The following is a 121896-nucleotide window of genomic DNA, read 5'->3' on the forward strand; positions in this document are numbered from 1 at the left end:
CACCTGGAGTTTGGCAGTGGGATGCTAGGAGAGCTGTTCGTGTCTGTAAAATGTTCCCTTCAGTCTTTGCTTGGAAATGGAAGAGTTTGGGACAAGCATGCCTATCACCTTTGGTAGGCTCCAATTACCAGTGAGTGACAGGATAGGACAACTCTTGTTGCTGTATGAAGTAGCAAATCCAAGGGTGGTGCTCCTTCCCTTCTACCCAGTAACAAAGTGATCTGGCTGGTGTAAAGGGTTTTTGGGCTGCCAATAAAGTGTTTCTAGGGGAGAACAGAGCTCCTGACCATTTAAGGCTTTTCACATAGTCCTTTCACAAGGCTCTTAGTGTTGGTCCCAGTCCTGCAGAAATTGCTGCATTGGGGGTTAGCTTGTGTTGACTAACATACTAGTATAACATTGCATTTTACTATCTAGTGGCAACTGTGATCAATCTGTGGGGACTCTTGAGAGAATCTTTTGTGAGGAAGAGAGGCTTTAGAGCAAGCAAAGCTCTACACTCATGCCTTCACTCCCATCTCAGGTTCTCTTGGATGGGTATCTCATGATCAGCATTGATGGAGCCACATCTGATGATGGCTCTGACTGGTTCTGCTATCACGCCTCCTCACACGCCATCTTCCCCGCCAACTTCTGTAAGAGGAACAACATCGAACTGACCCCTCCAAAAGGTGAGATTTGGACTCTGCCCTGTGGTACAAACCTGCATGCAGAGTCTGATGGGTGGTGCTTTTCTGAGAGGGGTCATGTTCAGATGAATCAAAACAAGGTCCCAGTCCGCTTGTTTTTCAGGGAGATAGGGCTAGTTCAGAGGCAGGCTCTTTGAGCTCTCCCCATATACCAAGTCTTGATCAGCTCCTGGCAGATCAGTGGGACAGGTGTATGATCCCCAAACTGAACAGAATAAAATGTTTTAAAGGACAAGGAGGGTGGGAAGGGATAAGTAGAGCCATTGCTGCAGGAGTCAGTACTCAAGTGTCCAGAGTCATCTCTATTCCTTTCTCTATGAATAGATCAGACATGAGTATTTCTTCAAACTCCTAAGAGACAATCACCCTAGCAGTTTTTACTGCCTCATCTAGCCATACCCAAAAAGGCCTGCTCTGAATTTCTGTGTTGCAGTATTTTTGTGCAGTGCTGTTCCATCTTCCTTTGATGTTCTTGCTGCTGGGAGGAAGACTGGTTTTAGTGGCGTGTTTTGAACATACTACTTCCTACTTACTGCTGCTCCTCCCCTTTCTCTGTGGTCTGCGTCTATGGCTGACACAGATGTTCAGAGCTGCAGCTTGCACTTTTCTGTATTTGCCAGCTGGAGAGGGGTGCTGGACTCCCATGGAATCCATGCACTAGGTTCATGTCCAAGATCAGGCTGTATGTGCTGGTTCATGAACCTGCTTTGCAACCAGTTGCTGTGCCTCCTTCCTGCGTACTCTGCCTTTTCCCCAACTGGTCTACCCAGTGACTACCTTTTTACCTCTTAGTGTTTCTTCCTGCTGCAGGGCACGATGCAAAGACCTTCAGCTGGGAACGTTACCTGGAAGAGACCAAATCAAGACCTGCTCCATCACGGCTCTTCAACACAGTGAGTGCTGCCAGGAAGAAGTGATGGGTGGGGATGCTTGAAGTAAGGGAGGAGGAGTGCAGGAGCTCTGTCTGTCGTGGGATCACTGAGGTGGAAGTGCTTCTTGTCCAACACCCCTGCTACAGCAGGGTCACCTGTAGCAGGTTGCTCAGGACCATGTCCAGATGACTTCTGGATGGATGGAGACTCCACAACCATGTGGGCAACCTGTGCCAGTGCTCACTGGCACTCACAGTAGACCGTGTGTCCTGATGTTCACAGGGAAACTCCTGTGTTTCAGTTTGTGCCCGTTAACTCTGGTCCAGGCACTGGGCACCACTGAGAGAAATCTGGCTCCATCTTTGCACCCTCATTTCAGGCATTTATACACATAAATAAGGTACCCCTGAGTCTTCTCTTCTCCAGGACGAACAGTCACAACTCTCTCAGCCTTTCCTCATACAATGCTCCAGTTCCCTCATTATCTTCCTTGTCCTTTGCTGGACTCTCTCCAGTATGTCCATGTCTCTCTTGTACCAGAGAACAATTCAGGTGGGGCCTTGTCAGCGCCAAGCTGAGGGGAAGGATCACTTCCACTGATCTGCTGAGAACAGGCTAACATTAGCCTCCTTTGTCCCAGGGGCACATCCCTGGCCCATGTTCAACTTCATGTCCACTGGGATTCCCAGACCCTTTTCTACCAAACTGCTTTCCAGTCAGTCTGCCCCCAGCTTGTGCTGGTGCCTCGGATTCTTCCTCCACAGGTACGGGATTCTACCATTTCTCCAGCTTGTCAAGGTACCTCTGGATGGCAGCACAACTATCTAGTATATTCTGTCTCTCCTCCCAATTTTCTGCCACAAGCAAGCTTGCTTGGTTTGACATGACACTCTGACATGTCATCGGGATATGTAATGAAGATGTTGAATAGGATTGGATCCAGTATTGACCCCTGGGGTACACTGCTAATTACTAGCCTCCAGCTAGACTTCATGCTACTAATAACCATCCTCTGGCCCTAGTCACTCAGCCAGTTTTCAATCTATCTTGCTGTCTCCTGTATAGTTCAGGCACACAGCATATATAGCTCAATCATCTTCTCTATGAGGTTCTGATGGCAGACAGTGTCAAAAGCCTCCCTGAAGTCAGGATAGACAATATGCAGTATCTCTACTGGGCTGCAGTTTGCTGACAGTCGGCACTTTAAGGAGAGCTCAAGGCCCAGGAGTATGTACTCTCCAAGTAGGGACAGCAGTGTCCTGCCTTTGTGGGTGTTAAGATATCTTGGTCCCTCTGAGTGTGACCTGTGATTCTGTAGTGTTTCTGTGAGCTCCAGTCTCCTGGTGGGCTCCTCATTGCTCATTGCCTGTGGATGTGTGGCTGGCATGCAAAACTGGTGCAGTACCTGGGCCTGTGCTGGTCTTCTGATACACCAGGGGTATGTCAGGTAATTGTTTGACTGTGTGTTCCTGAACTGCTGCTTGCTGCTCCCCCCAGGTCAGGATCTTGCTTCTAAAGTCTGGGTTGAGATTGACTACGGACACAGCTGGCCTTGGATCTGTTTTTGGATCTGTGGGCATGTTGTCTGTCTGCTTGCTTTAGGCTGAAGGCTAGCCTGTGCGAGGGTGCTGTTGGCCAGGTACGGGTTTGGACTGAGTGCAGTGGCCTTGGCTTTTCTTTTTTCATGTTTTCATTTTTTATGCACCCAGGACTGTCCAAACCATGGCTTCAAGGCAGGCATGAAGGTGGAGGCAGTGGACTTGATGGAGCCCCGACTCATCTGTGTGGCCACAGTGAAGCGTGTAGTCCAACGTCTCCTTAGCATCCATTTTGATGGCTGGGACAACGAGTATGACCAGTGGGTGGACTGCGAGTCTCCAGACATTTATCCTGTGGGGTGGTGTGAGCTGACAGGCTACCAGCTTCAACCACCAGTGGTTCCAGGTGAGTGAAGATTTTACTGCGGTTTCTAATGCTAGAGATAAAGGTTTCCTTCCTCCTGCTCCGAGTGGCTCCTTTGGTTTTTGGGCCTTGTAGGGAGAAGCAAATGGCCTTCTTGATTTGCACTGGCTACCATAAACCTTCCTCTGTTGCTACATTCTAGCAGCTGGCAGAGGGAGGAGTCTGATGGGGAGAAAACAGCCTGAGTTTTGAGGTTGGCTCTGTTTTCCCTGTTCCCCCACACCAACAGAGAATTAATTGCTCCTGCAAAGTTGGGTAGAGTTCCAGGTGGTCCTATCCCTGCACAGCTCCCTTTTATGAAGCATATCTATGACCTTAGCCAGGTAGCAGTGGGAGCTCAGCCCACGCTCCCTTTTCTCATCAACTCTGTGACTCTGTCTGTAAAAGGTAAGAGCATCCTCTCAAGAGTTCGTTCCTTCCCTTGTCACAGGGAGGCCACTGCCTCACCTTTGCAGATGTTTTCCTTCTTATCCCAAACTATGAATCTTGTTTCTTTACTGCCCCTGCCAAGTCTGTACTGGCCTCTCTCCCCTGTGCTGCCCCAGCCTGCCACCCTGGGCCCTCACCTGGAAGCACAGACAGCAACTGCACTAGAGCCTTGCTTTCCCCTCAGCTGGTTGTCTTGGGAAGAGGGCTTTGGCTTGGGGGGACGGGTATATCTGTTTCTCGCTTATGTCACTTCATCCCAGTTACCTACTGGTTATGGGACTTGGCTTTCGTTTCCCTCTCGTCTCCATGACAGAGCGCACAACTCCAGCGAAGGCCAAGGAGGTGCCCAAGAAGAAGAAGAAACCCTATGGAAAGAAGAGTGAGTGATGTTTGATTAGTGCCCTCCCGCTCGCTCGCAGGCTGGGCCCAGTTAGAGGAAGCCTGTCCATGTCCCATCAGAGCAGGAGAGAGAGGCCTTGTCTTGCTGTGGATGCCCTTACTCAGCTGTGGGTTTGCCAACACAGCTTCATCCTTCTTACCTGCCCTGTTACCTAAAGAGCAGAGAGCTGTGTGTGGGAAGGATCTGTTTTGCAGTCTGTTTGCTGTTGGCCGAGGTATATATGGCACTTGCTTCCAGGTGTGAGGTTGTGCTTCTTTCCCTGCTGTGTCCTTGATTGGAAGGAGATGTTTGCTGCAGGGTAGCTGGAGAGCAACCCTGCTTTGTGCTGAGGGAAAGAAGGCCTTAAGATGGCTGAAGAGGCCAGTAGAAACCATTTTATTGTTTCATCTTGTCATTGTTGTGGTCATTGTTGCAGTAGCTGTGGCAAATCATGTAGACAGACAAGAAATGCCTTGCTGGGGGGGTGGAGGGGAAAGGACATCTAAAGAATATAAAGATTTTTAACCTAAATGAAAAAGTCAGCTAAAACCAGAACATTACAGTTACAATGTCTGCGCCTTGCAGTAAATATGCTCATTGCCTAGGACTAGACCCAGACAGGTAAGCAAAGCTGACTCTACACTGATTCCAAGAGGACCTGCTCCTTGGAAGTTAAGCACATGCTGAAGCGCCTTGCCTTTAATGAAGGAGAACATGAAAGAGCATATTTTGAGATGATGACAATGGAATTTTTCTCCAGTAGGCCATTTCTGTTGCATAACCAGTTGGCAGCTAATGACCATGTAGCTTTCTGTTCAGTTGTGCTGGTCCCTGGTCTGTGGTTTCTCAGAGGAGCAGGGTTGCTGATTTTCCAGGGGCAAAGAAACACAGTTTTGCTCATACTCTGTTATCTCTTTGTTAAGGAAAAAAGTTACCTGCCAAAGCCCGGAGCATCAAGCAGACTGTCAAGAAGCCTTCTGCCATGAATGCAAAACGAGAAGCAAAAGCTGCTAGCCAGGCTTTGCCAGAGCCAGCACCTGATGAGAGTAAGGGAATGAGTTACTCTACCCCACAGCCACATTCACATCTCCCCATACACCCTCTTGGCCACTAACTCATGGGCGCCTCCAGGCAGGAAAAGGCAGCAGCATGTCAAATGTCCTTCCCTACTTCTCCAGAGATACTCCAGAGAGTAGAAGAAACCATTTGCTTGCTTTCCCTGGAAAAGTTTTCTTCCCAAGAGGATTTGGCGGGACCAGTACTGCTCAATATCTCAATGCTGCTACTGCCTGCTGAGGGCCTGGCTGCCCTGCTGAGCAGTCTGGTTGTGTGAGGTCAGGGAGGAGAGACAAAGTGGGTATGTCAGAGGTGGCTGTCAGATCCCAATCCCCATAAGGGCTGTTGCAGCACGTGAACACAGCCCGTCGTGCTGCAGTGACCAGAAGAGCAGCTGGGTCACTTGCCAACCCTAGTGGGTAGCGGGGAGGAGGGTGGGTGAGGTGCCTTGTGCACATGGGAATGGAGAGTCATGAAGGTCCCTCCTGTTCCCTTAAGTTCCCCTGTGTGAACCCAGACAGATTGAAAATGGACCACACCAGCTTTTCCTCCCGTAGGAGTTCTTGGGAGCCAGCTGAATGCTGCCAGGGTTTTGTCCCATCCTGATTGCTGCTGTGACCGTGGATAGATTTGCACTGGCATGACAGGGGGGTGCCTGTGGTGAGGGACCCTCAGGAAGTAGACTGGCCCCAGGACCTGGGGCATTTTGACCTGCTTGAACAGAGCTGGTTTGGAGGTGCTGCAGGTAGTGAGAGTCAACATGGGTTGATTTTATTTACTTATTTTTCCCTCTCTCTGTCTGTCTCTTGCTAGTCATTGCTGTGCGGGTGAAAGAAGAAACCATTGACCCTTCAGATGCAGAATTTGGAGAGACAGAGCTTCCTGTTCCCATCAGCAGCATAAAGCAGGAGGACACAGACTGATCTGGAGCATCCCACAGCTGCCCACAGCAGCTTCACCTTGTGGCTCTTTAGGGAAGGTCCTGGCAAAGGGAAGCAGAGGACCAAAAGGGCCTTCCTTTTTTAAAGCAGACCACTCTGCAGCATCACAACACTGCTTTTCTGGTGTGCAAGAAAATTTCCCACAGACTTGTAATATTAAGCCCTGGGAAACAGCAGAAAGACTGCAGGCATGCTGAGGAGCATTACCAGGGTTGCTGCTGTGGTTGTGCATGCCTGATTTTGAAGGCACCTTTTGGAGCAGAAGCTCAAAACAGGGAAAGAGGCTGCCAGAGCACAGAAGGGCAGTTTGGGTTCTTGGCTGTGGCTGGAGGTGATACGCTGCTGTCCAACATGATGAGTGCAGGACATGTCAGGAAAGGAGCTGCTCCCATAGGACTTTGGTGCTGTACTCTCCGGTCTAAGCACTGCGAGCCCCAAGAAAATCAGGACAGGAAGAGTGGAAAGAGGTGAAGAAAAAAAAAGAGATGATGATGCCTCCTGAAGAAGCGAGACCTTTTTTCATAGAATGGTTTGGGTTAGAAGAGGACCTTGAAGATCATTTAGTTTCAATACCCCTGCTGTGGGCAGGGACACCTTCCACTAGACCAAGTTGCCCAGAACCCCATCCAACCTGGTCTTGAACACTTCCAGGGATGAGGCATCCGCAACTTCCCTGGGCATCCTATTCCAGTGCCTCACCACTCTCACAGTAAAGAATTTTTTCCTAATACATAATCTAAAACTAATGGTTTGAACCCATTCTCCCTTGTGCTGTCACTACATGCTCTTGTAAATAGTCTTGTCCCATCTTGCCTGTACGTTCCCTTCAGTCAGCAGGAGGCTGCAATTAGGTTACCTTGAAGCCTTCTCTTTTCCAGACTGAACAATCCCAATTCTCTCAGCCTTTCCTCACAGGAGAGGTGCTCCATCTCTTTAATCATTTTGGTGGCCTCCTCTGGACTCGCTCCAACAGGTCCATGTCCTTTTTGTGCAGAGGGCCCCAGAGCTGGGTGCAGCACTGCAGGTGGGGTCTCAGCAGAGCAGAGGAGGAGAATCCCCTGCTTCACCCTGCTGGCCATGCTGCTTTTGATGCTTTCACTCATCTTTTGATGCTTGATTGGCTTTCTGGGCTGTGAATGCACATTGCTGGGCCACGTCCAGCCTCTCATCCACTGTACCCTCAAGTCCTTGGCAGGACTGCTCTTGATCCCTTCGTCCCCCAGCTTGTGTTGATAACAGAGGTTACCGCAGCCCAGGTGCAGCACCTTGCCCTTGGTCTTGTTAAACCTCATGAGATTTCCATGTACGCACTTCTGAGCCTGTCCAGATCCCTATGGATGGTATCCCATCCTTCAGGTGAGTCAAGAGCACCACTCAGCTTGGTGTTATCTGCAAACTTGCTCAGGGTGCACTTGATGCTTTTGTCTGTGTCATTACTGAAGACATTAAATAACGCTGGTCCCAATACAGACCCCTGAGGGGCACCACTGGTCACTGATACCCACTGGGACTCTGAGCTGCTGACCACTACCCTCTGAAGGCAACCATCCAACCAATTCCTAATCCACCAAACAGTCCACCCATGGAATCCATCACTCCAGTTTGGAGGGAATAGTTGTGGGGGACTGCGTCAAAAGCTTTACAGAAGTCCACCTGGCTCAAGAAGCTATTCTCCATGCATTGCAGGAGTTCCCTGGATTGCCCACAGCCTGCCTTGGTACTTTCCCAGTAGATGTCAAGGTGGCTGAAGTCCCCCAGCAGGACTGGAGCCTGTGAGCACGATGCCTCCTGTAACTGGAGCAAGGAGGTTTCATCAATAGGCTCCCCTTGGTCAGGCAGCTGTAGCAGACCGCAGCCACAAGGTTCCTTTTGTTGCCTCAGTGTCTGATTTTTACCCACAGGCTTTTGGCCTGCTCATGGCTGTTCTTCAGAGACAGCTCTTGACACTCAGTGCACCTCTTGATGTAGAAGGCAACCCCTCCACCTCTCCCTCCTCTCCTGTCTCTTCTGAACAGCTCATAGCCATCAGTAGTCACACTCCAGTCACACAGTTTGTCCCACCAAGGATCATAACTTTCCAGCAGCGTGGTGGCTTCCAACTCCTGTTTGTGGCCCATGCTGCGTGCTTTGGTGTAAAGGCTGCATCACCTTCCTAGAGGAGCACCCCTTAATTCCTTTGAGATATTTCCCTGCTGTATCCCTGTTGGCTTCTGTAACCTCAGGAGTCCCTGGCTCACATCTGTAAGACTGCAAGTGTGCTCCCCCTGTGTCTGGTACCTCTTTGAGTCACCTGCAGAGGGATCTCGCTAGCACCCTGTCCCTCTAATCTTTTCATACCATCCCCCAGCTTGCCAGGAATGAACCTGATACTGTCCCCCTCACATCTGGTTTCATCAAGCAACTGAATTACCTGAGAAGGAGCACAACCATAAACACCTTCAGTGATAGCTCTTTGATGCTCAACTTGAGGGACAGTCAAGGAACACCTTTAACTGCACTGATTGGTATTATCTACTCCCCAGAGGAAGCCATGGGACTTTGGACCTCACCTGCACTGAGTTCTTTAGTTTAAAGCCCATCTCACCAAATTAGGCAGGTTGCTGCCAACAATTCTCTTACCCTTTATAGACAGGTGGATCCTATCTCTCCCTAACATACTACAATCATTAAAGCACACACCATTGTCACAAAAGCCAAAATCTCCATGGCACCAGCCTCAAAAACAGATGCTCATCTGCACTGTGTCTGCTTCTGTCACTCCTTGCTTTTTAACCCAGAACTGCAGAGGATTTGGAGCATGGTTTGAATTTTCAATTTTTTTAACAGCTGTACTGTAAATTTGATCTACAATCTGTACCCTAAAGCCCTGTGACAAGCTTCAGGAAGAAGCCAAAGGCTTGTGTATTGCTTTCCAGGCAACCAAAATCCAGAGTTAGTCAAAACGTATCTTTATCTGTAAATTTATCTTTTGAAGCCTTTTCAATTTAAGCAAACTTCTGGGGCCTGAGGTCCCAGCCTATGCAGTCATAGGGAATAGGTTGGGCACATTGCTTATCATGGAAGCACTTACAGATCACTGACCCCATTTCACCAATTGGATCACTGATTGAATTCTGCAGGAAATAAAAAGGTTTCCATCTGCTTATGTTTTAATTCTGAGGAACTGCTGGGAATTAAGGTAACATTTTCACTAATAATTTTTAAGCTTTCTAGTATAAGATTTGCACCAGTGCAGGACCTTACTGGTTGGTGCTGGTCGCAGTCCCACTCAGGGTTCTTCTATGATTTTGGAAGCTGTGAAAGTGCTCTCAAAACCAAAACCAAACTTGTGGATAGCTTTTCCACATAGCTTAGAAAGAAGCAGTAAGTATTTGATTTCATTGTTTGTATCACCAAAGCATGCTGCAGAACATGCCTCTGTGTCCTGCAAAACCAAACCCCTCATCTTTGGCAAATCAGCATTGTTTTGGTCGCACCAGGCTCTCCTTTGTGCTTTGGGCAATATCCATCTCTCCGTGGTGGGAACAAATCTAGAAAAACTGCTCTAGGCAGACTGTAGGTATGGCCCTGTTGTGTCCAGCACATGTCCTAAACACCTTAAACCCTAAGCTCTGCTCTTACTGAAGCCTCTGGCTGGAGATTTTCCCGACCTCTTTTTCTTCCTGGGCTTGCTTGCAGTCTTAGTCTTGTTAGGATTGGTTTCCCCAGCCTCACCTCGGCCCCAGCCAGGACAAGTTAGGAAAGTGGTGGAAAGCTTGACCTTCAGCCCCTGGGCTTCTGCAGGGGACCCACAGGTGGCCCCTACATGGAGGTTGAGTTTGTTGATCCACCTGGAAATGTGGCAGAAGATCAGGGAAAGGAATGAGACAGGGCAAAAGGAAAGGCAAAAGGCTGTGCCCATAAGTAGATGATCACTTCAAAGTAAGGCTAGACCACCTGGGTGACCTCTGAATATCTCAGTATTTTCCCACCCCAGCTTGTGGCTGTTTTCCCTACACCCAGAAAGCCCAGGCAACTTCCATCCTTGCACAGAGGTGTGTGCTACATCTCGCCACCACGGGAAAAGACCAAAAATGGCTAGTGTGCTGTGAGCTTGTGCCTTCAGCATGGGAGGTCCAGCTGCCCCCCAGGCAGATCCCTGAGGCTGTTCCCCACTCCTGGCACTCACCTGTGCAGTGGAAGGAGCTGGCAATTGCAGTGGAAAGGTACATCCTGCAGGTTGAGGATCTCCAGCCCTGTGAAGTTGCTCATGTCAGGTATGTTGCTCATTTTGTTGCTCTCCAGGTAGAGGCTTCTGATCTTGGGACCGAGGCCAGTGAAGGCATGAGGGGAAATCTGCAATGGAAGGAGAGTAAGTCAGGGGCATGCTGATGGAGGCAGGGCAGCAAATCTCTGCCCTTGTACTTCTGATCATCTATCCTGGGGGGCCTGAGAACTTGTCCTGAACCTGGTGGCCCCACAAAAGAGATGCTTTAAAGAGGGGGGACTTAATTCAAGCAGTTTCAGTCACATCTTGGAACTCATTAGGCTCCTGTTCAGTCTTCTTAGACAGAAGGTTACATGCAGGAGGCCTCAGAGTGATCACCGTGTGCTGGTAAGATACAGTTCTTATGAGGGTGCTGCTAATACCACTTTCTTGAGAAGATGGAGATATTTGGGGTAATAGCAGTGAAGAGTCCTGCAGGACAGCCTGTAATAAGAGAAGGAGGAATCTGGCCAGGGCTGGGCGAAGGAGGTGATTTAGGGAATGGTCTGGACCCCACTGAAACTGGGTGTTAAGGACTGGAGGGAGTAAGCTTCTCCCAGGGGAGCCAGGAGCAAGGCTGAGGCAAAGGCAATGCTACAGCTGAGCCTGAAGAAATCTGGCTTCCCAGCTAGGCTATGGAGCATCTCCTGAAGGCTTGGGAATTCAGGGACGTCTGGATGCCCCTATAGGGGCCACCAGCCCTGGGCAGTGGAACCTGTGATGTGCCCTGTGGTGCCACTGCCCTCTGGGAGTCCCATAACGCACTCACCCGCTCCAGGCCCATGTTGTCCAGGTAGAGGTGCTGCAGACTGGAGGCCACCGGCAGGAAGACACTGTCCCCCATGTGCTTGATGGGGTTTTGGGAGAGCTTCAGCTCACTCAGGGCAGGCAGGCCCTGCAGGGCTGCTGTGGGCACCTCCGACAGGCGGTTTCCCTCCAGCTGCAGCTTTTCCAGCATCTTGGTAGGAGCCAGGGCAGCAGGGGCAATGTGCCTGATGCCATTTCCAGCTAGGTAGAGCCAGCGGAGCCCCGTGACCCCGGCCAGGTCGCCCTCCTCCAGCTCCCTGATGGCATTGTGCTGCAGATGGAGGGAGATGAGGTTGGGCAGGAGCTGGAAGGCGGCTGCAGGCACACGGGTGAAGGCGTTGTGGTCCAGGTCCAGGTAGGCCAGCTGCGGGGCCCCCTCGAAGGCAGCAGCCGCCAGGGTGGAGAGGTGGTTGTCAGTGAGGTACAGGTAGACCAGGCTTTCCAGCCCCCGGAGCGCCCCAGGGTGCAGGACCCTGATGCTGCAGCTCTGCAAGTGGAGCGACACCAGCTCCTTCAGGCCAGGGAAGGCATCTGGTGGCACTGTCCTGAAGGGGTTTTGGCGCAGGTCAAGAAGGTGCGTGTCCCCAGGGAAGTCCCGAGGGATCTCTCGCAGGTCCCTGTTCTCACAGGACCCATGATGGAAATCAGGGGAGCAGACACACTCCCGGGGGCACTGCCTGCTGCCAGCTGGCCTTGGCTGCTCTGGTGGTGTGGTGGGGCTAGGGGGTGGCCGGAGGCGACCACATCTCATCTCAGGGGGCTTCAGGGAGTCAAGGGACCGGCCACGGAGGGCTGGTGGTGCAGCACAGGCACCCTCGGCCTGCACCCGCGCCCTTGCCAGCCACTTGTGGAAGGGACGCAGGAGGCAGGAGCAGAGCAGAGGGTTCCCATCCAGGCTGACCCTCGCCAGCCCCCCCGCACCAGCCAGGGGTGGCAGCCCCTGCAGCTGGTTTTCGCGGAGGTCCAGCACACGAAGCTGGGGACTGCGGGCAAAGGCATCGGGTGCCACATCCTGGAGGGAGGCATGGTCCAGGAAGAGGTGCCTCAGTGAGGCCATGGCCAGGGCTTCCTCAGCCACATAGGTGATGGGGTTGTGACCCAGGTCTAGCCGGGTAGCCCCATCGAGCCTGGCCAGGGCCTCGCCAGGCAGTGCCTGCAGCTCATTGTGGTCCAGGCTCAGCCTGCGCAGGGCAGGCAGAGCAGCAAAGGCCTCGCTGCCCAGCACATGGAGGGCATTGTGGGACAGCCGGAGCCACCTAAGAACCTGCAGACCCTGGAAGACCATGTCTGGGAGGTAGACCAAAGCATTTGCCCTCAGGTCAAGGACAGTGAGGGACCCCAGATGGCCAAAAGCACCTGGCTGGATCTCCTCAATGCGGTTCCCCTGCAGAATGAGCTGCTGGAGGGAGGAGAGCCCGTCCAGGGACTCCTGGTAGAGGAGGGCTATGCCATTGGAGGCCAGGTTGAGGTAGACAAGCCTCCCCAGACCCCGGAAAGCCCCTTCCTCCAGCCTCTCCACCTTGCAACGCTGCAGGTCTAGGTGTGTGAGGTAGGGGGTGGCAAGGAAGGCTCCCGCTGGGATGACCATGAAATTGTTGCCCCGAAGGTCTAGTTTTTTGGTGAGCTGTTGGTCACACAAATAAAACACTGAGTTACCCCAGGGCTGCCATACCTATCTTCTCTCCCCATCCCTTGACCTTTCTTTCCCTTGCCCACCTCTGGGATGGTGTCAGGGATGGCCATCAGGCTCCCATTGAGGCACAGGACATGGGCACGGAGGTTATCACAGACACAGGGTGCAGGGCAGCGGGTAGCAGCCGTCACCCCCAGGGCCGCTGTGAGCAGGAGGAGCCCCCAGGATGGCCCCATGTTGGAGGGCACCTGTGGCTGGGGAGAGACAGCAGTAAGGCCAGGAGAGAGGCTGGGTTCCCATGCGTTCCCAAACAGCATCACCTGCTTGGCACCCCATGTGCCAGGAGGGCTATTGCTGTGACCTAGTGGGGCAGATCTCACTTGCTCTTGCTCTCATGCTGTGATTTCACAAGTAGTAAACGAGGAAGGGAGTGTAAGAAAGAGAGGAGGAATACTTGGAATGAAAAGTGAAGGTCACAGCTAGCAGGTCACTCACAGGCAACTGGCTTGAAGCAGACACCCACCCCACCGCACCCTCCTGTTTTCTTCACATATCACTAACTTAAGATTGCCTTGGTCTGTAACAAGCTATCACTATCCCTCCTACAATTGCTTTTGTAAGGCAAGCAGGTATGTGCAGGGAATGTGAGCACACAGGCTTCTGAGCTGCTACCCTTCTTTAAATGGCAAATGTCCCATGTCTCCACCATGCTGGACATCTGCTTCCTACCCTGCAAGCTCCCTGCTTCCCCCCCCCAAGCTATTCATAGCAGTGTTTGGAATAGAACTCTACTGTTTAGCTGCAGGAAGGACGGGTTGGTTTTGGCTGGGCAGGAATGAGCCCCTGGGGAGAAGGTACCAGAGAGAGGCCAAGGCTGGGGCAAATGCAGAGGAGGCAGCGAGCTGTAGGTACAACCAATACACCCCCCTAAGCTTTGAGACAGCAGCAGTGGGGTCTGCAAGGCTCTAACTTGTGAAGCCACTGTGGTGCACAGCCCCATGCCCCCTGTAGCTCATCATCCCCTGTGGCCCCATGCCCCAACTCTGCCCTCCTGCTGTCACAGCTAGTCCTGCTGCAGCCTACACACACACTGGGGCAGCCCCCTCCTGTGCACCCACCCACCCGTGACACCAATGTAATGCCCCCAAACTCAGTCCCCGTGTTGTGCCTGGCGCACTGTCACATGCCAGGCATCATCCCATCACTCCCTCCCACACACCTGGAGGGTTCACACACCCAGGGCTGGGAGTACCTGGACTTCAAGACGTGGCGAAGAGAGGAAAGCGTCCCTGCCCCGTCTAGCAGCTGCCGAGCTCCTGCACCAGTGTTTGCTCTCCTTGCAGAAGTGAGAACTGAATGGGCCCCGTTGTGTTGCTTTCCCAGCAGCTCTCACCGGGCAGAGCCAGGAACGTGGGAGGAGGAAAAGGACGGGGGGAGGAAGGGTAAGCCACCCCTGGAGAGAGGGCAGCAACCCAGACAACCGCCTCCCCCTCGATTCACCGGGGGCTGGGAGCACCAGCCCGACAAAGCCCATGTGGTGTTTGTATTCACTGTTTCCCGGGCTCTCCCTTCCCTTTCCTGGCTGTATTAGTCACAGGAGCTACAGCGGTGCAGGGCAGAAAGGTGACATCTAGCCAGAATTGCAATGGCAGTGGTAGGCCTGAGCAAAAGGAGAGGCAGCTGACCAGTCGTGCCACATTTACAGCCCCTCCACTCTCCTCATTTTGTTTCTTTGCTTGTTTAGAAGAGGCTGGGGTGGCAGTGCCTGCATGACACATCATTAGCTTACAGAAGGATATGGAGACATTAATTTTCCTGCCAGACCGTTGTTTCACTCTCCCGGGGAACGGGAGCAGATCTGCAGCCTGACAAAAATCTGGAAGGTTTGGTATTAGTATTTCCTTCCCCTATTCAGCAATCTCAGCTGCCAGAACCAGTATGTCCCAGTATGGACACTGGCTTCTTCCCAGACCTGCCAGCCAGCCCTGACCTCCACCTAAGGGACAGTGTGGTAGAGTGGCTCTGGCCAGGCAGTTTCAGTGGTCTGGGGAACCTTGACCACTTCCACCAGAACTACAACCTCTCTGACCTGTCGCTGACCACCCAGCATCTCAGCAGCAACCCCACCTGCCAGCCAATGTGGAATCACCCACCACATCCACCATCACCCCCACCACAAGTCTGGCCACTGTCCAGCTCACTCTGCTCCCCTCTGCCTGGCCCTTCCATCATCTCCCCTGGCCAGGAGCACCCTCCCCTGCCTCGACAACAGCCTGGACAGCAAAACCTCCCTGGTAGTGGCCTGAGCTCTGCTGAAGAACCATGGAGAGGGGGAGATGAGATACCAGGCACTGAATGTCACATCTGGCCTTTCCCCAGCCTCACCCCAGGCTTTTATTTTATTCATTTACCCAGCAATGATCTCACCAGCTTCAGTTTCTACCGAGGCTGCTGGGAGGCAGCTGGTCTTTACTCTCCCTGATGGGGCATGGGACATGAAGGCACCACACCCAAACTTCCACTTGTTGAGGGCCTAACCTGCCTCTGCCAGGCCAGACACTTTTGCTTTCCATTTGTTTGACCTCTCTCTGCAAGGAGCTGAATCCCATTACTACCGCTACAGGGTTTCACTGCTCCCAGATGTGCCCAGAACTGCTCCATGCAGAGCTCTGCACCATCCCTGACTTGCTGGGCTGAAGAAGTTCAAACTAAAAATCCATCTGACAACAGCAGTGCTTTTGGGGTGAAACAGCTGCACAAGACAAGCTGAAGCAGCACTGGAAAGACCCCACATTCCTCCAGGGCACCACAGGGAAAGTCATCCTCTGGGGAGCAATTTTTAATAGAAACCAGAATCAGCAATTCCCAGCCTCTTTTTTTTCCCCCTAATCCAGAAGCATAATGCAATTTTAAGGGACTTCTGAGTCCATGTCCTATTTAGAAGCGAATCTGTCTTCTGCAGAGACAATTGATTCTATCCTTATACCCCCCTTTTTCCTACAGATCTCATCTTGACACAAAATACCAGGTGAAAATCTTATTTCTAAATATTGTTTGCTTTTGAAAAACCTTACGGGATCAACCCCTTATGCTTGCCTGCTGCTATGGCTTGGCTACTCAAAGCTTGTTGCACAGGTTTCCCTCCACAATCTGGCACACGGGTCCTTGTGCAAGCAGCAGAGCCCTCTGGCCTTTCCAGGCTCCTTGCACAGACAGGAAGGAGCTTGCCACACAACATGATCCATGGGACCCACTGCAGATGGACTCCTGTAGAGGTTGAGCCCATGGCTTGGCTCTGCATTGCATTCCTCTTCTTCATGACCCTTCTCCACAGCAGAGGGACACAAAGAGCAGCAAGAGACCAGGAAGCTTCAAGGAAAGCTACACTAGGTTCAAGACTTACAGAAACTACTTTAAAAAGGTTTTTTGTGTCTGTTTTACCCTCGAGCTCACAGAAAAACTTAACAAGGACAGGATGAGGTGGAGAAGGCAGGGCTGAGACTGCAGTGATTGAAACACCTGTAGGTGCAGATAAAAATCAACCTTCAGTTGATTTTTACCACTTTGGACACAAGGAAGTTCAGCTTCAGCCTGGGAAACTGGAATGCATTTTGCTCTTAGCCTTAGGGCAGCCTCTTTTTAAGGAGGGGACGCTGCTCTCACACAAAAGCCAGCACTTTGCCACCAGAATGATAAGACGCGCTGCTTTCTTGAGTCTGCTGGATCACAGCCACACCAAACTTCCCCCAGCCACCCCAGTTTCACCAGAACAGGCTCACATACTGGAGGAATTTAAGCAAAGGGTGTATCCAAGTAGATCTGGCACATATCACACACTATTTCATTCCAGTGTCTCAAGCCTTTTTTTCTGTCCATGCTGCTGCACACCGTGTCAGTTCACACCAAGCTTTTCCTGCACCAAGGCCAAGCATGTGCCAGCTGTGGCCCACACTGCCTCTCACAACAAAGGGACAGCCAACTCCATCTCCTTGCCTTCTTCCCAGGACTATTTATCCTGCATGTCAATGGTAAGGGAGGATGAACAGTCTCCAACTGAAAACAGAGAAGGAAGGAACAACTCTGCGCTGCCTAAAGAGATGTGTTCATTCTCAGAGGCTTGGAAGAAGATGGAGCAGGACCAGCCTGTGATTTTGTGTGCTCAGGAGCGGTACAGGCAGGTACCACAAACTCATATGGGCACATGGACAATCCTCCAGACAGCTTTAGTAGCATCTGCTGCTACTTGTTCAGTGGAAGAGAAAAGCACAGCCTTCTCTCTCCATATTCTTACACAGGCTTGGCTTTCAAACACATGAACAGCGCACACAGGCCTGGTGTTTTGTCAAAGGGAAGAGAAAGGGAACACATTCCACAGGAATTTCATGGATTGTATTAATTTCCAAACCGAGCTTATTTAATTAGGGTGAGAAGGAAAAGGGCAGGAAGAATGAACAACACAGGCAACGGCAAAAAAATTTACAATAAAATATGCTTGCTCCCTTAAGCAATGGCCACCAGGATCAGCGCCACTACACAAATATTCCAAGCCACAGCAGAAGGGGAAGAGTACATTAAAATAAAAATCAGCCACACACTGCCTTTGACAACAGACTTGAAAGAAGAACCAGAGGGGATCACACCTCACCCCTCTGACCCATGAGCAGCACCCCTGTGGCCCAGAGAAGCAGGGCAGCAGCAGCACAGCCTCCCTATGGCACAGTGCTAAATGCTATAAAGGCAGGAGTCAAAGTCCAATAAAATAAAATGCCCAAGTGGGTTGATCCAGATGAGAGCTCTTCTGGGCCCCGTGTTAGTCTTGGCACACCCTTGACAATGCAACCAAAATGGAGAACTCTTCAATTCATGCTGAGCTCACAGCAGTACAGACTTATTTTAGCATAAGCACCTGCCCTACAGACCAGGGAATCACTTCAAGAGGAGTAGGAAGACAATTCAGCAGGATTTGTTCAAGTTTATGAAAGCAGAAGGAAGGACAGACTTCCTACAGGGAGAAAAAAAAAGGACAGTGTGTCTGTACGGCCTCTGGGATCCTCTCCCACTACGCAGCTCCGAGCTCTGCTGATGACAATCCTATGAGGAAGGAAGGGCACATCTCCTGTCTCTTACAGCTGGTGGAGGGTCTGTAAGAGCATGTGGCGAGCAAATGAACAGGAGTCAAGAGCACGGTTTGGTCTGTGGAAAGAAGAGAGATAGTGTTTATTTGCTCAGTCAAAGGCAGACACAAAGCCATTCTTAAATTCTGCATTTTAAATCTATTTCCAATGCACTGGGCATGTATGCCCCAAAACCTACAAATTTTACCCTCAGTTATCTCTTTCAAAACCATTCCCTCATTGCTGCCCAGATCACTGCTTCCCTTTCAGAGCTTGCTGTGGAAAACTCTTTCTCCTGTTGCTAAGTCCAAGTCAGGAACACAATTGCCAAGAATCAGAACTTTTATTTTCATAACTATAAACAATCTGCTGCTGACTTTTATGTCTGCAGCCCGGTGTCTCATTTTGGGTAGAATGATGGAGGTGGGGGTGGAAACCCCCTTCCCTCTCTTCTGGCAATGAGATTTTCCATAAAGTTTCACTGTTTAGAGCCCCAAAACACAGGAGATGACCTTTTGAGCACTTAAATCTTTTCTCACCAAGTCATCTGCTATCTATAATCTGATGGTGACTTTGGTCTTGGGACTTTTTAAGTCTTTTAAAAAGGCAACATAACCTCCTGTCCTCTCCTTCCCTGAGGTCAAGTAGCACCTGACAGGCTTTGCTGGGCCACCTTTCAGGGTGCCTTACAAACAGCCCACAGAACCTGCAGAACATGACCTGAAAGGGCCCAAGACAGAGGTTGCAAAAGGTAATCAGACTTACACAGAATAATCTTTTCCCTGAAAGTAAACAATGGGACTACACTCAAAGAAGGGTTAACGTGAGGCTAAATTTCTGTAACATTCCCATCGCCTCCCAGTAATGTATATTTCTGTTTCTGCAGGCTAATTGCTGGCTCAGCATCACTGAAACTTCTACCAGTCTCTATCCATCCACTAGGGAACTTCCACCAAAGAATTTTAATCCAATGTTTTCTACTGTTCTGAGAATGCAAATCATTAATTTTACCTCTCTCCCACCTCACCACAGCAAAATAACCTTTAACAATGAACAACTGCGAAGCCTACTCAATTTGGGAAAGAAGGGTGAGCTGAAATAAAGAGTGGAATTATCTAGGAAGGAGCAAGGAGTTCACCTCCAGGTGTATAGCACAGGAACAAGAGCTGCAGAGATCATTTGGTACAGCACTCCATGGCTGCTGCCGTTTAACAGAAGCACATCCTGGAGAAGACTTAACCCTTTTTATTCCCCCTGCCAAGAGTCATTCAATGCCTTGCACTGAACACACAGTGTCACAGAATTACAGCCTGGAGTTTATTTTCAACATGGCTGGGAGAGGTATTTCAGCCCTCATCTTTGGAAGACCCAGCCTTGTTTGCAATGAGGGGGCTGGTTCCATCCAGGCAGCTGCCCATTTTTGGAAATAGAGAACCTGGACTGCTGATGTTGATCACAGACACGATCCCTCAGCCCCCTCTCCCAACACTAAACTCCACAGCAAATAAGGAAGATTTTATTGCTAGAGGAGGCCATCTGCCTGCCACTCTGTGCTACAGACTGTTCAAAGAGACCAGTGACGTGATGCAATTCAACAGCAAGGAGCAGCATAAAAAAACCCCAAAAAACCAACAAAACAAAACCCCCCATCACCTCCAGCAAGTCACAAGTGGGCAGGCAGACATCCACATATTTTCAGTATTTCCACCTAAAAAATTATGGAAAAGCACATGTGGATTCACAGCACCCTCTTGCGTCCAAAAAATTCAAATGAGGCTTGAGAGCAAGCAGAGTAAGATGGATGCTGTTTACAGTCTGTATCCGTAATTCTGTAATTACTATTGAATTGAGAACACTGCCTACAACAACAAATTGTCACAAAAGGAAGAAGGTAAGTGACTACTCCAGAAGCTCCTTGCAGTAAAAGGCAGCTGGCCTAGGCAGCTACAAGAACTTTACAGCTCTAAAAGCCCAAAAGAGCTAACTGCAAACCAAAAGGAGAAAACATAAATAGAAAATACCACAAAAATGCATACCAGTTTTCTGGTATGTGAAGTGAAGGAACCATGGGTTTGACAGAGTGGATGTAGATTTGTTGCAGAAACAGAGGCCAGATGAGCTCTGACTATTACTAGGTAAAGGTTTAATTTTAGGATTGCAATTTTACTCCAGTTGAATTCCAAGAAGAGACAAGGGATAGTGGTTAATTGAGAAGCTGTGTGATGGTTTTGGCTGGGCTAGTTAATTTTCTTCACAGTGTTTTGGATTTGTGCTGGAAGCAGTGCTGATAACACAGGGATGTTTCAGTGACTGCTGAGCAGTGCTCACACAGCTGTTTGTCCTTAAGCATTTCTTACAGTGCTTTCCCTATGTTCATATAACAAAGACAGATTGCTTATATCTAGTGTGGCCTTCATTATGCAGCACAGGACAAAAGTTTCCCTATAAAATCACAGCTTGCAACATATTTGTAAGGCAGAAAACTTCAGCTTGAAGAATTTCATAACACCAGGGACAGTGGAGGCTTGGCATTAGCACAGTACATACCACAGGAAGGCAGACAGGTCTGCCTTCCACTGAGAGAGGCTCTCACTGAGCTTCTGCAGAACCTATGAACAGTCTCATACTTTCACCAAGAGACTCTCCCCTCTTGTTCTTGTAGTGAACTGCTGGCTTTGGATTCAAAAGGTTCTTTCTTAACGAATTCATGAAGACCAAATTTCACTCTTTGTCACATACAGCATCATCTACAGCTTAAAAGCACTTATTGGGAGAAGGCTACATGCACACATACAGGGAGAGGGGAGACAAGTATCTTTTCTGAACAAAATTTGTTAGGATGCTTAGAGTTAAGAGGCTCCTCTGGGCACTGCTTGACATAAACAATTAGGACAGTCAAATGCCCTGAACCAAAATCCTTCTTCTGTATTCTCAGCTTCCAGCAATTTAAATTCCATTTTGAGGGCTGGGGCTTGATCAACAAGCAAGAGCAAGGTAGCAGTGTAGGAAACAGCAGAAATTCAGTGATGTGTCTGGGTAACTTCACAAGGCAAGTCCTGGTACTTCTTGCTTAAACCTATAATGATTGAGTTGGAGGTGTATTTGTTCAGTTGGTAAAGCATATGGTCACTGGCTTGTAACTGCCTTAACCTGATCAGCACAAAGAAAGGACACAGCAGGCAAAGTGCTGCACAAGAAGGGCCTCCAGGTAGCATTCGCACATGTGTAAACAAGATACTTTATTTTCCAAAGCTGACCTTAGCATGGTTGGTGTTTATGGACACAAACCACTGTTACATATCAGCTTTGACAGCTTCAGCCACACCAATGCTTGGAAAAATTCTTTTCCCCTATCATAACTGGCCAGCTTCTAAGCCCAGTGGAACCAAGACAGACTACCAATATTTGACTGCATTCCTACTGTGTTTCATACTGACCACAACTGTCTCATGCCTCCACCTTTCACCAGGAAGGGATCCTAAGCAGCTGCATATAACCCATATACCATGAAATTGAGAAGGCTTAAGCTTCACTCTGCAGCCTGTTAAAAAGCTGCTCTCACCCTACACAGCACATGGTCCATGCTGAGCCAGCCACCAAGCTCCAAACTGATTTCAGGATTCTGCTGCTTTGCCTAAAGTGACATTTTTGGACTGTTTCTCCTCTGACTGTTGAACAGTAGCATGCAATCCTATCGCAAATCTATTTGGTGGGGTCTTTTCCCCTAAATCTCATCAATGCTGAAGTTGACACTGATTTAATTCAAGATATGGTTTCCATAGCCATTTAATACATTAAAAAAGCTAAAGCTGGTGGGCACAGGGGTTGGTTCTATGCCTATAGTGGAAGTAACAACATTAAGTACAGGCAGCTTCTTCAGTACTTATGCTCCCAATTTAGTTCTCAGAAAAATCACTACCTTGGTTGCTGTCACAGTAGGAAGTTCCATTTAAAAACAAATTCAGTCTTTGTGTTTTGCAGTTGCATCTGCTGGTGTTCAGTGTCTCACAGCATGACAACACTGGTAGAGCCCTGCTGACCCTCTTAACTCTGAAGGATGACTTGGAGGGCATAGTTAGACCTGTGTACCCAGCAGGTTTCCTTAAGCTCAAAACAGCTCTTCTGTGAGAGGCATTAGCAGTCTCTGCTTCAGAGCCACTTCCTTGCAAAGCCAACTTCCCACTTTTCCTTCTTTAGGATTAAGATTTTGGTTTTATCTCTGAACCTCACATACTGCAGTAAACAAGATAAAATAGAGACCCATTAAGATACTAATTCTCAATTTCAGACCAGGCATTTAATGGGCTTTCACAACAGCTTACATGTAGTTATTAACCCTCAAACAGTTCCACAAGCTCCCACAGAGAAGACTGCATGGCAAATACAATACTCACTTTGTAACAAAAGCCGAGAGAACTGGGGCCAGGGATTTAGGGAAATAATCCTGCTGGACCATATGGTTCAAGGTCATAAGAATACCATAGAGGCTTGGAACAGTTTTGATCTTCTCTTCACTCTGAGAAATGGACAAGAAGTCAGACATCAGACAACTGGGATTTGATTTAACCCAGTAATTCACAGACAATGAATTCTCTGCTGAATGTAGCAGAGAAAGCTGGTCACTAGATTAAGTACAAGACAAAGGTGGCCAATTCCATAGTCTCCCAGCACCAGCACCTGAAAAAACATATCAAGAACATTCTAGTACTTATCAACTGACAGCAGTAGTAATAGGGAAAGGGAAGTAGTGAACCTCCATGTGAAAGAGCCAAATCTTCTCAGATGCTCTGTGTCAAAGTATTCTCCTGAGGAATTTCACCAGACTTCAATCCATAAAGCATTCAGTTGCCTTAATTTTTTGTATTATTCTGTAGCTCATTTTTATACCATCTCCAGCTCTTCATCAGGCTCCCTCCAGAACTTGATGCAGTGTTCCCAGGACTGGTCTCACAATTATGTACAAGATAAAGCCAATAGTCATCCCCTCGCTTATATGACACAAGTTATTCTTACTCCTAATGTGATACTACCCTACATATCCCAACTCTTACATTGCTCTCATTTATTTCTCCACAGGCATTTCAACAAAACCCCTCATTCTGCAGACAGGACATAGACCTGTGTTCCTGCTGTATGACCTTGGAGTTCACAGTATTAATATCTGGTGCTCACATGCTTCCAGCTACATAGGACTGAAAATGGAGTATGTACCTTCCCCACATGTAGGGGGCTGGTGATGAATTAGGCATATCACAGATGACAATCAGCAGGCTGATCCTCCAGGGCATTATCATCAGTGCCACTTCCTGGCCTCAAAGAACTCTTCTGGAGCACAGGTGTGTGCTTTGTGCCTCATGCATATTGCTATTTTCCATATGGGCAAGAGGTAGGTGGCAGTCCTCAGAACAGGCATTCTGCCACCTTGGGTTCCATTGATCTTTCTGATAAATGGGAAGCTCAGTGTTGGTCCAGTATACAATGAACACAGAGAGAGGCGAAACTGATTTTTAGGAAATTAAGTCATATATGTGCATGTCAACAAGGGTCTGGAACCCAATCTGGGTATTACCAGAAAGACATTCATAAAGCTATTTAATAGCAGGCTGCTGTAACAGATTATGGCTTTTCTGTAGTTTAGAATTGTGTTAGTCCAAGTTTCCATTCTCAGCTTCCAGGTCCTGAGGCAGTGAAAAACACTAATCCTTGTAGCACACGCAGGCAAAGGTGTTTAAGTCTGCAGACAGAACCTCTCCACAGTCACCTCACTGAAAATAAAGCTACTAATTCTGTGCAAATCACAGGTTTCCTACTGACCCTCAATCTTCTCACAATAAGTTTATTACTTGTAACTAATAACATCAGCATTTGGCAAAGAGTCTCCAAAGCATGAAGTTGAATGCCACTGATCTGGCATGAGAAGCAGATAAACATTGTTGAGACATGCTCTCAAGAAATGCCCTAAAGGACACCATTAACTAATAATATTGACATGGCTTTTATGGACACCACAGTCCAGCAGCAGCACTATTGCCCTACCTGATCCTCCCTGCCTTCAGGGGAGGACAGAGAATGCAGAGCACATTAAGCAGGAGATGTACAAAAAGGTGACACATTCTTCATCCTAATGCAACCTCGCTATTTGCAGTTTCTGCTGGACCTGCAGACTTCCATTGTCCCTGGGCATCAGGCATGCACAGGCACCCAGCTGCTTCCATGGCAACATAATTACCCAAAATCCTGCCAGTCTGGTCTTCAACAGCCTAAACAGACCATGACTTAACTCTTTCCTGCTTCCTCACCTTAAGTAGCCCCATGTGGACCAAGAGGTTTGTGATGAATGCATCTGAATTAAATGTGGCAGAACTGAAGGCTTTTTTCATCAAGGCATCTAAAAAGAGATAAGCATATTATTTTTGGCAATACAGAAAAAGGACACCTATGGATTTTAAGATTAAGATGGACCATAGAGAAACTCAGCTGTTAAATGAGTTTTGTGACATTGTATCTGTTAAGACTTCATTTGTCTCTATAGCTATAAGCTCTGAAACACTCAGATAAGTAAAACCCCTTAAGTATAAGGGAGAAAAAAACCAAATTCAAAAAAATCCAACAAAACACAAAGCTCACATGAGAATTCCCACACTGCCAAGCTTCAGATGCAGTACACCCCAGTCCTATGCACCACCAGATGCTCTGCCTGGTGCATTTGAGCATACATGCTATGTGCATACATGCATATAAACACAGTTAGATGAACTAGAGCACCAAGAGGTAGAGCCTTGACTTCTTAAAGGCCAGCAACAACTCACCTTTCATTTGAAACCACAAGGAATGAGAGAACACAATGAGAAAGTTTGTTCAGCTGTTTTCTGGGCTCCCTCAAGACCAATACTGTGCCACAAACAATGGGCAAACCAGTGCTTTAACCTCTCATGTCTACAGGGTGGGCAAGGCAACCCACTTCTGACCTCTGACAATTCTGTTTTCTTAGAATGGGCAGAACTCTTAACTAGAGTTGATGTAGAACAGTGCCAGACATTAACCAGGGCCCTCACTCTCAGCTGATGGCTACTTTTATGGAAGGAAAGTAATTGCCAGGTTCTACCTTCCTGAAGAAGCAGGAATAAAGATTAAGATATACACAAACACTTCAGACAACAGTAATATCCTTTGTTCCATTTTTTACTGGAGACAACCCATAACAGGCATGAGCCAAGGTACACTAGCTCAGTGAGGTGCCAACTGACTATTTTTCACTGACTGGACCCATAACCAGCTGCAGAGAACTATTGTGTTACTGTTTGTAAGACAACAGTTTCACCATGTCTGTGAATTCCAAACAAATTTCAAACTAGAGAAACACACAGTACACCACCTTAAATGGTCTTAAAAATAATTAATCCAGCTCTTTTGCACAATACTGATTGGTAGTTCATGTATGGGAGAAATGAACTCCTGGGGGATTCAAAAAAAGATGAAAGGCAGTGCTCAGATACCCAGGAATGTTTGGAAATTCCTATTTCCAAGCAAAAACATGAAGGGATATTATTAGTCCACACACTAATCAGACCTAACCCAAATTACTACTCCACAATATAGTGTGAGAAAAGGTCCCTTGTTTGAAGATTGGCTTCTGTATCTTGCCCCATGTTGGAAATCTCTGCTTCCTGAAGAAATTAAAGATGTTTCAGACTGATAAAGGGAGACATCAATTAGGAGGTCTCTTTACAGTCTTGTAACACTACACTAGGGAGGCTACTTCCTGCAAAACACTTTTTAAATAAACAGCCTTGGAAAGGTAACTGACCTTGAAACCCAGAACTACTGGCTATTGAGAGCCCAGCATCAAGGAGATGCAGTAAGAGCAGCAGTGGCTCACTACAACAGTCATTGCCCAGCTTTGGAAGCACAAGCTATGCCAGGTTCAGAATGAATCTTCCACTCCACACAACAGCAGGGCACAGCTTGGCACTTTGTTATCCGCCAGGGACAAAAAGGCCCAATGGCCTGGCCCACAGGGGCCTTTTCCCACCTTGCAGTGGTGTCTATGGCACTGAACCAGGTGACACCAGAAAGTGAAGAAAGGCCCAGTCACCTGTTGTTTCATGTACTGCTGTTTTCACTGAGGCTTCATCTTTGAAGACTGAGGATATCCTTAAGAGAGTTGCAACTACTTTCTCTACATCAGATGTATCTGTCTGAAAGAGAAATAGATATCAGTTCACTGCTAGACAGCTACACAACATGGGTCTCTACTAGGGCTGTGGCAAGAATTACAGCCTTCAGCTGACTGACATCAGCTTTGCCTTGGCCATATGAGAAGGCACAAGCAACAAACAAAATTACTCTATGTAGAAGCTCTGATGCCAGTTTAAGCATTAACTGTGTCATCTACTTCCATAAGGTTCTTCGGGATCACTGGAGAAAAGATGCAAATCTAGGTCAAGTTATAACCTCTAGCAATTAAAGAACTTTGAGAGAAAAATCAAGCCCAGACAAGCACCAATGCACCTACCTGCTGAGCTATCAGCACCGAGCACTTTGGTCCTAGTCGCAGCAGCTTCTCTGGTGATGGGAAAGCAAGGAACGTGGCAACATCCACAGGAGGAGATGGCACTGGAGTTGAAGCCTGAAACAGGCAGAATCCATCTCAAGTTTATTCTTGGAAGTAAATAAATTGGTTCAGCAAAAACAGATGGGACAGGTCAGGGCACAGCTATACCAGGTCAGAATTTGTTCTGTTTGAAAACAGCCCGAGGCTGACCTAAGCCCAGAGTTGGAATGGCCAGGATATGGTAGCACAAGGGCATGCCACTGTGTACAAGGTCTCCACCACTTTCTGAACATGGAACACTTTGGCAACAACCACTACTCAGCCTTTCCCTCCATGCATGTGTACACCATGCACACTTTACAACACACACTTTTCAACTAATCCATTTTATTTCCTGAATGTTATGTCCCTGTTACAATAGTGCCAGCCCGTGCAGGAATGTGCCTGTCAGCATTTCAAGTTCAGACACCAGGATTTCATTTCCTCCTTTACGCTCCTCCATCTGATGAAACAAGAATCTATCTGGAAGTAAGCTTACCTGTGAATCAATTATCTTCTTAGGAGTCAATGACTCCTGTTCTTCTGCTCCTCTTTCTTCCAGCTGTTTCTGTTCCTCTTCCTCCTCCTCCTCCTCTTCATCCTCCTCCTCATCTTCATCCTCCTCCTCCCCTTCATCATCACTAAGGTTTGAATATTACACATTCCATTAATTACACACTTGGAATTCCTATACACTGGCACTCAAAACTTTTCAAGAACAAAAGAGCAGCCTCTCCTCAAAGTCCTACTGCAAGAAGCACATCTGACCTACAACACACCAAGAAGACACTCAATCATCAGTCACCCAGTTGAGAATAGCAAGAAAAGAGCAACAAAATCTAACTAATGCTAAGGTAAGTCCATCAATGAAAACCAGACAAGTTTAAGACACATCCTTGGCTGTGCTCCACACTCAGATCAACATCTATCAGCAGTGAGAGAGTTCTTATTGTAAAATGAGATACATCAATAAGAGTGTTGATGAGAATTGTCAGAAAACTTCTGATTTAAACTCTGGCATCATGCCTACCTCAAAGATCCCAGCACTGATGCCATATTGAAGCCTTCAAGGATCTCATGGAGCTGCTCACATACCTCTTCTCCCAGACAGTTACCTAGGTTGATAGAGGAAAGGGAGCAGACTTGACAGATGCACACAAGATTGTTCTTGAGGACTTAGCTGTATATTCTTGTCTATCCCTTGTTTCTGAAATCAAACAGTTATATGCCATTTCTGCACAACACCTTAGAGGCAGCAACACAAACCACACTTATCAGACAGAAGCAAACAGTTGTTAAACAAATTTCAGCAACATTATACAATGGTTGAAGATGAAAATGCCCTAATGTTTTAGTGTTTGAAAGACTTCCTGTTAACTTTCTAAATAGCTCTTGTTCTTAGTGATTCTAAAAGAAGTACACACAGCACAGAACCAGTGAAATGCAGTGACCCAACGTAAGAACACCAAAAGCCAAAGTTCTCACACTCTTCTGCAGAGTTGCACACAAAGGTTTTTGTTTCCAAGTATCAAGAATCTGAGGTAACACTGAATAATTAGAGTTTTACTGAAAAAAGGTGCAGTTATCAGCCTATAATCTTTCCACCTTATGAGGTCTATCAAAAATGCTTAACAATTAACTGAGTTCATGGTTTAAGAAAACTTTAAAGATCTAGCCATTTCTTGTCCCAACATCATGCAAGTTCAGCTACTGTTTTTTATATGCTGACAATTGCAAGAATAGAATATGTGGTTCTGTCAACATTCTTCCTAGTGGTTTCTCATTGGAATCAAACCAGACATACTTTGATCTAGCAAACTTACATACCATTGAGATCCAACTTCTCCAGCTCTGTCTTATCTTCAACAGCTTCAGCAACAGTTAGAGCAGCATCTCGTTTGATCTCACAGAAAGACAAATTCAGTTCCTAAGAAGCAGAAGAACATTTTATCTGCAGAATTCCTATTAACATCTATCATATCCATAAATTTCATGTCCTCACAAGTGTTCTGGAAAGACTCATTTGAAGTGGCTCCCAGCAAAAAAAAAATGTTATTAATTGAATATAAACCCTGACATACTCCTACCTCATATACTTAAAAGGGGAATTTTGAAACATACTGGTGTTAAGAGCAGCACTATTAAAGGTGGTAATTTTAAAATACCTACAGATCACTGCTCACCTAAAAGGCAGCAGCCATTTCAGATTTGCAGTCAGCTGCCTGGAGATCTTCACTTATCAAGGGTCACAGGAGCACTCCAAAACTCACACTCCAGTAAGTCTAACAGAGGAAGGGCAGCTACTGTACTAAACAGATTGGACATTTCCTTTGACACCTCAGTTACAAGTTAAGGCCTTCAAAAAACAAGCCATGAGTGGTACTACTTCTGATAGACCCAGCCAACAAAGAAACCATGTGCACTAGTGAGAGTAAAGTTACTCAACAGCCAGACACCATCCCCCACCATTCCCCATTGTGCTCAATCAATCCCTTCCTGAAAAGGGATTGAATATTAACAGCAGAAGAGAAGCAGTCCTTGAACAGAATGAATCAGCTGCAATTGCTTCATGCTGCCCTCCCTTAACCATTTCTGCTCCAGAAGAAAGAATTTAACCTCTGGCTGTTCATCTCAATACCCCATTACTTAACTTTTCTTGGGAGATTCAGACAAGTTCCAGTAGAACCAGCAGAAGCCCAAGCAAGGGATCACACACCACAAAGAACCTACTTCTTTCTGTACCAGGTTCATACACATAATTAGATATTAATTTTTGTCTTTGACCGCAAGATTAGGAATCACATGTTCAGCATCTGTCTCAGGGCAGTTATGACTCATGGCAGGTGTTTCTAGAGATCCTAGTTTGCTTATGTTATTAATTTGACTTCAGCCTACCCAGAATGTTGTCAGATTCAAGTCCTGTGCAAATATTGATGTAGGAGGCTGTGGTATCACCAAAAAACTAAAGATACTTGGACCTTTGATTGATGTTCTAACAAAGAAAAAGCATTAACTGTATGAGCTATGAAATGTTGAAGAGACTACAAGCTGTTCGTGAAGTCCCCTTTGTGTCAGTCCCCACTCATGAAGCTCTGGGGAATTCTAATAGCAGGTACTTCCATTATTAGATTTCTTGAGTAGCACTTGCTGAGTTGAGCTAACAGCTGCAAAAACATCAAGCAAAGACTAAACAGATCATTGGTACATCTCCACATAGCACAGCCCTAGCTGGATGGTAGGATGCCATTGATCTACAGCACAGCTTGCTGCTTTTCAGTTGTGAGCACAGAACCGGCACAGAACTGAATCCTGTTTTAAAGTAATCAGCAGCAGTAGGAAAATGAACAAAAAAACATGAAATGGAAAACTTGGCATTTTTCAAAAGAGCTGGACAGCAAGCAGACAATACCTTTAATTTATGAAGCCCTTCTTTAACAGCATCAGCAATAGCAACAGCACCCTTCGAACGCACCAGGCAGTCCCCGAAGTTGATCACTTCAATCTGCCGAAGAGCCTTCAGGGTCTGCAGAGCAAGACAGCACAGAATTGAAAGTAGACATGCAAGTAAGTGAACATCCTATTACTTCTGGAATGTCATCTTTCCCATTGCAGCATGGCATGCAGCTCCACCAATCCAAAGGTGTTAATGCCAACTAGACTTGAGACAAAACTCAAAACAGCTGCTTAAAACAACTCACCTCTGCCATGGCCACAGCTCCTTTCTCTGTGAAGGTGTTGTCATTCAAGTTTATAACCTTAAGCAGTGGGTTGATAGCAAAGGCCTGTGCCAGTGCTGTTATGCCAGGATGGTTAATTCCATTCTGTGGCATATGGACCTCTTCTAGAGTCCCAATGATCTACAAAAGGATGCAGATAAAACAGCTTTCATTAAACATACTTCAGCTCAAGAGTATACTGCTCCATTCTTAGGACTTAAAATTGTTTTGAGTTTCAAAACTCTACCAGTTCTTCTACAGTGATTTACCAGCAATTCTATCACAAATCTAAGTGCAATAGCAGACACATGGCAAGTGTCGGATTAACACAAAGCCCTGATTCAAAGAGACAAGTATCATTGTCCTATATGCCTACTCTAAATAACTTAAAACTAAGAGTTCCTCACCTGCAGTTCAACAACACTAAAACAGACCACACAACATCACTTTAATTTTCTAATTAAAATCTACATTTTGCCCTGACCACAGAGGCAAGCATGTAAAAAAGTTAGTACAAATATTGTTTATGGACTAAACAGCATGTCACGATGATTAATCCCATTTTGGTAGTGCCATTCAATCTTGATTCTCCATGAATCACATTGTAACACAACTCCTAAGTATTTAAAAAGTCTTATTTTTGCCATGATTACTGATTAATCAAAACCACATCTAGGCAGCTCTTTATGAAATAAGTCAGCCTCCAACCTGCAATATCATTGTCAATATGCCTGACAACATGCATTATAATTCAGAAGTCACTTCTAGCAGCAATTGAGGTAAGAAAAGGGAATTAAGGTGGTCCCAACCACAGTGAATTCTCTTCCTCCCACAAAAGTGCAAGTAGGTCAGTGACAGCTAGAGAAAGCCAGGCAACACTAAGCTCTTATCAGATGATCCTAGCAAAGACACTGGGCTGCTTTTGCCAGATGAATGAGCAAAGCGGCACTCAAGAGGACAAGATGGGATACCTTACCCCAGTGCCCGTCAACAACCATTACCACAGAGAGAGGAAAAGGAACAGAACTATTAAATTACTCAGGAGATGACTATTTCTCCCTCAGGTAACTACTTTACACAGCTACTAGTTATGTGTTTGGAAATTTAGGTCACATAAACACTCAGTCACCAACTCTAATTCCACTTGTTGAAGACACCAGTTTCAGCAGCAAGAAACATCATGACTTTAGTGAACAGACCACCAGCTCCTGCCTCCAAGATGAGGCAAACTCTGTGTACATCAACACTAGCACCAAATCATACCTTGCTCCAATTTGCTGTCAAAGCAGCTCTAGTTTGATACTCACCCCAAAGGCTTCAGCCAGGGCAGTGGCACCATCATTCTCCAGACGATTTCTGCCAGCCACAAATATTTTTAAAGCAAGAGGCTTGCCCTGGGCACTTGATTTCCTGTGACAATCTTTCAGAGCAGCTGCCAGTATCTAAAGATAAAACAAGCAGATTATACTCCCCCAGATCATTCGACAGGAATCCTACTGTGTTTTGTAGGCCACTCTCTAGAAATACTTTGGGCATCACTGAAACGTACCTGTTTCTAGAATAGGGTATACAATAAAACTGTCTCTACCTGCAACACTTGCACATTGTGGTCTCAGGGAAGAATTGATAGTTTTGCAACACTAAAACACACAGAGCCATCAAGAACATTTTCATTCTAATCAGGCAAGCATATATGGGTAGGAAGTTGACCATGAGCTACCAATACACATTTGAAGCAAAGGAACTCTACTGGGCTGCCTTGGGAAAAAGCACTCACAGCAGGTCAGATCCTCCTCTACTCAGCCCTGTGAAATGCATCCAAGCACAGTGTCCAATACCAGGCTCCTACATGGATTTACTGGGGTGAGTCCAGCAAAGGGGGCCAAGGATGATTAAAGAACTGGAGAATTTTACTGACCCCTGAGATTATTAAGGCTGGGGAAGAAAAAGCTCTAGGGGAGATATTATCCATGTGTAAATATGGATAATATCTATCTGCCCAGAACAACAAGATGAGGGGCAAAGGTAGTATAAAGAAGGCAGAATCACGACACAAATGCACACAAGCCAGTGCAGAGAAAATAGCATTTTAACATAAACTCCCTTTATTACTGTGAGGGTTGTTAAACACTGGGATAGACTATTCATAGAGCTTGTGAAGTCTCCATATTCAAAACCTGACTAGACAAAAGCCCAAAGAACCTGGTGTAGTTGCCTTGAGCAGGGGAGTTGGCAGTCACCAAAGATGAGACAACCCTTACCTTGCCACCACCAATGCCCATGCCACAGTTATTGAGCTTGAGTTCCTGCAGAGTGTAGCAGGCAGGGCTCTTCAGCAGAGCCTCAAAGCCACGCACACCGTCTGGCCCAAAGGCATTGTCACTCAGGTCCAACTCTACCAGCTGGGCTCCAGCAGTGATGAGTGCATCTCCCAAAGAGATCTGTAAGGAAACAGATGGCAGTGGGTGGGAGGGAATGGATTAACTTTTAGTGACAGCATCACTGCAGTGGCTAGGTGTGACAGTGATGCTGCAAAAAAATTTCCACTTTGAAGACATTCTGCAAAGCTGCATGGGGAAATAAAACTTTACTGCTAAATCCAGAGAGGAAGTTGTACAAATTAAGCTAAAGATAACCATAAAGCAGTTACCAAGACAGTATCCTATCCCTTTAGGTCAAATGCTTTCCAAAGTGAGTTTCCCCCTCCACACTGCTGAAAGAAATACTGTTTTCATCATGTTGAGCTTATGTTCTAGCTTCACAGGACTCAAGGAGACAGAGGTCTGTAATGGTCTTAGAAGACAAAGCCATGTGATTTATTTAGAAAGCTTAACTTTTATTCTATCTGTTGGGTCACGAAGATGTTTTTCCCAGTGAAAAGCTCCTTCACTAGCATGGACTTGTATTTATCACTTAATCGACTCCTCTCCACCTCATACAGGAAGAGCAAAAGAGAATCACTCACCTATTCTGGGACATTTCGTGTTAACAGCACAGAGAAGGATCAGCTCTGTACCAAAATACAGACTCCCACAAAAAGCATGACAGGTGAGAAAACAGGTTATATTAGTCAGAAGTCCCAGATCTCATTTTTACTTACCAAAGCAGGAGGGATCTCAGACCTTAGCCTCCCTGTGAACATGTCACTCCAATGACACCTCTAAAATAAGAAGCATACAGATAAAACCCACTAAAATATTTAGGTCAACACAGTTGTAATAAACATTTACACATACAAGCTGCTTTACATCACTGGGAACAGCTTAATGCTGTCTCCCTTCCCTTGGGTTGTCATTTGATTGTACTAAAGAGCTGCAAGAATCAGTGTTACAATCACTTTTATTTGCAAGGACAAAGTAACTGAAGTGCACACCATAAACATTATATATACAGAAGAATTCTTGGTTTTGTTCAAGCTGGATTTTTTTCTGCTGAGAAAATTACCACAGAAAAAAGCAACAGGAAACAGAAGAATACATTAGGAATGCTGATTTTACTAAGGTATGAAGCTCAACAATCTGAACTTACTTGAAAAGCCACACTTTGATGACTAATGTGTATCAATGTTTCATACCACTCTCCTTCAAGGGACAGTGCAGCATCTCTAGCAGTACAGCATCCCCTTAACGTCAGGCCAGAGCAACAGTAGGAAACACAGCTTGGGCAAAGATAAACCTCCTGTTGCATTTCCTCCATTATTTCCTAGCTACTCAGGCATTCACTGAAGACTCACTCTCCAGAAGATCTGACTCAGCTTTCCAGAGAACTTCATTTTGTTGCCATGGCTCTTGGCTTACAGATGCTGCCTTCAGTAGGGGCACTTCTTCACACAGCTTCCTAGCTTCAAGATTGGAAGCCTTCTAAACAGGAAGTTAGGAGTGCAGAAGGTGTTCCCATTATCCCAAAGTCTCCAGGTTATGCTGTATTTTCATAAGGTTGCTCTTCCTACTGGAAGAGCCACCAAGCAAGCTTTGGAGGTAACTCAAGGCAGGCTTCTGTAGGAAAAGCCTAGACAGGCCTTCAGTATTTCCACATTATTTCTTCCCCTTGGCTACTCCCCACTTGAGAATCTCACCTTGAGCTCACTTTTCTTCTCCAAGGCTTTGGCAATAACCTTTGCTGCCTCCACACCCACTGTGTTGCCTTCCAGGCGCAAGGCTTCCAGGCCATCAAATTCCTCAATTTGCTTGATCACTTCTTCAGCTGCAAGAAGCAGATAATCTAGTTGGTCTTTCAAACACTGTCTTGGTTACCAGAGTAACCCTCAGATCCAGTAATACTTGCTCAACCTCTAGCAAAAACAGCTGAACAACATTATGTGAAAACACCCTGAAACAGCAATGGGAACAGAGCTAAAGTGTCAGGTCACCAGAGAGAACATTCTTCATTCTCTACCCTTCCTTCTCATAATTTTCTCATTCTATTGTGATAGACATCCTCCTATTTGCAAAACTTAATTTCTTTACTTCCCAAATAAAATTCCTCTACCATTCAGCACATGGTTTAAAAGCTAGAGTACATGTCCCTACAGAAGTGCAAGGACTAAGTTAAAAGTTGATGGGAATTGGTGTCACATCAACAGGAAGTTCCAACTGACTGGCAAAAGTAATGTCTGTTTAGCAAACACGTCGGGGTGGAACAATTTAACTCTACAGTAATCCTATGCAAGGCAAAGAAGCAAGCTGCAGTCTCTCCTGCCAATGGGCACTTGTTATTGTTCCCAAGCTCCAAGGCCCTTCCCCACAGTTCAGTGCCTTTGAACTACTAAGCCAATCCATAAAATGCTCCACCTTCAGCATCAGCAAAAAAAAAAAATAAGCACTACAGCAAATAGCCTCTCTGAAAAACATGCTGGTTTTCTTATCTTGGCAGAAACGTTGATATAGGAATATATACATTTTCTCCAGATATTTACATTAGCAGCCACTGTAAGGCTTATTGTGAAACACACATACACCAAGACAGAAAGAAAGTGAGCTGTTGCAGCAGGCTAACATACCAGCCCATTCCTCTGCACACATCTTGTTCCAAGAGCTGTGATGCACTTCTTCACTGCTTTTAAAAGGAGCACTGACTTCTAATGCCCAGTGACTGTGAAAATCACTTAGAACACCAAGAATACAACAACTGCAAACCAGGCACCCAAACCCCAGTTACAGCAGCTGCAGCACTGCCAGGGCACCAGGTGAAAGCAGGGTACCTGAAGGGTAGGAAATGTTTCTATCAGAAGCAGCTGATGGACCCCTGCATCACAGATACATTACAACTTGTCCATGCAGGATCAGCAGAAGGTTTACCACAAGATTTTACAACTTCAGGGAGATGCTTCCCAAGCACAAAGGTATTTTCTCTTACCATCTTCAGCTGTGTTGAGTTTAAGGCTCTGGCCTTTGAAGCTCAACTGTCCACCACCCACTTTGGTTTTGGCAAGTGACTCCACAAGCTTAGTGATGTCTTCTGATGCCATTTTCCCGCTTCTTCCAAAAGTTGAGAGCTGTCAGTTAAAAGAAACTGTCATCATAAAAGCTTTCTAACTACAATACATAGTCTGTACAAATAATATTTATTTGAACACTAATGTGGTTTTTGTTACTCAGACATCTAATTGAGTTTTCAGTGTCATCAATACTTTCCCCAAAGCTCGATTAAGACAGCTAAGGTAGATTAATAATCCAAAGCCAAACAGTCAGATGGTGCTGATTCTTCCAACACTGGCAAGACTTGGGTTTTGATGGAATTGTTATACTTCATAAATAAACAGTAGGTAAAACTATGGATTAAGGCCACATTAAGACATTACTCTTTATGCAAGACTAACAATTACAATGTAATATTCCTCTTGTCTCAAACCCCATCCTTTAATTATATATGCTGCATGCTTCCCGTGCTCTCCAAAGCAAGCTAGAATGAACACAGTTGCTTTTCCTTTCCAGTGATATCCCCAGTAGTGCTCTTGTCAGCACACTGTTCCAGAACCACCGAGTTGCTGAAAATGTTGTGTGTGCTGCATACAAAACTGCCTCAGCTTTCTGGGTGCTCTTTCCTTTCAGATGTTCCACCCAAATTCATCACACATTAAACAGGATGATCTTATACTCACAATGTATTAGTGAATACATTGTGAATACATAGTGAATACATTCACTAAATTAGTGAATATTTAGCCTTGAGGCACAAGTTTGAAGCTAGCCATGCCTGGTAGCATCTGCATAGCATTATTTAATGAATATTAATCACTGTGTGAAGGAACTGGCCTCCATCCATTCAGTAGGATAAACTGAGCACATTTCCTATCCCACTACCTCCACTGGGATAAAAGACTACACATAACTAATGCTTAGAAACCACACACTTAAGCAGACTTTAGATGTCAGAAGGGATGAAGTTTCATTCCTGCTACAGAAAACTGGTTCCTGTCCATTCTTGTCTGATTTAGAAGTGACCTCACACTCTCTCTTTGAGCTCAACAGCACTGGTTTTAAAATATCCCCTATACAGAAGCTGTATATACATGCTTTCCTCCTGATACTCATCTGTGAAGCCTCCAGCTTCCCCAGAGTATGGCTTCTCCTCAGGGGTCTTTAATTTTAATATTGCTTTTGGAAACAAGAGGGGAAAAATCTCCAAGGCTGAAGAACTTAATTTTTCTAGGATTACTATCCTCTCAGGTAGGTGCTGCCAGTACAAAGAAACCCACATAACTTACTCCACTCCTACCAGACCACACTGACACCAAACTTGCGGACACCCCCAGCCTCTGCCAATCCAACATTGAGAAGGAAGAAAAAAGAGGACATCCTCCAAACCATGACTTTACCAGACAGGAAGAGAAGTGAACATCTGAAGAGGTCAGTCTGTTCACCTAGTTCAATTAACAACTTTACTTTTAAAAACCAGTTCCATTCTACTATGATCATCTTCTTTACAGACGTACTCATCCTCTTGGCTTCTCTTTCCCTTGAATCTCCTTTGTCATTCTTCACCTTACACACAGACTACCTCCTAATCTCAACATACAAATCCAGCATCACATCCTGAAGCATGTTTTATAGCACACGTCAGCCACACCCAACTGTCAACCTACCAGAGGTCTCTTCACTGTTAATTCTTCTGCAGAGAAAGCTTTGGGGGGAAAAAAAAAAGAAAAAAAAAAAAAAAAAAAAAAAAAAAAGAGTTAGTCTCTTTGGCAAATACAACCAAGATCTGGAAATGCCTGAAGACAGGTTTCCTATTCACTTAAAGGCTGTATGAAACTTTATCCTTCCTGATGATCAAAAAAGTTAGTTCAGACGAATGCTTTAATTACAACACTTCGTCGACCCCAACAGACAACACTCCGGCTACCTGCTGCTCGCCCAGCAACGAGAGGCATGGCAGCGCGGGGCGACAGCCAGAGGTCCCCGCCCCGCCAGCCCCTGACAGCCTCCCCGCGTCGCTCGCTCCAGGGGCGGCCGACGGCTCCTCTCTTCCCCTGCGGGAGCTGCCGAGCGCCGGCCACACGCTCCCCGCCGGCCGCGCGTAACGGGGCCCAAAGCACGGCCGGAACGCCCCTTCCCGCTCCGCGCGGGGAGGGGGAGCGTGGAGAGGGACCCGCGGACAGACACGCGTGACCCGCGCCCACGATGGGGGACCCCCGCCTGCGCGTGGGAGCGCCCCCCGCAGGCGGGGCCGAGGAGCGCGTCAGCCCGCGGGATCGCCTCATCTCACGCGCGGCCCCTCCGCCGGCCGCTAACGGCGGCGGCTGCCGCCCCTCACCTCACCTCACCTCCTCGGGGGCTCCGCCGCCGGTGGCTGCCGGGGAGGGGAAGGCGCGGGAGCCTCGCGCCGCCGCCGCGCCGGGGCCGCTGGGTGAGGGGCGGGCGGGGGAGGCGGAGGATTTGAACGCCGGCAGTTCTGCTCCCCGCTCCGGGATTGGCTGTTGCGCCGTGACGTCACGGGACGCGCCCTACCGCCGCACCGCAGCCCGGCCGGCCTCGCCGCGCCGCGCGTGGGCGGGGCTTCGGGGGCGCGCGCGACGGCGGCCGCGGGGCACGCCGGGAGCTGTAGTCCTGCCCCTTCCCTCAGCTCCGGCTGCGGCAGCCCCGCCAAGCGGCCTTAACGTTCTGCCACGTTCGGAAGCCGCGTTCGCGGAAATGTCGCTGGGGGGGAGCTCCCGCAAGCCCGCACATGGGACACGAGCACCTTCTGATATGAAGCCTCGCCTAGATAATGTCCCTGCGGGTCTCCAGTTTGTACTTGGCATGTTACTGTCAGACTGTTCTCCTAAGGAAGGCATTTCACAGAATCACAGAATCTGTTAGCTTGGAAAAGACCTCTGATATCATCGAGTCCAACCTATGACCAAACACCTTGTCAACCATACCATGGCACTGAGTGCCACATCCAGTCTTTCCTTAAACACCTCCAGGGACGGTGACAACACCACCTCCCTGGGCAGCCCATTCCAATGCCAGTCACCCCTTCTGTGACAAAATTCTTCCTAATGGCCAACCTAAACCTCCTCTGGCACAGCATCAGACTATGTCTTCTCATCCTGTCGCTTTCACCCTGGAGTGCAAAGTCATTCCTGCTTAAGGATGCAAAAACCCCTTGGTTTGTGTGACAGCTTTGTGTGCACGTTGTGAATGACATTTTCTTCCTAAGTATAGAAATGAAATTACATCGGATGAGGCCAGGTGAGCTGTGCACAGACCTGCCTGCTACTGCAGTGGGTTTGCACAGCACCTCAGTCCCTTCTCTGCAACCTACAGGCACCGATGTAGGTACCATTTCAGGTGGCAGATATCTGGTGAGATCACTATTGAGGTGGGCCATAGGTAGGATTTATTCTGCCATTTAGTCCCAAAACATTGTAAGGGGCATTTTCCAGTCTCACAAATTTCCCAGCAGTGGTTTTAATAAGCAACAGCAAATGCTTGTATGGACCCAAGAAAAGAATGTCAGTAGTTGATCGTGCTTGGTGACCAACCTCATAAATAGTAAGAGAAGTTTCCTTTGCAACTGAAGAAAATTAAGAACCACGTAGACAGTAGACTATGGTTGTATGTGAGAAGCATAAAGCTGCCAGAATATGTAGAGCTGATGAGGGAGTAAATTAGTGTGATCTGGAGAAGGAGCTGGAACCTGGAAAATATAAGCAAGAAATTTGGCACTGGATATTAGTTCCTCACAATTTTTAGTAATAAACAGGATCTTATCAAATACATCAGATTCCCTTCCCTGTCATTCTCCCAAATATTGGGTGTGCCAGAGGGGCAAGAATAAAGGCACTGACTATAGATGCATATATTGGAATGTAGGTGTACCATGCCGCTGTAGCATAGATCCAGACATTCATTCTTCCTAAAAATAGCTTTACAAATCAAAGTAACTTCTATGACACTGTATCTAGTTTGTAGAAGGGGTTTGCAGTGTTTTGACTCTTGCTACCTGCACATGAGATTGAGACCTCAATGATCGCGCTTGCAAACTGTGAAAATCTTCATGTTAAACACTAAAGAAAGATTTTACTACATGTCGAATCATGACCTTGCAGGACACATCTCAGTCTTGCAGGCAAAGGAAATTGGGATGGAGGAAAGCACAACATGACATTCAATTGAGAAATGCAGTCTTGAAAATGAATGTTCTTAAATTAAAAACTAGTGCCTATTCCAGCATAACTCTTGATAGTGTGTACATTTTGGTTTTGTTCCCCTTTTTCCTCATCCTGTCTTAACCTTTCTTCTCATCCAGTGGTGATGTCTTTTCCTTTCACAGGTGCTGCAGGGTTGAAGGTGTCCCGGGCTCTGTGAGTCATTTCGTGATGGCGCCGTGAGGCTGCCCTCCCACTGTGCTCTGGCATATCTGCTCTCCCTATGTTTACTTTCTGCCTCCAGACCTGCTTCACCTTTCTTCTGCCCAAAACCACCCCATCAAACAGGTTTGTCATTTAATGTGCATATTGCCCAGCATCTGCACCAGATGCCCAGGTTCTAATTGTCACGGTGTCACCACCTTAAATTAGGAAATAACAAATCTTCTGAAGAGTTAATAAAAATAAAGATTGTCTTAGCCATGGATAGTAGCAATCTTTGGATCAAAATCAATCCCTAAAAATGTGCATTGTGATAAAATATTGTGAAGAGCATTAGGTAGCGTTATCCAGTGTCATGAGGTACACTATACAATTCACAGCCTATATTTCATAAATTATCCGTTTGTTGTGTTGACAATGCTGCCAGAAGCCAATCCTACTCAGTATAATCAATCCTATTCTTTCCAATCCTACTCCTTCCTTTTCTGATCAACATGTTTTAAATACCAAGAAAGTTTAGTACACTTCAGATGTTACCTTCTATCTAACTTTTAATCTTGTCAGAGTTACATAGTTGCAAAGCACAAGGTGACATTCTTGTGGGTCACTGTAAATAGAGAAGTGAGACATTCAGGAGTAAACATGTCACTGATTACATTGGAAAAAAGCTGGTAATTTAAACCAGTGTCAGTCTGGAAATTATTAATCTAATGGTAGACAGAATCCTTTCAGGACAGGGAAACTATTCTGCCAGGGAGGCCGTACTGAGAGATGAGCATAAAACTGATTCCAGAGGGTTATTTGAAGTTAGCGATAGTGCAGCTGGGTGGGGATGGGTGACCCCCCCACATAAGGTGGTCTGGGTATCTTCACAACCTATGGAGAGTCAGTTCACTTTCTGGAAATATTGAGGGATTTGGGATGAAAACAAGCCAAAAGTCTGATTCCAAAAAGAGTCTAAACTCACATGTCTATACATAAATATAAAAATATATATGCATCTACATACATATAATATATATGTAGATTGTGTAATACCCAATCATATAAAACGTAATATTAATATGTTTTTTATATATACACATGCTGCATATATGCAGTTACAAATATATATAACATATGTGTGTATATATATAAAATATATGTAGATTGTATAATACCCAATTGTATAAAATATAATATTAATTGAGATATATAATTTTTTTGTTTGTTTGGGTTTGGGGTTTTTTTAGCCTTTTTTTGGTTTTTGGGGTTTGGGGGGGGTTTGGTTTTTTTGGGGTTTTTTTGGTTTGATTTTTTTTGTTGTTGTTTTGTTGTTTTTCTTTTTAACTGCATATTTCTTTCCACCCAAAGATTTATGTTTTCAGACGATCTTATATACAGGGACCCCCCTCAGCAGTGCAGGGTGGAGTAAGTAAGGTCTGGCTGGAGCAGACAATTGCTCTGCCATCAGCGATAGCTCTGGCCCCCGTCCAGTGAACATAAACGGGTGGGCAGAAGGGTCACTGCTTCACGTATGTGATAATCCCGGGGGGGGGTCTCATAATTCAGTTCCTCGCTGCATTCGCATGCATGCAATCCCTCTGCAGAGGCAGATTTGCTTTCTCTTGGGGTCTATTTTTTTATATCAGCAAAGACAACCAGGAAGAAAAAAAGGTTGCATTAAAATTAGAACGGAGAGTCGACTGCTGAAGCGCTTTATTTTTTAGTTGGTTTTTTGGGGTTTTTTTAAGCCTAAGTCACCTTAAAGAATCTCAAAACCAGCCACAAGGGAAAGATCTGTGAGCTTTTGTAATGGAAAGCGGTAGCCTCTAGGGCCCAGAGGATATGCAGGGAGGCATTTTCTCTTGCTGGTGCAGCTGAGAGCGAGCGAGAGAGAGCGAGACCTGGAAATGAAAGTAAAGAGATCAGGAGGCACATGGAGGGAGCTGCAGGGGCAGCCGATCCAGAAGCAGAATGCTGCCTTCTATAATTAAATAGCACTTACTATTATTATTACTTCTAGTAATAATACATTAATAATATCTCTAGTAATACAATACCATTTATCAAGGAAAGTTTATACGTAGTGTGGGGGGGAAAACCCGAGGAGAGGTGAGTTCTTTGTTATTATTTTGGGGGGATTATTATTTTTGTCTTAAATCAATTCTGTACGTGTGTGTGTTTGTGTATGTAGAAAGAGGTGGACTTGAGAAACAAGAAATTCTGGATGTTGCTTCATTAGAAAGTAAAGGTTTCAGATAGTAACTGCATAGATGAAAGGTTGTGTAATTGGAAATTTAAAAAAAAAGTGGTGAAAAATAATACGGGTGAGATCTTGAAGCTAAACCCTCTTCCGCCAAAAATGTGGGGTTTGCAAAAAAAAAAAAAAAAAAAAATATTGTCAAAGATCCTAATCCCACCCCCTGGAAAAAAATGTAGTAGTAGTCTAAAATTGGATAGCTAGGGGAAAAGCCCCTGGGTTTTTATGGAAAACTTAGTATTAATCGCGTTTGTGCCTGTTTGTGTTTTGTAGGTTCGAGATGTGTGTTCTGGTCTGTATTTAGGCTGCAGTTTCCCCTTCTTGTTTGGTACAAACCCCATGAAACGGCAGAGAAGCCCTTTGGAATTGCTTTTTAGAGGCACCTTCCGTAGGTTCTTCTAAAGTTTATCAAATAAGAAGACTGTGTTTTGGTTTTATTTGGGTTTTGTTTGTTTGTTTTGGTTTTAATTCTTTAATGTTTTAGACAGTTTCCGGGTGGCAGGGGATGTTATGTGTTGGGTTTTTTTCTTCTTTTTTTTCTCTTAAAGCTGCCTCCCAGACTCTTGGAGATGCGTGATTTTTATTTAAGCGGATGGGGGGTGGGGAAGGAGGAAGAGTATGTTTTGGTTTGTTTTCCTTTTCCCGGGGAAGCTTGGAAGTCTCCTGCCGCGGGAGACCCCTCCCAGCACGGCCGCGTTGGCGGGAATGCCGGGGTGCCGGCGTCCGGCAAAGCCGCGGGGGTGCGGGGGGCGCCGCCGGCCCCTCTCGGCTCCAGCGGCCGAGGTGGCGCCTCTCTCAGCGGCGGCCTCTACGCAAGGCCGGGGATCGGCGGCCTAGTGCTGGCAGTGGGGAAAGGAGGCGAGCGAGGGCTCCCGCGCCACCCGTGTGGGAACCAGCCCCGGGATTTAGTTTTTCAAATGAGGCAGGGGAATGCGAGCTGGGTGGGTAGGAAACCGAGAGCAAATAGCTTAGGGATAGGCAGCGTCACCCCACAGCCCTCTCCTTACTCCTCGGCTGCGCTGCAGTGGGGGCAGGAGGAAAGGTGGCCTGTGGTACGAGGGTGTTATGTATGAAACACAAGGCTGAAGGAAGTGGAAAATGGGGTCATGGGGGCTGAGGTGGTAAATTGAGGCTTTTAGCCCCCACTGCCATCCTCCTCTCAGGGAAACTTAGAGTCACTGCTTTTATTTTCACTGAGGGGTGAGCTGGTTGTTGCTACCTTGCTCTGCATTCACTAGGTGCAGTGAATATTGCTGGGTGCAGCTGGTGGCATCCCAGTGACCCCAGTGGTCCTGCAGAGCAGGAGTGGCACTAGTGGGGTGCTGGGATGTGAGATGGTGGCCATGGAAGTACCTTAGGGTGGCCAGTGCGTGGAGGGACAGAGGAGTCCGGCCTGGTGGGCACAACATAGTGGTGGGAAAGCTGAGAGCTGTTGGCTGTGAGAAGCAGTCAAACCCAGGGAGTAGGGCATGGCAGAAAGCAGCTGCAGGAGTGAGCAAGAGCCCAAGTTTGTAGTGGACTCTGCAGTTTGTCCTTTGCTTGATGTGTGCCTGGTTATCTATTCTGCTGCACCACTGAGGTGGCCAAACTGCAGCCATGTTTCAGACCAGTGTATCCTGGAGCCTTTTTCCTGGGGAGCTCCAGTCTCAGCTCTACAACCTGCCACTTGCATCTCAGTGTACTTATTTCTGGCTGAAATGTTACAGTCAACGCCTGGAAGTCGGTCAAGTGTCAACTCATTGTCATCTCAGAAATACAGTATGAAAAACTTTGCCCAAATTCAACTCTGGCAGGGTTATGAATAACATCCGTGTTCTTGATAAGATAAATGCAAGTCTTTCAGTTCATTTTGTGTTTCTACCATCTACCCATCTAGAGGATATCCATCCAGTTTGTGATTAAGTCACCTAGTTCACTGGCTGATGCATCTTTCTGAAGACAAGAAAACCATTTTACTTGACTGTAGTATTTATTCCTGTCTAGCAAATGGTTTGTAATTTATTGACGAACTGTGAATAAAGTTCTCTCTAGATGCTGGACCAGAGAGGATAAATGTCTCTGGACTGAAAGGATAAGAGCTTTGTAGTGGAGATATAAATACTCAGGATTTGCTGGTGATTTGAGTGGACACGTCTGGACAGAGAGATTTGGTTGGGAGGGAGAAAAGGGACGCTTAGACACAGTGCTTCATAAAATGTTTTCTACTGTGTTTCTAAAAATATTTGAAAGACCAAGAAAACAAAAGCTAAACAGGCTTTGCACTTAAAATTAATTATGCAGTAGCTGTGGTAGAGTGTGCAGCAGAACTGAAGTGTTGCTCATGTGGGTGGCTCACTCTGTGTTGGATTTGCTGGTGTAACAAGTGCATGGCTTGGTCTGAGTGTTAAATGAAACACTGTGAAGAGGCTGGAACGATGAGGGGAGACAAGTGACTGAGTTTGCTGGTGAGGTGGTGGGGGAGGAGGTGTGAGGAACAAAAAGAGAAGTCTGAATGGCAGCCTTCTGCAGTGGTTGGGGCAGGCAGGACAGGTGAGGGGTCTGCCACACGTGAAGGAGATTGCTGGTGTGGAGTGACATCAAAGGGCAAAGAAAGGTAGTTGTTCCTGAGAGGTGTGCAAGAAGTTGTTGGGGCGGCAGCACATGGTGTACACTTTGAAGGTGGTGCCATGAGGGGATGAGTCTCATGTGCAAAGTCATGACATAAATCTGGAGGTACGACAGACCTTTAGCAGAGAAAGCTGGTCACCCGCTTGCCAGGAGGGAGGAATGTGGGGCAGTACCAGGAAGCAACAGTCTAGAGGGGGGATCAGGCCTGTGGTTTATGTCTGAAGAAGTCAATGGAGGGTTCTGTGTTGAAGAGCATTCACTCTGGAAGATGAGTGTAGAACTGCAGAGCATAAACAGCATGCAGGGCACAGAAGGTTGCTTTTTATAAGGGTTTTGTAGCAAGGATCAAACTGTAGCTGTGTATTGTGGGACTTACAGAGATGCAATGGGCTGGTCAGCCATCCCCATGAAGCAAGGGTGGAGATACTCATGTTGGATGCAGTGGCAATAGTGGTGAGGAGAGAAAAAACAGAAGGGGAGCTTTGGGATGCAAGAAGAGTTGGGTAAGTCTGGAAAGGAGACATTCTGTAGCCATTCCCAGTAATCCTTTGGCTGCACTCCAGGTTTAGGTCAGTAATGTTTGAATGCCCTTCTCTCTGGGCAAGCAACAGTAATCAGTTCTCGCTGTAACACAGACCCACATCCTGCTGTGTAGGATGTTTCAGCAGCAGGATCAGGGTAGCTGTGAGAACAGGTACTGATCTCTTCTTCACTCCTTGCAGAGTGTTTTAAAGGCTGAGCTCAGAAACAGAAGTAGACCATGTGTATGAGAAGCTTTTCAAGGTGGTGATCTGTTTTGTGGATATACACAATTGTAAAGGTGTGCCACGGCATTTTTGGAATGCTCCATTGACTTTGTGATGACCAGCTAGTGTTCAACTGTTCTCCCCACAGTCGACAATAGTCTCCCTTTTCATCAGAGATGTGGGCTGCTGCTTCACTTCCCTGACTTTTGTTTCCTCCAGTATGACTCGTGTCAGGGAGCAGCAGGAGCAGGGCTGCACCTCCAGCAAGGACAAGTGAAGGTGATGGCAGTCACCAGCAGTGCCCTCACTCACAGGGTACAGTCCCACCACACCTGAACAGTGTAGTCAGAACTAGATGCCAGTAGCAGTGGTCCATCCACAGTCCCAAAGAAGATGAGGTGATGAAGGTCCACCCAGCGAGTCCAGCGGTAGGAGTTGGTGCCAGAGACAGGACTGGAGACAAGCTGCCTGCAGTGGAGGTCTGAGGTTTGTCCCAGAGATAGAACTGAGGACAAGTTCACCTACAGCATAGCTCAGACAAGGCAGGACCTGGACCTCGGTTGAAATGGAGCTCCTAGACCGTGGACAGAGGGGCATAGGTGGGGGTCCAAAGTGAGGCTGTTTGGAGTACTTCAAGCCTTTAGTGTATTCAGGGACCAGACAGCTAGAAATTCTTCCTTCCTCCCTGTGCTCTCCTCATGAGCCTTTGGGAGGGTCCACTTGAGTCTTTTGCCTTCTCCCCCACAGTTCCTCTCTTGTCATTTCCTGTGGAGACTCTTTCCTCACTCTTGTCTCTGATGGCCCTCACAGTTCTCCTACAGTGCTCTGGGGTGGCTCTGTCCTCTTTCATGTCTTTCACTGCTGTTTTTGTGGAAATGGTTCCTACTGCTCCTCTTCTGCTTCTCTGTTCTCTCTTACTTCCTCTGTATTTGCAGAATTTCATACAAGGAGAAAAATTGAATTAATTACCTCTCTCTCCTTGTCCACCTCTTAAGCCTGTCTGCCTGTATCATTAGTGATCATATTAACCTCACAATCTCCTTGTTAAATTTCCTTCTTTCTTCCTGATTGCTCATTATCCAGGCTATTTATGAATCAATGTAGGCCTTCTGTTGGTGTTGTACTGAAGTATATCAGCTCTTCTCCATCACTTCTGTTAAATGCCTTTGTAGAGATGCTGATCATCCCTCACTTTGTTGGCTTTCCCTTTCTTGCTGCACTGCCCATCCTGTTCCAAGTTCAGCTGCTTAAAATCTCCTACCTGCTGCTTGAACCAGATTGCTCCCAAATTTAATGTCTGATGACTTACAAACTTCAGTGTCACTTTCAAGCTCTTGCTTCCTTCTGCTGCCACTTTTTTCTGGTCTTTCTCTCACTCCAGTCTTTCCTCCTTCCCCCAGTTCTTCTTGGTAAAGGGCAGGTATCAATTCTACATTTTGCGTGGCACAGAGCACAATCAATAAGGGCTTGCTGAGTTGTCAGGATTGATTTTTATGTACCTTAAAGGCCCCTTCACCCTGTTCAGACTGAGTCTGTCATTGATACTGCAAGATATCTTAGAATGATAGGGATGGTCTTAATGTAAAAGGGAGCTGGATGATAATGCTCTCCAAGTTGTTGTAGTGTAGAGGTGGAGCAGTTACTTTAGTTTCTCTTGTACCTTTTCAGAGGTGGTCCTGGGATGGGAAGGTACTGTGTCTTCATCTCCATCTCATCTCATCTCATCTCATCTCATCTCATCTCATCTCATCTCAGTGTTTCTGTACTTGCTGCCTCTGTCCCCAAGTTCCTATTCCTCAAATGCTGAGCATTATTTGTGGTCACAGCTGGTTGATGTGAAATTTGCTGTCACCAGCAACTCAGTTTTGTCACAAAGTGTCATCCTTTCTCCCCTTTATTATTATTTTCTTGTGTGACAGACCTGTGTACCTTGGAGAAAGGTCACTGAGGAGCCATTCCAAAATTTGCTTCGGAACTGCAGAGGATGAAGTGCAGATAACTCTTGAGCCTTCCTAAGGTGCTGCCCACCCCAGTTTAAAACGCTGCAGGATAGGGTTCTGTTCCCACACCAAAGAAGTGCTCCCCAGTCTGTGCTGCTCTTACCTGCTGATTTTAGGCATGAAGTCCCCATTGCACAGATTCAGTGCTGTCCTTTTATGTGGACCACAGCAAGCAATTCCATCTCCTTCCTTTGCATCTCCCTTTGTGCTGTACCTCCATATACCTTATGTAGATAACTTGTTTCATATGCTGTGCAGTAAACCAGTTTAAATCTGTCCCAGATAAATAGTGCTCAGAATTGCTTATCATGGGAGGGTCTCGGCACAAATTCCTGAAATGACTGCCAGTGCAGGCAAAGATGGTGTTGGGTTTCTTCCCTTTCCTAGAAGGCAGTCATGATAACAGTTGGTTCCCGTTGCTTTATTTACTGGCAGCCTAAGCAGAGAGCTCAAATTGAAGTAATTCCTCTTTGCCCATGTATCCTGTCAGTGGCATGTGAGAAAAAGCAGATACTTGGTAGTGAGCTGCTTGCCGTGCTGTATCTGCAGTGTGGATAAATCATGGGCTTCGCTGTTCAGGGCATCTGGTCTGGAACATTTTGTTAGTAGTAAATTCAGGCACAAACAAAATACTGTGCTGTTTAATTGCCAGCAAGACCTAAAATGACTCACTTTGTGTTGTTTCTTTTTCTTCTTCCTCCGCAGCAACTATAATGGAGAGGCAGAAGAGAAAACAAGAAATAGATAAAGGACTTCAGTTCATTCAGTAAGTGGACAACCTCAGTGTTCCATGTGGATTTGGGGGCAGTTTTCTTTCTATCGAGGATTGCAGGAACTGAGTTTTTCCTATTCACTGCTTTGAGTTTGCTGCGTGGGAAAGAGATACTGTCCTGAGGATTTTCACTGTGATTTTTCAGCGTGTTTCTTGTCCTGTTAGCTCCCTAAACTTGAAATTCTGTCATTTTAATATCCTTTGGTTTTGCCCTCCACTGGAGTTCCAGGGTGATCTTTATAGTCAGCCTAATGCTAATAGTGCTTGGACCTTCTGCATCATCTTTAGCATGAAGATCTCAAAGTGCTCTCTCAACGAGGTTATCCCACCTTTGTTAGGAAGGGAGATAGTGTTTCAGTTCTGTAGGTGGGGAAACAAGGTACATAACTTGTTAGGTACCCCATATGGTACCTATAGGAAAAATAGATGACCTGGGCTCTTTTACAGTTGCCAGCCTGGTAGACGTCTCAGATCACTCTTCTATGAATATCATGTGGCCTTGTAGGACTTGAAGTGGTTGCTTATGTAGTAGTTACAAATCCAAGTACTTCTTTATAAAATAAAGTAGTATTTCTCCCTCCAGCGTTTGAGTTAGCAGAGGTCTCAAACTCAGGTCCAGGTTCCATGGTGAGTAAGGCAGTAGTAAGATTTTAATCAGATTGGTTTGGGGTTTTTTAAATTCTGCTTTGAGTCCTGCAATTATTATGCCTGAAATCTGTGCCTCTACAGTAGGAAACTCCCCCAAATCTTCCGTGTTACATATTTGTATCCTGTAATATGGCCATGATATTTTCATCCCAGTCTAAGACTAAATGGGGCTGGTAACCCAGTTTTGGAGAGGGAATTGTGAGACTTACATTGGTAGCACTTACAAAAATGCACAAGATTCTGGGGAAGAAAATAATTTAGAAATATGAGGTGCAGTTCTTGCATCTGGGGTGTATCTTGCACTCTGAACCAGGAACAGTGCCGTATGTTGGTTTGTTTTGATGCAAAAGAGGGAGTCCAAGTTTGTAAGCAGCATGAATGTTTCTTACAAAGCCATGACATTTCCTGTACTTAGTTTTAAGGAGTGATTAGATGAAATCTTAAAAATATATGTTCTGTAATCAGTAAGATCATGCATGCACTGTAGGTGAGAAAAACTGTGAAAGGTGCTAAGGGTTCCTCTAGAGCCTGTTGATTTGTCCTTGAAGAGAAAAAATAAATATACATGGACCAATCCTGGATGAACTGGGTGGTCCAATTTGAAGAACAGCACCTTTCTCTTAAGTCTCAGTGCTGTTGTGGGGTAGGTGTTATCCACACAAGCACTGCCAGTGTTTGTGGCACAGCCCTGGCCAAGAGAGTTGGAGTTAAATGGTCTCTTGAATCTGCACTGTTTTCCCCCTTCCTTTTGTGGGGTAGGCCTAAAGGCATGTGGCTAAGTTAAGGCAGAGAAAAGTGATTGCATTTATCTCTGTATGTCTCTGGTTTCACAAAGGATTCGAGGAGGTCTTGGAGTGCCACTCTGGTGCCTCTCATTAGAGCCAGCTGCACATAAAATACACTTGTATTCTTCATGGCAGTCTCTCACGGGACTTTATTAAAGATGGGTTTTTTAGGTGACTGTCAGAAGGCACATTACAGAGGATCGTGTATGCACAGAAAGTAGATGAGAACAAGACTCCTCTAGTCTCAAATCCCTCTGAGACTTGACCATCACTTGACACCACTGTGACTGTCACTGAGCATAATGCTCCCTAACTGTGTTCTCTTTGCCTCAGCTGTCTTTGCAGTGATAAAATGTTCAGTAACTTGCTGAGATCACCAACACAGGACCAGAAAAATGATTTCTTCATCAGACAAAAGCCCTTCTTTGAATGGATGCCTGTTTCATGAATATTTTCTCTTCTTTTTTTTCAGGTCCACATTACCCCTAAGCCAAGAAGATTATGAGGTAATGGAGATTTTGTTTGTTGATGCTGGGAGCCCTCTGGTTAGCAAGATTTGTTCTGTTGCACAGCCATTAGTTTACATGCCAAAAGTGAAGAATGTAGGATGGTCTGTCACAATTTGCCTGTGACTTAAAGTTTTAAGTTTCTGATGATGACAACTTTCAGGGAAAGGAGAAGACACTTGATGTTCAACAAGAATGGGGATTTGACGGGATTATTCTCATCTACCAAAAATTCTGATGTTTTGCAGGAGAGTAGGGATGCAGGAGTATCTTAGTGGGCAGGAAGTTTGCTAAAAGATATGGAAAGGAATGGGAAACTAGGAAGTCTCTCCTGTCTGAATATCCACTTGAATCTGTTTGTTCTCTCTGTGCTGCCCAGGCCTTTTTGCAGAAGCTGGTGAGAAACTTGTTTGCAGAGGGCAATGATTTGTTCCGAGAGAAGGATTTCAAGCTTTCCCTGGTGCAGTACGTAGAAGGGCTGAATGTGGCGGATTACGCAGCCTCTGATGAGGTGACCATCCCAAAGGAACTCCTCTGCAAGCTACATGTCAACCGAGCTGCCTGCTACTTTGCCATGGTGAGTGCTTTCCCAAGTCGTCCCCAGGAACCAGGGGAACATCATGATTGCAGTGCTGTGCAGCTGGAAAAGATGTCAAGAGGCGTTTCAGCTGGTTTGGTCTGCTCCCTGTTCAAACTGGGGGAGGCAACAACACACAGAAAAGTCTGTTATCTCCTCACAATTGCACTGTGTCTTGTGAGACCAGAGGAAGGATGTGAGGAGGGGGGGGCACGCCTAAGGTACTGACAATGCAGTTCTGGTCCACATTGGTGAGGAGGTAGTACCATCCAGTGTCTTCCGGTATTGAGCAAGTATTTTTCTGGAATACTGTTTGAGTATTGCTCTGGAGGCTCTTGCCTCCTCCTGTGAGACACTGGAAGACAGTAGGAAGTCTTTGGGTCTTGAAGGAGCTTGCAGCATACACATGGAAAAGGATTCTGAAATACCCAGGCTCTAAAAGGGTGCGAGCTTCCATTTTACTAAGGCGTATAACAGCTTTCCTTTATGGCACAACCCCAGAGCAGGCCCATCCTGTTTGTAATGACACTGAGTCCCCTGAAAATTAGCAAGCAGTCACATAATTAAAGATTTTCAAGTGTAACATGCCCAGGGTAGAGGGGGAGGCAAGATAAGGTTGCTCAAGCAGCCTTAGTTCTGTCATTCACTGACTTTGAAGTGTTTTGAATTTTGCAAGATTTAACAAAATGTTCTGTTAACGTAGGTGTGTTTGCACGCTGGTCTGTGCATGAGGTAACATATGTACTTCCACCTGCTGCCTGTATTTCTGTTTTCTTCTGAGAGATAGAACATTTGCACTCACAGAGAAGGAGGAGTTAGTCTGCTGTGCCTCAGCTGACTCCAGGTGGTCTGTTCCATGCAGGGGTTGTATGAGAAGGCGCTGGAAGACAGCGAGAAGGCTTTAAGTCTCGACAAGGAGAACATCCGAGCGCTATTCCGGAAAGCCCGTTCCTTAAATGAACTTGGAAGACACAAAGAAGCATATGAGTGCAACAGCAGATGCTTGCTGTCCCTCCCACATGTAAGTTTCTGACATACAGCTCATCTTGGTTTTTGTGGCTCACAACCTTCCTCTCCTCAACATGCTTAGTATGAGGGCAGAGGATAGTGGAAGGGGAATCTTGGCTGTTCCCAAGTACATGCTTATGCCCAGAAATTCTGCCTCTCTGACTCAAAGATGTTTGTCTTCACATGTTTCTTCAGGCCAAGTCACCTCTTACAGACAGTGCCAATCAGGGACACCAGTTAGTGACAGCAGGTTCATGGTCTGTTTGTGAAGAGCAAACCCCTGTCCTAACAAAAGGTGAACTAAAGCCATGAGAGTGTTCTAATTGGCTGCTTTTATATCTCTAATGGAAGTGACTAGGAGCATGGGATAAATGGGAACTGGAGCTCTGGAAGGAAAATATGTACGGTTTTCCTGTTTTGGATAAAAATATCTCACATTTCACTTACTGATTGCTAAGGCAAAATGATCAAGCTTTTTATTTCTTGAGGAACATGCAAAGGTGTCCTTGACATCACGTCGTAGTTATTTTTGTGCTCAGGGTTGTGTAAATTTTTGCATGCAGAGGGGACTATCTGCATATACTAGGAGCTAAATATTTTCCTGACAGTGCTTTTGAGCATCCTCTTAGGCCAAGTACTGATCAGGAAACCAGACCGTGATTACATGGATTCAAGTGAGCACTGTGCTGATTTTGGTTCTGATCCATCACAGTAATGTTATTATAAGGAAAATGCATCTACCTCAGCAGGAGAAGTTAACTTCCCTTTTTTATTAGTGTTATGGAAGCAATCTTTGGAAGCCTTGTTAGCAGTTAGTTATTCCTTTTGTATAGCTTGTAAGTTCTAGTTTCTTTGACTTGGCAGAACAGGGTGACCAAAAGGTATTAAAGTTACCATGTTTGGGGAGTCCCAAGGAACTGTTTTATAAACAAACCCTTTGATTAACAAAAGCATCTAATATAGGTGTTCTTGTAAAGCCATATCTGGCTATATTTTACACTGCGGTTCAGCCACTTAGTTTATATTTTAACCATATAGTTATGTTTACATAGCTCTCATTATTATCGTTACAATTATCATGGTCTAAAGACACTTTATCCAACTTCTCTGTGTCAGGGAAGTTCAGCCTAAAAAACTCCATATTGAATGATTTGCATTTCCTATTGTATACTATTCAGCCTTGTAAATTCATGTACCCCATTGTCTTAATACCTACTTAACAAAAATCATAAGCCTTCTCTGCATCAATCGCAAGTCAAGCCATCCATCATTTCACTCTTGTTTCCATTACCCTCGGGAGCACATGGGTACTTCCTTCTTGCATTGCTGTAATTGCTGAGAACTTTGTTGTGGTCAAAACAGAGCCTGTCTTTAAACTTCTGGTGATAAAGGATATGCCACTCATTTGGCTCACTGTCTGTCAGAGTTAACTTATTTCTGGGTGCAGGTACTCAGTACTGCTAGTTTGCAGAAGTGCTCAGTGTGGTGAAGTTAATACTCCTCCATGGTACGCTTTTTTTTGTATGGCATGGGGTGTTTTAGAAGAGGAAATGGACAAGCTAGATTTTGTTTTTATGATGGTGACAAGACTAGTGCTGAGGGTGTGGGGGAGTGAGTGCAATCAAAAAATGGCACTCCAAATTGAAGGGAAAAGTTGCTGATACAACAGACTGGAAGAACCAGAGGCTTCTCAGTTCTTGAAAGGGAAAGGACTCAACCTGCAGGGAAGAAGGAGATTGGAAAGACCAGCATGGCAAGTAGAGAAGAGGGCAGACTTCAAGGGTGGAGATGAGGGAGATGATGTTGAAACATTAAGGAGGGCTATCTCAGTATGTTGGGCAGATACTTTTTTTCTTCTTTGTAAAAGCTGTTAAAGTACTCCAATATTTTTGCAAACAGGGAGAGAGAGGAAAACAGAAGGAAGCAGTTGCTGGTGATATATAACTGTAGAAGACTGTGGCAGGTTGTTAGTCTGGGCAGAAGGCCCATGGTGGTATGTGAGTGGGCATGGACACTGGGCAGGGAGGACCGTAAAATGCCACACAATGGGGAAAGCTGAAGGAACTGCTTGACTAAGCTGAGGCAGTTTAACTGGAGCTGGATACAGTCAAAATGCCTTCTAGCTAGTAAGTTGAAAACTGAAACTTGGTTTCAGCTTTAAAAACAAACAAGCAAAACAGACTAGTGAGTCCTGTCTGCGTATCAAAACTGATTATTAGCTCTGCAGCTGGCAGAGAGGGAGGACATGCAGGCTCCTTCCCAGGCATGGAGACCTTGCGGAAGCTGTATCAGCAGCCAGCCTTGGCAGCTCCTTCAGCCAACTTGCCAGCAGGACTCCTGAACCCTGTTTTCAGAGTGGGTGCTTTGTTGGAAGATATTTGATTCTGATTTTCTGCAGCATTGAATCAGCATAGGGCAAAACTCCTGGTGCAACTGCAGCATCTTGGCAGGACCGAATGACAAGAATGCTGAAATCTGTCTGGACTCTCCTGGGGCTGCTCTGGAAATGATCTACCTGCTGCTTTCTAAAGTTGAGGCTTCTTGGTGCAGCCCAATGCTGCATAACTGCATTCCTCTTCATTTCATTCTGTGTGCCACAAAGGCAAAACTGAAAGTGTCCTGTCAATGGTTTCATCCCCAGGATGAAAGCGTCACACAACTGGGACAGGAGCTTGCCCAGAAGCTGGGACTGAGGGTTCGAAAAGCATACAAAAGACCTCAGGTATGACTTCTTTTGTCTTAGAGGCTATCCTTTGCTTTCACAGATTTACTTTTGCAGAAGTAGTAGGTGCTGCTCTGCAGTTACAGACGTGTACACAACCCTGCAAACTCTTTAGCAGGCTGCTGGCAACCCTCCTTGTTCTGACCCTCTGAGTCACTTTGCCTTGACCCATTTCTAACCCCATTGCTGCTCTGTATCTACAGCCAGAATGTTTTCTGAATCCCCAGCTGAGCCAGGCTGGTGCTGTAGGAGAAACTTCCGATGCAGTAGATGCCTGGTTTTTATGCAGGAGAGGGACATGTGGCCTGATCCCAAAGCAGGTTTTGCATTACAGTCCTCTCCCTGTTACAGGATGAGAAGGATGGGATCATCTGCTGCATTGGATGACTGGTTTTGTAGTGCAGTGAATCTGAAGAGTTCCTGCACCATTTCTACGCGTACGCTTCTTTGTGGTGGGGGAAAGGATTCTGCTTTGGGAGGAAGACGGGTACACACACCTGGTCAGAAGCTAATTGACACCAGTGGCTGTATCCGTAACTTGGCTCTGCAAAGGAGTGCTGTAGGTGTTTAAATGTGCACTCTGGGATGGAGCTAGAGGGCGTCAGGCCACTGCTAGCCATAAAGCTGTTCTCCCATAAAGCTGCCTTGGTCACAGGTTTTGTTCTTGGGAGCAGAGAACATGAGCTACTAGTGGAGACTGACATTTGCATTTGCATCCTCGGCCCCAGGTGCACAGTGTGTTAAACAAACAGCGTGTTTCATCTCCAGAGAGGCACTTTGTAGCATAGGTGGAGTGATTGGTGGGCATCTGGTTTGAAGAGAGCTTTTGGGGTAAATCTGGCTGTAACATGTTAATCCTCTCCCCAACAAACCTCACGTGTCATTTGCCTACCCAAGAAAAACCCCTTGATCTTGTAGCAGCTCTCAACACTCCCAAATGATTCTGTCTCAAAGAAAGGGAACTTTATGGGGAAATACTTTTTGTAGCTGTTCACTGTATTGGCCTTGCCACCTTTTTTGCTGCTGTCATGTTAGTCAGCTGAGATGGGCTTAAACCACCTGTATATTAGAAATATAAAAATTAAACTCTCCAAAATGCTTTTTATTGTTTGAAATTTTGTGATTAGTATTTTGTTAATACTTTGCAATCTCTTGTGTTGAGTTCCAGCTTTCACTCCAATACTGTAATGCCTTCCCAAAGTAGTAATTTCATAATGAAAAGCAAACCTTTCTGTTTTTCAAGAAGTTTTTTGCCTCCTGATTGTGGGTCAGATGTTCTGAGGTGTACAGAACAATCATATGTCCCTTTTCAGTGTTGACAAACGTGTACCCGTGTGTCACAATGGGGTAACCTTTTGGGGTGGCTTTTATTTTTGGGCAGTGCTTGGAAGGAAACCATACTGTAACCCAGCTTTACCTAGCTTATGAGCATTCCTAGGCTGTATTCTGCTCTAAGACTGCTCTCTTCCTTGCAGCAGGAATTGGAAACATTCTCACTACTCAGTAATGGCACGTCAGTCAATTCGTCAAACCAGGTAGAGTGTGCATCCTGTGGTTGTTACTGTTTATGGATTGTGCTAGTAGAATGTTTTAAGGTTTTATTTACATGCAAATTTATTGTCTTTTAGGTTTGAACTGTTTTAATTAGTGTTTTCTGCTTTTAAGGAATATTGCCAAGAAATTAATTTCTTTGAAAATATTTCTACTGATGTAATTTTTTATGTCAGTAATTAGATCACCAAAGATGCTTATTTTTCTTAGTTATTGTGAATGCTTGCTTTCTCTTGCATTTAAAATAAATTTTTGTTTTCAAGTTTTGCATATCTAACAACAATGCTAAGTAAAAGTCAGAAAGTGCAAGTTCTGAAGAAATACACAAAATTAAATCCCGTGATGTACTGAGCAAGGTACATACACAGCTTTTGTATTGTTTGTGTTGTCCTGGGAGATCCAGCTGGGCAGGGCAGCACAAATACTAAGGTAAAATATAAGAAATTACTGGTTTCCTTGTTCTGCCACTAGGCAAAAAAACCTCCCAACAAACAAGCACTTGCTGTTTTTACAGGCTGTTTGGTACTTCACAATGCTTCTTAAAGCAAACGAACAATAAAACTGTAAACATTGTAATTTTGTACAGCAAGATGGGATACTAAAGAACTAGTTTACCTCTCACTGTTCAGTGATTTGGTTTAATGTCTTTCTAGTAAGGCCAGTGAGCTTTCTTTAATAGTTATGCCTAGTTTTTAATTTGAAAATCTTTTCCTTTTGTAAGAATTGAAAATAGTGCAAAACCCATTGTAGTAGATGCAATATCGCAAGATAAATGCTTTACTTGTGCCTTTTTAAGCTTAAGCCAAAAGCACGCATACTTACCTCTGTTTATGTTCCTGTAAAATATGGACTCAATTTATTCCTTGCCTTGAGCTCCAAGTCAGCAGTTGTCTTGGCAGAAACATTTTCCTGTTTCAAATTTGCTGTAGAAGTTTGTGGTTGTTAGATTGCAAAATATGTGAACTAAGAAAAGGAACGTTGTGTAAGATCAGGCTAATCAGATCTCCCATGCAGTGGGCTGACCAATGGGTGTGTCCTGGGGCTTGGGGCACAGTGTTGTCATCCACACGTAAAATACCCTATTCTATGTATGGAGTTGCTCACGTGGTTGGATATTGTGCAGACATGGTTTTCCTTTGCAGCAAAAGGGTTTGTCGGCTGTTGAAGGTAAACATGAATAGGTTCCTTGGATTAATGGCCTCCTAAAGTTCATTGGTTTTACTGTTCTAGCACAGGAAGAGGCCATAAAGGAAAATAAAGGGTCATATACATTTATGTCTACTTAAAGATTAATTTCTCACAATATTTTTCCTCTTCCTTTTCCTGCATCCTCTTTGCAGACTACTTCCAATGGATTGGGCTCAATAGATGACATTGAAACAGGTAAAGATACCTCTCTGCTCAGACTTTTGTGGCTTCAGTATGGTATATGACCAGACTGGCAGGCTTGAGAGGTTCATCACCTGCATTTGTGTCTCTTCTGCACACTCCCAGCTTTGGTGACTAGGAGAAGGAAAAAGTGGTGCAAAGCAGGAGTGTTTTTCTTGCAAAAACAGCTTTTTGTCCAGGCCCAGTGAAAGACACGTTTGGGAATTAAAAGGGTTTGTTGAGGTACACAGCTCTCTCCAGGTGTGCTTTCTTTAAGCTGTGCTTGGCAAAGCTTCTGAAACTCTGCTCCAAGCCAAAACAGTCCAGATAAAGTGAAGTTAAGGTTGTTTGTGCTCTAAGTGCATATGGTCTTCCAAGACGTTGAGGTGGAGAAATTGAAAACAAAAGGAGTTGTGAGGGACCCAGGGAGAGCTGAGTTCAAGGTTAGGCATCCAGGAGGAGAAACATTCTCATGCTGGGAAACAAGTGACCTTAACTCTGCCCCTGCAGAAAGGCTTGCTACCTTGTGTGCTGGAGTTCTGAAGTTCTGCCTCTGAGCACATCAGCCTTTATTCCTTTGTAAGGTAGCTCTGTGTGTCAAGCTAAGTGTGAGTACTTACCACCACAAGTAGCAATTGCTCTTTTTATAGAAAGAAACTAATTTCATTGTTAGGGTGCTTTGGAAAACATGTTCGTTCTCTGTTGAATGCCAATTCAGTATCTGATTGCTACATGAGATCATGAGTTCTGTGAATTAAGGAGAGTTTTTCACATTATCTTGCTGTGCTAAAATTAACTGGACTCCTACTACAGAGTAGTGAATGACTGCATCCAGTAAGATCTTTATCTAATCTGGATTTGGTGTAAGAGCAGCATGCCACCTTTGCTGCAGATTAGGCAGACAGAGCCTTTCCTGCTAGGAAGTCTTTGCAAAAGCACTGGAATTATGTGTTATCCCATTGCCTTGAGAGTGTTGTGCCTCCAAGACAGCTGTGGGTGCTGGGTACCCTGAGAGTTTCAGATACAAACTTTTTTTAGCAAGGATTTTTTTTGTTGTTGTCTTGTTTTAAGATGCAAACTCTTGAAGCCCTTTCCTTGCATGTTTTGCTTGAAGTCACCTAGTTAATCAACTCAGCCTAGTCCTGCAGAGAGATCATGGCTCAGATCTGGCTCAGTATGGCCATCGGCCAGCTAATGCACTAGGGAACCACTGCTGTTTTGGAGAGTGGAGCTAGCAACAATGCTTTTAAAAGCTCTGTACTTGCCCCTTGGGGACAGGCAGCTGTATGGCCAGAGAAGCTACCAGCTGGAGGGGCTTGGTATGGGAGACTTGGTTCATGGGAGTGTATGGATAAGACCCTCACTGAGCTTAGAATAATACATGGGGCTGAGAGGGGCAGAAATCAGCAGGTGTGGGTGTGTCTGTGAGCTATTCAACAAAGAAAGCTCTTTTATTCTTTTAAGATGGAGCAAACGTTAGGGGAATGCAGAGGATGCATGAGCATTCTTTAAGGAGAGTATGTGAGATGTGGGTATCACACCTGGTCAGTGAGGTCAGCGGATGGGGTGTCCTGAGGAAAGCAGGAATGGGAAAGGAGAAATTGGAAAAAAGATTGGACAGAGTAGAGTGGGAGGAAGTAGCTGAAGGAATGACAAGATTTGGGTGGTCAGGGAGAGGGGAGTGGACATCTTCCCTCTTCTACTTGCAAGCAGTGGAACCTGTTGATCCCTGCTCTTCTCCTTGCCCTTCACATGCACTGAGCTGTGGGGGGTCCTATGTTATTGTCTGCCTTTTGGTCATGCATTCAGCTTTTATGGATTTGGGGCCTCTTAGGGTGTGTGAGGGCCTCTTTTCTTTGCTTCCCAGTCTGAGTGGAAAATGCAGGGCCTCATTCATTCTTCAGAGAAGGTCTGAACTGCTGGATCCTTTGGGGCCCTGTCATTGTGCACCCTTTTGCTCCCTGCCTGCACGTGTCCCCATCCCTTCCGGCATGTTCTGAACTTCTTGTTGGCCTCTGTAGGGATCTTGACAGTACTCCAGATTTAAACATCTGAAAAATGGGAAGGCACAAGCCATCCCTTTGTACTGCAGGGAATTGGGCCAAGCTTCCAGCCATGAGGGAAGCTGGATGGCTGGCTCCCTGGAGGCTGGGGGTTCTGCACCAAAGGGAGATGAGACGAGAGAAGTCATTGGAAAGGGGGCATGGGGTTGGAGCCGAGCCTGCTTTGTGGGGCAGCTGCAAAACTAAGGACATGCATGGCCTTCCTATGAGTTGCCTCCTGTGGGAAATGTATGCAGCTGCAGCACTGAAATCCTGTGTTGGATCCCATAAGGTACAACATGTGCTTTTCTTCAATGGCATGCTTGAGGATGTGGAGAGGGACCTGTGTCTGTTCCTTGCCACTTCCCCTGCTTTCCCTGTCTTTTGTCATGGCTCAGCCTCCAGTGCCTTGCACAGTGAACTTTGCTGTGGTCCATCCATGTGGACCGCTCACAACAAATACTGGAGGAAAGGTTGCAGGGGTTGGTGCCGTGCTCCTGGTGGGGTTAGAGATAGGGGGACATGCCTGTGTGTGTCATCTCTGCTGTTGTTTTGTTCAGGACTTGGGGGTTTGCTGGAATTGCTAATTTGCTGAGCTCTCTAAGAAGGCACCAGCACATTCCTGGGCCAGTGAACAAGGAGACAGTAACTGGGCTCACTCACCCGGTCCCTGATGCAAAGGGATGGCCGAGTTCTTGTGGGGGCTGCATGAACAGACCCGGTACAGAGAGAATGCAGCATTTCTTGCTGGATCAAGTTTTGTGTCTATGAAGCTTGTCTAGTTTCTTTCCCAGTCTTATCAGTCTTTCTAATAAAAGCTGTTGTCTCTCCTTCCAAACTTTGCCTTGCTTTTATAGCCTTAGTCTGTTGCAGCTCCAGCGCAGCCAATGGGAGGAGTGGTTGGAGAAGGTAGCATCTTTGTCTTATTTCTTTTCTTTTATTCCAGGACATCTGCACTGGGGCAGAATTAAGGTAGTTTGGGTGTTTGGCTTGAGAATTGCAAATGTAACGCTGCATTTTCCAAATTTCTAACATTTGAAATTTTTTTTAACCTTTACTTTTCTTGAGAATAAAATGCTCTTCTGTGAAGAATATGTGCTTGCAGCCTTAACTTCACTTAACAGAGGTTTATATTGCATGATGGGAACATCTTACTACTTCAGTTATTTACTGGAGACGGGAAGAAACCTTAGAGAAAACCACCACCTCTTTACTGCCTCAACCCCGCCTCACATGAGTTTCCAAGGGCATATTTGCTGATTTGCAGATGTTGAGGGGGAAAATGGGTAGCAACCTCCCACTTGTGGACATCAGAAAAGACTTCAAGAGCAGGGAATTTACTTGGGTAAGGACAGCTGAGTGAGTCTGATGGGGATTTTTGGGACACATTGTTAGCACAACCTGATCTGAACACTCAGTCTCTGACTCTCCTCCCAATAGGGCCTTGTGTTTTTTCTCTTCTTCCATTTAGGATGCCTGGGTTTTTAGAGAGGGTGTGCAAGTAAGCAAGCTTTCAGCTGGGCTATCAAAGCTCCAAGGGGTAGAGAGGGCAGTGATCTCTGCCAAATGCATTAGTAATGAATATTAAGGAAAACACCAGGGGGTGGGTTATAGAGAAATTGGATCATGTGCCCCTGGCCTTTAGTCCTGGCCAGTTTGGAATTTGGTAACTTCTTGGCCACAGGTTTCGTGTTGTTCCTGGCTGCTGTATGTGCTTGCCAAATCCTGACAGTCAGACTGGGCACTGGCCCTTAGAATGTATTTCAGCCATTGGTGAGCCACTGGAGAGTGGGAACAAAAATGAAAGAGCAAGTGCTCTTCAGACTAGAGCCTCTCCTTGCAGAAAATTGGCGTACTTGTTTTCCGTGATTTATACAGCATTGGTTTTGCCATGTTGTGCTCTATTTGCCTCCTGCAAGAGACTCTCCTGGTGACTGGCTCTGTTCTTCTCTCATCACAGACTGCTCTATGGACCTGCAGTGCCTCCCAGCTCCTGTGGCCACCTCCATCCCTGTGAACGAGGGGCTGGCCCCTTTGCCCTCTGACTCAGATGCAAAGGGCTTGCCCACCTCGCTTCCTGCTGCCAGCTTGCTCCCATCTCCAGACTGTGTACCCTTGCCAGTGCCTGAGAACGTGGAGGACTTCACAGATGGGGACATCATTGGGGAAGAACTAGACTCCCTCCTGGATTCCCTTGCTGAAGGGTCACCATACCCTCTAGTAAGAGTGGGCACTGCATGGGTCTCCTGCTTCTTTGTTCCAAATAGGTCCTTGGAGGTCCTTGGAGCATGAGGACCTTGGAGCATGCTGCCTCTCTTTCTCTTTCTGTAATTCTTTTCTCCTATCTCTTTCTCTGGCAAAACTCATTCATTCTTTCCTTTATTTCTGCTACTGTGAGTGTGTAGAGTCCTCCTCCAAGCCTGCTCTGCTGTGTGCAACTTCAGGGAGCTGTCTCTCAAAAGATACCCAAAGTACCCCTCCCCTGACATCTCCCTCAACCTGGCCTCTCATGTCCGTGAAGTTGAAGCAAGTCTGAGAGTAGAAATGAGTGTGGTGAAGCAGGAATGATGGATGTATTTTATACAGTGGGCATGCTCTAATCTTGTATTTTGTGCAGATTGCACTCAGCTCTTTGAACAGGTCTGGGAGCTACATAGACAGTCTGTATTCATACTTATGTTGGATTTTAGTTGCCTGTGTTGCTTATGTGAGCCACGTTGGGTCTGGAGGCAATATACTGATTTTTGTGTTGGAAAAGCCCTGATGAGAGGTGCCATGAGTCATGATCATTATCCTGACCTCGGCACTCTGTGAACTCAGCTGCATTGTTTCTCAACCTGAGCTGGTTTAAGTGCCCAGCACAGGGCACTGCCTTGCAGACTGATGAACTCAGGTATCCCAACACCACCTCAGGGATCCTGGTCCAGACTGTTTGCAGTACAGAAAAATTGGAAGGTCTGTGGCAAGTCTGCAGGTGGATTGAGCTGCCAGGTGTCCTTTTGCTCCAGCTAGTACAGTCCTTCACTGAGAGCCTGTTGCTCTCTGTTGTCATGGTTTAACCCCAGTCAGCAACTAAGTACCAGACAGCTGCTCACTCACTTTCTTCCTGCCCCTTCCCCAGTGAGGAGGATAACTGAAAAAAACCCAAGCTTGGGGCTTAAGATAAGAACAGTTTAATAAGTGAAACAAAATAAAATACAATATTAACAACAACAAGAATAATAGAAAAGGAGAGAGAGGGAGGAATAAAACCCAAGAGAAACAAGTGATGCACATTACAGTTACTCAGCACTTACTGACCAATGCCCAGCCTTCCCTGAGCAGCAGTCAGTGACCCTGATCAACTTCCCCCAGTTTATATTCTGGGCATGATGTTCTATGGTATGAAATATTCCTTTGGCTTGTTCAGATCAGCTGTCCTGGCCATGCTCTCCCCCATCTTCTTGTGCACCTGCTCACTGGCAGAGCATGGGAAACTGGAAAGTCCTTGACTTAGAATAAGCACGACTTAGCAATAACCAAAATATCAGTGTGTTATCAGCATTATTCCCATGCTAAATCCAAAACACAGCGCTGTACCAGCTACTAAGAAGACAATTAACTCTGTGCCAGTCAAACCCAGGACATCTGTTTTCAGTCTTCGCTCCCCAATACTAATTTGCTATTTATCCTCCTTCCTGCTCCCCTGAAGTCTCTGGTCCAGGGCACCATTCCTACCAACCTGCCAACAGAGATGCCCCAGCTGATTCCTGTGTTTCCGGGGGGAACTCCGCTGCTGCCTCCAGTTGTCACAGCCAGCATCCCTGTCTCCACTCCTCTGCCACCTGCCTCCTTTGGCCTGGTGATGGATCCCACCAAGCAGCTCTCCTCCTCCTCTGTCCTGGATGCCTTCGAGGCTCCACCAGGAGGAAGTGGCAGCTCCACTTTAGATTCGCTGGATTCCCTGGATCTGCTTCCATACACAGATACACGGCTTGATGCCCTGGACTCCTTTGGGACAAGCAGGGGGTCGCTGGATACCTTGGATTCCTTTGCCATTGGTAGGTGCGGGGTGATGAGGTTTTGTGTTGCCTTAGCTGGGAATGCATGCCAAAATTATTTCCTTCAATGCTGAGGACATCTGTCTTGTAGCTTTCTCTGCTGGTGTGGCAGAACAGGAATATAAATGTAGAAGAGGGCAGGGAATTGTCTTGGACAGAGTAGCTGATTATGTTTAACTCAAGAGTAATGAGGAAGGCTGTGGGCGTGTAATCCCAGATAACCAGTACGTGCATGGAGTGAAATCTAAAGAGGAGGCAGGAACACAAAGGTGTATAATGATGAGTGGTGAGATTTAAACTTGGCTTGGTGTCCAGAACACCTCCCTTGGCACAATTTGCTGTACTATAGCATGATTCCTCCACCTCCCTCCTCAATGACTCTTTGACATTTTGCACAAAGTGAGCAGAATGGTGATGGCTGTTTTAGATGATACAGGACCTTGTTGTGCTGGGCAGAATGGTAAAGGCCAAGGTAGGTCTTTCCCATCTCTGGATTCAGGGCAATGGGTGTCCTCTTGAATGGGGCTCTGCACTCTCATGTCACAAGGAGAAAAGCTGTGAAGGATGGTGGGCAAAGACTAAGTCCCCTCCTGTTCAGGAGGGAAGTGGACTGCTTCTTGGTAACTTGTTCCCAGTATTGCAGTATATTGGCAGCAAAAGTAGTTTGAGAACAGCAGAGATTGGCCAGTTAGCACTTGAACACTCGCATTCACCTCAGTTTTGGGTTGCCACTTTAGGAATGCCGGTGCTCACCAGCATAGAGTTGGGTTCAGTAGGATTTCTGGGACAAGATGGCCTTTCCTGGGGTTTTTCCAAGTCTAAACAGATGCTTTGGGAAGAAAGTATTAAAACATTATGAAATAAATAAAGCAAATTCATTTATTAAGCTTTTGTTTGTCCATTTATGAGTAGAACTGCCTCTGAGAGTGAAATTATTGTTTTTGTTTTGTGCGCCTCTTTTCCCCTTCTTTTGCCTAGAAGAAACTAGCTCTCAGGAACTGCGACACCCACCTGGCAGCCAAAAACCAGCCCCAGTGGTGAGTGAGCTACTGCCCCATGCTGACGTCCCAGGGGGCTCTGGAGCCAAGGTAGTAGTGGTGGTAGTAGTGGTCACTTGGGTGATGTAGGTAATTTGGGCACCTCTTCTTACCCTGCCCTGGTGAGTGTTGCCTCCCATGTTGTGGCAAGGCAGGTAAAGATTCCCCCAGAGTCAGTAGGAAGACATTTGTTCCATCTCTGTTTTTATCCATAACTGCATATTGCCAAGGTAAACATGGTGTGACCAAGGTTTTAGGGTCAGCAGGGGATCATGGAGGCCGGTGTCCCACTGTATCTGGCAGCCACAAAATGCTCAAGGATGGGGCAGAGCAAGCCAACTTTGACTTACGACTACTAAAGTTCTTTGCTGCTCTCTGCCCCTGTCAGGAGCCTTCTCCAGATGTTCTGCCTCTGTCCTATGTCTCCAGTCTTGGAGAAAAAGGGGAGGATTAGCAAGCTTGGAACGGAACTTATTCTTGAGTTCCTATCACCTGCTGGCCCTATTAACATCAATGTGAATGTCCCTGAAGATTGACTGATAAGCAGTTTGGGTTTTTTCTTAGGTTGGGATAAGGTTGATTTAAAAGTCTTTCATTGCTGAGTAGGTTACAGTGGAAGGAATGGGAAGGAGTGAGGGGGGCATTTTGTTCTGTGGATCATGGTAGAAAACTGGGGTCTCTTACCAGCAGGAAAGAGGCCTGTATTTGAACTGAACATAGCACAGTGTTCATTCTCTTTGTAAAAGTTGCACGCTTCTCTTCTGGAAGTGTCATTTCAGATGTGAACATTTTGATGAGAGAGGAAATGAAAAGGTTTTGAGAGACTGGAGCAGGGCAGGGGGTTAGAGAGGTTTCTTGCCCATATGGTTGCAGAGCTGAACAGAGAGGTATGTGTGTTTTCACTCAGGTTAGCCTTGGTGGGGCGAGTCACCCAGCTGTCCCCAAGGCCACCGAGCACCTGCTGTCCCAGCCAGAACCAGTAATGCCCAACACAGCCCTGCTGGTGAAGAACCCCCTGGCATCTACTCATGTTTTCAAACAAGCCTGTCATATCTGCTACCCCAAAACAGGTGATGCATTTGCTTTGCCACCAGAGCACTGGCACAGACTAGGAATTGGCTTTCCCCAGGCTGATGGGTTATTCTTTCTGGCAGGGCCCAAGGCTGGTGATTACACCTATCGGGAAGGCTTGGAGCACAAGTGCAAGCGGGACATCCTGCTGGGCAGGCTGAAGAACTCAGAAGACAAGACCTGGAAGAGGATCCGTCCTCGCCCAACCAAAACCAACTTTGTAGGATCCTATTATCTGTGCAAAGGTGATCTGTGGCGGTTGGTCACCGGGAAGGGGCTGTGTCAGGGGAGACTGGAGGCAAATTCTGTTGGATATTGCCTGCTAGCTGTAGGGTCTCCTGTCCCATCAGTAGCCTATGGACTGGATGGCTCAGTACAGTGAAGGGCAATGAGCTGCTATGTTGTGAAGAGCAGGCAGCTTCTAAAGTGGTGGAGCAGAAGAGTTCCAAAGGCTCAGTGAGGTGCTGCGCACAGTCGAGCGCTCAGAGCTGCTCTGCTGACATGGGCTTTACTGAGAACCTGTCCCCTGTATGTGTGCTCACATTAGTCCCGCTCAACCCAGCTGCCCCATGGCAGGGCTGTGGTTCTGCCTAGGGAAAAGCATTCTCTGCCTGCTCCTTTGCTCCAGCCCATCCCACCGTGCATGCAGACAGTGTGACCAGACTGGTTCCCTGAGGCAGTGTCATTACAGAGTACCTAATAAGGTACTGGGGAGATTGCAAGAGCCAAGCTAAAATGGCTCCTTACTGCTGGGCCTATGGGAGAACTTAATCTGTATTGGCTTTAAAAGGGTTAATTAAGTCATGATCTGTCCCTGGCCAGGCACTGAATTAAAGCTCGCCTCTGTTTTGAGATGGTTTCCACCATAGCAGCATTACTGGAGACTCTCATCATTCAGTAGTTTTCATTAACTTTCCCGAATGTCTTGATATAGGTGAACTTAGGAGGAGATGTCTTTTCCTTTTTCTTTTAGCACTGTGTTTTCTTGCTTTCAGTTCCTTGTGAGGCACGGGCAGTGGGAGGAGATGAGAGAGAGTTTAGTTTCTGACTGGGCTGCCCTGCCTGTGTGGTGGTGTGTGCTGTTTGTTGCTTTGTAGATATGCTTAACAAGCAGGACTGTAAGTACGGGGATAACTGCACCTTCGCGTACCACCAGGAAGAGATCGACGTGTGGACGGAGGAGAGGAAGGGGACCCTCAACCGTGACCTCCTCTTTGACCCGCTAGGTGGGATCAAGCAGAGCAGCCTCACAATTGCCAAGCTCCTCAAAGAACATCAGGGCATCTTCACCTTCCTCTGTGAGGTACAGAACTGGTGGGAGGGGGCAGGCATCCATCATCGCTTCAGTATGTATCTGGACCACTGATGTGTTGATAGTTGCCACCATGAAAATATGGTGGGATGACTCGTACAACTGGAGTGCTGCAATGATGGCTGTAAACTCTTCAGGAGGGACAGGTGAGGAAGGAGAGGCAGCAGAGGAGCCCTGTGTGTTAGGGAGTGTTTTGACTGTCTAGAGTTTAACGATGACGACGATAGGGTTGAGTGGTTACGGGTAGGAACTGGGGGAAAGGCCAACAAGGTGGGAGTCTGTTACAGACCACCCAACCAGGGTGAAGAGGCAGACAAATTATTCTATAGGCAGATGGGAGAAGTCTCATAATTGTTGGCCCTTTTTCTTGTGGGGGACTTCAACTTACCAGGTGTCTGCTGGAAGTACAACACAGCAGAGAGGAAACAGTCCAGGAGGCTCCTGGAGTGTGTGGAAGATAACTCCTGACACAGCTGCTGAGGGAGACAACTAGGGAAGGCGTCCTCTGGGCCTGTGGTTTGTGAACAGAGAAGGACTGGTGTGTGATACGATGGTTGGAAGCCGTCTTGGGCACAGCAATCATGCAATGATAGAATTTTCAGTTCTTGGAGAAATAAGAAGAGGGGTCAGCAGAGCTACCACCCTGCCACTTCACCTTCTGAAGGGCAGACTTTAGCCTATTTAGGAGCCTGGTTGACAGAGTACTGGAGGGAAAAGGAGTCCAGGAAGGTTGGACATTCTTCAAGAAGGAAATCTTAAAGGTGCAGAGTAAGCCACCACCTGTCCCAGCCAGTGCCCTGCTCCCAGAAGGACAGTGAGCACTGTATGCAGCTGTGTAGGAGAAAGGAGTTTTCCTCCTCCCTGCAGCTGAACCAGGTGCTTACAGCCTCATGGGATCACCTGTCTCTTCCTCCATCTTGAGGTGTTGCTTTGAATTGTAATTTAGCCCCAGTTAGTTTAGAAATCGGAATTCCATAATGCAAAAAATGCCCACTTGATGTCTGTCCAGAGCTCCTGAGTTGGTCGGTTGAGAATTGCCTCATATCATCTTAATGCTCTGCAGCACAGAGTTTCCCATGTTGGCAGCACATGTAAAAGGATGTGTTCTTTGCTGTGAAGTGGCTGTTCTTTTGTTTCTCCCTTGTTCTTGTTCTGTTGTCTAACAGGGAAAGAATATGCGGCTCTGACCAAAATTTTTCCAACCACAACGGAAAATTCTGTTGAGAATAAGCCAAAAAGTGTTTTCTGGAAGCTTTCCCAGAGATTGACTTGCTTTATTTTAAAGCCCTACCACAAAGTTTTCACCACACTTCTTTCTAACTTTGAACATTAGAATAGGCTGGCTCTGGTTCTTCTTCCTCTTCCAAGTGAAGTCGCTCTGGTTCACTGCTCTCTAAGATTTTCCCAGTATGCTAATTCTTCTCTTCTCAGATTTGCTTTGACAGCAAACCCCGGATTATCAGCAAAGGGACCAAGGACACACCATCTGTCTGCTCCAACCTTTCTGCAAAACACAGTTTCCATGACAACAAGTGAGTGAACAATTTTTTCTCCTGATGGGAACCATCTCTCACAAGTCCAGCCAGTTTAACTCCAGGGCGCTGGTCTCTTTCTTCCTTTCTTCCCTATGGGTTCCAATCATAGGACAGCTCAAATCATGATAAATAGCACTGTGAGCTTCACCCTGCATGTTTGCTCCTGGTGCTGAGGGATTTCAGGCATCAGCAAAGCCGTTTGGAGTCAGTCTGTTGAGTTTTCTATTGACTTAATTTGCCTTTCAGTTTGGTCTTTACAAAAAGGTCAAAACAAAGATCCTCTAGCTCAAGATCCTGCCTCTGACTGTCTGGTAGTGAATGTTTAGGAAAACAAGTATAACAAACATGTCAACTACACAGTCATACAATTCCGTCGGTTCCTGGCAACCTGAGCCGTAGGGACTTGCTGAACCGGAGGAGTTGGTATCTTTGCTGTGTATTTTGAAACGTCTGATTCTCTGAACTTAAGCAGAGCATCACCCATGTGCTGAAGGTGAAAATAACTACCCAGGCTTGATAGGGTGGGAGGGCAGGGGTTTGCTTTTCCCAGAGGAAATCTGTCTCTCCTGGAATCAATTTGCTTGTGCCCTTTTCCTGCCTTGTCAAATGTCTAGATGTCATATGTAAGGAGGAGGTGGGGAGGGTTTGATCCACTGGTGCTTCTTGTTTTTCTGCAGGTGTCTGGTCCACATTGTGCGTTCCACCTCCCTGAAATATTCCAAGATCCGTCAGTTCCAGGAGCACTTCCAGTTCGACGTGTGCCGACATGAGGTGCGTTACGGCTGCCTGCGTGAGGACAGCTGCCACTTTGCTCACAGTTTCATTGAGCTCAAGGTCTGGCTGCTGCAGCAATATTCAGGTGAGTGTGACTTGGCTGGTGTTGTGTATACCTGAGTTTCTTCCAGTGTGTACCCAGGGCCAGTTGAGAGGGGAAGAAGGTGATTTGGGAGTACTGAGACGGTGTCACTCACTTGTGCATATTACTTACTCTGCCTCCTCAGGGACACAGAAGAGAGGACCAAGGTGTTCTGTGAGGTGATTTGGCCCTTGTCCATTTACAGGAGCAGTGTTGTTATAATTTGCAGACCAGAAAGCCTTTCCCTTGGGACCAGCTGAATAAATTAAAATTATAATTAGGTAGAGCTGAATCCCAAGAGGTGTTTGGTGCTTAGATCTTGTGCAAATGGCAGTTGGACTCCTGAGTGAACATCTGCTGCAGTGAGAATGGCAGCATGTACAGGTGACAAAGCAGTTGGTTATGTAAAGAAGGCTGTGCATCTCCAGTTTCTCAAAACCAATTCACCAACAGCAAGATAATTGGTGTTTCCCAAAAAGCCTTTGATGACATGCCTCAGGAGAGGGTTTTACAGAGATTGTACTCAGGGAAAGCATATAATGACACTGCCACATCTAGCACTTTGAGTCCTGTCTCTTTGTCTGTCTGACATATTGGAAGTTTTCTCTGGCTGCTCTCCTGTTGGCTGTGTAGATACTGGTCCACCCACAGTGCTACCTACATGCTTTTTCACCACAGGGTCTCATTTAGTGCAACACCCAGCCTGGTAATGGGAGTACTTCAGAGAGGAAACACATTATGGATGTTTCTCACCATTCTTTGATGTCATAATTGATGTTTAGTGCAGTCCTTGGCCCTGGCTTCAGCTCATGAGGGACAGTGATGAATAAGTAGCACACTGTGGCAAATGCCATCTTTAATCTTTCCATTTGCCCTCATTTACTTGTGGCCTCAGGAAATTAAAAAATTACAGCTCTGGAGTTTCTAAGATAGCACATTGCCTGTGAGTCGTGGGCCACCATTGCTGCCCATTGCATGCTTGTGATACTGCTCATTGTACTCCGGGCACTCTAATATTCAAGTACCTTGCTTTTTTCCCCATCCCATGGTTGGTTTATTTTTGTTGTTTTGGTTTGGTTTTGTTATTCGAAAAGTTTCTTTGCTTCCTTCTTCCTTCTCTCTCTGTTTCTTCCTCTTCATCCTGCAGAAGAAATAGACTGATTTTTTTCTTCTTGCCTTCTTTACTTGAAGAAATGATTTCAAAGGGGAAGCTGAGGAGATGAAACAAGCCGTGAGTTAAGCTGCAGAGGTGATCATTAAGCCTTGTGCTTATTTCCACCTTTTCCAGCAATAGGAGAGATGTTATCTTGTGGGGTATTTTTCTGCAGGGCTGTGTGTATGAGTCTGCTTTCCTTGTGAGTTTGCCTTCCTGGAGTAGTAGTTTATTACCTCTCCTAAGTGTAGTCTTCATTATGGAAACCGAGATTAAAGGCAGTTGTTGCCATTCTCTGGGAATGCTTTAGCTGTGGAGCAGAAAGTTTCATTTGGGCACTATTTGCTCAGCAAGAATAGGAAGAGGGCAGCTTACATTTGAAACATTCACAGCCATTTGAGCAATTACAGAGCTTTTGGCTTTGTTCATGGGGATAAAGGATTGTATTAGTGGAGTAAAGGTTCCCAAGATCTGAAAACTGGACAGGCAGGACTATTTTCTTGTTCACTGTGGCTTTTCACAGACATCTCTTGCTATCTTCTTACACCAGTGGTAATAACAGACTCTTTGTCTTCACTAATGATGTTGCAAAAGATGCTGAAGTATTACAAGTAATCAACACATGGGCCTTTTGGTTCCCAGATCATTTCTGTGTAATGGTTCATGCTTTGGAAAGCTGGTAGATTGGAAACCATCCTTTCACATTTGGGAGGGTTTTTCTTTCCCAACCACCACATTTCTAGACTGTATTGTTGAGTTAGTTCAGACTTCTGGAACTGGAAGAAGGCAGTCACAAGAACTTTGAAATTGAAATTCAGTCTTCTGACAAGACCTTTATATGCTTCCCCCTTTGGTTCTGCACCCCAAGGATTACAGGTGTGCAGAATGGAGAAGGTGGGAGCTGCTTCAGCCCTTTCCCTGCCAGGTCCCGTGCAGCATGTTAACTTTTTGATGCAGTTTTCCCAGCTGTAGAGGTTTTGTCCCCAAAGTACAAATCAGCATTGTGTCCAACGCTGGAGTACGTGGACATGGAAGAGGGAATTGCAATTTTTCCAACTCTACACCATTTCTTCTGGGATTAATGGTTAAGAAGTAGAATATTCACCAACAGCTCTGATCTGTGAGCAGTACCAGCTATGCAATAACTGCCATTTTAAAGGCCTGAGCAAATGTTCTTGAAGAATGGTGAAGTTCCCTGAATGCTTTTCATCCTGTTCAAGCCCTGTGCAAATGGCAGTAGTGTTGCCTGACAGGGACATGAACAGCCAAAATCACAGATAGGAAAACTGAGGTCAGGAATGCTGTAACTTACCCAAGCTACACACAGCCTAAGCTGAGATGAAAACTTGTGTTCAGTGGCCCTTAAGTTCTGGAACGTGCTGTCTCCCAGATCAATGGTTGTGTTTATGTAATGCTCCTGGGCAACACCTCACTTCAGTAATAAAAGCTGTAGGCATTAGCAAAGCAATCAAATTTGCAGTGTCTGTGTCCTGGGGATATTGCATCAAGGCCTTCCTCAGCACCCCTCTTGTTGCAGTCAGCTGCCTGTGCAAGATACTTGCTTCAGTTTGTTTTGGCAGCTATCTTGGGTCTTTAGGCCACTTAATAACTTGAACACCCATCTAGCTGGCTGGTGCTAACAGAGGCTGTTCCCTCACCACTTGAGCTGGTCAGGAGCTAATTCCTTTGATAAAGTCTGGCCAATCCTTTCTCTTGTTGTCTGATGTTGTATTTCTAATATCTGAGACCTTGCAGATCTTTCCTTACTTGTTACTTACTAGCAGCTGTTTCTTGGTTGGTTTTGCACTGTCGGTCATTCCTTGCTGCCTAGGTTGTGCTTGGTGTCTATATGTGTTGAATTTCAACTTTCCTCTTCACCTGTTGATTAATGGGGAGCCCCCTCAACTTGAAGGCTAATTAAAAATCCCAGCAGGTTAGAGGTGAGACTTCTGGGGTCTTGGAGATGCTAGATGTCTCATTGGGTATCTGTGATCTTCCAAGCTAGAGGCAAAAACTCCATATACCACAGATCAACAGGAACAAAGCATTGCCTTTAGGACCTTGGTACAATCTGGTGATATGGTGTTGGGGGACAGCCTTGGTCAAGCTCTTGACCCTAGTGAAGAATTACTGACTTGGAGGCAGTGTCTGGGTCGTTTGCAGACTGCCTGAGCAGAAAGCCAGGTCTGAACAAGCCCAGGAGACCGAACTCTTCTCCTTTTGTTTGGCTTGTGTAGAGAGTAGTTTCCTTAGCAAGGGATTAGACATGTTCTGTGGTGGGTCCTGTCACAACTCAGTCCTGACATTACCAGGGGGACTGTTGGGAGCTGTCAGCCCCTCAGGGGTTACTAAGCCCAAACTAAGAAGTCCTGCAACCCCTCCCTCTCTCCTCTTGGCCAAAGCAGTATGGCTCAGTTCTGTCTCCTTTTTGTTCCCAGGAATGACCCATGAAGATATTGTGCAGGAGTCTAAGAAGTACTGGCAGCAGATGGAGGCACATGCCAGCAAACCAGCCAACAGCGTGGTAAGTAAGGCCCATCTAAGGCTTGGAGCCTGATTTTGCTCCCAATGGTTACAGCCCTTTCTCTCCTTTTCTCCCACTGCTGTGCCTGACAGGTCCCAGGCAGACCAGGATGGCCATTGAGGTGGAGGACAGCTGAGAGCTTTCTTGGTTGCAGTGCTGGTTCTGAGCTTTGTGCCTTGTTTTGCAGTGTTGTTGTCTGCTTTGTTCCCTGCCAGGGTGAAGCCTCCAGGTCACCGAGGGCAACACACAGAGAATGGTGTTTCCTGTGACACCTTGCTGGTGAAACTGGGAGATCTTGGGGCAGTGGCCACACAGTGGGGGCCAAATGTGTCCTGCTGCCAAGGGAGTGGCAAGGGAGCATAGAACAGTTTGAAGGACTCTTAAGGAATGACTCATGACCTATAGGACTGATCTAAATGCAGGAGTGGGGGCAACTGGCAGCCCGGGTGCTGTTGAGGCGGGGCAGGTGGTGCTTTACCAGGAGGAGGCTGGGAGCTTTGCCTTTATTTTGCCACTTTGCCTCTCAGTGTGGAGGGCTGCACCCTCCAGCACTGCCAAGAGCATACCAGGGCAGTGCGAGAGGGGTTACAAGCAAAGGGCTCTTCTTTGTTTACTTTCTCCCATCTTGTTGGCTATAGGCAGGGCTGCTTTAGCCTTTTTTTTTACCCCACAGGGGATTTCTGTACTGTAGGAGCAGAGCCCACCCAATGAGGACAATTCCCAGTCCAGTCCTGAGGTTGAACTAAAGCAGTTTTTGCCATCAGAACAGGGAATTTTTGCCATTAGAACAGGAGAATAGTGGGGAAAGTGTTGTAAATCCTTTTTGTTCCCACTTGACAGCTTTCTTTAGCCTTGGTGAGCCTACGCTTGCCATCTCTTGGCCTGTGCCTTACTGTCCAAGCAAGAGTGTTTCACCTTTGTGTGGGACCTGTCACCTAGGAGTGCCTCTGCAGAGACCAGCACCAAGTGCAGTCTGTAAGCACCCTGCAGAGGAGGTGGTTTATAGCAGAGGAATCCGAGTTACTCATGTGTGATGTTTAGCTGCTGGTTTTTGTCTTGGTTGTGTGTCAACAACAGAAGTGTTCTGAAGGCTGTAGGGCACTGATGCTGGGGAAGCATCTGTGGGAAGGTCTGATGGGGGTAGCTTAGCCCAACAGGAAAGATGCAGGTGACTGCACTGACACTTGCAGTGGGCTCTGTGTCCTCCTATGCACTGGTTATGCTGCATGAGATGAATTCATCCTCCAGGGGATGCTCAGCAATAAACCTGTGCAGCTGTTGTGGTCTGAAACGGTTGGAGGAGAGGAATGGGAAGCAGCAGTCCAGAATAACCAAGGTCTCTAGTTCCCAAAACTGTCTGACTTGCTTAAGGAATATGTTCTAGCCTCTCAGGAAGCTGAGCATGACAAGTTTCTACATCCTGTATTATATGAGAAGTGAGCCTGGATGATCTGAATGGTCCCTGCAGCCAGAGCTGGCTGTGATCTCTTTCTGCCTGGTGTGGGGACAGAGGCAGTGGCCTGAATCTCCACATGGGAGGAAACTAAGTGTGAATTTGCAGCAGTTTGTGACAGCAGTTGCATTTATATCAGCAATCCCTGTTCCACATGTGTGCCTTGCCCCAAGAGCACAGTCCAGAGATTGGTTCTGTCCTGCCTGCTGTGAATCTACCTGTATTTTCCAGAAAGCTCTGTCTTGCCATTCTCTGTGCATAATGAGGGGATAAAAAAAAGATAAATGGACAGCTGTTTTCCTGTAAGCCTTGCAGCTTCAAACTCACCTTTGGCTGGTGGTGCTGCTGCTGGAAGAATAAGCTACACAGCAGGCATGGTCAGAGGATGTCCTCTGAAGCACGTGGAATCTGGATGCTAAGGGTTCCATTTCTGGCTGCTGGGGCTTGCAGGGGGCAGAGGATTGGGAAATGAAATGCCAGAGCCTGCTACATTAGGGGATGGGCAGAGAGCTACAGTTTCTGGGCCCTGTGGGCTGTGCTAGGGCTGATGGCCAGTGGCAAAGTCTGGCTGTGCCCCACAAATGCCTGTCACAGAGCTGGACTGCACCCACCACCCTTCCAGGGTGCAGAGGCAAAGCAGCAACTGTGTTGGTACAGTCAGAAAGTGCCTACCAGCAGCACCACCAGCTCTCTGTAGGGATTGGCAGCCTGGCACTGTGCAGGGAGACAGCCAAGTCAGTCAGATGCATCTGTTTGCAGTAGCACACCATGGCTTTGGCAACAGCACGTCCTCAGCCAGAGGGCTGTGCTTTGGGATGAGACCCTGGCTTGCTGCCAAAGACCCTGCAGGCAGGACTAGCTATCTGTTGAGAGATGTTTACTTTTGCCATTGTTTTTTCCTGTCCAAGCAGGCTAACGTGACTCAGAGTTTTCTCAGCGTCCTTCCAGCTTTCAAAGTTGGCTCCATGGCAAAGACAACTTCCCAGGAGTGCTGTAAAAACAGACCCCTCCTTCCCACCATCCTGTGTGATCCACTCTCACTCCAGTGCCCTCTGGTCAGCGGAAGCAAAGTCATTCTGGGGGATTTTGCTGCAGTTTTGTCACAGCTGCCAGTTGGACTCAGCACCTGGGGCTGTCCAGTTGTGGAGAACAGAGGCAGGCAGCATGCAGGGGCCCAGTAGCTGTGACAGTGAAGGTCAGGAGGCTTAGCAAGAAATGAAGAATTGAGATACATTGCTTGCCAAGCGCCTGCTGGCGATCTTGCACTTGGCCCCACAAATTGGGCCTCACAGCAGATGCTGTAGGAATAAACCCAGTGGCCACAGATTGAAGAGCCGGTCAGCAGGAGGGGCTGTTGTAGGGAGCTGGATGTCCTCCCATCACATCCCTGCAAACTGAGGGGTTCTAGCCCTCATTTTTTCTGGTTTTCAAGAGCTATTTTGTTTTTATTCCCCTAGCCAGCTGCAGAACCCCCATGAAAGCTGACCTCAGAATTATCAATTTAGGCATGGAGAGGAAAAAAAGTCTCCAATAAGGAGTACTTGCATCTAAGTCCTGCTCACTCAGTTGGAGTAACCTAGGTTACTCAGCTGAGTAACCTAGGCTCCTCATATATAACCTAGGCTCCTCCTCTCCCTGAGCCATGTGGCTCCTCCAGAGAAAATTTCAGTGTTGCTGAGAGGGGTTCCTGAAGCTGGGAGACATGAGTGGCCATGCAGGGTCTGTTGCTTTCTGCAGAGCCTGAAGTGGAGAGCTGTCGTGCCAAAGACTTGTATTTATTTGGTTGCCATGGTGCATAGCTAGCACTATACTGTCTGGCTTCACAGCAAGGGGTGGTGCCGTAGCCTGTGGCACTTTTGCCTGGCTTCGTCTGCTAGAGCTTCATGTGATATAATTTCCACACTGTTGGTTATCAGCAGCCTGCCAGGTATGTGTCTTGCCTTTACAAATAGAGTCATGTAGCATTAACAGCAGCCGCTTTGATTTTTTGCTTGGCTCCTAATCCGCTGGGAGCATACATGCCCACTGACATGAGTCTGCGCGACTCAATGAAGAAATGCATGGGGCTTCTTTTGGTTAAGAATTTGTGGAAAAAGCAGCCCAGATTACCAGAACTACCTGAGAGGTATTTTCTTTCTCTCTGATCTCTTGTCCCTTCTGGAGACACTCAGTTTTTAGTTTTGCTGGGTCAGTAGGTTTGAGCAAAGCTTCCTGGCAGTGCTGAGAGATATGTCACCAGGAGGATAGCATGGGGTGGATAAAAGGGAATATGCCAGCAGTGCCATTTTGTTACCATAGGCCTGTAGGTTTGATGGGTCAGTAGTGAGCTGTAGTGGAATTTCCTTTGGAGACCAAGTGGAGATTAAAACTTCTATTCAAAGGCCACACATCTGAGAGGGAGGCACCTTATTGCCTTCCATGGTAGCCCAGGTCTTAACTCTGTTCATCCCACAGCCAGCCACTTTGATGTGTTCTTGGTGGTCACCAGCACAGGTGACAGCTGACAGCAAGTGATGAATGAGTCATGTGCTGGGAGCCACCAGAAAGGTCATTCTTGCAGATGAGTAGGCCAGAATCTCTGCTGCTTTTCAAAAGAGATGCTGGTTCTCTCAGAGGGTCCTTTGGCTGGAACATCAAAGAACTGATGGCCCCTTGTAGGCAGCACAGGCAAGGTCAGCTCCTTGGTCAGCTTTCCACAGTGACAGAGGACCTTTTATATGTCAGCTCTGGTTCTACAAAGGACTAGGTCTGGAGGATGCAGAGTGGTAGTTGATAGCTGATGTGGTGTCTCCTGGGAAGTGCTTTGATTCTGTGTTGCCTGTGCTTGCTGTTTTCCCTTCATGAAGGGATGCAGCCAGGCTCCATGCTGCTGCTAATCAATTGCTGGCAGAAACCTGCTTTCAGGGACATGGCTTGCGTGTCTGTTTATTGTGAGATGCTCGGGTTAAAGTCAAGGCATGGCAGATGGGACAGGCTGCTGATGTGGCTGACAGTCACAGAATTGTTTTGCTGGTGCATGACCTTTGTGCTTCATGGCCAGCTCGATGGCCACGGTGTTCTCTTGTACTCTCACATACTCCCGTGCCCAGGGCCACTGGCATCCAGTCGGGTTTATTCTTTGGTTTGGAAATGAACTGGAGACACCAGCCTCATGTTCTTCCAGTGGTGATACAGAATGCAAACAGTTTTCCAGAGATTTGCTGAGAAAACATGAGGCAGCAGAGATATGAGATTGGCTCCTTTTCTTTTTCCTTCTCCACAATCCATTAGTCATAATCCCAAACCAGCCTTCTCAGGTGGGGTGGGGGCGAAAAGTGCAGTGGCTGAGAAGATGTGAAATATGTGCATTGTACCTCTGTCCGGAGTCTGTGATTTAACTGCCTGTGAAACCCAATGCAGAGGAACTGTGAGAGATGGAAACCTGCCCAGAAACGGCTTGGAAGGATATCTAGAAGAGGACCCAGCTCTGACTTCATGGTGTCAAATGTTAGGTGTGACGTGAGCTTCTTGGTCCAAAATCAGAAGTTTTGCGTCCTGCGTTATGACGTGGTCCAGCTTCCTCCCAAGGGGGCTCTTCCAGCTGTGTGACCGAATGCTTTCCACAGGCAGAGTGGGACATGGATTGCCCTCCCTGCAGGGAAGTGGGGATTAAGCTCTGGGGCAGGTCTCACAGAGTTTGTCTGTACACAGAGATACGCTGCAGGGGTTTCACAGCCAGGCCTGGTCAGTGCTGGAAGCTGCCAGGCTGTCTGTGCTTTTGGCCAGATGTCAAAGCCCAGGAAATCATGCTGAAGCAAGCAGTGGTTTTGCTCCTGTCTGGTATCTCATCGGGCCACCAGCTAACACTGGCAAAAGAGAGCTGATTTAATCTGGCTTGTCGCTGGCACACAGGCGTGCAGGGAGCTGCCAGCGTCTCCGCGGCAGGTTTGGGGGGTGCATTTTGCCTCTGTTCGCCTGAGGCTGTGGTTCTTTTCCCCAGGCTTCTCCCCGGACTCCCACATCAAGCACCTTTGACCTCCAGATGAAATTTGTGTGTGGCCAGTGCTGGAGAAACGGGCAGCTGGTGGAGCCAGATAAAGACCTCAAGTACTGTAGTGCCAAAGCCCCCCACTGGTGAGCAATGCAACCTTCTCTTTCCTCTACCCCTCTTCAAGGGCAGGAATTTTTCATCCTACCTTCTCCAGGGCTTCATTTGGCATCTTTGGAAGAGTCTGTAAGGTTCTCTAGCAGCCTCTCACTGCTCAGGGTGTTTGTCACTATAGCAGGCATTGCAGATAGCTGTTTTCCAGCTTCCATCCCTCTTTACTGTGTGTATTTGCTGCCAGCATCGTGCAGACTGTTACTCCTGGCACATGCAATCCAGCTTCCACAATTCCCTTTTCTCCCAGTTCCTATCATTTCTTCTTAGTAAGGTCACTAACAGAGTTCTCCTCTGCACGTGTTTATACTCTTAGCTGTTTGCAGATGTCTGTCAGGTCACAATTAGCAATGATTCAAGGTATTCTCCTTCCTTTTAAATCAGTTTCCCTTGGCTCCTTCATTGCTTTGGTTGCTCCTCTGTGATGCATGTCATGTCTGTTTGCACCTCTTGACTCCTTGGGCCCATGAGAATGTTTGGTGTGATAGAATCATTGAATCATAGAACACTTTGGATTGGGAGAGACCTTTAAAGGTCATCTAATCCAGCCATCCTGCAATGAGCAGGCACATCTTCAACTAGATCAGGTTGCTCAGCCTGACCTTGAATGTTTCCAGGGTTGGGGCACTGCCACCTGTCTGGGTTGTGCCAGTGTTTCAACACCCTCATCATAAAAAATTCCTTTCTTATATCTTGTCTGAATCTACACCCTCTTTCAGTTTCAAGCCACTACCCCTTGTCCCAACACTACAGGCCCTACTAAAAAATGTGTCCCCATCTCTTTTATAAGCCCTCTAGAAGAGAAATATTGGCTGGGAAGTCACTGTTTGGTCATGGAAACTGGCCTGTCTCACCCAGGCAGCCTGCAGGGATAGGATGGAAGGGTTTATAGGACTTCTCTTCCCATAACACAAGCCACAAAGGCACAGTCCAGCTTCCTATTGCAAATGTAACACTTTTGTTGAAGAAGAGACAGAAGCAGCAGTTTCTGGAGGAAGTAAGCAGGTGAGGATTGCTTCCTGGGATGGGAAAAAAGTAACACCTCTTTGTGCAGCTGCTGAATAGAGCTGGGGTTTTTGCTCAGGGTATCTCCTGGTGATCACTTGCTGGAGCTGCAGGAGAATTAATACTTCCTGGCACTGTTCATAAGGCAGTGCTTGTAATGACTTGCATTTCTATTGCACCTTTCAAACAGAAAATATTCCCAAGTGTTTTTCATGGATCTGATTGCACAAGAATTGGCTGTGTCAAAGGGTGGAATGCAGCTGTTTAATAATTTGTGGTGATGCCATGTGAGATTTGGGGGAGATTTTTGTGGTTTTATGAAAAAAGGTACCCCAGGAAATAGGTAATATGTACAGGGAGAAGTCCTCCTAAAACAGCCATCTTGTGTCTTCTCCATCACAGATGTGCGTGTCTAGGAACAGACAGATAGTGCAGGGACAAGCTGGACAGGAGGATCTGCTCATCTCTCAATATTTAAGGGTTTCTGAGGTAAAGAACCCTTGTTCTGCTCTTTCTTATGCCTCTCTTGATTTATTCTCTCTTCTTCAGTTGGACGAAGGAACGCCGTGTCCTGCTGGTGATGTCCAAAGCTAAGAAGAAGTGGGTGTCAGTCCGGCCACTGCCTTCCATCCGCAACTTCCCACAGCAATATGATGTAAGCCCCATGCCCAACATAGCCAGGTGCCCCATCCCTTTCCCTTCCACCACGGTGCAGTGCTTTGAGGGCTGCTCCCTTGAAGACCTGTCAGGGAGGCAAGCACATGATGGCTGAGGTGGGAGGTAAGGACAGACTGATGGCAGCAAAACACATCCATCAAAAAGATGGAGCAGAAAAAGGAGCAGCACCCATTCAAACCACTCTACACACAAATACAAGTTTCCAGTGTTGCTGCTAATGCATAACAAGAACTGTTAATGCATCTCTGGCTGGCACAGGGTTTGGGAATGAAATTTAAGACTCCCCTTAGGTCAGGGTTTCTCAATGTGGGTGAGAGGCGAGATGCTCAGGAGAAGCGTACCCCTGCCTTTGCTGTGACTGTGCTGCTATAGATTGTGAAACTTGCTCACAAAGGGTTTTGAAAGCAAAACTAAGAACTCAGCTAAAAAGCCACATGCTGTGAGGAAAATTACAGATATCCAGCCTCCAACCCCAGCCCCAAATGTGGTGATAGTTCCTCCCTCTCCTTTACTTTTTCCCTGAAAGGAGAAAGCTCCTTCCCCCTACCCTATGGTAGGTCCTGCTTTTGTGCCAAGACAGGGGGAGAGGAGATGATCAGTAAATATGATGTTTGGAAAGCTCATTTTCTCTGGCAATGATACTCTTGGTAGCTGTGTGTGCACTAGTGTGGTCTAAGCAACCTGTAAGGCCACTCTTCACCCACTCAGACATGGCTGGAGAATGAGTCACCTTTGGGGACCAGCAGCTTGATCAGCAGGAGACACTATTGGGTCAGTCCAGGTTGCTCCCTGCTGTTGCCCTGTACCTGCACCCAGTCACCTATGGAAATGGCAACAGGTGCTGAGCTGCCTGTGTGTTTATGTCATCAGGAGACTGGGGAAAAGAAGCATGAATTAATGATATATAAAATATCCTGTTTGCAACCTCTCCTGTGCAATTTAATGCCCCGGCTAGTTATTGAACCCACTTTCCCCTCTAGCAAGGACTGATTGTGCAGATGCTAAATTTTTCTCTCTGTCTTTTAACAGTTGTGTATCCATGCACAGAATGGCAGGAAATGCCAGTATGTGGGCAACTGCTCCTTTGCCCACAGCCCTGAGGAGAGAGACATGTGGACCTTCATGAAGGAAAATAAAAGTGAGTGGGGAAAATGTGGGCCAAAAAGCTTGGGGAGAGGGAAGACGACATTTGGGCAGTGGATAGAGGGTCTGTTAAGACATATTCTTGACAACAGAGATGGAGCTGGACAAGGCTGCTACAATGAGTTTAGGTGGGATTATGGGTCAGGTCTGCCTACAGCTGCTTTTCTTAATTGTGCATGTATCTCTTGAGTCCCTTGCTGTGGGACTAATGCACATTGGTTTTATGTCTTACATTGCTTCACTGCTGCCCTCTCTTTCTGCATCACTTTTGAATTCACCCTGTGCTGTTCCTCCAGTTGCCTGTAATGTCCCAGGCTTGGCTCCATATGGAGCTCTGCCAAAGCACCAGTCCTGGCCTGTAGCTGCTCCTGTATCTTTCTTGACTGTCTTCTATCTGCCTTGGCTATCTTACCTATTTCTGCTCATATCCCTTGCTCCTGGGCTGTGGCACTCCCTGCTCATGGCATTGTATTCAAAGGGGTGGAGTTGAGATCCTGAATGAGAACATCGTTGGGTGGTGCCTTTGTGGAGGAACTTGTCTGTATTTAATTCTGCAGGCCTATCTTTTGGGGGATAGTTGAGGGGTTGCCCATGACCTGGACAGCCAGCTCTGTGGCAGAAATCCTTGTTTATTCAGATTAACAGGAAGCTGGGAAAAAAGGGCCAGTTGTCCAGGTGCTCACCTGCCTCTGTCGTAGCTGCTGGAAAGCTGAAGGATTTCAGGCCTGCCCTGAGTTTTTTTGGTCTATATGATTCTATGGAGGGTCCTTCTCTGTTTAGCCAAACTGTTAGTTGTTGCAGTTCAAATAATTTCATTGCTGGGGCCTTTAAAGCACATCAGACCAGTCTGGGTGTGTTTGCTCAAAGGTGAATCTTCAAATGACAGCATTGTTTCAGTTTGGGGGACTTTGCATTCATTATCCCCAATTGCCTCGGGTTCCTCAGTTACCCATTTAGCAAGGAGTAAATCGCAAATGCGTCACACTTAGAGCATCATATCGATGTCTGCAAACATTTGTGTTTCCATAGCCTCTCTCAGGTGCTCATCTTGCAAAGGCAGATGTGTAGTTTAAGCTTCCACCTCAAATTTCCCTTCCCAGAAGTATGCTGAGTGGCTTTTAAATCAAAAGCCACAAGAGACATTGACTGCAGTTCTCTGGGCAGGTTTTGAACTTAGAGCAAGCTATCATTAGGTCTTCCTCCCCTCTGCAGCGCTTCCTGTGGCCAGCTTGCTTAAAGGCTCTCCTCCCTCTCTAGTGCTGAGGGTGAAGCTTTGGCTTAGAAGGAAGAGATGGATCTGAAACCAGCCCCTGCCTTAGCTTCCTGGCTGGGTGAGATGTCTTCTGAGGTCAAGCAGAATCAGGCCTGATGGAGAATCATCTTGTGGGGTGAATTCCAAGGAGATCTTGCGGCACTTTGCCACCTTTCTGAAAAGTTTGTGTGGCTGCTGTCACAGTTGCCCCTTGACTGATAGAAGACATCCCCCATGCCAGGTAGTGTGGTGTGAATTTGGCTCCTTTTCCCAGGGGTCTCATCTGAGGAGGTGACATGGGGCACAGGCCTTCAGTCTGTGCTGCACAGGCAAGGGGAGGGAAGGGCAGCCCCAGCATTTGTCCTTTTTTCATAGCTTGTGCACAGGGTGGGAGGGTGTCTGAGTGGCTTCACGTGTCGCCTTTGTGCAGTACTAGATATGCAGCAGACCTATGACATGTGGCTAAAGAAACACAATCCTGGGAAGCCTGGAGAGGGAACGCCACTCACCTCGCGAGAAGGGGAGAAACAGATCCAGATGCCCACTGACTATGCTGACATCATGGTAATAAGCTGATCTCTTACCCTTCATTTCTCCTCCTCAGTGCTGCCAGCCTGCCTCTCTCCTGTGCTCCAGGTGTGGCTAGTAGGGACTGCATTGCTCTAGTGGAACAGAGCCTGTATTAATGTAGGTTAAATGGACAGCTTGGAGCAGCACAGCAAGGGCACCACAGCTGAAGAGGGAAGAGATCAACCTGGGGTCAGCAAGGCTCTGCAATGGCTTTTCTGTTAATCCTCAGGTCATTAGGATTCCCTTAGGTTCCCTTTTGCATGGGCTCAGCCTTTCTCCAGGGTTCCTGCCTGCTCCTGGGCAAGCTGTCAAAACCACTGCAGGCCTGTCAGAAGAGTGAGAAGCTTGGAGAAGAGCTGGCACAAAAGCCTTGGAAAACTAGAGGCAGATGTGTCTCCTTATGCCAGGGGTGGTACTGATGTAAGGGTCTGTGCTACTGAAGAGTCCTGCATTGCCTTTTAACCTGGGGACCTTGCAGTGAGACCCCACTGGGGCCATCAGCAGGGGCAGGGGGACCGTGTCAATGAACTGAACTGCCCTGTCCCCTGAGCCTGTTTGAGCCATAGATAAACTATGACAGAGCATCTCCTCTGTTCCACTTTAGTGTCAGCACAATTCCCTAAAGATGGCATGGCAGAGAAGTGTGGGTAGTCATAGACTGAGTGGAGCTTCCAGGATGCTCTGGAAAGAGAGGGGAGAGGCAGTGCCAGCACAGGGAAGGCCAATGGATGTGGATGTTATTGCACTGACTGGCCCTTTTCCCTGTCTGCACCGGTTAGATGGGTTACCACTGCTGGCTCTGTGGGAAAAACAGCAACAGCAAGAAGCAATGGCAGCAGCACATCCAGTCGGAGAAGCACAAGGAGAAGGTCTTCACTTCAGACAGTGACTCCAGCTGCTGGAGCTACCGCTTCCCCATGGGCGAATTCCGGCTCTGCGAGAGGTACTAGTGTCTCACCTCCCTCCTGTGCCGCTGCTGCAGGGCCAGGGTAACAGGTCCAGGGCCTCTGTCATCCCTCCTCATCCTCTCACAGAGTTCTCAGAGACTTCTGAATGGAAGAGGAGTGGGATGAGATGACAGGTTTGGGTGACGGTGAGGCTGCTGTTGGATCCCAGAGGTGCTCAGCGACAATACTGAGGGGTAAAAGCACATTCCTGAGCATGTGTTGTTAGAAAAGGGGAGGTTCCTGTCTGCACCTGTGCCTTTCATAGCCAGGATGCTCTCAGCTCTCAGGCTGCTGAACAGTCCCCTTGGCCCAGTGCTTGGGGGAATCCCAGGTGCCTTATTAAATGGTTTGAATGTCTCACACCCTCTGAATCAGTACCGTAGGGTGCCTTCAGAAAGCTTGTGATGGTTAAAAATGCCATTTTGGTTAGCAAGAAGGCTCTGTATTTCATGCTGGTTACCTGGCATTTCCTCTCTTGTGCACTGGCTTTTCCTCATCCCTGCTGGTCCACCCCTGAGTTCCAGCTCAGATTTTTTTGTGCTCTGACTAAATCCCCTTGTAGCCACTGCTCTTTTTGCTGCTCTGTTTTTTTCCCAGCCTTGATGTCTTCCCAATTGCACATGGGTTTGTAGGAGAATCAGCTCGCCCTTAAAAAGGAGAGTTCACAGCATGTTTCAGTGGGTCCTTATCAAGTATCCCAGACAGGGAACTCAAACCCCTGTACTGGGGGTGCCCTCCTGACTGCGTTCCTTGTGCCGGCAGGTTCCAGAAGAACAAGGCCTGTCCTGAGGGAGAGGAGTGTCGCTATGCCCACGGGCAGGACGAGCTGACAGAGTGGCTAGACCGGAGGGAAGTGCTGAAACAGAAACTGGCCAAAGCCCGCAAAGACATGCTGCTCTGCCCCAGGGATGATGACTTCGGGAAATACAACTTCCTATTGCGGGATGATGTATAGTAAGGGCTGGAGGGAGTCTGTCAGCTGCAGAAACACGGGGTGGGTTTTCCGAGTGGCAGTAGCAGGGAGAGCGAGATCTGCGTCTCGCAAAGAGAACTTTTTCTTTTCTTTTGTTTTAAGATTATGAGACGATGATTTATTAGTGGTGAATGAATTCGTGAATTTGATTCTCGTTGGCCAGCGACGCCATGCTCACTGAGTTTGTGATCCATCTTTTCTCTCTTCTTTCCCCCAAATTCTCCTTCCACTTCATCTTTTTGTTTTGCCTGTCCTTCATTCAAAGGAATTAATTCAGTCTTGTACTGGGCTGCAAATCAGATAATTCCACCTTCTGTCATTCTTCTGCCTTTCAATTCAGAGTATGACTGCAGAGGTCTGAAGGACAAAGCTGAGAGAGAGGGCCCAGAAAAGTTGTGGATGCCCCATCCCTGGAAGTGTTCAAGGCCAGGTTGGATAGAGCTATGAGCAACGTGGTCTAGTGGAAGGTGTCCTTCTAAATGACAGGGGGATTGGAACTAGATGGTCTTTAAGGTCCCTTCCAGCCCAGGCCATTGTATGATTTTATGAAATCTGGTGAAAAGGTGACCATGAATTTCATACGTTCCTTTTCTCAGTGCTGCAGAGTAAGCCCCACTTACTCTGCTGCAGCCCTCCTGCTCTTCTGGGAGTTTGGTACCAGAAGAAATAGGCATTGAGGTGCAAAGAAGAAAAACCACTAGATCTGGCTTGAAACATCTAGGCTTATGCTCCAGCTGTCAGTATTGCCCTCAGGCATCAACTGGTGCAGAGGAGGATAACAGCCGTGTGGTATAAGGAGTGCAAGGTAAAAGCAGCAAAGTAATGAAATTGCTTGCAGCAGCAGGAACTGGGTTATAGGTGACTTCAGACTTCAGCTGACTGTAGTCAGAAAGCAAGTTGGTGACTTCTCATTAGATGTCTTTTCCAGTGTGCGGCAGATATTCAGGGCAGATAGTTTGGGTTTGTTTTTTTTGGCTGGTGTGACTGGTGCAAGTAAAAGAGAACCCATCCAGGAGGTGTAGTGGAATCTGTGACACACCATGTGTCACTGAAGTCCACACAGTAGTATTGGTCAGGGGGGAGGCAGTCACTAAAAGGAGCCTGTGTTTCTGTGTTGCCTTGTGTCCTGAAGCGAGTGAGGGAGGGAGGTAATGGTGTTCCTTTCTTGCTCTTTGCATATGTTTCTGGTTACTTAGAGCTGCATTTTTCCCTGCACTGCCAGAAGAACTGGGTGGGGACCCATTTAAAAGGACACCACTGCGCAGCATGGGCAACGTTTAGCTAATGGGAATCCAGCTGGAAGCGCTTACCAGTACCAGAGGTCCAGCCCCCTCCTCCTCAGAGCCAGGGTAGGGAGCTTGCAGATGCAAAGTGCAACTAGGATGCGACGCAGAGCAGGGACAGTGGTGGAGAGTGAATGGCACAGTGGGACTCAGCCATGGCCTGCTCCTGTGCTGCCTGATGTGTGCTGTGATGGGATAACCAGTAATGCTGAACTCCGGGACAGGATTTTTGCTTTTTTAAGTGGCAGCAGTGAGAAGCAGTACTGCTCTGAATGCCAGCCTAGTCCTTTCTGGTGGTCTCACCCTGTAAGCAGTAAATGTGTCCCCTGTCCTGAGCTTCCCTCTCCTTCTCTCTTCTGCAGTCCAGCTGTGCTCTGGAGTTTTGCATGCATGGATGGCATCACCCACTCAAACACAAACACATCTCCCTCCCAGCCTTTGTCAGGGATGTCTTTTTCATACAGAGTCTCCCAGGACAGCAATCTCAGAGCCCTTGGGTAGGGCTGTATCCATGGTAAATACAATCTGGCCATTAACTGCTTGGTGCTTTGGCATTTCTGGGTCCTCCTGTTCCTCCCTGCTCCCGTATCCTTGGGGTTCACAGCTTCAGGAGGGATGGGATGTGGAAATTGGGAGATGTGGACGTGCTGTGAGGCAGCACAGGAAGGTGCTTCAGCTCCACTGGGATAGTTAGGGTCCAGTTATGGAGTAGAGTGCTCTGCATTCTGGTCTGGAATCTTTCCATAGACATGGTATGCTCTAAGTAAACTGAATGTGCCTCTGCACTTAGAATCATTAAGTTGAAAAAGACCTCGAAGATCATCAAGTCCAGTCGTTAACCTGGCACTGCCAAGTCCCAGACTAAACCATGTCCTGAAGTGCCACATCTACATGTATTTTTAAATACCTCTGGGGATGGTGACTCAGCCTCTTTCCTGGGCAACTTAACCATTTTTCTGCTGAGCTTTTTTCCTCTCCCTTAAAATGTGGATGGTAGTCTTTGGTTTGCTGTGAGCAGTATCAGACATGGCAGTTTTTGAGTGGTCAGGTGCTGTAGTTTCTCCTCTGTCCTTTGTGGTAGCTATGGTACCTTTCCTGGTCATCCTTGTCCTCAAGTGGTCAACTTTAGAGATGGGAGGAGACAGGCATCAGCTCCTGGGTTATCTTGTTCTGCTCTTCTTGGGCAGACGCCAAGGAAGGAAATCTGGATTGGGGGACACTGAAATCTGTTTTTTACTTTTAAAACAAACCTGCATCTCTAGTGTGACTCTAGCGTTTGCTGAGCTGTGATTTCTCATGCAATGACTTGTTTAGGTTACCAAGTGGGTCACTGTCCCCTCTCCCCCTCTCTGCAATGAGAACTGAGCTGCTTGGTGGGACTTCAGAGGTTCAGGCTGGGGCTGATATGGGGAGAGGGTGAGAGGAGGTGAGGTGAGGTGAGGTGAGGTGGGGGAGGCCCACAATCACAGGGGTTGCATCAAGTGTCTCTTTGTTTTCCCTGATATGATAACCTGGTCTGTGGTGTTGCAGTACTTCGTCACCAGACTTGTTTTAGTGTGTATATATGTGACCCCTTCCATGAAGCATATATACACAGGTATTAAATATATCGCTCTATATAATATTATATGTGTGTGGTATCGAAGGAATCTTTTAAATGAGGGTAAAGGAAAAGGACTCAGGCCAGGAAACGCAGCATCTCCAGTTTAAGTATGAAGCCTTTTATTTGGGATAGGGAAAGGGAAATAAAAAAAAGAGGGGAGGGTTTTATATAAATAGGTATAAACTTTGAGATGGAACAGGTTTCCCTGTGCGCATTTTTGAAACCCTTGAGGATGTCCTTGCAGTCCCATCTCAGCGAGAGAGTATTATACTGCTAACTAGCGAGTAAAGTTTTAATATAAGGCTTTGCTTATATTATTTAAAGGGACATTGTGAAAGGCAAGAAGTTTCACACTTGACTTCCCAGGCTTGCTTTATCAAGCCAAGAGGGTTTTCTTCAGCACATTATGTGCTCTCAGCAGAAATGCTTAGTGCTCGCAGCTCTACAGCAGATAAACCACAAGCTGTAGGGGCTGCTTTAGTGTTGTGTTCACAAGACCCTGTGGTAACTCTCTCTTCTTTATTTGTGTGAGAGAAGAAGAAAATTCTGCAGCACAGAACCAAATTTGAGGGTTATTAACAAAGGAAGTGATGTTTTAATTTTATAATATTAGAAGAAAATCTCAAATACTGTAAAATAACCACAGACATTCACACAGAGCAGAAACTTATTAAATGCTGAAGGACTTAGTGAAAATCTTTTCCCAAATTCTTTGGTAGGGGCAGGGATTTTAGGTGATACTGACATTGGAGTAAACCTGGCCTTTACAGGGAGAAGTAAAAAAAAAAAAGCCAACAAAAAACACCCTACTTAGCTTGTATGAAACTGTATGTCAAAAAATGGATGGGTTTTAGCAAGTGAAAGGAAAAGATAGCAAGGGGATGCTGCAGTTCTGAGCTGGGTAGTAATGATTTTGAGTCCTTTAATATGTCTTTGTATTAATATAATTTAAGAATACCACGCTTTACTATTAAAAAAGAACTTAGTATCTTTCATAAGGTCTAGTATCAGGATAATTATGTAGATGTTTTAACAACATTTTTGCTTTTGTTCTTAAATAAAGAAAGAAAAACCAAACTTGCTTCTTTTAGCCTTTGTAATAGAAAATAAAAGTGTGCACTTTAAACCCTCTCCTGATCCAGAGTGTGTTTGTGTTTTTCAAATAGCCTGCAAAGGATTTTTATCTTGCTTTCAGGTTTCCCTGCTATGAGGAGGGAAGCAAAGGGAGCACGTCAAGCATTGGACCACTTTGGCTTTCTCCCTTCTTTAAGTATAATCTGTTGCTCTTCTTGCTGAGTGGAAAATTGCCTAAGTGCATATTAACAGTTTATGCAGTTCTTCATCAAACACACAGTTCTTGTGAACTTTAGGTGTATTTAAGATGTTTTTCTTTTCCTCCTAGTGCCAAGAATCCATGTGCTCTGCATCAACAGTTTCAGGTGTTTGGGTAACCTGTGTTTTGAAACCTCCAGTAATCGAGTCTTGTAACACCTTCATCTAGAGATTCTTCTGCTGTGTAGGCTGCGCTGTCCAACTGGGTTGGCCAGTTCTTTTGCCTGGCAGTGTGCACCCTGCTAGGGAACGTGCCCTTAGCCCTATCCACCAAGTTGCACACAGCTTGGGCCATGGGAGGTGTCTGTGCACTTACTTTCCTCCTGGAAAGGATGCTGTGTGAGGAAACTGCACCGGGGGAAGAGGTCAGTATGAAAACATTTATTCATAAACTATTATTAATTTTATTAATAAATTAAATTCTTTATTTTTCTAATCTGTCATGATGCAGATTAATCTATATGCTTGATGAAATCAAAACTGGAGATGTGGTGAAGACAGGGGAGTCCCATGGATATGCCCTGTTACTGCAGTATAAATTGGTAGTGACCAGAAGGTCATATCCAGCAAGGCCTGAAGAGACAAGATTTGTCACACATCTCCTTGATGTGCCTTCATACAGACATAAGAACTCATGTCCTTCTGGTCAAAGAAAAGACCTGAACACATTCTTGTAGTGCAGGGGGAATGAGGAGACATGTGCACTTCGAAGGTGCATCAGTTGAGTACATAAAATGTGAGAGACATTACTTTTACATTCCGAAGTCTATTGAGGGCATGCTGGCAGGAGTTGAGGGTAGCTTTTCCAGTACAATTGAAACCAAAATTGTCAAACTGTGAGACAGACAAAGCATCAGGAGAAAAACACCTCTTTTCCTTGCAGGTTTGAGCCTCAGCTGTAAATCAGTGTTTCTTCACTGAAATAAACTTGTATTTTAGAGAGGAAGAAAAGGAGTGGTCATTTCAGTATTCAGATCTTCCTAGGAACTTCAGCAGATACAAAGACAAGGCAGAGAGACCCAGATCAGCCAGAAAAAATCCAGGTTCTGTGGAAGATTGTGAGGAGCAGGGTAGAAACCCCTGAGAGGTGGGAGGAAGGCTTCATGCAGAAGATGGTTCATGCCATCATACAGCAGCCTGGCAGAGGGAGTTTGCTGCAGATGAGGATCCTAAGTAATCCTGTGACTGAGTCTGCCTACCCACACTATAGAGAAACATTTCTGGGCAGTGAGAGCAGATGATGCAAATGGTGTCATCCTCTTCATTGTGTTTGCTGCTGCCATTGCAACCAGGAACAGGGTCATGTGTCCTGTGCACAGTGAGCAGCAGAGAGTTCCTGACATGCAGGAGCTGTAACCTGAGGACGTGCGATGGTTACAGGCTGGGGTAGAGGGCACAGAGGACGTACCAGCAGGGCAGCTGGGGGGAAAAACATGGGGCAGAAAGCAATGAGCTAAATAGTAAAAGAGGGCTGGATGGGAGTGCCTAGTTAGAGGGAAGTGCAGGAGGAAAGGCTGTGGGCACGCCGGCTGAAGCACAAAGCTGTTTGATACATGGTGGAGGAAGGCACCGAACAGACTCAGATGGATGCTATGGGAAGGCTCTGGGCAGAGGTCCTGTGGACATATAGCCCTTGGGGCTTCCAGGAAAGCTGCGAGCTCTGGTCAGGGGCTGAGCCATGTCTCATTCGGCCTCACCTCTTTCCCCCCAGGATGGGAGAGGACAGGACAGGACCTGTCGGTTCCACGTAACCTCTCTCCCTTCCCAGATCGATTGTCACCTCCTGTTTCTCTGTGGTTCCCCCTCCAGACAGGAGCAGTGTGTCCTGGTGGTGCTGGGACAGGAGTGGTGTTTCCTGAAAACAGATCCAGGTGCAGCAAAGACAAGAGCAGGGACCAGACCAGATGACAGCTCCAGCTGACTCATTTCCCATCACAACAGTCCTGTCCCTGGCAGCTCCCAAGATTGCCCCTTTCAGGGATGCTCATTATGCAGGTTATCTTATGGACGGTGGTGCCCCAGAAAACTACTATTTTTTCCAGAGAGTCTTGGGAGGCACAGACATAGCAGAGACCCAGTAAACAGGGTCATTCATAACCATCTGGATTAATCCTCTAAAAAATGACATTACCCAGGGCTGGGAAGAAAATCTCTAAACCCAGATGCCAGAGTAGATTTGTCTTGCTTTGAACTGGAAAAGCACTCGGCTCTGGAGGTGCTCTTTGGCATATTTCCTTTGTTCTCAGTGGATTTCCTATGTCTGCCTTAGCAGTGGGCTTCCAATAGCACTGGGGCCTTCCAGGCAGATGGTCAGGAAGAATGAAGAGCTGCATAGTTTTGCTAATTGAATACCGAGGCACGCTCCCCCATCTGTACCCCAGCAAAGCTCTGAGGCAGAGAGGGAAAGTCCTGCTTCCATGGGAGTGAGATGGCCTCAGTTTTCCTCAGCAGGATGGCTTGAGAATAACTGCAACACGGCTGGGCATTGCCCCTGGGAACTGTGGTGGGGATTCAATACACTGACGGTGTTTCAAAAGAAGCTCTAGGCAGTCTAGAGCTTCTCCTGTTCAAGACCATTCACATCTTGGTTTTGGGGGATCAGTGGCAGCCAAACTGTCCAAGCTTTTCTAAGGGTAATTTGTTTTCTTTCAGCCCACATGCCTTCCCCAGGCTCAGCTGACTCCTGTATCTTTCCATCAAGCTCAGACCTCTTGGGCTATGATGCTGCAGGATCCCTGCTTTTGCTGGGGTCCATGTTGTTCCTAGCGGGTGTGAGTAGGAAGAGATGGCTGACGGACAGCCCAGGTCCTTACAGACAGCCTTGGTTTTGAGAGGGAAGCAGCCACAGGAATGTGCATCTTGCTGTCCCACCCAGTGGTCTCCCATGGCCCAATATCACTGGCCTTGGATTTCCCCATCCTGCTTTCAACCCCTTTGTTTATTGCTGCTCTTGGCACCGCTAGACTCCTGCAAGGCAACCTAGCCTCCTGCAAGAAGGCTTGTTCCGAGAGCTCCCAAAGCTGTCTCTGCCCAGGCTGCCAGAGTGTTTTCAGAGCAGGGAAATGCAAAAAGGCAGCTCTAGGTGTCCTTCCTGCCCAGGACAGTACAACTTCTGGTGATCTCAAGGCCCTTTCTCACGTTTTCTCCCTGCTTAGCACCTAGTTCTCTGGCAAATGGCACCTCACAAGGGAAGGCCACGTGCAGAGAAGCAGAGCTGTGGTGAGCCCAGCTGCCATGTGAGCTCCCCAAGAAGGGGGAGATGTCTTGGCGGGGGTGGTGGGGAAGCAAAGCTCATTAACTTTTTGGCATTCATTTTGGGGAATTAGTTTTTAGAAATTCTTTTGCCCTGGGCGGGAGGTGCCAGCACTTCCTTCCACTGAAGTTCACCGCTTGGATGGGAAATCCCGGCGCTGCTCCTCCATGCAGGGAGACAGGCAGGCACATATGTACACATACACAGGCACGTGTGTGCATGCCATACCCTGCTGGGGAAGGAAGTCCTTTCAGAGGCAGGAAGGGGACTCTGAGGAGTGAGGCCTCATCAAGCCTGTGTGTCTGTGTCGCATGTCGCTACCATCAAAAGTACCCAAAGGGTTGCATGCCCATGTTGCAGGCACCAGGCAGCGTCTTTAGCCAATGCAGAGCCCTAGTCCCACTTTGCCCTCAGATGTCCACCCTCCCATGCTGGCTTCATCACTCCTTCTCTCACCTCCTTTCCTTCAACACCTCCTTTTCTTCAAAGTAATCTGCTGTGGATGCTGACACCCCTGTGGTCTGGCCACAGCCTTCCCTGCTGCTGCCGTTCTGGGTACTGCTGCAGCTCCATAGATGTCTGTTGGCACTAGCAGCAGCATCTCAACCCAGAAGAAGACAACTTTCTGGGATGTGGTGCATGTGTCCTTTCAGCATGGCCATGGTGAAACTCAGTCTGTAGGCCTCTGCCAAGCTGAGAAAAATTCCCTACCAAGCCCAATGCACTACGCAAATAAATAGTTAAGTCTGGAAGCTGTAAGGGGAGTGTACAATTGTTCTAGGAACTAGTACAAGAACAAGAAATTGTATGGATGTCTGTAAAGAGGCAGTGACTGATCTCTGGCAAAGGGTTTGCTTGGATAAAAGAAGAAAGAGGAAACCACTTACCAAGCTGAGTTTGGTGAAAGAACCAAACCCTGCGGGTGGGCCTGGAGCCTCCACACAGACTTTGAGGAGTAGGCTTGATTTGTAGGATGTGCAACAGAAGACATCTCACGTGAGGAGGTATGGAAATTTCCAAGTAATGGCTGCGCTGCCAATGTGAATGGTCTTGGGTGACTGAAAGAAATGGAGAAAAAAGAGGAAAATACTCTTGCTTCAAGAACAGCAGAATTTGCAAAGCTTCTAGAGGTTTCTACATGTTTTTGTCCTTATTTCCAAATTCACTTCAGGGGAGTGTCATCTTGTCTGTCACCACAAGTCCTTTCAGTACTGCTGGCTACTGCCTGTCCTGTGTCACTGCCAAAGTATGTGCCCCAGATCATACAGAATACATAACAGCAGATTTTATCTCTGGGGAGGCATTAATTTGACTCTCCTCATCCTAGCTGATCTTTCAAACAGAATAAGATATTTAAATGTATTTATCCCTTGCTGGGTAGCATGCTCTGGGGATGGAGGGATGGAGGGATGGAGGGATGGATGGATGGATGGATGGATGGATGGATGGATGGATAATACTGCTGCATAAGCTTTGTGTCCTTAGAAAATCAGACAAAAACTTTTTATTTTCTAAGAGGACACATTCCATTAGATTACCAAGCCAAGCTTTCACCTTATTGGAGAAAGCTGAGATAACAGCAATTAGTAATAATAACCACTAATGCCTTTCTTTAGTCAAATATCACTGCTGTTGGTGTGTTCCCCATCAGCTGTGCTTTCAGATACACCTGAGAAACAATTAAATTCCCTTCTGTAGTGGTGGCCTCATAAATTGATATGCAGCCAGGTGCCACCACCAAGGACAAGACCCACAGCAATAATCTGCAGGAGTTTCTGACCAAGGAGGCACAGTGTGCCACTGGCTCTTGTTTTGAGTCTGAGGGTGGCTGCAAGACACTGGCAGGAGGGGGAACAGGGGAAAGGCTGCTCCAGAAGCACTGTGAAAGTGGCCCTGTGAAGGAGTTGAGGGAATACTCCTGGGGCTGCAACAAAGATGGCAACTTGGAGAGATGCACAGAGAACCCCCTTACCCAGCTCCTTGTAATGAGCAGGGTTGTATCTGAGGTCTGAATGTCTGAAAAGATTCTCCGGGGTTTCAAACTGCCAGCAAGGTTGGACCTACTAGCAACACCTCAGCAGTGTTGCTCTATAGTTCCCTTTAGGCCTGATGGCAGAGCTCTCCAGAGAAGTCCCATTAGAGACAGGAGTAGAATTAGAGGTTTTAGAAGAGACATTTACATGTTTTGGTACCAGCAGAAGCACCTGAGCACTGCAGAAAGGCAAAGGGGCCAGGGGAAAGGAAAGTACAAGAATTGGTTGCTTAAAAAAAACCCAATTCTTTTGAATAAAAATGTAAAAGGAGGGAGAGTATGGACCAAGGCAAATGTTGAAGGACCCACAGTCCTCCCCTCAGGACTGCTGAACATACTCCTTAGGCAAATGTGCCAAGAGGTTCAGCCAGCACTGCTGGGTGGTGTGGGTAGCTGCAGCAAGAGAGCTACAGAAAATACACTGAAGTTAGCCCTGGTCTCTGCCAGTTAAATTGGTGTTCATGGAGTTTGGCCTTTTCCATCACATTAGGTGCCTCCTTTTGTGTGCCACCCACTTAGGGCCAGTAGAAGTTGAATGGCTGGTTGAGTCTGGGAGAAAATGTGGTGTTATGGGCTGACTGGGCTTCTGAGTGATGGATGGAGCAGAGCTGCGGGCACCTCCACTAAAACGGGATCACAAAATAAAAACACATCTGATCTGACAACAGTGTAGCCAGCACAAGTGATGCAATCTGTGGCCATGCCTGCAGCTTTCCAGAGATATTTCAACTTCATTCACTAAAGCAGCTCAAATGCTCTGCTCTCCATGTTGGGGACACAGGGGCAGACAGACATTCCCCACTGCTATGACTCTATTCCATAGTATAGGTTCTGATTCCCTGGGGCTTGAAGACAGGGTGGTGTTGATGCATCCAGCTAGTGATGTTACCCAAGCTCTTCTTGTGGGCAGGAGGTCATTGTTAAGGGATTCTGAATCAAGAGGGACATACACTGTTGGTAGGAGACTTCGTGGATGTGGCAAATGCAAGATGAGATGTATATCTCATTGCTCTCAAATCTCTAGACAAAAACTTGGAGATGTCCATTGCAGGCTAATAATTCAAACCGCTAAGTGACAATTTAGAGGATCTTTAAGCTATCTTCCAACCCAAACCATTCTATGATTCTATTAATTTTCTCTGAATTAATGTCTTCATTTTCTGAAGCCATAAATGTCAGTCAGTTGCTGCAGCAGCTGCTGTGAAGTCCTTAGGTCCCTCCAGACACATGGTCAGATGTTTGTCCAGCTTTCATAACAAGTTTGAGCCTGGGACAAAACCAGGGGGTCCAGCTGCACCTGGCACTGGACAGCTACCATGTTCCCAGTCACTTTCCCTTGCCAGCCTGTCATAAGAAGCAAAACTAGGCATATATGACAGTAGCTGTCCCAAACATCAGTAATGTCTGGCATGACTGAGAGACTCCAGTCTTCCAGAATGGACTGGAAGATTTCAGGAAAGGACATGGACCTCCTGGCTGGCAGGCTGTACTCCAGGAAGGAGAGATGTGATCATGTCTCTTGCTCCCAGGAGCCAGAATGCACTGACTGTCTGCAGAGTCTGCTGCTGGCTTCAGCTTTGGGTGGGTGGAGAACACTGTAACAGTCCAGGGTTAGTATGGGGCTGTTCTTCCCTGAATGGTTTCACCACTGATGGTTATGACTGACTCAAAATCTGAAGAGGTTGTATCATAATTATGAATTCTACTAAGCCATCTATTGTGTGATTTCTGAGCCTGATTAGATTGGGATCTAGATCACAAGGCTTCTCCAGCTAAACTGAAATTCTCAACCACCCCACCTGGCTAGGTAATTCTTCCTTTTTGGTTTCTACTGGGTTAAATCAAATGCATTTCTTTATGGGACCAAACACCATGTATGGTTTTGCTGGGCTGTGTCCAGTTGCTGTGGCTCACAGACCAGTGTAGGAATACCTAATTTCTAGCAACTCACACTGGCACTGTAAGGCTGAGCCTGGCAAAGTGGACAGGAACAAACTGAGAAATAAAGGCACTTCTGTTGAAATATCACACTCAGCAAAAGAAAAGACCCCAGTACATGTAAGATGCTACTTTGCACGCCAGGTTCTAATAAAGAGGATCAGACCTTTATCCTCCTGTCTCCAGTCCTTTTCTCCATGCTAAAAATTTCACAGCTAGGAGAGGAGGGGCTTTGTGTGCTCAAGATCTTACTTAACCAGCTGTTACCAAGGTATTTGCAGGGTTCATGAACTCTCTTCCTGTACATCACTGCTCTGAGAGGAGGCTGTTTGCTTTCTCATAAAATTCTGTGCCTCTTAAGAAGAAAAATCCTGGATTTTGGGGATGATGCACACCTTATCAATATTAATTTAGGAGGGACACAGAGTAACTGTTACATCACATACAAATAATGTCATCATCTTCATCTTAGCTAAAAAGTTAGCAGGCAGATGCAGACAGCATGTGTATCTCCCTGTAGCAACCTGCACAACTTGGAGCTCCTCAGAGGATCCCTTTGCTGTTGCTGATTCGTCAGAGGATCCCTTTGCTGTTGTGTTTGCAGCCGACGTGTACCCCTGACAGCGCACAATTGCTTTTTTTCCCCCTTCCGACACATGTATTTCTCACAACACCTTGGGAAGGAAAAGGGTGCTGCCTTTGCAAAGTTAAATAACTGGCCCAGTTCTTTGCTGCTGGATTGGCTGGGAGAGGCCCTGTAAAACCACGCTGGCCAGGCGCCCGGCCCCGCCCTGCAAGGCTGCAAGCTATTTCCACAATTGGCCACTTCAGAGTGGGAGCGGGGGAGGTGAAGACAGTTGGGTAAGCTGTGTCTTCGCTAGGCTGTTTCTCTTCCTCCTTGTTTTTTTTCTCAGCCAGAGTAGTCCAGCAAACCCAGTCCGGGGCTCGCAACACCCAGGAGAGTGAGGTGTAACGTTGGTGGCCAGGCACCTGGCCCTCCCTTAGCCCTGCTGGCACAGTCCCAGGACAGGACATGTCAAGCTGCAACACCCCTGGGGGCCCTAGTGCCCTGGACTTTCCGGAAGTCCTGAAGTCCTTACTGGAGTATTCCTTGCCCTGGACCAACAAGATGACAGGTAGGATTGAAGAAATACGTGCTGGGGTTTCTGTTTTGATTTCTCCTTCAGTTGCAAGGTGAGAAAGGGGCAGATCTTGTCTGCTGCAAGCCCTTCTAAGGGTGTGTTTCCCCAAAGTGTCCAAGTCAGACAGGGAGTTCTGGCACTGTGCATGTTGTGCAGCTAGGAGGATTGATTACAAAATCAGTCAAGAGTGCTGGGCTCCTGATCCTTTTAATCTCTGTGCTCAGCTACTTCTTGGAAACCCTCAAAGATTCGCGCATGGAAAAGGCTTGGGCACAAATCTTCACACTCACATAGAAACAACTTCCAGGATTGCCATTCATTGTTGTCCTATGGTTAATAACCACTAAGCCTCCAGACACTGCCTCTTCCCAGACTCAGACTGTCCAGAGAGCCCAGCCTGCATGGGGCATGCTGACTCTCTGGAAACTTTGTTGGACGCTGCAGTTGTTTATCAGCGAAAAGCTGGGGTAGAGAACACAGTAAAGGCCGCATTTTCTTTTCTGTACTCCTAGGCTTTCCCATTCTCTGTGCAGCATCCTAGAAAACAAATGGAAAGGACCCAGGAGGTTATTTAATTTGGGCTTTTGCTGTGCTGAACACTTTGCTTATGCTGCACTGACCACTTCTCTAATGCTGGGTCTGCTCCAAGCACCCACCATGCAACTTGAGTACTCTAGGTTTTGGACAGGATGCTGCACACCCTTGAGAAGCTGCTTTTTGGTTGTTGTGTTCTAACGTTCACTGCTGAGTGCTGGGGATATGTGTGGGAACACATTAACAAGCCTATGTCTGGACATGAGAGAGTTGAACTTACAGAAACAAACATGCACAGAGCTCGGTCTTCTCTAGGGAGTTGCTGTCAGGGCATGCAAGCAGCTCTGCAGTCCTGAGGGGCAGCAGGACCCAGGAGCAGAAAAGCCAGACACACAGTGTGGAGAGGGACCCTGCTCTTGCTCCAGGGTCAATGGGAGAAAGGGCTGCTGCTGTGACTGTAAAGCATTCATGTCAGGAAAGGCAGCTGCCTACACCTGCTGTAATACAGTGAGCTCTATGGCACATGCACAGCTCCCTATGGGAAAGGGAAATAGGGCAAGGGGAACTGCCCTACCCCCTAAGGGGCTCATTTTGTCACACTGCTCTGCTGCAGTCTCCTGTGAGCTCTCTCTCTTCTTTGCTGAGACTGCCCACTAACAGGTGTGTTTACATACCACACTGTATGAAGTCCCACTGTTTGTGTGGACCAGGGCATGTTTTCCAAGCTAACTGTACCCAGGTAAAAGTGGAATTGTTTGGGAGGAGGCAGTAACAGCCAAGGGCGGCTCATGTGGTGCAGAGCCTTGCTGTGGCTGAGTTTGGCTGCTTTTCTGGGATCTCTGCTCTCCACAGCCAAGTGGATTCAATTAATCCAAGGGAGGAGTGCTGGCAAGACCTATCTGTTTGGAGTAGGGTGTAGAGGAGAGATCAATGGTTTGAAAAGAGAATAATTTAGTCTTAACTCAATGCAACTTACTTGGCAGCTGAGAGTGCTGTTTTGTGGCAGCTTTCTTCCTCAGCCCCAGGACCACCCTGCCTCTCTGCATCACTTCCCATAGTCCTCAGAACTGTCTTTATTATGCTGCCTCCCTCTCCAGGCCAGCACTCCCATCATGGCCCTCTTCCCACAGAGCTCAGTTCTCTCCTCCTGGGTCCCCATACTTAGACAGCACTCATCTGGATTTGCTGTCTCTCAGGCCACTCTCTGAAATTCTCTATTCTGCTATTCAAACCTCCCAGTGGGGCTTGCTGTACATCTCCCCCTCACACCCTGTCCCCAGCAGTGAGCTACTTGTTGCTTGCCTCCCTCCTTGCTGCACCCCAGAACTGGGCTGTTCTGCATCATCTGGCCCTGACAAGACTCCCAGCAGTAACAGCCATGGCCACTGCATTCCTCTCCTCACATCTCATTGTCCTCCACTCTTCCTTCTCAGCTGCAGGGTGAAAGAAAATGCAAAAATCTCAGGCAGATCCCGACTTAACCAAGAAGGTACAGCTTGTGGTACAGTGCCCGATTTCTGTTGGCAATTGCTTGAGTACCAAATCCCCAGAGGCAGTGAGGAAAAGCTCTCAGGGCAGCCTCCCTCCAAGCTGGCAGGGCAGTGCTAATGCTGGAGCAGGGTGATGAGAGGGAACCCACAGGAATGCTCCTCAGGAACTCCCTCCCTCCTGCCTCCGGGAAGAGCAGCTAACACTGTATAGTCTAGACTCTCTCCAGGTAAAGTCACAACTCATGGTGGTGCAGAACAAACCTTAGCACAGTGGAGCACAGGTGGAAATGTACTGGAGGAAGAACATGGTCAATCTAAAGGGAAAAGCCCTGGAGTAAAAGCTGCTGAGTGGTTTTAATAACCTCCCTTCATACAGACATTACCCAGCAAAACAGCTGCCATTGAGCTCTGCAGGGGTGATGTGCACAGACCCTGTTTCTTGAAAGAGTGTTGTACAGTACTGAGGCACAGCATCACCCTTGGGGGCCACCAGCGTTGACAACAATGGAACCAAGTGACCATGAGAGCCATGACTGAATGAGAAGCCTGCAGCTTGGCCCACTTTGGCTGCGTCCACTTGCCTAAAAGCTGCTCCTTTGTGACCTCACTTGGTTGTGTTCTCTATCTACTGCCTATCAGTAGCTGTTTCCTAGACAAAAGCACCACTGCCGGCTTGCTGCCCCTTGCCAAGCTGTGTGTGCTGCCTCTGTCGTGTGTGGTCTGACATCTGTGTCTCATTACCCTCTGTGAAGTGGCATCTCCCTTTCACGCATGTGCCTTTTCTTCCTGCCAGCTGAGCTTGGCAAGGCAGAGGGGGTCCACGGAGGGCACGTAGCACCCCTGGAGCATGCTGGGCAGTGGAGCATGACCTGTTCTGCCTGCTTCTTGCAGCTGGATTTATCAACCTTGATAAATGATGCATTAACCTGCACCATTCCAGCCTGTAATAACAGGGTGTTCTTTTCCAAGCTTCGTGCTGGGCAGCATGTGTGCAGGAGTAGCATCGGGAGTCCCACTGGTTCCCTGTGAAGGAGGGAGCAGATTGGGCCTCCCAGCCTATGCAAGAGAAGTAGCTGCTGGGTAGGGCAGCTCCACATTTGCCTAGGTTGGATGGAGATGTCCCCTGGTCCTCACTGCAGTAAGAATGGAGGAAAACATCTACCCCGTGTGACTTCATTCCTTTTCCTGGGGCATGTGGGGAAGAATTCAGATCTATTTTTTTTTTTTTTTTCACAAAGACCATCAGGGTTTATTAGTAAGGGTCAGGTAAAATCGTGCCTTGCCACTTAAATTAAATGTCTGAGGTTTGTGGCTGGGAAGCTGAACCAAGCAGATGCCCAAGTGCCTACCTGAGAGGAAGATGTCTTTTTTTCTGCTGGCACGTATGGCGGCGCCTCTGCTCTGGCTCCCGCGGCTCTGTTGGATGCAGACGAGCCTATCCCAGGGGAGCACAACCCTTCCCTTTCCCGGCTCGAAGCACTGTATGGTAGGTTCGCTGCAGCCCATCCTGCAGAGTCAAGAGCAGCCACTGCTGACAGGAGAAGCCTGTGGCTGCAGCATATGCCCCTTCTGCGAATTTATCAGTTCTGTGGGAGATGCTCCTCAGTATCCGTCTGTGCTCTCGGGAACGAACTTGGCAATATTTGCTCCGTTCGTGTGTTCAGAAGCTTAAATCCCAGCACGGCATCCCTGCTGCTAGAGCAAGAGGGCAGCTTGGAGAATCACAAGGATTTCTTGTGATCATAATTTGGAAAGGCGGCCTTTCCTCCCTTCCCCCAGCAGCCCGCCCATAGCAGCACCGCAGTGAAGTCCTTCTCCCTGCCCATGTTATGTAGGGCACGCCGCTGCGGGCATCGTGTGGGACGGAGGGAGATTAAATCCAGGGCACGCGGGAAAGGTGATTTCGGGATCCTAAACGAGGATATGCAAGGGCGGGCTGGAGCGTTGGCGCCCGGGCAGGGCGGGAGGGAGTTGGCAGACGTCGCGCAGCCGGGACAGCCCTCCCGGACCCCCGGCCGGTCGCGGCCGCCTCAGGCGCGCCCACGCGCGCGCGCTCGCTCCCTCCCTCCGCCCCCTCCGCCCTCCTGACGGTGACGCAGCGCCCGCGGGAGGAGGAGGGGGCGGGGCTCCGGATGCTAATGAGCCCGGCGGAGGCCCCGCCCCCGCACGTGCCTTGGCGGGCGTGGGGCGCGTGCCCGCGCTGGCCGCGGGGAGGGCAGGGCGGGGAGGGCGGGGCCTGTCCGCGCGGGGCCGCCCCCTCGGAAGGCGCGGGCCAATCGCGGGGCGCGGAGAGGCCGGGCCGGGGCGCGGCCCCGGAGCTCATGAATACTGAAGCACGCGCCGGGCGTCAGCCGGCCGCGCCTGCGCCGTTTCCTCCGCGCTTGGCCGCCGCTGCTGGCCGCCGCCGGGTCCCGGGCAGCCGCCGCAGCCCCGCGCCGCCGGTGACCGCTGATAGCCCGCCCGCCCGCGGGGAGTATGCCCGGCCGCGCCGCGCACCAGGAGGCGGCGGCGGCGGCGGGAGGACCAGAGCCCACTGCAGCTGGGGGGAGCGCGGGGGCCGCCGCGCAGCAGGAGCGGCGGGGCCTGGCGGGCGCGTTCCCGCTAGTGCTGAAGAAGCTGATGGAGAACCCGCCGCGGGAGGCGCGCCTCGGTGAGCGTGGGGGCGCGCGCGGAGGCGGCGGGAGCGCGCGGTGCCCCCAAGGTATCCACCCCCACCGCCCCCTTCCCACCCCGTGGCTCGGAGGGCGGGACCCGCCGGGTCACGGCGGGACTGGCCGCGGGGGGAGCACCCGAGGGAGAGGCCGTTCGCCCCGGCCCCTTCCCTCCGCCCCGTCCCTCCCTCCCTCCGCCTCCCCGGCCGGCCGAGCCAAGTGCCGGCAGCACCGGATCGCTCCCCGCCTCCCAGGGATTGTCCTTTCCGGAGCGTGTAGGTGCCTGCGCTGGGCAAAACCGAACGCTACGGGAGCGAGGGGTGGGCAGGAGCCGAGACGTGACACGCTGGTTTTAGTCCTTCGGCTGTCTGGAGCCTCCTCCGCTTGTAGACGCGTAGCTGGGAGCAGCAGTGAGAAGGTTTTGAGTCTTGCGTGACCTTAATTGCTGGGAAGTTGCCCGATGACACGAGTAAACAGCAGATCCCCTCAGATTAAGTTCGGTGATAATCCATAAGGGTATGAGTGACTGCCTGCACATGCAGTCCTGCATGGGCTGGAGCTGCCTCTCTACCACTGGTGATGCAGACGGCAGCTGTGTAAATAGCAGTGCTGGTGCTTATGGTCTTCGGTGCTGATGGCACGCGCTTTTTTTTTTACCTTTTTTTTTTTTTCCCCTCCTTCCCCTCATCTGGCAGTATTTTTGCCTTTCTGAGTATCAGTTTCATTTCGAGGAAAGCTCAGGATTATCTGCACTGCTGTAATGCCCAGCGTACTGGTGTATAATAAAATAAGTCCTTACACTTACAAATTTTGAGATTAAAAATAATTTTTTGGCACAGTAGACAACATCCAGGATAAACCACAGCATAAGCAAGGTTGGCAAGATTGATCCCAGTGAAGATCCTACCTACCTTGCATGTCTTATATTGCACAATATACCCTGTAAATCTGTTTTGTGATTCTGGAGACTCTTTTTCTCCTTTCTGCTAAAAAAAAAAAAAAAAAAAAAAAGCTTGTGATAAAGGTCTTAGTTATGTTGCTATGGTGCAGGGTGCTTGCTGCAGCAATCTTGAATCTACAAAATCATGGGATTTCTTAAGATATTTCTGCACCCAGTCCTTTTTAAAGACGTTAGTGCCAGCAGGAGCAATTTTAAATTCATGCATGTTTGCTGATAGGGGTTTGGTGACTTTGTCTTGGGGGTGATTTTTGTGTCCAGAATCATGTGATGTGGCCTATGGAGACATAAAGTTCTGAAATTAATACGATTGTGAGGTAGTGCATTTTCCTAAAATTAGAAACATTTGATACTAGATTGATTAGTAGATGACCCCATTCCAGCTCGTGAAGGTGTTCAGCTGGAGCCTCTAAAGCTTGCTAGTGAGTCCATTTCATCTTTACTATCCCTCTCCATTCATGGTGTGATAAAGCTCAGGTTGTTCTTGTTCTTAAGATTTCTCCATAGATTTCCTTAGTTCACCTTGTACTGTTTCACTTCACACTTTGTGGAACTTGTTGCTTTCTGTTTATTTTGTCTCGGATACTTTCCTTGTTTGCATATGCAAGACAAAAGAAAGAATGCTTTAACTGTCAGCAAGTAGTTACTCCTAATTTACAAAAGGTTTGTCAGTAGACTTGTGTGTCGACTGACTTTAGAGGATTCTTGATTATATTCTGTCCCTTTAACAGTGATACACTCAAAACGTTAAAAAATTACTCATTTGCTTAATCCAGTGGTGCGGTTTCAGCAAACTTTTTGAGAAAAGACCCTGTGCTTTTGTCTGGAATGCCTAGTGACAAAAATACAGTCATCTGTCTTATTCTGTAAGAAATGATATTAGCTAGCTGCAGTGTCCATTTATAGTTTCTGCAAGCTACCTGTGGGTTTTCCAACCGCTGTGGGTAATTTGACTACCCAGTCAAAGCAAGCAAGCTTTCTAATCCTCCTGAGCAACACAGGAGGGAGGTCAGCCAGTTCCAGCAGAATGCCATCCCGTTGAATGCTCTGCCGTGTACGAGGTATAGCTCACCAGCCTTGCTGGGAGTTGTTGTCGTGTCCGTTGTAAGGATTAAATAAATAAAAATAATTCTATATTTATAAAAAACGGAAAAGTGCTGTGGGTTAAGGGAAGGCAATTAACATTCTGGAGCAGGAGTGTAAGTCCTTTTCTATTAGTAAGGAGCTGCTGCATACTGTCCAAAGGATGCCTTAATCACCAGTTGCATGCTGCTGTGGCAGGGGGAATGCCTCAGCAAACATCACAGTAATGAGCATCAGGGATATGGAACCCTACAATGTGCCTTGTTCCATCCTCACAAGTGGGACTAAAGATTTATGGAGCAATCAGCCTATATATATATACTGGCTTCAGTATAATTTGACAATATTTTTTTGGTGAACAAGGGGAAGTTTGTCAAATAAGTATTTGTTCTGTTTGTGGCTGTGATAGCTCTTGACAATGTGGTGCCCAAAATAATTTGGTTGGTTTTTGGTGATTGGTTTTTTGGTTTTGAGGAAAAACCAGGATGGGGAATAAAGCTCTTTTCAGGCTGCTGCTTCTGGTTAAAACAGCAGTATTTCCAGCAGTTCAGTAACTGGAATGGTCTGCTTAAATCACTGAGCATAAACTGGTGTCCTCACTGTTAGGAGCAGATGTACAGCCCAGTTAATAGGTCACAGTAGCAGAATGAGGGGGCTAAATCGGACATGAGCCATCATCTGCAGAAGTACAGTCCAGATTTATCAGGGTGACCTTGAATCACTGCAAATGGAGCCTCTTAGGATACTGCAGCTCTACTGTCAGGTAATACCTGTTTACACTATAAATATCTTAAGAGAATTAATGCTTCAAGTCCCTGTGCTGAGGTAGGCAGAAACTTCCCCTCAAGATGCAAGAAGTTAATTAGTGTTTCATTAGATATTGTACACCCAAGCAGGATGTTGTGTGGCAGAAATAAAGATTAAATGAATTGAAAGCAAGCCCATGGGAAAACATCAATGCAAAAATAATCATACAAAGGTTTTACCATATTATGCACCACCTTTGAAATAGATGGGCTCCCAATATGCGTGTTAGCTCCTGCTGTTTTGTTTCAGATACTGTTAAAAGTGAGGGAGGAGAGAGAGACAGTATAGCTAAACAAAGACAGCACTGGGGGCCGAGTGCTTGCTGAGTTGTCAACTCGTAGGAAAAGGACAAAAAATTTCAGATGCTTTTCTCACGTGGAGGAAGGATCTAATCTGTTGTGAGCCAGGGACAATTACAAGAGGAAATTGGAGGAACCACAGTTTTTCCAGGTTACTGCAGGACAGCAGGATGATCGTGCACATCCAGAAGGCATTAATAGATATGAGAAGAGCCACATTTGCCAGTAGTGTAGTCTTTTCAGCGTCTACCTTCTGAAAAATATTTTTAAGCCTTATATTCCATCTAATAATCACTTACTGGGGTTTTTTTCTCCTCACTTGGAGGTGTTGTACTAGATGTTGCAAAACAAAAGCACTGCTGGTTTGTATTAAAACTGGCATAACTTATAATGGTGTACTGTGGCTTTCAAGAGTAAAGATTTTTTTTTCTTTTCAGTTGACATTTTGACTTGACATTTCACAAGTTTTTTATCATGTTAATTAAAAATCGTTATTTACAAAGAATTCATTACTGTTGCTTGCATTTGTTTTGGTGATATCTTTACTAGGAGATCATCCACAACATCCAGTGCAAATCTGGGTTTGGTTGTGCTGGGCACTATGCAGTGTTGGGGAAATACACAATCTCTTTTCACAGGTGAAATGTTGGTTCCAATTTAGCGGGGTGTGCTCCAGTAGTAAGGGAAATCCTCCTTATATATAGAGTAGATGCTGTTTCTTTACTAGCTTCAAGTAGGAGCTATTTAGAAACATTCTGGTTATTTGCATCATTACTGTTAACCTGCAGGTTTGCTTTGCCCAAGCTAACGGTAGGAAAGCTGCAAAACTGTCTGCAAAAAGGAGTTTATGGCAGGAATAGGAACTGGAAGATGGCGGTTCAGAGGCAGCAGTGTGAAGTGGCAAGGAGAAAGCCAAAAGCTGCAAGGTGATGTTACCAAAGCTTAGGTCCTAGAGCCACTGGTCTGAATTTAATGAGTCCTTTAGGTACTTGCTCTTGGTCCCAAGCTGGTGGCTGGTGAATACTTTCTCAGCTGCTTGGTTTAAAAGCAGTATCTTCTTTTATATAAAATATTCAGAATACGTAGATAATTTACTTTGTATGGCAGCACTGTTCTTAAAGCCATAAAAAGCTCTTTCAGTCTCAGTTCCACACCAGCTAAGGCAACAGCAGAAGGAATGCCACTTTTATCAGAACAGGTTTTATATAAATAGGCTTTTCTGATTTAGAGCAGAGTTTCACCCCCACTTCCACCCCCGATAAAGAAAAATGCTCCTTTAGCATATTGCAGCCAGTCTAGAAAACCCTAATGCCAAAGATTGGTGCATTTTATTGGGCTAATCTCTGTTAATACTGGAGATCTAAACTGGTCTAGTGTATGTCCTTGGAGTCCCTGTTCTATTGAACTGAGTATTTGCTGGCTTCCATGGTAATGCCCAGTTTGCAGGTGATTAGGGTGGGACTGTAGACCATTCCTTTTGACAGCAGCGCTGGCTCAGTGCTGGCAGTACTAGCACTGCTTCTGCAATGCCTCCTTCACTGCTGATAGAACTGCATGGAGAACTGGATCAGGAAAATGACTTGGATTTTTAAAATTTTTTTTCTGCCAGCTTATTTTTATCTCTTAAATTATGTAATTATTCCATAACTTGAGTTTTCTGCTTGGATTCTGTCCCAGACAATTGTTAAGATCCAGTAGCTATGGGGAACATAGAAACAGCCATTTTTCTGTAATATGTGCACTGTAGCACAGTAAATGGAGAAAAATTCATCAGTTTCTTGTGACTTGGGGGTGGGATGTGGGAGTTTGCCTTATTAGACATCTCCCCAAAGAGTGAAAATTGTATGTAGGTACTCTGAGCTATCTATAGTGAGCAGCACTTGGAGCTATTGCCTTCTGTGGACATGCTGAGTCATGTCAGAGAGAAAGGCTTCTAAAATGCTGAACAATAGGCATCCAGGTCTCTGGTGTCCTATGGACCTTTTGACTGATTTTCAAATGTAATCTGAAAACCTATATTCCTCTCCTATTTGTATTTAAATTATTGTTCTGCACCCTCCTTCTTTGTGCATAGAATAAGGTACTCTGCTTCCTCGGAATTTTCTTAATGGCTTCCCATGGAATCCTGATTAGGGACACTCACTTTTGTTGTCTTCTGAGATGGGTATGTGAAAACCAGGCTGTTTTGCAGTGACTGGTTAATAAGCTCCATGCAGCACTTCATCACACGTTGGTAAGCTGTTACAGCAAAGATGCTGGTCTGCAAGGCTACTCAGCTGTCTGTGGTCCAGCCATCACAGGGGGTTAGACCATTCCATACATGAAGGTTGCTTTTCAATGTCTGGTTTTCCAGATCATGTCTTGAGGCAGAGCCATTAGCTTACGGAATTTCCTTTCATGGGGATTTTGTTGGACTCTTAAACCTGGAGCCTCTCTTGTGTTTCAGCTTGTACAGTGACCTACTTGTATGTTTCAGATAAAGAGAAGGAGAAAATAAAGCTTGAAGAAGATGAGGCAGCAGCTGCCAGCACTATGGCAGTCTCGGCTTCCCTCATGCCACCCATTTGGGACAAAACTATTCCGTACGATGGCGAATCTTTCCACCTGGAGTACATGGATCTGGATGAGTTCCTGCTGGAGAATGGAATTCCTTCCAGCCCTACTCACCTGGATTTGAACCAGAACCCACTATTGCCTGTGGCTGAGCTGGAAGGAAAGGAATCTGCTGGTGCTTCCACTGGTTCTCCTGCATCGTCCTCTTCCACTGCAGTTTACCAGCAATCTGAGGCAGCCTCCAGCACAGGTAGATGGCATAATATGGGGCTCTGAGGGACTTCTGTTGTTCTCATATTAAGAGATGCCTCTTTAGATCAAAGAGGAGACATGCTAACCTGTCAGTGTTAGCTGTGGCAGGTTAAACAGTACAAACTTGCTCAATGTAGAGCCTTAGTTCATGTGTCAATTCATGAAGATGCTGCCTCTCCTTTTCTTCCCTTCTTCCTGTCCTGTGAAAGAATGACTGTCTATCAATGTGCAGTCTGTTTGTCTATCAGTGTGCCGTCTGTTATGCTTTTGAAATTAGAAGAGCTGAAACAGCAACATAAAGTATTTGCTTTCTTGGTATTGCCAATCTAGTGAGAAGCTGGACATGTTGAGAAAATACTCTCTCATGTTATTTTACAACAGATTTGATAGCTTGTCACAAGTCATTTGTACTACCTTGGTCTGCTTGGGTGAACTTATGCGAACTTAATGTACCTCAAATAATAATGTTAAATAGAAAAACAATCAAGCAGTCTTTTTTGTGGTAGCCTGGGAACTGTGAAAACAGGCACTTGGAAAAGGTGTTTTAATGATGCAGTTTGATGTTCTGTGGTGCTTTGAAGTGGGAATGGAGGAACAAAAAAAAACAAAACTGTGCTTAAATGGTACTAGGAAACTTCATTTGTAGTATGGAGATCTTCTCTGTTAAAGAATTCGGCAGTTCAGTTTGCCCTAGATTTGGAGTTCAAACATGATAGCCATCACAGTACTATTTTATGAGCAAGCTTTACAGAAAGCATTTTGCTCTGGACCTCTTTTGTGAATCTGTGAGAAAGATAACATGGAACTCCTTCCATAAGTTATAGGGTGTAGCTTTTTGTAGGTGGTATATGAAAAACTTATTTATTGATCACTACTGCACATTGCACTGACATTTGCAACTCAGGTATATGAAGTTTTGTAAACAATAGATTAATATGATAAAGTTCATATGAACACTACCAATGTGAGACAGTCTGTTGGGGCATTTGTTTTTGTGTGGCAAAGAAGAAGAATACTGTTGCATTTGAAACAAATTCTCCTTTATTTAGTCATTTGTTTGGAAGTCTACTGGTCTGACTTTTAAAAGTCCCAGGGACTGGGGTCTTTGGGCAGGCTTATTTCTGTAAGGATTTCTCTGGTACAAAACTCAGGCTGATACAACTTTCTCCCTTACTGCTATTGAAGGTGCTTTTTATGTGTGGAAAGCATGTAATTTTTGCCAAGGAAGTATTAACTCCTGTCCTGCATCTTTCTACTCATGTCTGTTACTCTGGCATATGTTCCTAGAGTTATATTACAGACTGGACTGTGAACTTGTTCTCTGTACCAGCAGCATTACAGCACCCATCACGCCTCAGGGAAACACCAAATAATACTATTAAATACTTCTCACAACAGGGCAATAAGTAGACATACAAGTTGGCTTTTTTGTTGATTCTCTTCATCCTGCTGAATATATTGTAATTTCTCCTGTTATTGCCAGAGTCCCCACCACAAAATGAGAGAAATACGCCCAGCCCCATTGATCCTGACTGCGTAGAAGTTGAGGTGAATTTTAACCCTGACCCTGCTGATTTAGTGCTGTCCAGTGTGCCTGGTGGTGAGCTCTTCAATCCTCGCAAACACAAGTTTACTGAAGAGGATCTGAAACCACAACCTATGATTAAAAAAGCCAAGAAGGTTTTTGTCCCAGATGAGCAAAAGGTAACAGATTTATTGCTGCAAACTCTTCTAGGCCTTGATAAAAGTTTGACTCTTTATCCAAACACTTTGACATACAGAGCTAATGCAGTTTACCTACATGATTGGGCAGAAGCACTGCCAAGAATAGAATTGGCAAGCCAATTGCTGTGCTTGCTGTTTTGCAGGTTTTGGTATCATGAGCTAATTACTGGCAAGGAGCAACTGATCATGCTATACACAGAAATTAGAAGAACTATCAAGTCAAATCCTCATCACCTGCACTTTTGAAGGCCATTGTCTGTATTTACCCAGTATTGTGTCTAATCTGGATTTAAGCAACCCAGACAACAGAACAGGTGGTTTTATGTGAAAGTTCACTCCTGAATTGAAACTAAGTAAAGGAAGCGTTTCAGTTGGACAGCTTCTTAATACCCAAGTCTCTTAATCTCCTTAGTTCTAGCAATGCACTTGGTTTATCCTAAAAGAAGACTCATGTAAAGATGAAATCTTGCAGTACTGCGTTGTCTCCATTTTGATGTCAGAGCCCTGCAAACCTATGGAGGACATTGCTCAATATAGCAGTCAGTGTGAATATCATTATACAATAAAGAGGTGTCTCTGAAACAGTTGTCAGTTTGGCATCTTTTTTTTACTACAGGATGAAAAATACTGGACAAGGCGAAAGAAGAACAATGTGGCAGCAAAGCGTTCCCGTGATGCTCGGCGATTAAAGGAGAATCAGATCACAATTCGGGCAGCCTTTCTTGAGAAAGAAAATACAGCCCTGAGGACGGAGGTTGCAGAGCTGCGCAAGGAAGTGGGACGATGCAAGAACATTGTTTCTAAATACGAGACCAGATACGGACCCTTGTAAGCACACCCCTTTTCCTTGTTAGGGCTCTTTGTTTTAGCCTCTTAGACTTCTCTGCCTTCTGTAGAGACTCCCAGAAATAAAGTTTATGGAGGCTTTGCCATTTTGCATCTACACTAGAAAAAAACCAACAAAACACAAACAAACCCTGTTTCTGTGGGCACAACTTGTTCAGGCCCTTTCCTGATCATTGTGTTGTCCAAAATATTAGTGTCCATATTTACAACCTTGTTTTTAACACTGATAGAACATTTTCTGATGTCATACAATTGAACAGATTCACCTGTCTGGAGGAATAAATGTGGATCCCTCCAGACTGGACAGGGCTTTGCTATCTGTTCTAACCTTCATTTTAAGTGAAGAAAGAGCCTAGGAGACTCTCCTTGCTCTCTTCTTCTTCTTTTTTTTTTTTTTTTTTTTTAAATTTTCAAACTCTTGCTCTTTTCTCCTCTCCATTCCACCTACCCCTCCCAGTAAAAGTGTAAAACATAATTTTAGGATATAAGTAGATGTTGCTGGGCAGCATCATGAAATTGTTTCCTCTCCCATTCAGAGGCACTAGAAAGTACCTGTTGTATAGAACTCTGTTCCTGTTGAAGAGGAATAGAGGAACCTTTAGGACAGGAAGACAGGAAAATATTCAATCTCATGTAAAAACAGAATTTTGTGAGGTTAATCCATGAGTGTTATGCAGAATGGAGTCAGTGCCGTTTTGATTACAATACTGCCTAAATGTCTTGATAGGTTCTAATCCTGGATAACTTGCAGAAACCAAGAAGGGAGAACAGGAGTGGATTACTCACTTTACAAAAGTGGACAGAGTAATTTGATGTGGGTTCTAAACTGTATTTCTACCACCACCCCTCCTTTTTTTCCTTAGAGGGTCTTCCCTCTTAAACTGCTGAGAAAGCAGCATGTTGCACTTAACTGAGAAGTAAGGGAGATTTAGAAAAAGAGGTCTGGCTCATTAGGCTGAACCTTGAGTCCCAACTGTTAAAACATGGCCAGCACCTTATGCTTTGAAAGAAGGGGCTTTTTTAAAGAAGTAAACAAGCCAATGTTATTTTACTGCACCTTACCTGTTGTGCAAGAGATTGAGAAAGAGTTTTGGTCCTTTGCCTCGTGAACACACTATGGGATAAGCTACACCCACTATAAACACGAACAGTTTACCTCACTGTCTCCTGTGTAGCAGCATATCTGGTCTCTCCATGCTTGCTGGTTCTATCTCCAGCATGTTTCCTGATAGGAAATTAGCACACATGACTTGCCCTCTTGGAAGTAATCCATTCTCAGCACCAAGCACTGCTTCAACAGTATGTGGTGTTAAAAGAAAAAATATGCTGTGTGTGATGTTGAGACCTTCTACATGACCTACAACTGCAAGAACTAGAAGCTTTACCAGAAGTATATGTCTAGAAGTCCTCTTAACAAGAGAAGCTGTCTTCAGATAGTGGCTGTGTCAGAACTCTTAGGCTATACTTCCTGGGATAATATTTATATTAAGGAGCAAATGTGGGATGATGATATTGAGGGTAGTTGCAGTTCCTCTATTCAAATCTGAAAATATATTAAAAAAGCATTAGGGTTTATTTTCTATGCTAAAGACTAGCCTGTCTTTTAAACACAACGTGGAAATTACGAGTTTAGAGCAATTTTGTGTTGACTTCTTAACGAAGTGGAGAAGCAGGCTAATCCACAACACTTAATGTATGCTTTGAACTGTCCCCCCTCTGTTATGCTCTTAATTTGACTAGAGTGGCTCTTGATGCAATGTTGATCTAATTTCTTTCAAACATACTAAAAATTGTCACCCTTTCAGCAGGGGTTTTTTCTTTCACAGGGTGGTTTGTGGTGGTGATGGTGGGAAGTATGTTATAAATAAATTGTCACACTTAACACTTTGCTTTGTTTAAAGTGACTTATCTGATTCCGAGTGATGCAACTTTAAAGACTTTTAAAAACAAAGAAACTAAAAAGCACACATGAATCGCCAGTCTTCAGAATGAGCAGTGACATCTATGAGGTGTCCCAACACAAACAACTGATGATGACCCTGCCTGCCTCCTTGCCTGCAAGTACCCCATCTGACTACCCAGGGCTGGGCATGATGAAAAGTGCAAAGTCTCTTTAGTTCTGTATATGGCTTTCTTATCTGTCTTTCTCACTGTAACTATGAACTACAATAAGCTTACCTACTGGGGTTTTGCCAAGACACTCAAAAGTTCTTGTCTCAAAGTCTGTTGACAGCCTGTGTGAATAGTGACTCTTCGTTTTGGCACTCGAGTGGAAGAAAAGAGGGAGTTTTAAATGAAAGTGTCTGTATATATAAAGAACTGCTATATTTTAAGACTCTTTTCCCTGCAGTATAATGAATTTTATTTAATACTGCAGCTCACTTCTGGTACAGTGTAGCATATTGTGGAGTACTATGAGTGCAGAACTAAAGACACCAGGAAGACAGCAGCCTGTAATGTGTGAGACTTCAGTGCAGAAGATTACAGCAGATGTACTGAAATAATCCAGAAAGCACCACAGTATGCCATAGAGAGAGTAATAAACCTCTATCAAATGACCCATGTAATAGTAAACCACTTTGGTCGCTTTCCTGCTACACTGCTGTAACCTGCCTTTTCCTTTATTTCGTTTATGAGGCTCACTTTCTTTATGGTATCTTGCTGAAAAAGGATCTATTCTTCTGCTAACGATTTAGCAATCATGGAAAAGGTGCTAATCTGAGCTGCTGATCCCCAAGTCTTTTGGCAATCTGAAACTACCAAATGAGCATTAGCTCCAGGAAAACAATGGCTATTAGCTGCCATATTACAATTTTCTGTCTCTTGACTGCAGGAGAACTGCAGTGCTGAAGGTGAAACAGCCAATGATATCCCACAGTTACAATGGGCAGTTTAAGTGTAAGAACCTGTGTGCTGGTGTGGGAGGCTAAATGAAAGCTTGGACAGATTGCAGAGATGTTTATTGTGTTTAGAAGATGGAGGAAGTAGGTGGAAGTTCTGCTGTAAGAGTTTCATCAGCATAACAAGAATCTGCTCTTAATATTAAGGAAGCTTGAGAGAGAGATCTTTGTGGGAAGAAAAATAGTACTTACTTTCTAGGAAAGGAGTACAGGGCCATGCTTGTAGCCAAAATGGAGCTTGTAAGACAGGAGTGTGTTCATGCCTGGAGTTTGATGAATAGTGTACACCTCAAGAAAAATAATCTTGAAAGCTTTCTGAAGCACAAGTGCCAAAATTATGAGGCATGACTAGTTACCAGCATAGCTCAGTGCTATCATATTGAACAATTATTTTGACTTTGTGTTTACCCAAGAGGTTCCACCCCTAATTTCAAAACAGAAAGGCAAAGAGAAAAATGTGAGAAGCAGCAGATAATATTGTAAACTTAATAAAAAAAAATTCAAAAGTCAGGATTCATAGCCAGTGTTTGACAGCATAACCTTTGTAAAGAGCTTATATATTAAATGTAGTTTTTCACCTATCATTTATAATGGACAATGTACTGAAGTCAAGAAAGTGTTTTTAACTTTTTGCTGGTTACCAAAGTATACCTATGAGTGTATTATTATAATTTGGGATTATAAAGCTCTGAGATAATCTTAGGATATTTTTATCAAATAGATGAATATCTTAGTTCCATGTTGCTGAAATGTCAGCATATATCTCTACCTGTATCAAGTATTGCTGATTTGGACTGATATTTTCAGTGTGTACTGGTTTTTGCTTTATTTTGGTGATAAAGGCCCAAACCATGGATTAAAAACCAGCAACAAAACAAACAACCCTGACAGCATGTAAATGTAGCAACTTTCTTCATTTATAATTTCTAAATTTTCAGTTAGCCCTGGCTGTTCTTAAACGTTATGCTTCCTGTTCAGATCACGAAGCCAAAGGCTAAGTCACTGGGCAAGGAGTTGCTTCATTTGGATCCTACTGTACTTATGAATATCTTTTAAATACTTATATATTGGGTACAGGATTTAGTTTGATCATGACATTTTAACAGCAAAATAGTCAGTGACATTAGCATGTGCAATTCTGTTGTTTTATTTCTGTTATCTTAAAAGCTTACACAATGGAAACTAACAGTGAATGTTCATTAGATCTTTCTTTCAGAGAAGACTGTTAGCAAACATTTGTGCTTCCCTGTAGGACAATGCAGATTTGCACAATCTGTGATTCATGTGTCTACGGGTTGCAAAACTGGAAAGCCGCACTTAGGGGTGAGCGCGGCTCAACTTCTGTAGTTGGAGAATTTGTTGTTGTTGTTGTTAAGAAGCAGTATCTTTAAAGATAGATGAGAAGGTAGTAACTATTTAAAGGAGTGCAGATATTGCCAGACAAAAAAACCTGTGCAATGCTGAATTCCTTTCTCAGTTTTTGCAGTCTCAGGAAGTTAAGTTTATTGCTCCAGAGCTCTCTGCTCCTCTTGAAATAATTAGCTATATCATCTTGGTTCTTTGACTAGGAGGACAATCCTATCTGTAAGTGATAACTTGGGTATGTTTTCTTAGTGATCATAAGACCAATACTCTTTTAGCTCAATTTGAGTATTAAAAGATGCAGAATTTACACTGTTAGGGTTTGAAGTTCTCTAGCCTTGGAACATACTCTGTAGAGGCCATAAGTGTGCCTGATGCTAACCTACCCCATTCCAGCCACAAAGGGACCATCTCCAAGGGGAGAGAATAAAGGGCATGTGCACCTTTCAGCATCACTGCAGGGATTGCCAGGAAAGAGAGCAGTTTTTGACAGAGCTGTACTTTCATTAGGAAGTGGATTGACACCACATGGCCATTTCATAGTTCTAACTTTGAAAACATAAACTGTGGATGAGATTCGTGGACAATGAGTGTTGTTTTACTCTACAGACACCAGCTATGAATAAATGATGCACAATATTTAATACAGTATCGCTTTCGTACACGATGACCTAATCTACATGTAGTGGGTTTGTGGCTAAAAATTCCCCAGAAGCTTAATCTTTCACCTGTTGCCAAGATCTGCTCCCACTGAAGCTAGTAACAAAGCTCTCATTAACTCCCACAGGAAAAAGTCTTTACTCTTACGTGGTTATTGTAAAGTTTTAGCAAGTGCTCGAGTCACGGGTGTCTTCGCTTTATTGAAGCATTCTGTGCTGGGATCAGGTGGATACATCTCAGATTGCAGGTGTAGTGTTGATAAACTGATAGTTTTTAAAATTCAGATGCTTTTTTTTTTTTTCTGGTCCTGCATGGACAGAGTGAAAAAGTAGTGTACTATGAACTTGTGTTGGAGAAGAAATGGTTTTGGGTTGTTTGGTTTTTTGCTAAGCAGCTTTTTGCAGTTCTTCTAGTAACATTTTATGTCTTTTCTGACAATTTTCCATTTCCTTGCTGTGCTGTTTGAAAGCCCAAGGTGTTCTAACTAGAAATCACTTTCAGCATTATCTGCAGGCCTGCTACTAATTGTACCAAATTAATTTCAAGTCGGGAGGTGCAGTGGAAGGCCAGCAGCTTTAGGAATACTGTAATAAAACCACTTTTGTGGAAAAAAATTTTTTTTTGTAGATAGCAGAAATAATGGACCTGCACAGAGAAGAATATTGCTGCTTCAGTATTGTAAGCCACCTAAGCATAAAAGGGCTTTGTTCCTTGTGATCAGGTGCTTTTGTTTTTAGTGAGAGAGAACGCATCTCAGACTTTTGTAAAATCCAGATCGGCTTTTATTCACCCTTCTAGTTTTAGCTGCTAAGCACAAGATGAGTAATGCAAGTTTGTCTTAGTGCATAAATCTCATATTTTTGGCAACATACACCTAAATCCTTAAAGAGCAAAATCATTTGTTAGTGCTAGTGTTTTGCCTTTGCAGCACTACAAGACTGACTGGCTTTCTAGATGTTCAGATAATTACTCTGATCTGTATATATGCCACTGTCACATGGTGAGACTGGGAGAAAGGCAGAAAGAATAGGCTTAACTAAATATCTGTGGAGATGCTAACATAATGCTAATTGAGAAATTACAGTGATTTAACTCATGATAATGCAAATTGTCATATGGATGTAATTTGTTAGTTTGATAGTATGCTACCCCTCATGAGTCACTTTTGGAATGCAAACTTCTTGAAGTTCAGACACCTACAGAGAAAAAGGAATCCTTTGAGGAAGATACATAGCTAGATAGACATAGATACTTGGCAAGGAGAGCAGAGAATGAAGGCAGGAAAAGGAGAGTAAAGCAAGAGTCTGACCTGAGTGAGTGACACCTCACTGTTTACAATTTTAGGCCAATTTGGATCCCCTCAGTTTAGCATCATACAGAAGATAAGTACTTGTTTAGGTCAATCTCCTAACTTGTTTGGGAATCTCCTTCTCTTGGTCCTACTACCACAGTCCAGAAGGAAGTGAAAGGAATATACGGATAAGGAGGAGAGTTACTGCAGAAAGGCATGAAAGAAATAGCTGTTACTTCAACTAAGTGTGCTGTTGCACTGGGACTTGACCTGCTGATGTGAACTGGTCAGTGCTGTGTCATGAGGAAACTACTACCTGAGGCCCCAATCTTTTAAGGCCTCAATTCTGCTATCATTTCTGCATGGGAGGAGCCCTATATCTGTAGAGAACCATGTGGACTTCACAGGATCTGTTCTCGAATGTGAAGCTCTGCTCAGGCAGTCAGCTGCAGAATTGTGTCCTTAACACACTATCCTGTTGTAGTTCTAGGGCTGTTGATATTAAGTGTAATTTGGGTGCCTGTTATATAGCCAAAACCCTTGTTACTTCATTTTCCTAACTAAGGCATGAGCAAAAGCCCTTTGCTGTACAACATCTGTAAAAAATTAAAAATGTACTTCACATACGTCTAGTAAATTAAGGCATGTGATTTTGGTCTGTGGGTCTCAACAAACCTTGCTCGTGTACCTGCCTGAATGTTTTCCTAGATCTGCAGCTACGTTTCAGTGAGAAGGGATGGTGGGATTTGTTTTCCTGAGGGGGCACAGTAGCAGCTCTCACCTGTCATGCTGGGGTGACTGCTCGCTACTGGCCAGGATCAGGGATGGATGCATCCTCCGCACTTTTATGTGAAGTTGTCTGAAATACGGTGATTAACATGATTATTGGAATACTGTATTTTGTATAACTTAGAACATGTAAATACACTTTTAAAACTAATCTGTTCTATGAAGTAATAAATAAGTGCTTCCATTGTAATACCTGAATATTGTTAATGCTTCATGTAGCTTGATTTGGGATTATTTCTTTCCTAGAGAACTACAGAAATCAAAACAAAGATTGATGTTGTGGAATTCTAGTCTAGTTGTGATGCTTTCTATCAACAAAAAATGTTTTAAAATAATAATGAGCTACTTAAGCAGAGAAACTAAGATTTTGAGGGAATTGATTCTCTTCCAGTCTTTCTTTAACAGTAGTCACTGATTACATTCATAATTTTACTCTTCCCATCCTGTTAGCTGGACAGTTGATTTGTTTGTGAGTAGCGTTTGGAAAGTAGCAATATTAAATTATTTGTAAACTTTAGTGACTGAGGAAAACTAAAGCTGGTTGGTTTTTGTTGGGTGTGTTTTTTTAAACTATTCTCTCTTTTGGGTCAAACAGATCTGTCTCCACCCTTCCAGCCAGACTGCAGCAAGTTGCAGTGAAACAATGAGTGACTGTTACTGAAGCTCATTTGTGGCCTAGATAGTCTACATCTTTATTAGTTCCATTATGTACATAGACGACACAGGTTTCCTGTTGTGGTGTGGAGAGAGAGAGAAAGTGATTAATGACTTGTGGTTTTGCTGAGCACATGTTCACTGGATGCTACACAGCTGGAACTTTCATCAGCTTTCATTACCTTTTCTATCTCGTGTTAAAAAAGTAGAAAATAGTGGAGTGAGAATCATGAGCAGTCTGCTAGGAAATCTGAACGCTTGGGTTTTGAGGAGGTGAGATTAATCCATCAGCCTTCATGTAAAGAGATTAGCCTGTGATGACACTTTCTCCAGCCATAATGTAACTTTGTCTTTAATGCTGTACTGGAGCAGTTTCTTTTCTGGTGACAGCTGTGTCCGTAGTGTTCCATAAATGACAAAGCCACATCTTTCGTAGTGGGCAGAGACAATGGCATCTCTTTTTATTTTCTTCTATTTTTTTTCCTCCTCTTTCAGTGTCTCTAGGCTGTAAAATAGCTATGAAACAGCTAAGCATATGTGCAAGTTATTCTGAAAACTCTTCTTGTAAAGCTTTTTCAGACACATACAGTTTTTAACTGAATAGTTTGAGGGAACTCCTATCTGCTATATTTGGCCTGAAATTCTGTTGCCTCTTGGATAAAAGTATTTTTTTGTCTTCAGATGTGACACTGATCTGTCCCATTCATTCAGTGGGATGGATGATAAATTGCATAGTATTTATAGAAGATATAAATCTGATCTTAGTTTTACTGCGTGTTGTTTAATCTCTTGGATGTCTACTCCTTGAGGTTGTCTATATAATTCCTGTATATGTAGCTGCTTTTTGAAGCAGTCCATCAAGTGCATTTGAGATCATCCTGACTGAAAAATTCTTTAGAAATGAAAGAGATAATAAAGCTTGTATAGCAGCTGGGTAAAACTGTATTGCCATAAATGGTTTTAATTTATATATGAATCTTCTGTCCCAAACTGCTTATTTTGTACATAAACCTAAACACTCCTGGCAGCTGATGGGTGAAAATAAAGGTGCTTAAACAGCAATCTAATGAGGAAAGGGCATTTCACTATTACAGAGTTGGTATTATTTTATATTTCCATTTATTACACTTTTTTAAATGTATAAACCACAGATTTGAATTCTCAAAGTCTTCGGCTTGGATTTTGTGAGTAGTTTAAATCCTCTCACCTCTCTGCTCGTAACTGGTTTTTAAGAAAAGCTTTTGTTTAAAATGTAAAATTTTGACTGTATTAAATTCTGTTAGTACCCTTCCTTTTTAAGAAATAAAATGTATATTCCACTATGCTGAGATCCAGTAATTTTGTTCTCTAGATAGCATACTGTGTGCTGTACAGCTCCACTGCCAGCATTGCACCTGCAATTTGCAGTGAAGTTGGTAGCCACTAAAGCAGCTGATCACCTTTTGGGAGTAGGTTCTTGCTGTGCATTTCCCATGTGTTAAGTGTGCTGGTAACAGGTATACAGTTCCCTGCTTTTATTTTCTGGATTAACTGATTTAAAAAACGTTGCAAGATTTTGCATTTGTCCTACAGTGACTCTTGGTTGAACTCTGTCCGGTAGGGGGAGAAATCTGAGAACAAGTCAGCCATAGACAGTTGGACTGTGCTTTCTTTGTGCTCACGTTGGGGCTGAGAGCATCCACAAAGTAATCAGAATTTACTTTCTTTCATGAGAAGAAGTACAGTTCAGAGTAAGTTTTGTCCATGAGTACAGCTTTCTCTGTACCTTTCCATTTTTATTTTTTTTAACTAAACCTCGGTTACTTGGTTGGTTGTTTTGTTGAGGATTTTGGTTGGTTCGTTGTTTTTGTCGTTGGTGGTTGGTTTTTTTGGTTTTTGTTTTCCAAAAGCTGGTAATTGAAGATCAGCCTGGTAAGAAATTTATGTCTTCTTGATATTCACTGCATCTGACACATGCTTTCAAGGTAGACAAGATCACTGGTGCTCCAGTTTAACGTCTAGATAAACTGCAGTAAGGATCTTTGTTGGAACAAACTAAGTGTCAATGAGTTGTTTAGCCCTGGCTGTCTTCCAGAGCCATGGCAGGGTTAGTGACCCAGGTAATTTGTTTATGAAAGCAAAAAACCTTCCTCTTTAGAGGGAGGGGCCTGACCTCTACCACATACCAAAGGCCAAGACTTGACATGGCCAAGCCAAGGATTTGCCCTAGAAACCGAGTGGATGCAAGGCTGTGCTGGATGTATCCTTCTGGTGTTACGTGGGCTTAACAGTGTGGAGGATATTTGGCCACCAATGTTTGTTACACTGTCTTCAGGGAGCTTGAATGTTCTCTTGGGTGGGTGGGGAGTGAGTTTAGAAATGTACTAACTCTGCACATTGTATTACTAGTTCCCTTTGGGAAATGTTGCAGCTATTAGTGATCTGAAAAATGGCAACTGCTTGCTCAGCCTCCTTCTTGTTGTGTGTTGGGGAGATGTGCTGATCTTGGGACTTCAGATACATTGGTACTCATTTTTGCTCCTGCTGGCTACACCAGATCCACAAAAGAACAGAAAGGATCTGTCTCCAGCTGGGTCTGTAGCACTCCATAGCAGCAACGGAATGCTGTGGTTAAGAAATGTGCAAGAGCTGCATCCACCAAGAACCTCTGGGTTTTTGATTGCTGTTGGCTGTGGTTCTTGGCTGGACATGGCCATTGAGAAAATGTGCCTTAGGCTTCTGAGGAAATTGGGAGCAAGCTGACAATGAGGGAGTAAAGCCAGAAGCTGATGTTACAGCTGTGATAGACTTGAGTTAGGTGGGTGGGGTGTTCCTGGGAAATAATTGCAGGAGAGTAATACGGGACCAGCCTTCCTCCCATAAGGAAAGGAGAGGAGGTGGAAGAGGCTGGCTCGGGAGGTGGAGCAGAAAGTTGCTGGCAGTAATCCAGATGTTGCAAGAGGTGAGTTCATGTACCTTATCCCTC

The 121896-nt window shown here is 46.2% G+C and overlaps 5 protein-coding genes and 2 long non-coding RNA genes across 18 annotated transcripts in view; 4 read left to right on the plus strand and 3 right to left on the minus strand.

Moving 5' to 3' along the window:
- Positions 1-6884, plus strand: part of L3MBTL2 (L3MBTL histone methyl-lysine binding protein 2) — a 16788-nt gene extending 9904 nt beyond the window's left edge. For 2 of the 3 annotated variants that reach the window (XM_032105984.1, XM_032105985.1), the window contains exons 12-17: positions 524-671; positions 1500-1582; positions 3271-3505; positions 4266-4331; positions 5255-5377; positions 6201-6884. In XM_032105984.1, coding sequence (XP_031961875.1) covers positions 524-671; positions 1500-1582; positions 3271-3505; positions 4266-4331; positions 5255-5377; positions 6201-6310 — 765 coding nt within the window. In that variant the 3' untranslated portion in view covers positions 6311-6884. The remainder of the gene's footprint in view (positions 1-523; positions 672-1499; positions 1583-3270; positions 3506-4265; positions 4332-5254; positions 5378-6200) is intronic. The other variant, XM_032105986.1, reaches the window with a different exon arrangement.
- A 1628-nt stretch (positions 6885-8512) lies between these two features.
- On the minus strand, positions 8513-14454 carry CHADL (chondroadherin like). The gene is made up of 5 exons (XM_032105987.1): positions 14267-14454; positions 13098-13268; positions 11344-13005; positions 10497-10663; positions 8513-10158 (listed from the first exon to the last, which is right to left on the minus strand). The coding sequence occupies exons 2-5, from the start codon at positions 13248-13250 to the stop codon at positions 9933-9935; spliced, it is 2208 nt and encodes a 735-aa protein (XP_031961878.1). The 5' UTR covers positions 13251-13268; positions 14267-14454; the 3' UTR covers positions 8513-9932.
- Positions 14455-17381: 2927 nt separating this feature from the next.
- On the minus strand, positions 17382-38298 carry RANGAP1 (Ran GTPase activating protein 1). 2 transcript variants are annotated; one of them, XM_032105989.1, is made up of 17 exons: positions 38203-38298; positions 37522-37559; positions 35793-35931; positions 34513-34640; positions 33538-33597; positions 32699-32878; positions 31745-31879; positions 30420-30578; positions 30131-30244; positions 28549-28648; positions 27752-27836; positions 27221-27362; positions 26644-26757; positions 26224-26326; positions 24428-24516; positions 22523-22644; positions 17382-18207 (listed from the first exon to the last, which is right to left on the minus strand). In XM_032105989.1, the coding sequence occupies exons 3-17, from the start codon at positions 35902-35904 to the stop codon at positions 18138-18140; spliced, it is 1713 nt and encodes a 570-aa protein (XP_031961880.1). In that variant the 5' UTR covers positions 35905-35931; positions 37522-37559; positions 38203-38298; the 3' UTR covers positions 17382-18137. The 2 variants fall into 2 exon arrangements, with proteins under 2 accessions (XP_031961880.1, XP_031961879.1); XM_032105988.1 differs by lacking the exon at positions 38203-38298 and adding an exon at positions 37782-37824.
- On the plus strand, positions 18448-23374 carry LOC116442691. Its single transcript, XR_004239622.1, has 2 exons — positions 18448-20019; positions 23205-23374. It is a non-coding gene; the product is annotated as an uncharacterized LOC116442691 (long non-coding RNA).
- A 3741-nt stretch (positions 38299-42039) lies between the features above and the next one.
- Positions 42040-89511, plus strand: ZC3H7B (zinc finger CCCH-type containing 7B). 6 transcript variants are annotated; one of them, XM_032105792.1, is made up of 24 exons: positions 42040-42327; positions 42749-42863; positions 48534-48594; positions 50506-50539; positions 50919-51116; positions 51979-52137; positions 54766-54846; positions 56322-56381; positions 57738-57780; positions 61768-62027; positions 63499-63847; positions 64829-64884; positions 65792-65954; positions 66039-66200; positions 67053-67258; positions 68699-68799; positions 69480-69661; positions 73250-73335; positions 78768-78901; positions 80481-80586; positions 81639-81747; positions 83435-83568; positions 84354-84517; positions 85284-89511. In XM_032105792.1, exons 2-24 carry the CDS (start codon positions 42815-42817, stop codon positions 85474-85476), a joined length of 3090 nt encoding a protein of 1029 aa, XP_031961683.1. In that variant the 5' UTR covers positions 42040-42327; positions 42749-42814; the 3' UTR covers positions 85477-89511. The 6 variants fall into 6 exon arrangements, with proteins under 6 accessions (XP_031961683.1, XP_031961681.1, XP_031961687.1 ...); XM_032105790.1 differs by having other exon boundaries at positions 42041-42327; positions 64826-64884; XM_032105796.1 differs by having other exon boundaries at positions 42041-42327; positions 56325-56381.
- On the minus strand, positions 80177-102145 carry LOC116442626. Of its 2 annotated transcripts, XR_004239605.1 has the most exons (3): positions 101451-102145; positions 93853-94023; positions 80177-80673 (listed from the first exon to the last, which is right to left on the minus strand). It is a non-coding gene; the product is annotated as an uncharacterized LOC116442626 (long non-coding RNA). The 2 variants fall into 2 exon arrangements; XR_004239604.1 differs by lacking the exon at positions 80177-80673 and having other exon boundaries at positions 88478-94023.
- Positions 97766-120253, plus strand: TEF (TEF transcription factor, PAR bZIP family member). 3 transcript variants are annotated; one of them, XM_032105799.1, is made up of 5 exons: positions 97766-98071; positions 108376-108702; positions 110188-110408; positions 111046-111257; positions 113177-120253. In XM_032105799.1, exons 1-5 carry the CDS (start codon positions 97969-97971, stop codon positions 113196-113198), a joined length of 885 nt encoding a protein of 294 aa, XP_031961690.1. In that variant the 5' UTR covers positions 97766-97968; the 3' UTR covers positions 113199-120253. The 3 variants fall into 3 exon arrangements, with proteins under 3 accessions (XP_031961690.1, XP_031961688.1, XP_031961689.1); XM_032105797.1 differs by lacking the exon at positions 97766-98071 and adding an exon at positions 102540-102751; XM_032105798.1 differs by lacking the exon at positions 97766-98071 and adding an exon at positions 102540-102751 and having other exon boundaries at positions 111046-120253.
- Positions 120254-121896: the final 1643 nt, after the last annotated feature.

This window comes from Corvus moneduloides, chromosome 4, assembly GCF_009650955.1.
Source record: "Corvus moneduloides isolate bCorMon1 chromosome 4, bCorMon1.pri, whole genome shotgun sequence".
Classification (NCBI taxonomy): Eukaryota; Metazoa; Chordata; class Aves; order Passeriformes; family Corvidae; genus Corvus; species Corvus moneduloides.

Bases quoted from the DNA above. Each gene is read 5' to 3' on its own strand.
- CHADL (XM_032105987.1), bottom strand. From the start codon at position 13,250: ATGGGGCCATCCTGGGGGCTCCTCCTGCTCACAGCGGCCCTGGGGGTG. The intron at 13,006-13,097 runs GTGGGCAAGGGA...TGTGACCAACAG, and splicing joins TCCCTGACACCATCCCAGAG to CTCACCAAAAAACTAGACCT. The intron at 10,664-11,343 runs GTGAGTGCGTTA...CTTCCATTGCAG, and splicing joins ACAACATGGGCCTGGAGCGG to ATTTCCCCTCATGCCTTCAC.
- RANGAP1 (XM_032105988.1), bottom strand. From the start codon at position 37,809: ATGCCTCTCGTTGCTGGGCGAGCAGCAG. The intron at 30,245-30,419 runs GTGAGTTGTTTT...CTTGCTCTGCAG, and splicing joins GAGCTGTGGCCATGGCAGAG to ACCCTGAAGGCTCTTCGGCA. The intron at 24,517-26,223 runs GTGACTGGGCCT...ATCTCTTTTTAG, and splicing joins AGCAGTACATGAAACAACAG to ATGCCTTGATGAAAAAAGCC.
- ZC3H7B (XM_032105790.1), top strand. From the start codon at position 42,815: ATGAAACGGCAGAGAAGCCCTTTGGAATTGCTTTTTAGAGGCACCTTC. The intron at 64,885-65,791 runs GTGAGTGAGCTA...GTTTTCACTCAG, and splicing joins GCCAAAAACCAGCCCCAGTG to GTTAGCCTTGGTGGGGCGAG. The intron at 83,569-84,353 runs GTAATAAGCTGA...TGCACCGGTTAG, and splicing joins CTGACTATGCTGACATCATG to ATGGGTTACCACTGCTGGCT.
- TEF (XM_032105797.1), top strand. From the start codon at position 102,577: ATGCCCGGCCGCGCCGCGCACCAGGAGGCGGCGGCGGCGGCGGGAGGA. The intron at 102,752-108,375 runs GTGAGCGTGGGG...TGTATGTTTCAG, and splicing joins GCCGCGGGAGGCGCGCCTCG to ATAAAGAGAAGGAGAAAATA. The intron at 111,258-113,176 runs GTAAGCACACCC...CTTTGTTTAAAG, and splicing joins GAGACCAGATACGGACCCTT to TGACTTATCTGATTCCGAGT.